Raw genomic sequence first — 121,896 nt, forward strand, 5'->3', positions numbered from 1 at the left:
CACACCAACTTCATTAATAAATATAATTTATGTACTAGGGCATGAAGTATTTGTGTTTTTATTAAAGACGTGTGACAAGCCGCACATGCAGTGAATGAATACTTATTTTACCCACTGTATAGATATTCACTGCAAAACCGAGTGATGTGTCCTGTCTTTGTTTGCACCGCATCACACGGTATCTACCACATAAACTGTTCTCTACATAGGGCCTAACAAGCAGATGATGCACTGTAGGTCCAGCTGATCCTATTCCTTTTTCTGCTGTATATTTAATGGTACCGAGCGAATTGGCAGGGTTGCGCAGTTCTGACAAGGGAAGTATCAGGTTCGGTTAAGACAGGTCGAAACCTGCCTTGAAATTTTTTTGACACAGTCGTTCTAAAACCAAACCAAACCCCATGGCACTAGAGCCCTTGAAGGGCCTTGACCGACCAAGCGATTGCTGCTCAGCCCGAAGACCTGCAGATTACGAGTGTCGTGTGGTCAGCACGACGAATCCTTTCGGCCGTCATTCTTGGCTTTCTAGACCGGACACAGTCGTTCTACTATAAGAGAACAACGTGTGCAAAATCAGCCTCCACATTTAACTGCAAGTCTCCGAAATCATGTGTTGAATCTCTCAAATACAAGGTTATTCACCTAAGATGTTACACGGAAATAACGTCTAAACAGTTAAATATATCGGTATCCTGTTTTCATATTCGTAAAATACACCCAGAGGCTTGTAAAATAATGTGCTATTTATTCTCATTGGGTGATTAATAACCAAGATATTGATACTAACTCCATATTCTAAAATGGAACGCCACGAATACATACAACTGGCCTAACAGTTCAACTGCGTACAAGTTCAAATATGTAAGCATTTTCAAAAGCGGACAGTTACTTTTTGAGATATCAATAAAAACCGCAGGTGGGCTTTAGCGTGCCGCATCAGACAGCCTGCGATCGGCCGAGGACGTATTGGCACGCAAGTTGTTTCCTGGCATTGATTCCAGCCACAGAACGGATACCAGCATGTATTGTAAACTATCGTACACATAGTGTGATGTACCATCACATACCCTGGGTGTGTAACGTTATTGTACGAGTGGCGAACACACAGTGGGGAAGGGAGATTAAAGTTTTTTGTTTTGTTTTGAAATTCATGTGTAACAGGTTGCACTCAGTTCGGCGTTTTTCCCCACGCATGGGAATGGGAAGGATTTGGAAAGGACGTCGGCCGTGGCCTATCTCAGAGGTACGAAAGTATTTATTTTATTCCTTATAAAAACATCATAGCGTGATTAGCTGCCACCCCCGGAGGCCCGGGTTCGATTCCCGGCTCTGCCACGAAATTTGAAAAGTGGTACGAGGGCTGGAACGGGGTCCACTCAGCCTCGGGAGGTCAACTGAGTAGAGGTGGGTTCGATTCCCACCTCAGCCATCCTGGAAGTGGTTTTCCGTGGTTTCCCACTTCTCCTCCAGGCGAATGCCGGGATGGTACCTAACTTAAGGCCACGGCCGCTTCCTTCCCTCTTCCTTGCCTATCCCTTCCAATCTTCTCATCCCTCCACAAGGCCCCTGTTCAGCATAGCAGGTGAGGCCGCCTGGGCGAGGTACTGGTCATACTCCCCAGTTGTATCCCCCGACCAAGAGTCTGAAGCTCCAGGACACTGCCCTTGAGGCGGTAGAGGTGGGATCCCTCGCTCAGTCCGAGGGAAAAACCGAACCTGGAGGGTAAACAGATGATGATGATGATGATAAAAACATCAACCCTCCGTCCTGTCACGAGTTCGCCTGTCATAGGCCTACACACTTTGCAAACCCATCACTTGTGTACGATATGCTTACATGCCTGGTATCCATTCTGTGGCTGAAATCACACCCAGGAAACTGCTTGCGCGTCAATATGTCCTTGCCAGACTGCACGCCGTTTGATGCGGCATGCAAAACCGCGCATGCTGTTCTTATTGATATCTCATAAAGTAACTATCCTATTTTAAAAATACTTACATATTTGAACTTGTACGCAGTTGAACTTTTAGGCCAGCTGTATGAATTTGTGCCGTTCCATTTGAAAATATGGAATTAGTATCAATATCTCGGTTATTAATCACCCCATGAAAATAAGTAGCACAATATTTTACAAGCCCCTGTGTATCATTTATGAATATGAAAACAGAATACCGATAACTTTAGTGGTTTAGACGTTATTTCCGTGTAACATCTTAGGTGAATAACCCTGTAGATCAATGGGATGCCATGCGAGGACTGTACATGTTGGCTGGAGTGGACAGCCCTGCTGGCCGACGTACCCAAAGCCAGTGATAAGCAGAGCCGCGCGCGTTAGTCAGCTGTGGGGTGTATTTAATAAATTCAGCAATAAAGTAACGGCTTTGGTTATTGTTTGAAAGAAAGCACGACAGTGAAAATGAGTTTCTCGGAGGATGACGTTTTAAATCCTATTAACGTGCCGGTGTTTGTAATGAGTTATTTCCACGAAAAGCCATTTTTATTTTCAGGAAAAATTAGCTCCAAAGAAAAGGAAATGGGATAATATCAGATTGATTTGACGGAAAATAATCGTAGAGGAGTGCAACGTATTGAGGAGGTTTTTCCACAGTGGAGACAGTGAAAGCGACTCGAGTGAATATGTTTGTCAAAACCTTCTACCGATTGCAAGCGAAGCTCCGAGTCCCAGTTCGAAACTAGAATATAACTCTCCGGAATCTTGTGATGCTCCGAGTCCACTGCCGTGCAAATCGTCTAGTTCTAGTCATGTAAAAAGTGTGTCAGAAAACATCAGTACGGAGTAAAACAAGAGGGCTGTAAAATTCTGCCTTAACGAAGATGGTAAAAAGCTATTATCACTTTCTCACGTCCACAAACATTTTGGTTTAGTGAATTCGGAGCGATATCTTTACATGTGGAAGAAACAGTTGGAAAATACGCCTATGTCAGCAAGTCCGACTGAACATAAAAAAATACGCATGAAAAACTCGATTCCTGTTTCCAGGAGGCAAGAAGGGGTAGGCAAAATTTAAGCGATGAAGAATTATGACTGTGGGCTTTGGAAATTGCACGTGAAGTATCAATCGAAAAAAGTAATTTCTCCGCCTCTCATGCCTTGATCAGCCGTTTCAAGAAACACCATAGAATTGGGAGTAGGAAAATTACGAAATGTGTATCCCGTTCGCATGTTCAGGACGGAAAACAAAATAATAAGGCTGCAGAAGAATTTCTAGAGACGGCTCGAGAACTATTCTCCATCACACTCCGTCCTCTACTTATAACACTGATCAAAGCGGGTTCGAGCGCGAAATGCAATCGAAAAGGATTTGGTCAGCGTACTGGCCTTCGGTTCAGAGGGTCCCGGGTTCGATTCCCGGCCGGGTCGGGGATTTGAACCTTCATTGGTTAATTCCAATGGCCCGGGGGCTGGGCGTTTGTGCTGTCCCCAACATCCCTGCAACTCACACACAACACTATCCTCCACCACAATAACACGCAGTTACCTACAAATGGCAGATGCCGCCCACCCTCATCGGAGGGTCTGCCTTACAAGGGCTGCACTCGGCTAGAAATAGCCACACGAAATTATTATTATTATTATATTTTGTAGGTGAGAAAATCACGAGCACGACAGCCCAATCCGTTAGTTCACTCATATATTCATACAATACCAACAATCAGTGTGGATGGTTCTTTGTTCCCTAAATTATTTATTGTACTGCAGGAGCTGACCGGAACCTTCGGTTTATTGGTTTCAAAAATATGTTTAAAGCGGATAACATCGTTATCACTGCCACAAAATAAGGAAAAGTGGGGAAAACAGAACTGAACATATGTTTTAGAGAAGCCTTCTTTTCCGTTCTCTGAAGACAACTTTGCCGTGCTTTTCGATTTGTGGACCACGTTCAGTGGTACAACTTGTCATCAAGACGTCCATCCACGCAAAACAATCGAAGCGCTTTATTTGCCTCCAGGTACCACGGGCATAATTCAACCGTTAGACAAATTCTTCTTCCGGCAGTGGAAAGCTTTTTACCGCCGATTAACAGAAATTTTGACTGCATAGTTATGTTAAAGTTGATGTTCTTCGCAGAGACACAATCCTTAAACTGCAGTCTTTCATACATTTTCAGTTATCATCTCCACGATTTCGGGATATCATAAAATATTCATTATTTGCAACGAATTACACAAGAGAGTGGCCTCCATACAGGCCTGCCACACCACATATCCGAGCTGTGGCTCAGGGCTGCCCAGCTGCGCCACGCGTCATCCTTGCGTACCAGGATTCGAAGTACGATTTCGGAGCCTTACAGTTAAATCTGGAAGTCAATTCTGCTATTCTCTTACAGTACAACGATTGTGCAAAATAATAATAATAATAAAAAATCAGAATATGCCACCTGTCCCGTATTGTACGGGATATCCCCTATTTGAGGTGAAACGTTTGCGTCCCGGATTATGAACTGTTGTCCCGTAAAAACTAGCGTTTGTCTTTATTTGTCTCTAAATATTTTAAAATCCGTATTTGATTTGAGCACTATTAAAGTTCAAAGTCCAAAGAGCCTCAGAAGAAGGAAATCTCGTATTTCTAATAATGTTTTGTCATACCTACTGCATTGTACTGTATGTACTGTTAATAGGGTGTAAGTCAGTTTCTTTTGCGAATTTCAGTAATTATCTTATTCTGTTAATGCATACAGAGCGGGAGTGTGGTGTGAATATCTCTAAAACAGTTGGTTTAGGGCCTTAAAACGTGGTTGTGCAAAAGGGCCCAAATCACGGTTCTCAGGGGAGCCCTTTGGTATTCTGGGATGATAATAGCCTATGTTACCCGGAATGATGATATCTTTCAATTGGCAAAATACATTTCAAAATCGATCCAGTAGTTTCTGAGATTACCCGTTAAATAGGCACAAACTCACAGTCTCTCTTTATATATTAGAATAGATTGTGAAATACGAAATGTAAACAGTATATAACATCACGGCTGTGAGCTTGTATTCGGGAGATAGTGGGTTCGAACCGCACTGCCGGCAGCCCTTGAAGATAGTTTCCCATTTCCCCTTAATGAACGCCATGGCCGCTTCCTTCCGACTCCTAGCCTTTCCTATCGTATCGTCGTATCGTCGCCAGAAGACCTATCTGTGTCGGTGCGACGTAAAGAAAATTGTAAAAAAAAAAAAAGTTAGATTTTCAAATATTTATGAACTGTCCCTTATTTTTGTGAAAAATCCCGTATTTTTATTATATCAAAAAGTGGCAGCCCTCGTCTTACCTGACACTTTCCTTCTTAGTACAAACTTTACCTTCTTAGTTTGGTTTTAACGATGTTAACCGCACTGAACACATACTCGAATTCTGTATTTCAATGAGCGAAGTTAGGGCCGAAAAAGCAAATTAGACCATTTCTAAATAGGGGTTTCCTACTGCAGAATCTTCACAATGATTTAATTCTAGCCAGAATTCAGTCGTGGAGGACCTATTTATCCATTTCTGAAAAAAGATTCCTCCATTAATTTTGAATTCTGTCAACACTTCTTTTATATCCAGGCTGTTTTTAAGTATTCACGCTTACTAGTATCGTCGAAATTTCGAAGTTGCTAGGCAGCCGATTTTGAATTTCTTTTAACTAGTTTTTTTTGTAAAATTTGCACACTTTCAATTCTCCGTGGCGTCGTGTAACAAACTGGAATTTTTAGTTCCATTTCAACTGAATAACCAAAATATGCTATGCAGACAAGGGAGACGAGCATACGAGACAAGTTTAACCGGAATTGTGGGTGGTGGTGTATGAAACAGGAATATATTTCACAAAAGGCCCAAACTAGAAATATTAAAACTTTTTTTGTTTTTTTTGTTAAACAATTTGGTCACGTCGCACCGACACAGATCTTATGGCGACTATGTGATAGAAAAGGGCTGGGAGTGGGAAGGAAGCGGCCTTGGCGTTAATTAAGGTACATCCCCAGCATTTGCCTGGTGTTAAAATGGGAACGGAAAACCTTCATCAGGTCTGCCGACAGTGGGGTTCGAACCTACTATCTCCCGAATGCATGCTTACAGTTCCGAGATCCCAAAGCCACGCAGCTACTCCCTCGGTATTATAACCTGTTACTACACCGTAAACCGCGATAAAGATATCCAGAGTAAATATGGCTCGAAAATCCCGAGTCTGAAAAAGAAAGTGGCCAAAATGCCACTAATGGCTTTTTTCGAAAATGCATAGCTAACTTAATACTCGAAATGGCCACATCTGTGGCTAAATTGGCAACCCTGACTCGAAGTCGAAACAAAAAAGGCAGTACAACAATATTTAACAAAGAGAGTAACTTTGGAAGGAGAAAACACGTGTCGGTGAGAGAGAGCGGGACGGGAAAAGCCAAAACCTCTAGTCCACGCGCTGGCGCGGCCATAAGGGATTTCTTTGCAGGCGTGTTCAAGGTCACCTTCGAGGGTGACATTTCTATTATTAGAACGTAAACAGTATACGAGATGTGAGCGCCCTGATTAAAAAAAGGAAAACCTACTCTACCTGTTCGTATAGCTCGTCTTCGTCTTTAATATAATTTCTGCTGAATATACAGTGGCCGGCAAAATTATTGGATCACTTACATTTTCGAAGGAAAAGAGCTTGTTAAAACCGACAGATTAAACATTACTCAGATATTTTTTCATGAAAATAATTGAGGTAAATAAAAAAAACAATGTTTCACAATTTAGGCTGATATGATTTTTTCTTTTGAAAATTCAAGTGCCGGTCAGTGTAGTAACTGCCTTCAAAACCGAGCTCGATAGCTGCAGTCGCTTAAGTGCGGCCAGTATCCACTATCGGCAGCCCTGAAAATGATTGTCCGTGGTTTCCCATTTTAACCTTAATTAAGGCCACGGCCGCTTCATTCCCACTCAAGCCCTTTCCTATCCCATCGTCGCCATACGACCTATCTGTGTCGGTGCGACGTACAGCAACCTGAAAAAAACTGCCTTCAAAAATTTCTTTCTTCCTTACTTTTTATCGGTAAAAACCCACTCGCAACTTCCCCTCACCAGCAACTCAGTCAAGAATAAGTTAAATATTGGTCCGCCTCTGTGGTATAATGGTTAGCGTGATTAGCTGACACCCCCGGAGGCCCGGGTTCGATTCCCGGCTCTGCAACGAAATTTGAAAAGTGGTTGAGGGCTGGAACGAGGTCCACTCAACCTTGGGAGGTCAACTGAGAGTGGTTTCACACTTCTCCTCCAGGCAAATGGCGGGATGGTACCTAAATTAAGGCTACGGCCGCCTCCTTCCCTCTTCGTTGCCTGTCTCTTCCAATCTTTCCATCCCTCCACAAGGCACCTGCTCAGCACAGCACACGCCTGGTCCTCCTCCCCAGTTGTATCCCCTGACCCATTGTCTCCAGGACTCTGCCCTTGAGGCGCTAGAGGTGGGATCCCTCGCTGAGTCCGTGGGAAAATGAAAATCTACAGCCTGTTTTCCAGTCATTGACCAGGTCAGGGATGGAATGAATGAAACCGCGAGGATAAGAATAGGGAACATGCATGATTCGGAGTTTTAATTAAAAATATGCTAATCTGATTCAAAATTGCATGCAGAATTCAAAAATGTGATCAGAATGTACAAATAATAACTCCAAACATGGTAAAAATCTACGAAAATGTCACGTCAGGCAAGTACGCGATCTCATTGGCCTGACGTCATCGTACAGGTTGGCTGAATTAGCAGACGAAATAACACATAGTGTGCTGTGAGAAGCAGGATACACTTCGCGTATTTCTACTTTACGTTAGTGTCTAGTATGGTTAAATTCGAGGTCTATACATTGGATAATAATCTGAGTGGTATATTTTAGACTTAAAATGAATCCTGCGCAGACAGTGAGGCAGAAAACTTATAAATGGTGTAGAGTTCCGATGTGGTGAGGAGCAGTGGCGGTGCGTTCTATGTGTTCAGTGGTTCAGTGAACCCCCTAGAAATAGATAAGTCTATGGAAAATGATTTATTACAGCCTATTCCTTTAATAAGCTCTGTATATCCACGCGCGTAGCGGTATTTTTGACATCAACTCTGTTGCTCTTCGGAACCAGCGAAGAGGTTCAATTTCAGGACCGCTGGAGCGGGACCGTGAGACGTAAGGAGGGTGCACAAGGCGAGAGGCTGTGAGGAGCGGGGAAAACATAGCCCAGGAATCGCTGGCGACTGGACCAGCGATAGACACGAGTTACATCGAGCAGTTCCGAAATTAGCCGAAGCACTGTCGGCGCGCGGTTAAAGTTTGCCATATGTGGTAGGTTTTGGAGGGATTTTAATTGGACGATTTTGCAATTCTGATGTAATTAACCGCAATGAGCCAGAATACTTTGGTAACTACGGTTTGTATAGCATCAATAGGCGTACGTAGCCTAAGTTTATGTCATTAGTGAAACGTTTCATTAGTAAATGGTGATGGTGATTGTTTTAAGAGGAAGTAGAACTAGGCAACCATCCTCTATATAACACTAATCATAGAAAAAATGTTGTCGGCCAAAGAAACACAAAGGCCACGAAGGGCGTGGTAATGAAACACTCCCTGGGCCTCGAGTGCTCTTATACCGTCGGGGTCGGAAAAGAACAAGACTTAATCAAGGAAGGTCGGATAGGATAGATGAAAATGAGGAGCCTGGTGCAAGTAAGTGGAAACAATGCCAGGACTCAGCTAAGGGCCCCTTGGTCGCCAACTCACGCTCACAAGTTGAGAGCCGCTGGAGCTTTTCATTAGTAATACGTGTTTTATGAAAAGTAAGCAGCAAAATACGTCAATACATAAACAACAGTAGTCTGCCTAACACGTTCTTGAAGAAGTTATTTGTACGCAAGCAACGTCTCCAAAATCAGAAGAAATTGGATCAGCTTTAAGTAATTGCACACCGAGCTCGATAGCTGCAGTCGCTTAATTGCGGCCAGTATCCAGTATTCGGGAGATAGTAGGTTCGAACCCCACTATCGGCAGCCCTGAAAATGGTTTTCCGTGGTTTCCCATTTTCACACCAGGCAAATGCTGGGGCTGTACCTTAATTAAGGCCACGGCCAATTCCTTCCCACTCCTAGCCATTTCCTGTCCCATCGTCGCCATAAGACCTATCTGAGTCGGTGCGACGTAAAGCAACTAGCAAAAAAAAAAAAAAAAAAAGTAATTGCACCTCATATTCTCTGCCTTTCATCTTCTTTGTTTTGGTAACTTCTTCGAGCTGTAGCCGTGTCCCTTCAAAGGAAAGTCGCGTTTCTAATCAAGCAATGTCACTATTTTGCATCTATGTAAACATCTAGTAACAATAAATCTCAACACGTCATTTTCGACAGCAGTGAACCCCCAGACGTTTAATCTACGCGCCGCAACTGGTGAGGAGGGCCATTACCTCGCCCAGGCGGCCTCACCTGTTATGCTCAACAGGGGCCTTGTTGGAGGATGGGAGGATCGGAAGGGATAGACAAGGAAGAGGGAAGGAAACGGCCGTGGCCTTAGGTGCCTGGAGGAGAAGTAGGAAAATACGAAAAACCACTTCGAGGATGGCTGAGGTGGGATTCGAAACCCTTCTACTCAGTTGACCTCCCGAGGCTGAATAGACCCCGTTCCAGCCCTCGTACTATTTGTCTTCAACTTTCATGGCAGAGCCGGGAATCGAAACCGGGCCTCCGGGAGTGGCACACATTAACCACTACACCACAGAAGCAGACTAGTACTATAATACAACCTATATGTTTATGTTAGTGCTGAAATCCGATGTCTTACTTTACTAATGCTGAAAGCCCGAAAACGTAATGTTATTCTTTAATAGGGGAATCAGTCTAGAAGGAAATGTTGAAAGTGATGTGATACCTATCCAGGTTCGTTGTTATCCTAATACTATGGGTTACAGTACATTGCACGTATATAAAAGACGCCACTTACAAACTTGCTTGTTATCCGCGAATTTCTGCGGCCACAAAAGTCACTATTTTTCAAGATAGATTTTCTGATTATGCTGTTTTTAACCTTTCTTCTGTCATTTTGAAGTTATTCGCGATCATGAATAATAAACAATCGGCTTTTAGCAACGGCTGATGCACAACGGCTGGTAGAGCTCCATGCGGTACTGGAACGTGACGTCACAGCGCGCCGCTTACGTCAGAGACCGTTTCACTCGCCTTGCGGAAAGGCACTATTAAATATTTTTTTAATGGTAGAAAACAAGACAACATACCACAATGTAATACGTTTACGTACTATTTCATTGGTGTACTTTTCAAAAAAAATATTTTTGAAAATGATGCATGTTCCACGCCTCTGGGGCATTGATTAATTACTGACAGATGAAATGAAATAATACTGGAGAGTGTTGCTGGGGCGAAAGATGACAGGGAAAACCGGAGTACCCGGTGAAAAAGTTGTCCCGCCTTCGCTTTTTCCAGCACAAATCTCACATGGAGTGACCGGGATTTGAACCACGGAACCTAGCGGTAAGAGGCCGACGCGCTGCCGCCTGAGCCACGGATGCTCTTCATATTATTATAATCCTTGTAAAATTGAATTATAATGAACGTAATTGTAAAATGCATTTCACGAACTGAATCAATCAATCAATCAATCAATGATCTGCCATTTTCGGTACGGTGCACCGCAAACCAGTGATAAAGATTAGCAAGGTAGTATTTTATGACTGAATGATAGGAATTATCATTTTTATCTCAGGATGGTGAAAATAGTGCACTATGTTCACGTTCAATGTTTTTTGTTATAACCAAGCAGAAATTGTTCTTATCCATTTTTTGTTTTTGTTTTTGTATTTCACCTGCCCCATTTTATTTCACGCGACTGCCGTTCTTTCTTCCGTCTCTACTACCGGTAAATTTTAGAGCAATGATTTATCTTAGGCGCTCTCTAATTTATTAGTTTAAATAGTATAGAACTTTTCATCCTGCATCTATATAATTCCTAATTATCCTCTTAAAGTGAAAATTTAGACACAAATTTTAAACGCTGATACATTTTAAACAGCAAGTGAGGACGGGGAAATGTCCTCAAAGGGAGAAATTCAATATTCAATTTTAGTTTTTTACTAGTGGCTTTACGTCGCACCGACACAGATAGGTCTTATGGCGACGATGGGATAGGAAAGGCCTAGGAGTGGGAAGTAAGTAGCCATGGCCTAAATTAAGGTACAGCCCCAGTATTTGCCTGGTGTAAAAATTGGAAACCAGTGAAAACCATCTTCAGGCCCGCCGAAAGTGGGGCTCGAACCCATTATTTCCCAGATGCAAGCTCACAGCTGCGCACCCCTAAACCGCACGGCCAACTCGCTCGGTATTATTTGTTTACAATCAGTGATAGGAAGAGTACAAGAAATAGTAATTAGGCTCGATTGCAGGTACCCGAGAAATATTTTACTCGATTACAAATTACTTTTTTCAAAAAGTATTTAGTAAAATCAGGAGATAGTGACGCCATGAAAAAGAACTGCATGTCTGATTATGAGCCCTTTGGCAATATCACTGATTTCTTTTTCGCCTGGGGCTGGAATAATACAAAAGCTTACAGCTTACAGGGTTGCTTTTTCCCTCGGACTCAACCAGGGATCCCACTTCTACCGCCTCAAGGGCAGTGCCCTGGAACTGGGGGGTAAGACCAGTACCTCGCTCAGGCGGCCTCATCTGTTATACTAAACAGGGGCCTTGTGAGGAATCAGAAGATCGGAAGGGATAGACAAGGAAGAGGAAAGGAAGGGCCGTGGCCTTAAATTAGGTACCATCCCCGTATTTGCCTGGAGGAGAAGTGGGAAACCACGGGAAACAACTTTCAGGGTGGCTGAGGTGGAAATCAAACCCTCTCTACCCATTTGACCTCCCGAGGCTGAGTGAACCCCGTTCCAACCCTCGTACCATCATCATCATCATCATCTGTTTACCCTCCAGGTTCGGTTTTTCCCTCGGACTTAGCGAGGGATCCCACCTCTACCGCCTCAAGGGCAGTGTCCTGGAGCTTCAGACTCTTGGTCGGGGGATACAACTGGGGAGTATGACCAGTACCTCGCCCAGGCGGCCTCACCTGCTATGTTGAACAGGGGCCTTGTGGAGGGATGGGAGGTTTGGAAGGGATAGGCAAGGAAGAGGGAAGGAAGCGGCCGTGGCCTTAAGTTAGGTACCATCCCGGCATTCGCCTGGAGGAGAAGTGGGAAACCACGGAAAACCACTTCCAGGATGGCTGAGGTGGGAATCGAACCCACCTCTACTCAGTTGACCTCCCGAGGCTGAGTGGACCCCGTTCCAGCCCTCGTACCACTTTTCAAATTTCGTGGCAGAGCCGGGAATCGAACCAGGGCCTCCGGGGGTGGCAGCTAATCACGCTAACCACTACACCACAGAGGCGGACTCCAACCCTCGTACCACTTTTCAAATTTTTCGTGGCAGAACCGGGAATCGAACGCGGGCCTCCGAGGGTGGCATCTAACCACTACACCACAGAGGCGGGCATTGGTATTATTATCATGAATTAATCAAATTAATAATAATAATAATAATAATAATAATAATAATAATAATAATAATAATAATAATAATAATAATAAATAATAACATATTGCTATTCTGAACGTATTTTTTCTGCAATTTTTTTCAATAGGTAATTCTTTGTTATAAAGGGTTATTCAGTTAAGTTGTCACCGAGCGAGTTGGCAGTGCGGTTAAGGTCACGCAGCTGTGAGCTTGCATCCGGGAGATAGTGGTGTCGAACCTCACTGTCGGCAGCCCTGAAGATTGTTTTCCGTGGTTTCCCATTTTCACATCACCTTAATTAAGGCCGCGGCCTCTTCTTCCCACTCCTAGACCTTTGCTATCTCATCGTCGCCATAAGACCTGTGTCGGTACGACGTAAAGCAAATTTTAAAAAAAGTTAAGTTGTCCACCTCAAATAACTCGTGAACATAGATAATGACATTCTGTTTTCACTTCCAGGAATATTACCAAAGGGCTCATAATCAGCCTTACAGTTTTTTTTTTTTTTTTTTTTTTTTTTTTCATGGCATCACTATCTCCTGAGATAATTGTACTAACTTTGTGTTTTAAATGGAATGACACTGTTTTCTACACTTAGCCTTAATACTACAAACATTACAAATTCAGTACTGTGATTATTTTGAAAATCGGACAAGTAGCCTACTTCTCGGGAAAATGTAATGTATTCAAACGTGCTTCATTTGCCAGCCAGAGTACTGCCCTATTCGATTCACGCTACGTACTGTACGTTTGAAACATGAGCTAGCTGTTCATATTATGCAGAATTCCTTCACCTCCTCTGACAGCTGGGTATGATAAAATGCTGCTGGAAGTGAAAACAGGATTGTCTTTTATCTTGAACGGTTCATGAGTTATTTGCGGAGGACACTACCTAAATAACCCTGTATATTCGCATGTTTCTTAAACTGCATATATGAGTATGATTTTCTACTTGTAAACAGAAATGAATATAAGATTCACCTGTTATACTAAACAGGGGCCTTGTGAGGGATCAGAAGATCGGAAGAGAGAGACAAGGAAGAGGGAAGGCAGGGCAATGGCCTTAAATTAGGTAACATCCCGGTATTTGCCTGGAAAAGGAGTAGGAAACCACGGGAAACCACTTTCAGGGTGGCTGAGGTGGAACTCGAACCCTCTCTACCCATTTGACCTCCCGAGACTGAGCGAACCCCGTTCCAGCCCTCGTACCACTTTTCAAATTTTTCGTAGCAGAACCGGGAATCGAAATCGGAGACTTCACGACATCGTCCTAAAAAAAAGCCCAGATATTATCTACTCTTCAGTGGAGAAGGCTATGCATAATGAAACATTTTCCTGTGATTTCTATGAACTACAAGTCTAATAAGGCTCGTTTTTGTTTCTTCTTTTTAACATAAATGTCTTATGACTTGGAGTCATCCGAAAATTTGTATAACGTAACGCAACAAAGTGTGTGACGGAAGTGTAGCCATAGCGACTGTGCAGGCGGTGATGTAAGGTATGGATAGATGATCAGACGGCAACCATGCAGGTTGCCATCTGAAATTAGCAGCCGTTGATGGATAGCTATGACCGGGAGACATACCTATACTAATATATAAGGAGGTAAAGTTTGTATGTAATGGCTAATCTCAGGAACTACTGGACCGATTCTAAAAATTATTTCACTAATAGAAAGATACATTATCCCTGAGTGCTATAGGCTATATTTTATTTTCAAAACAATTCAAGGGAGGGGGGGGGGGGCGACGTGGGGAGATATAAAAACACTAGGCTAATATAGAAGAAATATCGAATTTGTCGTACAATGACGAGACAAAGCTCATTTTAAGCCCCTTGACGCAAAGAACAAAACTCGGTAAATCATACGGGCCCGAAAACCATGTTTTAAAGCCCTAAAACCAACCGTTATTGAGTTATTATCACCACACTTCCCCTGTTCCAGGAATCGCGTAAAGAAATGAACTGCCGTAACCATGGCAACATCAGCTCCAGTATGCTTACAGCAGCGAGATTACCTACAATATATCACAAAAACCTAACATGTTACAGACTTAAAATTTGGCATCTGGAATCTCCTTTAAAATAAAAAAAAACATAAATTTTTGTTTTCAGAAAATCCACTTAAGGGGTGAGGGTTGAAAAGAAGTGAGGAAGGAGTTGAATTCTTTATGTGAGGATACATATATGTCAGAAACGGAAGATATTACAGACGTTAAAATTGGCAAGCCGTACTTGGAATCTTTTAAAAATAAATGAACGCACATTTTTCTGGAAAATCCACTTAAGAGGTGATTTTTTTAAAGCGGGTGATATTTTTAAAACGAGTATCTTCTTCTCATCTACCGATTTTCCCACACCTGTGGGGTCACGGGTGCGAACTGTGTCGAACATGTGGATTTGACGCTGTTTTACGACTGGATGCTCTTCCTGACGTCAACCCTATGTGTAGGGATGTAATTACTATTGCGTATTCTAGGTTGTGGTTGGTAATGTGGTGTGCTGAGTGAATATGAAGAGAAGAGTGTTGGGACAAACACAAACCACTTGTCCTCGAGCCAGAAGAATTAATCACACGCGATTAAAATATCCTATCCAGCTCGGAATCGAAACCGGAACTTTGTGAACCGAAGGCCTCAACGATGAACTCTCAGCCAAGGAGTGGGGCAGTTTTTAAAAACGAGTATATATACAGTATATCTCATAAAAATTAACATGTTACAGGCGTGAAAAATTAGTATTTGTAATCTCCTTTAGAAATATTGAAACCTCTTTTTTGACTGTTCCTCACATGTAGAATTCCATGTCGCATGTTCCAGATTTAGCTCTGCCAGCAGCTTGGTCATCTTAGCCCCAAAAGGCAATGCCACAAACGTGGTTTACGAAGAGGTTCTGATGAAATGTAATTTTTCGGCGAATTTTTAAACTTTAGGGATTTTTTTTTGCTAGTTGTTTTACGTCGCACCGACACAGATAGGTCTTACGGCGACGATGAGAGAGGAAAGGGTTAGGAGTGGGAAGGAAGCGGCCGTGGCCTTAATTAAGGTACAGCCCCAGCATTTGCCTGGTGTGAAAATGGGAAACCACGGAAAACCATTTTCAGGGCTGCCGACAGTGGGGTTCGAACCTACTATCTCCCGAATACTGGATACTGGCCGCACTTAAGCGACTGCAGCTATCGGGCTCGGTAGGGATTTTTAGATAATGTCTTAGTGCAGTACCGAGGAACAACTAATTTTTATCAACTAAATCCTCGCGAGCGAAGCCGTAGGTAACAGTTAGTTTATGATAATTTTATTTTCCAAAGTGAAAAGTGTTTCTTTTTTTTTTTTTACGGTGATAATTTACTACAAGTACGTACTGTTGTCATCTGTTGTAAAGTTAATAAGTGCTTTTATATTTCGTTCTTAAAACGTTCTTCTTCTCAATTTAGTGATCGTCGTCGTGAGTGTGTGTGTCATTACAGAGACGGTTTTAAGCTTACCGGTATATGTTTTAAATGATAATTGCTATAGTATGTGAAGATCTATTAGTTCTGTATTTTCATGGCTGAGCGAAATGCAATTTGAATAACTTACAAGATCATAAATATAAAACCTCGGCTAACTGCCCCTTTTATCAATGAAGCCATCCAATCACTCATGCATTTCGGTGACGTCCGTGTATCAGCCAATAGCAGCGCAGATCTCTCCGGAATGGCCAACCTACTAGTGCCTACTAATACCTACCATAGAGAACACTGTTAGTCTCAGTGTAGTGTAACCAGTGTCTCTTTGACCAGTGTCTGTGTTAGCTGTGGTCGGGACATTTCCTTTTTCAGGTAAGTCATACATATGGTTAACAGTTACTTTCCCTCAAAGTGTTTTATCCTTAGTATCTAAAGCTCCTTTCTGTAAAAATCCTTTGAAAATTTACTGTTACTTTAAAGGATTAGAAACTACGCAGATTTTTCAGGGCGCATTATCGGCTTATAGGCGGTCATGGAAGTTGAAATGGCGTACTTTTTACGAGAGGACAATTTATCTTCCCCCATCAGTTCTATATTGAAATAACCATAAAATATACAGGGTTATTCACCTAACATGTTACACGGAAATAATTTCTAAACCATTAAAGATATCGGCATTCTGTTTTCATATTCGTAAATAGTACTCAGGGTCTTGTAAAATAACGTGCTACTTAGTCTCATGGGGTGATTAATAACCGAGATATTGATATTAACTCCATACCGGTATTTTTAAATGGAACGGCAAAAATTCATACACCTGGCCTAAAAGTTAAACTACGTACAAGGTCAAATATGCAAGTATTTTCAAAATCGGGCAATTACTTTTTGAGATATAAATAAAAACAGCATGCGCGGTTTTGCATGCCGTATCTTACGGCGGAAGTCGGGCAAGTACATGTTGACGCGCAAGCAGTTTCCTGGGGGTGAGTTCAGCCTCGCACACATGTGATGGATTAGCAAAGTGTGTATGACAGGCGAACTCATGACAGGACAGGTAGGGTTAATGTGTTTAAAAGGAATAAGTACTTTGCCTTGAAAGGAACATTAACGAAAGCTATCCCACTGTCGGCAGCCCTGAAGATGGTTTTCCGTGGTTTCCCATTTTCACACCAGGCAAATGCTGGGGCTGCACCTTAAGGCCACGGCCGCTTCCTTCCAACCCCTAGGCCTCTCCTATCCCATCGTCACCATAAGACCTATCTGTGTCGGCGCGACGTAAAACTAGCAAATATATATATAGTAGCGATTGCATGACAACATCCACATTTTCAAACACTAAGTTTACTCCAGAACAGTAATGCTTATACGGTCGCACTTCCAGTAATGCATCTTATTATTCGGGTTTCTCTGCAGCCGTACGTGATAAAGACACTCGAAGGGGTAGAGAGAATAGTTATTTCACTTCCGGGGCTTGGACATCGTGGTCGTGTAGCCCCATGTGCTTGGGTGTGTGTGTGTACTGTATGTCTGTTAGAATGTGTCCGATAACCTGTGTTATTGTGGTGTCTGTAGTACTTTACTGTATTTGTAATTCCGGTGAGGAATTGGGACGGAGGCGGCCGTTGTTGTAAGTAAGCAACCATCCCGACATTTGCCTCGAGTAGCGGTGCGAAACCACGGAAACACTTCCAGGATAGCTGAGATGGGTACCGAACCCACCTCTTCCCCGTTTTGCCACACGAGGCTGAGTGTACCCCGTTCCAGCCCTCCAACCAGAATTAAATTGTTTATCAAAGCCGGGAATTGAACCCGGACCACCGCGGCGACAGCTACGAATGCTAGCCGCTACACGTGATTAAGAAACTCGACAGGCTGCGGAGAAAAGTGGCTGATTATTTCATTTCCGGGCTTTGACAGCGTAGTCATGTAGCCCAATTTGCTTGTGTGTGTGTGTGTGTGTGTGTGTGTGTGTGTGTGTAGTACAAAGCGCACCTCGTTTTGTGCTGGGTCTGGGTTATTTCAGGCGAAGGGGCAGTGTTACCAATGCTGGATTATTTGGGTTGGCATAGGTTAGACATTAGGAGACAAACGGCTCAACTTATTATGTGGGATGTTCAGAGCTGATCGTGGTGAGATGACAGCAACGCTATTTATTTATTTATTTATTTATTTATTTATTTATTTATTTATTTATTTATTTATTTATTTATTTATTTATTTATTTATTTTGCACACATTAATCTACGCGGAGCTCAAGCGCGACTGTAGTAGCGTGCATTTCGAAGAGCGCAGGTTCGAGTCCTGCTTTGCCCAACATGAGATTTTCATGATGTCCCATGTTCAACATCAGGCATTTGCCTGATAGGTAGGTACCTTTGGGATGGGCCACGGCTGACGTCCTTTCCAAATCCTTCCCATTCCCATCCGTGGGAAAAGACGCTAAACTGAGCGCAATCTATTACACATGGACGTCAAAACAAAACAAAACAAAACAAAGCAGAACAATTTTAATCTCCCTTCCCCATTGTGTGTTTGCCAGTCATACAATAACGTTGCACACCAAGGGTATGTTACGGTACATCACATTATGTTTACAGTACATGCCTGGTATCCATTCTGTGGCTGAACTCTCTCCCAGAAAAATACTTGCGCGTCAATATATCCTTGCACGACTACACGCCGTAAAATGCGGCATGCAAAACCCCGTATGCTGTTCTTATTTATATCTGAAAAAGTAATTGTCCGATTTTCAAAATACGTACATATTTGAACTTGTACGTAGTTGATCTTTTAGGCCAGGTGTATCAATTTGTGCCATTCCTTTACAAAATATGGAGTTAGTATCAATAACTCCGGTATTAATCACCCCCATGAGACTGAGTAGCACGTTATTTTATGAGATCATGGATACCATTTAAGAATATGAAAACAAACTGCCGATATCTTTAATGGTTTAGAAGTTATTTTCGTGTAACATGTTAGGTGAATGACCCTGTATAATGAAATTATCTATTACTTCTAGCAATGTGTGCTCAGTACTTCGAAACCATGAATAATTGTTTATTGAAACTTTTTCGGTTCTATGACACGAAACAACGCTTCGTTAAGGCGGTCGAATATCCCGCCAGCAAGCTACCATCTTCAGCTTCCGAACAGGCGGCGTGGTGTTAACAATACTGTCTCGTATTTCGGGTATGAAGAGATGAGTGATATTAACATTACTGTTAAGCTATCATAATAATCGTGTTGATAGTTATTTGCATTGAATACGCAATATTCTAAAATTCATTGTGATTTTGGTCTCATTCTCTTGTGATTTTCATTTCTGGCTAGGGATATTGCAAAGCATTCGTTAATTTTTTCGAAAAAAATGGACATATAAATTTCGTTTCTACATTGTTTCATCAAGGGGAATTAATAATAATAATAATAATAATAATAATAATAATAATAATAATAATAATAATAATAATAGTATGACTTCAGCTACCGGCAGTCATTTTACACCATTATTTTAAAGTTGCATACAATGTGTGCCTTTCATCATACCAGCTTAGGCCTATTTTGTTCAGAGCGGCGTTGGATTGTTTAGATAAAGGTGGTATGACTTGTGCCTGTTGTACAATATAATTTATTTCTGCGTGACAATCTGTTTTTGTTGGCGAAACCATTTTTTTTAATATACCGGATGCAGCCTAGTTGTATGGAATTCACTGGAAGTATTTCAGCTGTCGGTGGACCTTTGAAGATACCTACATTCTGTTTTCAATTTCAGTAATATTACAAAGAGGTTCATTATCGGACTATCGATAACTTTTGAGATAATGGTACGGTACTTACTAATTGTGCTTATTTTAAATGGAAATATACGGTTCTCTACTCCTAGACTTACACTTACGGATATTATGAATTCAGCACCGTGATTATGTTGAAAATCGGACGAGTACTTCTCTAGAAAATGTAATGCAATCAAACTTGCTCCGGCCAGGCGTTGCCCCATTCGATTCGCGCTATACCGTACATGAAACATGAGTTAGCTGTTGGCATACACTCCTTCACCTAACTGCTAGGCATTCGCTCTACTGTGCCAAGAAATACACTAAATTATGTTATCTAGTATCTTTAATATCACCGTAGGTAACCGAGAGTGCTGGGAAAAGTACAAAATAAAGGTAATCGGTAAAATTAGTTGCTCAAAGAACGCGAGTCATTAGGGAATATTTGGCTTTTTTTTTTCACAGGGGAATGTAATGATACTAAAGGGAAAATACTTCATTTTGTGAGAATTTTTAGCACACAGACGTGAAGTCGCTAACACTAAGTAAGAATAAACAAACTTTCAACATATTTGCTCTCAAGCAAAGTTTTAATTAATTTCAGCATAACTAATTCAAAATACAATATTATTCAAATAGGGGAATGGAAATTTATTCCGGCCCTTTTCTCGACCACGCAACCTCTGTCGGTGGGGTTGGTAAAATAACATCCATGGTATCCCCTGCCTGTCGTAATAGGCGTCTAAAAAGGTAACAAGGGACTTCCCACTTGGGAGCGTGGGCTGACAACCACTCTTGTTTCGCTAGCTCAGTCTGACATTGCTTATCAGGCTCCTCGGTTTCATCTATGTGCCGATGACCTTAGATGTTAAGCCCCTTTAAACAACAAGCAGGTTTCATCTATCCTATCCTACATACCTTTTTCTTTTCTTCCGACCCTGACTTTTCTTGGGGCATAGTGAATCTGATTTTATTCCCCTTCTCTTTCTTTTAAGGATACCTTCATTTTTCGAAGTGCCGGTCCTCTTCAATTTTCCGTCTGGATAGTGATAATAGATGGTTGACCAGTTATACTTCCTCTTAAAACATTCATCACCATTGTCTCGACGACGTAGTACTTGATTATCTAAATCTCAGTCAGTAACCACAACCTGCGAGTAAATGATCGAATCAAAAAACGTCACGTCCTACACATAACGTCCTACTAACTACTTTCACGGTTTTCGAAGACGCCGAGGTGCCAGCATTTAGCCTTGCAAGAGTTCTTTTACATCCCTTCTGTAGTCAGCTTTGCATTGGTATATCATTCTCGCAACATCGTGTGTGAACTACAAATGTGGTTTGTGGGGAGGTGATTTTTGTTTGAAGAGAAAGTACAACTAGGCAATTATCCTCTATATAGCACTAAATCAGAAAAAATGGGAGGAGTCCATATATCAATGATATGTGTAAAGAAGTGGAATCAGGGATAAGGCTGTTTGCAGATGTTATTTTGTACAGAGTAATAAATAAGTTACAAGATCGTGAGCGGCTGCATGGCGACCTCGATAGTGTTGTGAGATGGACGGTGGGCAATGGTATGATGATAAACGGGGTTAAGTCAGGTTGTGAGTTTCACAAATAGGAAAAGTCCTCTCAGTTTTAATTACTGTGTTGATGGGGTGAAAGTTCCTTTTGGGGATCATTGTAAGTACCTAGGTGTTAATATAAGAAAAGACTTTCATTGGGGTAAAAACATAAATATGATTGTTGTACAGATCTCTGCACATGGTTATGAGGGTATTTAGGGTTTTTTTTGCTAGGGGCTTTACGTCGCACCGACACAGATAGGTCTTATGGCGACGATGGGATAGGAAAGGCCTAGGAGTTGGAAGGAAGCGGCCGTGGCCTTAATTAAGGTACAGCCCCAGCATTTGCCTGGTGTGAAAATGGGAAACCACGGAAAACCATTTTCAGGGCTGCCGATAGTGGGATTCGAACCTACTATCTCCCGGATGCAAGCTCACAGCCGCGCGCCTCTACACGCACGGTTTAGGGGTTGTAGTAAGGTTGTTAAGGAGAGGGCATATAAGTCTCTGGTAAGACCCCAACTAGAGTATGGTTCCAGTGTATGGGACCCTCACCAAGATTACTTGATTCAAGAACTGGAATAAAAAAAGCAGCTTGATTTGTTCTGGGTGATTTCCGACAAAAGAGTAGCATTACAAAAATGTTGCAAAGTTTGGGCTGGGAAGACTAGGGAGAAAGGAGACGAGCTGCTCGATTAAGTGGCATATCAAAAACATTTCAGATGTAAGGCTTTTCAGGCGTTTGCTCTATTAACCAGCGGTTCGTCTTAGGTCTGACACTAGACTCATCAGAGTGGGTTGTGTCAGACCCTACCCGCTGACGCTGGGGTGTATGCAGGTGAACTTATCAGAAGCCTATATAAGATGCACTGTCTGATAACTGCATACGGGAGATAAATCTCCACAATGGAATTATTGCCCGCCTAGCAATTCCGAATGGAAAATTCTAAATTCCCATGGATGGAATTAGATATTTTTCACCAATAGAACTTGTCAAAAATGTCAAAAACATGTCAGATGTTCCGGGCTGTCAGTGGAGAGATGGCGTGGGAGGACATCAGTAACGAATAAGTTTGAGTGGTGTCTTTAAAAGTAGGAAAGATCACAATATGAAGATAAAGTTGGAATTCAAGAGGACAAATTGGGGCAGATATTAGTTTATAGGAAGGGGAGTTAGGGATTGGAATAACTTACCAAGGGAAATGTTCAATAATTTTCCAATTTCTTAGTGATCATTTAAGAAAAGGCTAGGAAAACAAGAGATAGGGAATCTGCCACCTGGGCGACTGCCCTAAATGCAGATCAGCATTGATTGATTGAATACTTCAAAAAATGAAGATATTGGCCAAAGAAAGGAAAGGGCCATGAAGGATGAGAAAATCAAGCTCTGCTGAGGCCTTGAATGCTCTAATACCTTGGAATCAGAAAAACTACGGAGTTTGGATAGGATAGATGAAAGTGAGGAGCCTGGCACAAGTGGAAAGAATGCAAGGACTCGACTAAGGGCCCTATGATTGCCAACCCAGGCTCCCAAGTTCAGAGCTCCAGAGGCTCCTTTTAGTCGCCTTTTACGACAGGCAAATGAAAGCATGGGTGTTATTCTACTGCCCTTACCCAGAGGGGGATAGGTCGTGGGACATGAGACCAATATAGTTATTAGTCACTCCTTATTGACTGCAGTCAGTTTCCTTCATTTATATTACTACACTGTGTTATTACCTGGGTGATTACTGGTTACAGACCTATAGAATGTACAGCCACTCAAAAACTGAATGAGCATGTGGCATTGTGTAATTCTCTCGCTAGCACTTAAACCTTGTTCAAGAACTCACTTTGTTGTGAGTGACCTGAGGGTTTTTATCTAGTTGAGAGGTGAATAATAACAACAATAATGGAGTTCGATAAAATATTAAATGTGAGGAACATCTAATGACTTATTCGTTTTTAGCAACTTTACCTATATATAAATTATATTGTCTTCTATTCATTGAAGGTTATCTAATGTTTAAACTTCTCTTTACAGCTTGTGTGTAACTGGGAAGAACACACGAAGAACCCACATCAAGCCTTCACTTTCCTCCCCTAGATGTTAGGAACAGTTAGTTAATAGTTGTCCACTTCAAGATGTATGCCCTCTCTTTTTAATTTTGTAGAAACCCTTCAAGAACTGTTAGTTAGGGTTGTAAACATGTTAATGTTAGGACAGTTACACACATACTCACACACAAGTAAACTTTGTAGTTCTGACAACCGAGTGGATCCTAACGGTGCCAACGAAGCGAGGCTGTCTAAAGAATTACTTTGTTTACATCCAACACTAGCATCAAGAGAGAAGATTCATCTCATCGCATCGCTTCGTGGGACCTCAATTTGTTGAGTCAGAATTATAGTATAGCACTTGTCCTCCAGGATTGTTCTCCTCAAGAACTGTCAGTTAGGGTTGATAAACAGTTCTCCTGAAGAACTGTATCTTAAGCTAGATTGCAGGAGGACTTGTGCTACTTAACATAGTGTGTGGATGCTGGTGGAGATGGTTACCATCAGTCTCCACAGACTGTGTTAAGAATCTTGTAGTGGGCTTTGTTGAGTGCTATTTGAAAGCACAGCACATACTTAACTAAATACAAATTTTTCAAAATTAAATTTACCAATTTTTCAAAATAAAACATCCTACTTTGTTTGGATTGTGCTGTGCTCGATTGTTTTATTGCAGCAGTGCAGGCGAAGGCGACGTCACTGGTGGTGGAGGGGTAGCAGTAGCAGTGACGCCGTTGTTAGTCTTGTGCCAACGAGGGACGCGCGGGTACCAGTCCTGGATGATTGTGAGTCATAGTTGTAAGTCTAGAGAAAAACCACATTAGAGACCGCGTACCCATAGCTCCGCGCATGTGCTCACTCCGCATGGGTGGCACCCATCGTTGTTGGGGGTGGGGGGTTGACCTTTCCGCTTTGTTCCTTCTGGGACAGGTAGCTTTGTCGTTAGGGCGATCGAAGCTGCATTGCCTATGCAATCCATAGGCCTGTCCATGGTACATCCAGCCCTCAAAAATTGGATACCATTATATGGCCAGAGTGGTAGTGAAATCACTCATTTGTATGCCGTTTGCTATTGTGGCGTGTGCCCCAAAACACCTCTTATTAATACAATTCTTTCTTTCCACAGGTCTATTTCTTTAAATACCCAAGGCTGGTTCTTGGTTTTGTTGGCACTGTGCTGACCTCCAGTGGGCAGTGATTTAGTCTGTTCATGCTCACATTAGGTTAAGTTAGGTCCTGAGTAATGTTCAGACTATTTCTCTGCCTACCATGGAGGGACTGTTCAGTTACTCTCAACTTGGTGAACCTTCCTTGGTCTCTGTGATATTCAATAATCTAATAGCGTTTTCTTTTTGCAGGAAGACTTCCGTCAAACCTTTCCACTTTGTTTCTTCTCAATCAGTCGGCTTGGTCATGTGGGCAACCCTTTATACACTTGTCCAGTCCTGAAGAAATAGATAAGACTATGTTTGAGGTGTTGCTGGTGTCTCTTCCTTTGTGTCATTTGTCACTGTGGGATGTGTCCTACAGCACCTCTCTTACTGATATAATTCATTTTACCACATGTCTATTATTTCAGTACCCAAGGTTGGTTCTTGATTTTGTTGGCACTGTGTTGACCTCCAGTGTATGGGCAGTGATTTAGTCTGCTCATGCTCACGATAGGTTAAGTTAGGTCCCGAGTAATGTTCAGACTGTTTCTCCGCCTGTCTTGGAGTGACTGCTCAGTTGCTCTAAACTCAATGAACCTTCTTGGGTCCATGTTATCTTGAAAAGGCTAATAGTGCTTTCTTTTGCAGGGAGATCCTTGTACTTCTATTTTCATGGGCAGCAGGCAATTAAGAATGGTAGTATTTTGAGAGTATTGATGAGCTTTCTAAGTTCCAGTACCTACTGTTGAAATTAGGATGGATCTATTGGGTGGTATAAGATCTATTATTTTAATGTTATGAGTTGTGATCATACAATTTCTTGTACTGTTCATAAATAAATCATACTTTTTCTGTACTGTTTCATGGTCTGTAAAATACTGGTGAAGGAGTTCTCTGGTGCAAGTATCCAGCAGTCTTCCAAGAATCAGCTGTTACCTGGGTCCAATCTGTTAAGTTCTCCATTCTTTACCCATGGGCGTGAGTAAGGTTTTATGACATTTATCTCTAACATTTTCCTCCAGTCTGTTAAATAAACTACAACCCCATAACATATCTGTGGGGAGGTAGGGAAACCCACATCATTAAACAAAGAATGACCAAGTTTCATTCTTAAAATATCATAATCAAATTCTATCAAATAACTTTTCTAATTAATTACAAATTGACAAAAATAGTTTAGAAATGCAAAAATATTTTTAAAATTCTGTTTATAAACAGGGTATAAAGATGTTTCTACATTTTTAAAACTATGTTTATCAGTTTATAATAATTAGAAGAACGGGTGATTTGACAGAATGTGATGTTCTTTCAAGAATGAAATATCATTCTTTGTTTCATAAAGTGTTTTTACAGGTATGTTACAGGGTAGTAATTGTTATGTTCGGTGTTCGACACACTGGAGAAATTGACTTCATTTTTAACAAAATAATATTCTTTAATTGTTGATCAATAATTTGTTTGCATCAGTCTATAGACTGGTTTGATGCAGTTTCCATGCTGCCCTATCCTGTGCTAACTGTTCCTTTTCTACATAACTCCTACACCCTACATCTGTGCTAATCTGTTTGACATATACTTTGGTATACTACTACCATTTTTGCTGCTTACACTACCATCAAAAACTGAACAAGTCCTGGGTGTCTTAACATGTGTCCCATAATTTCATCTCTTCAAGGTTCAATCCGCATCAGCATTCTTCTGTAACACCGTATTTCAAAATTCTATATGTTTCACCTCTGTACAATGCCATTCTCCAGACGAAAGACTTCGAAATTTTTTAAAATTCCTATATCAGTATTCCAAATGAGCAATTTCTCATGAAGACCTTCCTTGCTTGTGCTAGTGTACACTTTGTCCTTACATCTACCATAGTTATCTTGTCAGCACCTGCTTTCAATATGAATACTTATGTTCCTAAAAGTTAGTATTCTTTTTTAAATTTAAATGTTTTAAATAACCGTTTCATATTTTGCAGATGGCTGACCTGGTTTGTGTCGCGTAGCTGCTAGCTGGCATTTGGGAGATAGTGGGTTCAAACCCCAATGTCGGCAGGCCCGAAGATAGTTTTCTATGGTTTCTCATTTTCACGGCAGTTACAGCCATATTCCTAGGTTAAATTGTCTCCAACTTCTGATTTCAGATCTTCCAGTCCAAGCTTTCCTTACAGATTTAGTACGAGGCATGTTTCTTGCTGACAAACTGAAAAGCTGCAGTAAATATTTTTTATCATTTAATGTATCTACTTTTGTGTTTCTCTTGAACTTACCCTTTCCCATTTTATCTACCCATTTATAGTGTTAATTTCTATATTTACATTCCTGTCTTGTCATTCAATGTATCTGTACTAACCTATGACTAGTGCTCTTTTATTGTAAACCTGTTCTTGTATTAATTCCCTGGAAATATCTGATTCAGCTTTTTTTGTATGTTTTATATTTATTCTCTAGATTAACTTGATTCTAGCTCATAATGTACCTGTTCTTGTGCTATATCCAAGGAATAATTATCCTTTTCAGCTCTTCGTATATACTTCCTGTTAACTCCCTTTATTAAGGTTCCTTTCTAGCTCATAATGTATATATTCTAGTATTAATTCTCTAGAATAACAATCCATTTTAGCTCTTAATTTATATTCTATGTTGACACTCTAGACTAATGTATTTTTGTGCAGTTCCTTTCTTTTCAGTTTTTCATATATAAATTTTTTGTCAACTTGGTAGATTAAGGTGCATTTCTAGCTCATAATATTTACTCTTGTGTTAATATCCTAAAATGATAGATTTCAGCTCTTGTATAATTTAGATTAAGTCTCGACCAATATTATATTCTAGCTCATAAGATACCTATTCATGTGCTAATTCTCTAGAGTAATGATCAATGTCTGTTCATATCTACGTTATGTTAATTCTGTAGAATAAAAATCCATTTCAGCTCTTTGTGCATAGGGCCTATTCTATGTTTAACTCCCTGGAAAACTTATTCTAGCTCATAATGAACCTTTTCTTGTGCTTTCTCCCTTAGTTTTCAGCTCGTAATGTATATTTTGTCAACTCTCAATTAGGTTCCTTTCTAGCTTGTAAAGTACCTGTTTATTCTGGTGTTAATTCCCTATAATAATCCATTTATGCTATTCATGTGTATTCTAAACTTTCTTGATCGATTTTTTTTTTTTTTTCATATTCTTGTGTTAATACATTTCAGCTCTTCATGCATATTTTTAGGTCTAGAACAAAAATATTCTAGCTCATACTGGTACCTATTTATGTACCAATTGCCTAAAATTATTTGTGTTAATTTAAATATTACATTAATACCCTAGATAATTTATTTGTTAATTCTCCAGAATAATGGTAATAATGATACATTTCAGCTCTTAATGCATATTTTAAGTTAGCACTGTATACTAATAGGCCTATTATACTTCTAGCTTGTAATATATCTATTCTTGTTATAACAATCCAGAATGATACCTAGTCATAAGCTTTTCATGTAAGTTTTAAGTTTACTCTAAATTATTATATTCTAGCTTGTAATGTGTCTATTATTAACTGCCTAGAATAATCAATTTCAGCTCTTAATGAATGTTAATTCTTTCATTTATTCTTCTGTTAACTACCTAGAATAACACATTTCTGCTCTTCATGTATACTTTAACACCCTAGACTAATATTAAATTCCAGCATGTAATCTACCTATTCTTCTATTAATTTGCTATAATGATCCTTTTCAGCTCTTCGTATATATATTTTAACTCCCTTAACGAAGATTTCCTTTCTAGGTCATTAATTTTTGTCCCCTGGCAGGCCCGAGGATCGTACAGCTGTAACGCCATGGGGTATTCTGTTAACTTCCTGGAATAGTGATCCATGTGAGCACTTAACGTATGTTTTATGCAACACCTAATTGTTCATTTAACCTCTTCATGTATATTTTGTTAACTCCCTAGACTAAAGTTTGTTACTAGCTCATAATATGCCTATTATGTTTTTTCTGTAGACTATTGAGCCTTACCACCTTTTAGTGCAATTGTACTTGTTTAAAAAGTGTAAATGAGCATTCTTTAACTTATGTATAATATGTTCTTATATTCACAGGTTCATTTTCTATTTTTGTACAGAAGACCTATACTTGTTAACTCTAACTCATAATGTATTTGTAACTGTATTGGTACCTTTTGTTGACCAAAAGTCCTTTCTCTTCACAATATATTTGTTAGCTTACTTTCTGCAGTTAATTTCACTCCAGAGGCAATAATATTTCTATTTATTTCAGAGCGTAATATTTTCTGCTACTGTCATTGTTTGTTAAGTGTGCTTAAGTCCTTTTCAGCTCGCAATATGCTCCCACCTGTCTCCTCCTTGAAGAGGAAAATAATTGTTTCCAGATCATATTTTCCAAAAATGTCCTGTTTCATTGTAATAATCATCTTGGTTTTTCAGCTGGTGATAAATTTCGATTAACATTGATATTTGTGTACATTCCTTCCGGTTATGGAGCATATGCAGTTATGGTCTTTCTTTACATGTTTTGTAGTTAGTTTACTGCTTAACACACTTGCTCAAGGTCTATCTCAGCCTTAAAAATACTCTGGTACTGATTTATTCTGGGGGGTGGGGGGTAGGGGCCTGTATACTGGGGCTTGATGCAGACATTTTCTGTTTTTCAGGCAACAATTTGGATTAATGTTGATATTTGTGTACACTCCTTCCAGTTATGGAATGTATACAGTAATTGTTTTTGTCTTCAAAAATATCGTCAATTTGAGAGTTCAGTGCTAAATACTGGCTCAAGGTCAATCTCAGCTTTGAATAAGTACCAGAGTATTTTTATTCTGGGGGTGGGGGGTAGAGGCCTCTACCCTGGGACTTGAGGCAGACACCTCCACGTGGTAAGTCCTGGTAACTGTACACCACTCAACTCATTACATTACGGAGCTTGAGACACAAATTTTTTCTCTCCCTTTCTTGCATATTAAAAAAAAAATTCAGAATGAAAGATTAGACTGTCTAGGCCAATGGTATTAAAAGAGAAAGCTGGATATGATGATTATGGCTGGATGTCAAATAATATTAATTACAATCATTTGTTACTTTTGGTATAATCTTAATATACTCGTATTTTGGGGTTATGAAGGTAAAACCCGTGGTAAAACCAGGAAATTTGAATACCACTAGCATAGGCTGTGAGAAACTAAGGAATGGCTTTGGATGGAAAGAATTGAACACTTATAAGACTAGAAGCAATTTTACTAGCATGTCAACCGAAAGATATTCTACTACCTGTAACTTCCCTATTCACAATGGAACAGCTGTCTTGCAGGAGTTCTCTTCTAAAGATGCAAAACAAAATCATAAGATTTCCTGTCAGCCTACTTCTTGCAGAAAATTTGCAACTTGTGGAGAAGTACATACATTTGTAAGGTGCTAGCACAGGAATACATTTCAGTGGGAAGCATCAGCTCGGGGTGACGGGAGTGAGTTAGTGTTGCAAGAAGATACAGTGAAACCTCATTAGTGCGTTCCTCATTAACACATTTTCCCACTTAGCACATAGCAAATTCAAAGTCCTGATCTATTTAAAAAAATACCTCTCTTACTATATTACATCATGAATTTTTGCTATTACCACGTAGTATGACCACATTTTTTCTAGCCTTGAAAATGTTATGGCTTCCCTTGTGAAAGGAACAAGATTTCCAACTCGTAAGAGTGCTTGCCACTGTTTTGTGATAACTGGAAAAGGGCTTGAATTCCTGTACTTTACAGGTTAAAGTAGCGCCTTTGTGGAGCAAGCCGTTAGTCTTATGAATGTTCAGTTTTGTTTACCAGTTAGCGGTGAGATTGCTGAATAACACAGTGAGCCTGTCTGTGCTTGTAGTTTGCATTCCATTCAGAAGTTAAATTTATTTTTTGAGTGGTACAGTGAAGGACAGCAAGTATGTCACGTGATAGCTCACATCTGGATTAGGAACATGATCGTGTGAATTTGATCATCGTGGTGCATATTTGTCTTGTGATAATCTAGTTGTGGATATAGAAGACAAAATGAACATCTGTCAGTGGATCGGCAGGGGTACTGTGAATACTGAAACTTGCACCTTCCGAGGTTTGACACGATCACTAGACTTGGACGAAGTTTAGTCGGATTCACAGTATAATCTCAAATTCATTGTTTGAGTGACCAGGAAATAATCTTTAATAACCCACTGGTCTGAAATAAAAGGCCTGTACTATAATTTGTTTTAGAAAGTGATCTACAGTAATACTTTTTATGGGGTCCCGTGCAAAATGTTTTCATGTTGTCTCATGTTTTTCACACCTTTTAAGACTCTTATCTTTAGAAATAATATAGTTTTCACTGTACCCATGGATAACAAGGGATAAAATACCCTCATGTCTATTGTTTCCACATCCCTGTTGGATAATTTATTCATACTAAGTTTTCTCACTTAACACGTTCTTTCTCCTAGTCCCCTGAAAAAATGTCAGAATGGGGTTTTACTGTAATTACTATTTCACAGCCTTTGATATTGTCTGTACTGTAGGTATTAAAAAGCCATCTGTTGAAAGGTAAAACAAAAAATAAAGGGAAGGAAAACTTATTACATACAGTAAGTTGTATACCAAATTGAAGTATTCTGTGAATCTTACACCATTTTGTTACCTAGGCTCCTAATGTCCATTTTGTGTCTCTTTCTCCGGCCATACTTTCAAACAGAGCCTGTTGAGTGTTGCACAGGCTAAGAGCTGCCATCTAGTTAGATCTGTTTCAACAAACTTGACAAAATGGCAATTTGTTTCAGAAGACAGTATGTGCTGTCTTCATTCAAACTGGTCTGTTTCTTCAGAGAGAACCACCTCACCAGCCATAATGTCCTGAAGGGATTTGTTGCAGAGAGAGTAGCTGTGCAGTTTGGGTCACGTACCTGTCAGCTTGCATTCCAGAGATAGCAATTATCAAGATTGCTGCACACAGGGCACACATGACCTTTCAGGAGGTTAAGGTGGAGAAACGCCTACACTCTAGAACTCTCGGTGGCATACAGAAAATGTTAAAAAAATCATACTAAAATACAATTCATAATCAAAAAGGTTTAAATACAAAAAAAGTAATCCAAATAAACTTAACATAATTTTTATTGTTATTCCACAAAAACAATTGTCATCAGTCATTTCCCCTTTGACATTTTACTCATTTTAAGGAACATTTTAAATACCCCCCATAGTCAATTCCTGAACTCAAATTGCTAAAAAATTCACTTTAATGGTATCAGGCTGAATTATATCTTATGATTTAAATTGTAAGTGTGAGTTCATGTAGACTGTAAGCTTGGTGTTCAAGATACAATTTAAAGACTTTATAATCAACATAATTTAAACGTTTTCTTACAATATTGAATTCTAGTGTGTATGCATAGAATACAAATTAAAGATAATATTTAGACATTATCTTTTTAAAAATCCAAATATGTAATAGTAATAAGTGTTGTTCTTGTAATCTTATGCCTATCTTTCAAGGAACTGAAGAAGTCTCTATAAAAGGCAAAACGTATATTCGCACTAATATAGAACTCAATATGATGTAGTGTTAAACAGGTAGACCCTTTCATTTGAGAATTGGGTAGTGTCAACAGATATGGAAACTGATATTCATCAATTATTGTTGGAGATGGTGGATTTGAACGCCACTGTAGGCAGCCCCGAAGGTGGTTTTCTGTGGTTTCTGGTTTTCACACCAGGTAAATGCTGTGGCTGTAACTTGAAGCAATGTTCACTTCCTTCTCATTTCTAGCACTTTCCTATCCCATCGTATGAAATGATACATGGTCAACCACATTTGTGTAACAAGTTTACTGTACCAGTGTGTGTGTGTGTGTGTGTGTGTGTGTGTCTCGTCAGCAGGGCCTGGATTCGCATGCACTAAAAACTCCAAAAATATGCATAAAAACATGCACTAAAAATAAAATATGCACTTACCAAACGTATTATATAATTTTAACTCAGTGTTAAACTAACATGTTTCATTCCTTGCAAAATGATGCATGGCAGTAGGTTATCATGAGTTTTTCAATATTTTCATGGGTCAATGAGTTTCTGTTGTCGGACAGAATTCATTTATACGCTGAAAATTATCATTCTACAGTACGTCGACGGACGTAACTGGGCAATACTTGTACACCGGAACTGACTGCTCAGAACATTATTCTGGCAAAGACTGCCTGATTACACTTGCATAGTTGGCTTATGGATTGAATCTTCTTCAGTCCTGGGTTTGAGTTCAACACAGCATAGTTTTTCCTTCCAATATTTTCTCCAGATCCACCAGGGACACCATTTAAAGAACTTGTTTTGAATTAACTGAAGAGATTCGTGTAGGGTTGCACCACAAATTTCTAGGCACTTAATCGCCTTCGAAAGTGAAGAACAATGCACATGGATGAAACTGATATTATATACAGTTTCAGATTCAAATGCGCACTTTGCTTCACGAACACAGGCAGTATAACTATCGTCAATGCTTACTATGCATGAGCCGGTGCTTTTAGGAACAGTTTTTTCCCACTTGAAATTACTTTCTTGAGAAATGGAAAGAGGGTAAGTATCTCTTCTGCAATACGATGCAATCCATGGGCAAAACGTGACATGGATGAGATTTTTAAAAAATACTCGGAGATTGACCAGCCTTCAACATATACGAAGCTGCACCTGTGATTAAAAACGGACTTTGTAACAATCACTCTCCGATTCACTAGGCTACAGAAGTCTCAGGGAATCGTTGACAAATCTTGCAACTGTAGCTTGGTTGGATTTTTGTAGCACTTTGCACGAAAGTAAATGAGGTTTGCCAGGTTCTTCCATACATAATTTACCCACTATGAAGTTCGCAGTGTATAGACCACACAAATCAGTTGTTTCCATCTACCGATATCCAGACACAGTTCCCTCCCATGTCAGATCGTATTGAATCAACAACGGAAGCATGCAGTGAAAGTAAATAGTTCTTCCTAAGGGTAGATTCATCTGGTATTCTTTGATTAGCACAATGCTTTTTGAGAAATGAGCGTAGATCTGGATTTTTCAGTTTGTGCAGTGTTGCTGCATATAAAAGCCTTAAAAATATCAGCAGAAAATGTACTAATTTCAGCGTTTTCAAGTCGGTTAAAAGTAGCTTTTGCGTCTTCTTACTCTGCTCCTTTGATCTGAGATGTGAAGCTGTTTTCGAATGCTGTTGAATTTGAAATTCTTTCACCACTCTACATCACAGTTGGTACTTGTATAGTCACTATTGCCTGATATCCACTGTTTAATTAAAAAAGACCTAGAGCTCTTATCTTTAGGCATTTTTGCAGTTTAATCTGGTAAAACACAGACAGACAACCAGCAAGTTAACAGATGAGCGCACTTGTTTAAGCAAACCTTGGGAGGCTACTGTAAGGAGAAAAGGTCAGAAAGAAGGAAATAGCTGTTGTGAAATGGGTCATAATCTGTCTACCTGCTGTACTGCAACACTGAGAACCCTTTCCTTGATCAGGGAAAGGCTTCTAGTGTTGCCAAGGGATGTAAAACATACAGAGTTCATTAGATTTTTAATTTCATTCAGAAATCTTAAGATAATCGATCACACATAAGAGAAAAATGTACCTGTACGTATATGCACTAACGTTCTAAATATGCACTAAAGTTCAAAATATGCATTTGCATATGCATTTTTAAAATATCCGGGTCCTAGTAATCAATTAAGATATAAATGTTATTATGATAGATTCGTATTGAACTGTGATTACAATAGTATATAAATATATTATTATTAAGGTCCAACTTTTCAATACAAACTGTACAATGTTTTAAATTACATTTACGTTATGGGACTAGTTTCGACCTAATTACTATGTATTTAGACCTCCATGCGCAACAAGTAATCTTTCAAGATTCTTAAAAACTAACATCATGCATCGCATTCATGTATACTGATTATATGAAAATCTTGAGGACAGAGTGACTTTGCCTCATTTAAACTCTAATACAAAGCAGATTTAAACTCTAATACAAAGCAGCATATTTAAGGAGCCAGCTTTTATTGAACTTCTACACATCATCTTTGACCAGCAATTTTAAGGATCTCTATCGTAAACAACTTTTTAATGTAGTGCGGTGCACCGGATTTTCATGAATTTCTATCAAAGAGAAACTTTTTAACTCAGTGCAGCACATCTCTTGAACCTTACCTTCGTTTCTTACATGGTATGTATATTTCATTTTTATGTCATTGACACTGCACTGCGTCTTATTTTGTGAAATATTCCATATAACTGTATGAATTTATATAGCAGTACTGTAGGCAGTAAGAGCAGTAGGGGTAAACTAAGGTATGAATATGAGAAGGCAAATTAGAGCAGCTGCAGAATGTAGTAACATACAAATGAAAAGGTTAGCACAAGATAGGGTGGCATGGAGCACTGTATCAAACCAGTCTATGGACTGATTACTAGGGTACAATAATATATAAATATTTTATTATTAAGGTCCAACTTTTCAATACAAACTGTACAATGTTTTACATTACATTACATTTACGTTCAGGGACTAGTTTCAACCTAACTGTAGGTCATCAGCCTTAAAGCAAATCAACACAAATACATCGAAAAAGATAATGTATAGACACAAAGGTCTTAAACTGTCTGCGCAGCTCAAGAAACCCTTGTCATAGTTCAGAAATGCCTAAACAACCACCTACTTACTTTAAATGAAAATAAAACAAAATTCCTCTGCTTCTCGCATAATGAAACAATGCAACCCTCAGACAAACTAACATTAACCCATTAGTGAATATGATCCGAAAAATCGGATCTTGGTATTTCAGGCTTTAAATTTTGTAATTGTGTGATTTTCTTTTCTTTCCACTTTCATATCTGCTCGGTAATTCCTTCTGAACAAGTCAGTACCATTAGTTAGTGCGTGCAGTTGGCCAGACGGATACAGTATTCATTAGAAGACAAGATGGCGTCTCAGAGGAGCACTGTTCACAGCATGTGGTAAGTATTTTGCAAAAATATCACTTATTTATAATATATCTGATCTTTTATTTGTTGTAGAAGTATTGTTGAGAATCCATGCTTTTGTTTGATATGTATTTTAGACAAGTACGTTCATATGTTTTGGAAATAACGTGATTTATTTTCGTGGATCCAAAAAATCGGATCACATGCAAAGCAGTCTTACATTGTTCTCCTTATACAATACCAACTAAATGTTGTAATCGTTGTAGGATGTTTCTGATCTCAACATAATGAGTACAATATTTGTTTCTCATTTTGTTTCAGCCTCCCTGTGGCCAAGATAATTGAAATGCTTGAGGAAGAGGACGAGGAAGATAGTGATGACACTGAGAATGTAATATACACTGCAGTTCCAGCAGCGGGTAGGGAGACAGACACTGACAATGATCAAACTGATGACAAACATGAGGGTAACCTTAACCACCTTGGTTGGAGGATGATGATTAGCTCGTGTGAAATACAGACTAATGACACCGACTTTGAAGAAACCGAAAATTCTCTCGGATTTACACCAGAACCTATCGCATCTGGTTCAAAAGTTGTTCAGGTATCTGAAACAGATGAAAATGGTAGACTCCCGCGAAAGAAGAAACGTGTTCCTGTGAGGGGGGGAAAAACAAAATTTTACGTGGAGGAAATGAGATCCTCATCCTGTCTTGAAAACTCAGTGCGAACCAATACCTGTGTCTGAGACTGCAGAAACATGCCAAACACCATTGAAGTTTTTTCAGTTGTTTTTTTCAAAGAACTTGGTACAGAAAATTGTAGAAAAAAAGCAATAAATAGGCAGCTCAGAAAATTTTTATTCTCAGCCTAACAGTCGGAATTTTGGGTGCTGGTAGGAGGCCTGCTTTATCAGGGTATGCTAAATATCCCAACAGAAGGATGTACTGGTCAGCAGATGATGTTCCCAAGCTTTTAGCAAACAGCATCCGCTGTAATAGATTTGAAAGTATTTTGCACTACCTGCATTTCAATGATAATGACAACATTGACCCAAACGATCGTCTGTACAAGCTGAGACCTATCATCGATATACTGAATGAAAATTTCAGGAGCCATGGTGGACTTGAAGAGCACTTGTCTATAGACGAAAGTATGATTCCATACTATGGGAAACATTATGCTAAGCAATATATAAGAGGTAAACCAATACGATTTGGATTCAAGAACTGGGCACTTTGTTCTTCATCTGGTTATATGGTGTCCTTCAACATTTATACAGGGAAGGAAGAGAATGATGAGAAGCAGTTTGGCTTAGAGGTGGTGATACAGTTATCTCACTAATAAAATCTTCAGATGTACCCCCACACAAAGGTTTCAAGCTATACTTTGATAACTATTTCACGTCAATAAAATTGCTCAAACACCTGTCCGATGAAGGTTACTGTGCAACGGTAACTATTTGAGAAGGCCGTACTGAGAAATGCCCTCTCATCAGCACAGGAGAAATGAAGAAACTGCCGCGTGGATCTAGCTATTTCCGCTCTTCGGGTGAAATACTTGCTGTCAGGTGGAAGGATAACAATGTTGTTATCATAGTAACAAACCACGGTGAAAATAGAGAAGGAACCTGCTCTAGATGGTCCAAGGAAAAGAAAGGAAAGGTGACAATCAAGCAGCCTACACTTTTTGGCTCCTATAATAAAGGAATGGGGGGAGGGGGTGTGTAGATCTAATGGATCAGTTAGTGGCGACAAACAGAACCAGAATACGTCAAAATAGTGGTACTGGCCAATCTTTGTTTACTTACTGGATGTTTGTATTGTCAATGCATGGCTGATAATGCGTAAAGTCTTGCCGGATGATGACAAATCGCAAAGTCTCCTGAAGTATCGAAGGAATGTATGCGTTAGTTTGCTGAAGACGCATGGAACTGTTTCTAGAAGGGGAAAACAACCGTGTGATCCCAACATAGATAGTCGCTTCGATGGAAGGAACCACTGGATTATTTCCGTGAGCATGGAAAACAAATGTCGCCAGTGTTCAGGTAAAGCAAAATTCATGTGCGACAAATGTGATGTAGGCCTGCACCCGAAATGTTTCAAGGCCTACCATTCTTACTAGGAAAACAGTGGTGGTATTATGCCTTAGGCAGTTTCTTTGAAGAACTCTACAGAAGTGTGATAGAAGTACAGAATTTTGAGCAAAAACGTTGTTTGTATCAACATTTGAGCATGTTTCTTGAATGTGAGTGTATATGTAACTGATATTCTGACAAAATCAACAATAAAGAAACAATCGTTGTGTTGTACTGGTCTTCTATTATCGAGTCTTCTCTACCTCTCCCTCTTTCTCAGTGTATTTTATCCTTGCATGTGATCCGATTTTTCGGATCGCACCTCCCTACCAAAGTACGCAATATCCCGTGTTCTATGCATAATATATATATAATGTACTTACATATGGTTAGGAAAACACAAAAAAATTAACTAAAATGCGACCAGGAAACTTCATGCACTAATGGGTTAAGACTCCACACACCAACTTGCAAAAATACTGAAAGCTGCAACTGTTATACTTTACAGAAATTGTTTCATACCTAGGGATAATTGTAGTAATCTGAAATAGAATTTTCATGCATCAAATTTGATCATTAAACTTCAGAAATTTATTTGTATATATAGTACAGAATTATAAATGTTATTTCAACAAAAGCCTTGAAGTCTGTATACTTTGCCTTAGTTCAATTGCAACTGCAATATGGAATTAAGTTGGGGTGGAATACTGGATTCACACTTGGCTCAGGTAAATGCATGCCAGAACTACATACTGAAAGTCATGTACAAAAAGCCACTGATGTTTCCAACACATGAACTGTTCCAGCAAAGCATGGTACTTAGTATACGGCAGCTATTTGTGCAGTCAGTGACCCTGTACATGCATAAAAATTTAAAGCTCTTCTGCAAAGAACGAAAGTCAAAAATTTGCACTAAGCTGCAAGACAGAACGAGAATAAGTATACCACGCCAGAACACTTCACTTGGACAAAGAAATCTAACTTGTCTAGGGCCACGGATATACAATGAATACCTGTGAACATGATCAGTGGCAACCAGAATACCCTGAAGAAAAGGCTATTCACATGGCTCATAAACAATTATTACAAAGTAGATCAACTTATAAATTTCCATTATAATATTTAAATCAACTAGCACACTATTCCTCTCTACTAAGAAACAAACCTTCTCGTATCCCATGTCCCTCCTTTCCAGCTTCCTGTTTATTACACCAAATGCAGAAAAACAGTTCATAAAATTACTGTAGTATATCACCAAAATAATGGAGTAAATGATATTCACTAGATGCAATGATGTACATAATCTATTGTATTTTTGAAGTCCACACAAAAGTTCACCTTATGTGGGATTCACACACTATCTTTTACTACCTCTGTATGTTTATGTAAGATATTGGTTGTGAATAAAAATGTTTTTTTTAGAAATCTGTACAATTTATTTACAATCAAATTTATGTGATTACCCCAGTGAAGAACTGTCCTTACATTAACACCTAGGTACTTACAATGATCCCCAAAAGGAACTTTCACCCCATCAATGCAGTAATTAAAACAGGACTTTTCCTATTTATGAAACTCACAACCTGACATTTAACTTGGTTTATCATCATACCATTGCCTGCTGTCCATCTCACGTTATTGAGGTCATTTTGCAGTTGCTCACAATTGATTCCACTTCTTTAATCATACAATTTATTAGGCTATATAAGAAAACATAAAGGTCCAATAATACTGCCTTGAGGAATTCCCCTCTTATAATTATTACAGGGTCCTATAAATCTTTGCCTATTCTAATTCTGAGATCTGTTCTCTAGAAATATAGCAGCCCATTCACCCTTTTGTCTAGTCCAATTGCACTCATTTTTGCCAGTAGTCTCCCATGATCCACCCTATCAAATGCTTTAGACAGATCAATTGCAATACAGTCAATTTGACCTCCTGAATCAAAGATATCTGCTATATCTTGCTGGAATCCTAAAAGTTGACTTTCACTTTAATAACCTTTCCTAAACCCGAACTGCCCTCTATGAACCAGTTATTAATTTTGCAAACATGCCTAATATCAGAAAGAATGCCTCCCAAAGCTTACATGCAACACATGTTAAACTTACTGGCCTGTAAATTTCAGCTTTGTCACCCTTTCCTTTATACACAGGGGCTACTATAGCAACTATCCATGCATTTGGTATAGCTTCTTCATGCAAACAATTTTCACATGGAATATGGTTATGGCTGTTTGTAGCGAACAAGACATAATGTTCTTCAAATCATAGATTTCGCTGATTGTGGCTATTGCCCTTTCCTTAGTTTTTCATGAATGAGTTGCATATTGTTTTTGAGGCTATTCCAATATACTTCTTCTAATACCTGTAACGCCAAGCCAAACAACAATCGACCACAAGTAATTTTTAATTTTCTAATCTAATAAAAAAAAAGCACATTAGATACAAAAGCACCCAACATGATGGTGAAAACATTTTTTCTTTATCTTCCACTGTAATTTGGTCATCCTTATACCGTTCAGTCAGTTTATGCTTTATGGAAATCTAATACCACGTAAATTAGGCCTACGTCGACTTTTAAAGGTTATGTTGAACTCGAGAATATGGTTTCGAATGCATTATATTCAATTCTGCCAGTCACCAATCACAATCAAATTGGAAAGAGAAAATATCATTAACCTTTCTAAAATTATGATTATTTGTGATCTTGAGCTCAGCTGGAAAGCGTGCTCACTGTACAAGTTGATAAGGTCGTGAAATTATACAAAGTTTTTAAATGTAACGTGCGAAAATAAAACAGCTGCAGGCTTTTATAACATTTTAACACAAACACGTGAAATTCCCAGTCTTGTATTATGGCCAAAACAGTAATAGGCAATCCCAAAACCTCCCATGGCTTTATCAGTGGCGTATGCTGGGATCAAGATGTGGGCTACCACTGGACTTGGGTTAACGTTTTAAGCTGCAGCCAATAGCCAACGCAGTAGGCTGCTGTGTTGTCAAGGCTGCTTAACAAGCTACAGCCCTGGCCTCTGCCACAGCATTTATATTTAATAATAATAATAATAATAATAATAATGGGGCATGGCATCTGTATAGGCTTGGTGGTGTCCTAATGAGGATAAAATTAATGGCGAAGACGTCATAAACATCCAGCCCAAGCCAGGGGCCGATGGCCCTGGTTCAATTCTCAGAATCAACTCCTTCATACTGTTAATTCCCCTGGATGTTTGACGTCTTCAACAAAGAGAACCTAAAAGATTGCATTCCATTTTAGCAGATCTACCTATTAAAAAAAAACCTATATCACTCCTAGAACAGTACCCCTGCTGTGTCTTCCTACAAGGATATAGAAGTAGACGGAAGTGAAATACCAGCACTCTGTTATCTAAATGATTAAGTCAGAAGTATGAGGTGAGGAAGTATATACAATGAGTAACGCATGGCTGATAACAGTGGCGATCTGACGGACTGAAGCCTATCGCATGTATCTCCCCAGTATCCGATACACAGCAGCAAGCCGCGAGTAGAGGGGAGAGGGACGAGAGTCTGGGCTGCAATATCAGTCTCCGATGCCTAGTTCTCAGAAATAAGTGCAACGTTTTTTCTCACTGCTTTCAAGTTTTGTAAATGGAACAATGTGTCAGATGCTTACATTATAATGTGCTTTAGACTTCCATCATTCTCAACTGAAGTTTGGGCTTCTCAGATAGCCTTGGTAGCCCTCAGTATAAGCTATTTTGCTATTTGCTTTACGTCGCACCGATACATATGTCTTATGGTGACGATGGGATAGGAAGTGGAAGCGGCCGTGACCTTAGTTAAGGTACAGCCCCGTCATTTGCCTGGTGTGAAAATGGGAAACCACGGAAAACAATCTTCAGGGTTGCCGACAGTGGGGCTCGAACCCACTATCTCCCGATTATTGGATACTGGCTGCACTTAAGCGACTGCAGCTATCGAGCTCGGTCCTCCATATACGCCACTGGGCTTTATGTATGTAAGGTGCAACATCTGTTCTGGTCTCAATAACATAATCATATACGATAATATTAAAATACTAAATCTGTCTTACTTAAGAAGGAGCAGTTTCGATTCCTGTCTGAAAGCCCAGTGACTATTCAGTGCCTTGAGGCAAATGCCGAAAACCTGTTCTGTGATACACTCGAAAAAAATTTAAAAAATAAATACCTAACCCTGGACATAATGTAGACGTTTTGCAAATACAAACATTTGATGAAACTCGTTCCGTCTTCATGTAGAACTGTGGAAATGCGTTCTGTCTTGTTCCGTTTTTTTGTGGACACACTCGGCTTTAGAATTTCTGAGGATTGTCTAAACAATACCACCCGAATAAGATAATAAGATGGTCCCTTATGCAAGTTCACCGCCGATCGCTTTTCCAGTACAGTACTTTCTCAAATTAGCGCAGTGACGGGACATTAACACCAAGATCCATAAGTATGCCGTAGCTGTCCTCTCGTGAGATACAGTTTCTTGAAAACTCGAGGATTTAGCGTTGATGGGATTGAAATTTCTGGACGGTTGATCCGGGAAATCGTTTCTTCGAGGAACGGATAATGCGGGATTTTTACAACGCAATTTAATTAAATAAGGTGCTCGCGGGACCACGTAATTTGAACTAACAGTACCGGAAAATGTAGTTGCCGGGAACGTAAAGTCGAGGTTCTACTGTAGTTCCATCTTGTGACACCATGCTTCCTAGGTATTTAAAATGCTCAGCTACCTCCAATTACTCTCCTTGGACATCAATCTCTACGTCCATCTTCTTTCAGCATTCAGTCTACAAGCCTCTGAGATTTTACTAAATGCTGCTATAATCCTCTACTTGTAACTAGCTCCGTTGCCTTGTTTAGTTCTATACCTTTTATCTTTAAATCATTAGAAACTGAATCTAACCACCATAGTCTTGATCTCTCTCTAATTCTCTTACCCTCCATGACTGAGTCCATTATTCTCCTCACATGACCCCACCACCGGTTTATGTGTACAGCTTCATCAATTGAGTTTATTCTTAACTTAGCCTTATGTCTGCATTCCGAGAACCTTGTTGCCATTGCTCCCAACGATTTGTACCCAAAAATCATTCTCACTGTTTTAACTCTTCTTGCTATATATTTCCATTCCCCATTCTACAATTACTCAATTCCAAACATCAGTCTCCCTTTCCACTTACTGCTCACTTTCCCTTCATACAACTGTATCATCTGCAAACAGTCTTGCTTTTATCCTTTCTAGTTCTAGCTTCCATTTCGCTTCTACAATTTCATCCATCACAATAATGAACAAAAGAGGCACTAGTAAACTTCCTTCTCAGAGACCTCTTCTTACTTCAAATCAGTCTGTCTTTCCAAGTTGTGTCTTTACTCTGCTCTAACTCTGTCTGTAAAAAGCCTCGATCATCCATGGCATATCTTCTCCAAGATGGAAGATGAAAATAAATAAATAAAAAACAAAAGTGCAGTCGAATGAAGTCAGATGTTGCAGGAAATGTTAGATTAGGAAATGAAGTCTTAAAGGAAGTAAATGAATATTGTTACTTGGGAAGGAGACTAATTAACGATGGCAGAAGTATGGAGGACATAAACTGCAGATTAGCATATGCAAGGAAAAGAAAAGAAATTTCCTCACTTCAAACACTTATACAAGAATTAGAAAGATTGTTTTTGAAGACTTTCCTCTGGAACATGGCATTGTATGGAAGTGAAAGATGGACAATGACTAGCACAGAAAAAGAAAAAATAGAAGCTTTTGAAATGTGGTGTTATAGAAGAATGTTGAAGGTTAGACGGGTAGACGGAATCACGAATGAAGAGATAAAACATACTTTCCAAATACTTGACTTAACATTTTCCAAACTCTGCCTTGGCACACTATCATATGTCTTCTGGAATAATGGATCAGGACAAAAGCTCTAATAGTAACAGATTTAAAATTCTGTGCTGAAGTGCTTGTAAACTAACCTGCTCTCTTTGTTCCCTGCAAATCCTATGCTACCCCCTTCAACAAGCACACATTCCCAAAAAAATAGAGTTCAAAGTTTCAATTTCTTCCAAATGAGGCCACTAGTGCACTTGTACGTTATTCTTCTTCAAGAAGCTGAGCGATGGTTTCTCAGGTGAAGAAGGGTGTGAAGCTTGCCCAGCAGCAACAAGTGCGACAGCAAATGGAGCGCACGCAGCTGCGCTACTCGATTGCAGGGCTCTAGCAGGTATCATCACTTAGTGAGAGACCATCTCAACAGTCTTCAGTCTCCATGTGAGAAGTGTAGGATAAGAAGAAAGCCAGATAAATACAGTAAAAAGGGAGAGATGAAGAGATCGTCCTCCAATTTTAGAACTTGGTGTGACAGGTGGTGCAGTGCATCCCTATCTGAAGCTTTATGTCAAGAAATTTAACATGAAAATGGAGTATAGAAAGTATTCTATATGCTCCAAAAGACTATAAAATCACCCTACTCAAGAGCATCATCATTTCCCCTTCTCTAGAAGCACCAGGTAAATATGGTTCCTCTCCATTTTACTCTTGCTGTTCTACTACTAGTCTAGGATAAAGTATAACTTGTAAATGAAAATAACAATATGCCTATAAAATCTATAATTAAAATCCATCTCACAAGTCCATTATCTAACAACCTCACAGTTTCGACACTGATGATGGAAGTTCTCCTTTGTACGCAGCCAATTTATTAAGAGGTCCATGGACTACATCATAATGTGGAAGCAAATCTTGTCGTACTCTGTCAAGCCAGGCAGAAAGTTTTGGTCGTCCAAAGCGAGGGTCATAGCCAGCAATTCCTGGAAGGAAAATTGAACAGTCAGTTATCAATTAATCAATAACTGATGATACACATATATAGAAACACTAGCTGATGTACCCGTGCTTCGCTACAGAATTCTAGGTTAGGTGGTGTACATGTAAGATTGTATTAAATTGCATAGCTCTTAACATTACCCTAGAAATGTGATGGGGAAGTCACCAAACATCTTTTGTTATGTGAAGACTGTGTTAGGGAATTTTCACTGTAATGGTAGGCCCTCTTGCCTACCATCAGTCACAATCAAGTTCGGGAGTTTTCATTATAACTCGCTCACTCTCCACCTGCCTTTTTACATCCTCAGAAAGACTGTTTTAGTGGTTTTCCCAACTGAAATCAACATAGGTCATTACAATGATGCCAGTAGGAATGATGTGATTAAAAGCTTGCTATCATATAAAATACTTGAGGTAGTGATGGGCAATGCTCTTGCTCGAGACTGACGTCGCAGATCTCGAGACTCTCGCGAGAATCTCGAGACTGATCCTCCTGTAGCGCAAGCTGTGCGACATACCAGTAACTATGACTGTAAACTTGATAATATATCATTGGCAGTTATTGTGTAAAATAATGCTCCCTTATGAAAAGCCTGGAAAAGTACTGTATGTTCAACTATGAACCTCTTAATACCATTAACTAAAGTGGAAACAGAATGTCAGTATCTTAAACTGTTCATGACTTTGGGGTGCACATCTTAGGTGAATAACTGTAGATAGGATGTACACCTACTAGGATACTAGAGGTGTGCATTATTCAAACCCGAGACGGGGAAGATGTGCTTTGCTACATACGCAACCCCCATTACACATGAGTGGAATGTGTAATCTAAAATGCCCGACTTTGCTCCAGTTCTTTCAGCAGGGGTGATGGGCAACACTCTCGAGACCGATTCTCGTGTGCTGTGAGCTGTGCGACGTCCCAGTAACTACGAGTGTAAGCTTGATAGTTATCATCAGCAGTTCTCATATGGAAACGTGTGTGACGATAAATTTTGGCAAAATCCCAGGATAGCACTTCATATTGAACTATGAGCTCCTTACCATTAACGAAAGTGAATACAGAATGCCAGTATCTTAAACTGTTCACGAGTTATGTCAGGTGGACTTCTTAGCTGAATAACCCGTATAATTTGTTAACAATTTTTATTAGGATGTAAACCTACCTGGATGCCTCACAATCGTTGTTGGCAGGGTAGTTTCTTGTGATTTAGACCAGGCCGGAGGTGTTCTGTGACAATTCCTCTTCATTGATATTATGCGTTTGTAAGTGCCGGATCATCCCAGAAGTATTTCTGCCGATGTATTTTACTTCTTTTGAATAAGCAACACAGTGGCCTGTGCTATGTGACGTCTCTTAAAAATAACCGACATCCACGACTTACGTTGCGTTTCGGACATTGTCTTCAAGTTGTCGCATACAATTAGACACAGTTTACATTGCACAGTCATATTTCGAAGTACCTACCTAATTATGACGCGAATACTCTATAGCATTGTAAGTAATTGCTTCCTTCGTCGCCAAAATATCAGTAAACACAAGCAGTGGTCATATGTTATTGAATGCGGGGTCTGATAACGTTGTACACCTGCCTGTCGGAAGAATTGGAGCAAACTGAAGCAATTTAGATTGCACATTTCACTCGTGCATAATGGTGGTTGCATATGCAGCAAGGCGCATCTTGCCTCGTCTCGAGTTCGAATAATACACGCCTCTAGTATTCAGTTCATGTACGTACAGTAGCCGTCAGGTTCTATACTTAAACCACTCATTCGTGTACCTACCAGTGCGTACAATGCCCGAATGCGTATCCTTTATAGTTATGTTATACTGCGTCAAAATAGACCTCGGTAGAAATGAACGCCCCAGTCGCTTGTTGACACGTATTTACGAAAATGTGAAGGCCCGTGGTTGGCTATTCGAATATTCGGAACAAACAACATTCAGCTCCGACTAACTGTAGGCCTATGAGAAATAATGCCTGCGCTAGTCTCGAGAAATCCCGAGAAATCTCGAGACCTTGTCTCAGACTGCCCATCACTAACTTGAGGTGCCTTATATCAAACATGGACATGCGCCACCTATATCAAAATTGAGTTGAGGATTGACCCTTATAGTATCTTTATTGCTCTCTGTAATTGTAATTCTAGACCAGGTCATAAGTGAGCCTCTGCCATTATTCCGTTAAGTATGCACAATGATCATTCCAATCAGCGCGTCAGAGTAGGGATTGAATAGCTGGAATACTATGATGAACCAGTGAGTTATGTACCAGCAGTATCAGAAAATACATGAACCAGAGGAATGGCATGTTAAAGAAGAAAGTTATCTAACTCCCCAGCTATTTCCCGCCAATATTCAGTCAGGTTGTTATACTCTGTAAGCAGCAGTAATCCCATCTATTGGATGTGAGTGGCAGCATAACAGACAAAGAATATCACAACAAACAATAGTCAATGTAATGTTTTTGTTGATCAATTTCATGAGCGTTCGATACTGTAAGCCTTCACATTAAGTTATCTTCCGACTCTGATATACCACTCTTAACATAGTCAGTACAGTAAAATTGAATAAAACATAAATGACTGGAAATTGTATTCACTATAACTTTTGTTATTTAGTACTTTACAATAGGACCAATAACATGTGTATTTAAAAATTACATTTTAGGCGCCTTCCCCTAAACTACCATTACACCCAGGGTGAATAAAACTGTTTATAGCTTAAACTGTAGTGTAGTTTCTTATTCCCCGAGTCTATATACCGATTTTCATAAAACTCTGTTTACCCATTTTCTCATGGTTGTGTTCATATGGACTTGGCAACAAAAATTCAAATTCTTGAATATCTCTGTTATCATAGCCAGTATGGTACGATGTATAAGACATAAATGATCGGAAACTGAATTCTATATAACTTTAGTTATGTAGTATTTATCAATAGGACCACTAATAACATAAATATTTGAGAATTAAATTTTAGGCCTTCCCCTAAAATACCATTTCACTCAGCATGAATAAAACTATTTATAGCCTAGATTGTAGTGGCTCATTCCCTGACTTTACACAACAATTTTCATTAAATTATCTTCAGCCGTTTTCTCATGATGCGCGTATGTACGTACGTACATAACGTACATACAGATGGACAGAAATTACGGAAAACTAAAAAGTGCATTTCCTTGTTACTGGTAGACATGGTCGATTCAGAAATACCATTCTTTTTCAATTCTGAGTAATCTACAGGCAAAACTCTTTTATTTTATATATACTGTATCGATTAGACCACAATATTAGCTCAAAAGAAAAAAAGGCTAAACAGTTCCTATTTTTAGACTGTCCAGCTTCTTGGCTGATGGTCAGCATACTGCCCTCCAGTTCAGAGGGCCCTGAGTTCGATTCCCAGCCAGATTGGGGATTTTAACTTTGGTAAAATCCTTTAGATGTATCTTAATACACATCTTCACTTACATACAACATATCACACTATAAACCACCACAGAAACATGCATTAGCAAATACATCCCTCAACATAGAGTTGGTGTTAGAAAAAAAACAAAAAAAAAAAAAAAAACTACGGGGCGAGTTAGCCGTGTGGTTAGGGGTGCGCAGCTGTGCGCTTGCATCCGGGAGATAGTGGGTTCAAATCCCACTGTCGGCAGCCCTGAAGATGGTTTTCCGTGGTTTCCCATTTTCACACCAGGCAAATGCCAGGGCTGTACCTTAATTAAGGTCACGGCCGCTTCCTTCCAACTCCTAGGCATTTCCTATCCCATCGTCGCCATAAGACCTATCTGTGTCGGTGCAACGTAAAGCCACTAGAAAAAAAAAAAAAAAAAAAAAAAAAAAAAAAAAAAAAAAAAAAAGGAAAAAGGAAAAAAACTGGGCTAAATACATACAAAGCACCAACCCCAGAAAGTTGGGAAAAGACCAGGAAGAAAAAGTAGCAATTCATATTTTTAGAATGATGCTTTTAGAGCCCATATTAACAGACATGTCTAGTTCACATTTTACTTTATAGTTGTCCACTGCAAAAGTAACTGCCTTTATAGTTCTCCCACCACAATTTTACTCATGGCTTGGTTCTTTTTGAGGCTGAGGACAACTTGACTGTCAATATCTTGCAAATCATAAAGTGAAACTGTCTGATAAACTACGTATGTTACTATTGTATCTTTAGTGAAGTAATAATTATTTGGATGTAGGAATGTGGTAAGCGCTCCGAGCTTTGAAATAAGGCACCCGCTCAGCATTCACTAGGGTTGTTTGTTTGTCTGTCTGTCTGTCTGTCTGTTTGTGTGCGTGTCTGTGTGTGTATATGTGCGTGTTAAGTCTTCAGCCCAGAGGCCGGCTGGTTTCTTGCACAACACCAACAAAGTTTATGCAGCCATGAGAAAACCCTGAAAACCAATGGCAGTACTACAAGGCATTCTGTATGTGATGAGGAATGATGCAGTTTGCCATAGTTTCCTCACTAGGCCAAAAAGTACTATTGTAGCATGACTGAACCTATTAGTAGCATCTTTGACAGTATCAAAATGCGTTAGTTGTGCTCTGTATGCCATTATTAAACAGCAGCTTCTATACTGTCATAACCATAAAAGGAACTGAGACCTATGGTGGAAACTACATTTTTACTCCTTTCTGTACCAAGAGACGGATGCAAAAATACTGCATAAAGAAATAGCAAGAGACAGTTCTTCAGATGTGGATTTTATGTAGGTGCTTTGAAAAGTTCTCGGAATGTATTAGAATTAAATATCTTACCTCGGTGGAACTCCTTTTATTTTTCAACATAGTCTCCCTGTAGACTAATGCATTTGGTCCAGTGATGTTCCAATGCCTTGATCCCATCTCGAAAATGAGATTCCTGCAGGCCTGCAAAATACCTCTCCAATTCGGATGTCAGTTCTTCCCTTGTAGAAAATCTCCGTCCACCAAGAAAAATTTTCAGCTTGAGGAATAGATGAAAGTCTAATGGTGCCAAATCAGGTGAATAAGGTGGATATGGCAACCATTCGTACCCCAGTTCACGAAGTTTTGCCATGGCAATAACACTTGTGTGCGGCGGAGCGTTGTCCTGACGAAAGATGACCTTTTTCCTTGCCAAACCAGGCCTTGTTTCGCGTATCTTTTCCTGTAGTTGGTCTAGGAGGTTTGCATAGTATTGCCCTGTAATTGTTTGGCCAGTAGGAAGATAATCTATCAGCAGAATGCCTTTTGCATCCCAGAAAACTGAGGCCATGACCTTTCCGGCCGAACGCACTGCCTTTGTTTTCTTTGGTGGTGGTGAATCAGCATGTTTCCACTGCTTTGACTGCTGTTTTGTCTCTGGGGTATAGTAGTGGACCCAAGTTTCATCTATAGTCACAAACCGGCGCAAAAAATCTTGTTGGTTGCACTGAAAACGGGCCAGACTTTGTTCGGACATTTCCAATCTGGTGCGTTTATTGTCCAATGTCAAGAGCCGCGGCACCCATCTTGCAGATAATTTTTTTCATACCCAATTCTTCGGTTAAAATATAATACCCGTTCAGAAGACATCCCTACAGCTTCAGCAATCTTCTGCACTTTCAGTCGACGATCCTCCATGACCATTTTATGTACTTTTGCGATAAATTCTGGGGTCGTAACACTTTTTGGCCATCCACTACGCGGATCATCATCCAAGCTCTCCTGACCAAATTTAAACTCGCTGTCCACTTGACAACAGTTGAAAATGAAGGAGTAGAGTCCCCCAGTGTGTTCTGAAAGTCGGCATGAATTTCCTTTGCTTTCATACCTTTCTTTACAAAGTATTTAATCACTGCTCGAATCTCAGTTTTTTCCGTTGTCACAAATCACTACGCGGGAACAACAACAAAGAGTCGTCACTACCATACTCCTGCAGCTAGAGCACTGACGCGCCATGTGTTCACTCACAAAGGATGTGTGATTATTGTGCGGGAACCTCGTTGCTCTAGCACTGACATCTAGCGGTGATTCCAAGAACTTTACAAACCGTCCTCGTATACAAATTGGATAGGAGGTTTGTAACAGGACAATATTAGCAATTATTCTGCTTTTAGACAATTTGGTTTTAGAAGGGAACTGAACATGACAAATTTTAATTGGAATCTAATTATAAACTTTCATTCTAGATTTTTCTGGTGATAAAGCGAGTAATAAAGGAGATATCATTAACACGTTGGGTGCCACGTGCCGCCATATGGCGTCACGGTGGTCTTCAAATTTGAGATGGCGTGACGCCATATGGCGGCACAGTTGAGTTTCAGGCGATGCACCATAGATAATCAGCTGTGACATCTATGCGCGTAAAATTGGTACTACGTGAAGGGCGAACTTCAGGGTCTATTCCAGCTACGTATTTTTACTCTATGCCACCATGTGGCGCCACAGTATTCTTCCGAAGCCACTGACTGGCCAGTGGTCATTGTCACAGGTGAAAGCGCGCCAGGCATTGTTTATTCCTCGTTTACGTACGTATTATCACTCAGTTTATATAGTTGTGCAAAAATATAAAAAATGGAAGATATTGGCAATAACCTTACGAGGGAACACATACATGTGTTACACTCGGATTCGGTTGAAATTTGGTAGGAATATTCGTGGGAGGCAGTAGAATGCTAAGGTGAAAACTGCATGTACCCAGCGCAAGTTTAAACGCCAAAATTGAACAAATAAATAGTCATAAAATTAGAAGTGCCGTGGGAGTATCGGGGTGTGGCGGAGAGGTAGGGAGGAGCGAAGCAGCGGACGTGAGCCAACCGGGCTGTGCCGAGCTGTGCTAGCAGCCAGGTAGCGTATAGTTAGCGCGTTCCCCTTAACTTCCCGATGAGATGTGCAAAACCTAAATATGAAACTTGCACATGAAACAAGTGTACAAAGGACGATGTTTGAACAACGATGCCAATAAGGTTTGAAAAATTACGAGTAACAAGAACTCGGGCGTGCCGAAACACATATTTTAATTGTTTAGAGTTATCAGAAAACTGTTGACAACAATATGTAATGTAATATAAGTACTTGTTTTGCATTTTACTAGGTTTTCATAAATATTGCGTTAATTTGAATTAGCAAATAAATATCCCGTATTTGAAATTCGTATTGCACATTCCATGACAAAAAATTCTGTGACACCATATGGCGTCACGCTATATTTTACCTTTCCTAAAAATTGATGTGACACCATATGGCGTCACACATGACCATGGTATGGTGAGATAAAATTTACTTAGTACATCATATAAATACATCCCAAGATTATATAAACAAACTACAACGCGGCTCGGCACTCAACGTGTTAATGGACCGTTTTGGAGTAGATATTAAATGTTACTAAGAAAGGTTGTAAGATTTCACTCACAATCTGGCATTATAATTTAATCACTATGTTTGTGGAGACTGAGAAATTACTAAGCTACTTAACATCAGTGACTGGAACCAACTATAGTTTGGAATATATTGTTGACAGTTATACAATTGTGCAACAGAAATCCATATGGAATATAATAATCATTGATACTAGCAGCTGCCTCAGTAGGTCAGCGTTAGAGTGCCCAATTATGATTCAAACTTTGATCTCAGCTGAGGAAGTCAATGTAGAGTTGAGAGAAGAAGAAAACAAGGAAAAGTAATATATTCCCTGGAAAGACAAAGTATTGTAAGCGACAAAATAGGAATTTTACAGGAGATGATAAAAACGATTAGCAAGTCGAATACTTACAATTTAGGCAGTTCTGGTTTTTATTCTACTTCAGAAATTAATTTTTGACCTTATTGTCATATTAGGTTACGTATTTCTTCAATCGTAACGAAAATAAATTTTAAAATTATTAATGTTGCTTTCTTGCCAATCGTTGTCGAATGCATTGTTTAACAAAGTAAGGTAATAGAATAATAAGATATTTTCTTAATTAATTGTATTAAGAAATGTAGATAAAGGTTCCATTAGGAATTAATCTGATGTTCTCTTCACTATCTGTTTGCTAGTGGCTTTACGTCGCACCGACACAGATAGGTCTTATGGTGACGATGGGATAGGAAAGGCCTAGGAGTTGGAAGGAAGAGGCCATGGCCTTACTAAAGGTACAGCCTGGTGTGAAAAGGGAATCCACGGAAAATCATCTTCAGGGCTGGCGACAGTGGGATTCAAACCGACTATCTCCCGGATGCAAGATCACAGCCGCGTGCCCCTAACCGCAGGGCCAACTCGCCCGGTACTATCTGTTTGACCATTACAAAGTTTTAGCAGTTTATAGGCTCTAGAATGCTTATCAATCATAACTGCAATACACAAATGACACGATGTGTTGCTTGGTATTATTGCCTCAAAACCAATTGGCCCTTGAACAAATCTCAAGAAGCTGAGGAACACCCTGTCTTGTGTCACCTGCTAAGCTCCTTGTTGGATACACCCATCAGTCGTCAGAAGTACACTCATTTTGTGCACCAATTCACTCACAAATTTATTCACAAGATAACTACTGTCATGCCGTGGTGTGTGCCCTCCAGAGGCGCCTGGTGCAGGTCTTTCGAGATGACGCTGTATAGGCAACCTCCATTAAAACCCTTCTATTATTTCTAATCTTCTTCCAACTGAAGCCTAACTCTTTTAAAACACTTCTCAAACTAATACAACCTTCTTGGAAAACAATCCTCTCTCCTGACACAGGTCGTAAATTTAGATATTGATGGAGTTGTTTTCTGAAGAATGTAAAATTCATGGGTTGTGCGTCAAAATCTTAAAAATCCATTACACACTTTTTCCCTTTCCGTATATTTCCTGGTGTGCCAAATGAAGTTTCTCCAGTCTCATGTTGTCTTTGTTCTACAATTACTATTTTTAGTTACTTGTTTAACACATTAACACAATGAAGGATTTTGGTAATGGAGGGATAGGAAAGGGCTAAGATTTGGAAGGTAGCGACTGTGGCCATAATTAAGGTACATCCCCAGCATTTGCCCAGTAAGAAAATGGGAAACCACGGAAAACCATCTCCAGGGTTGCCGACGGTGGGATTTGAACCCACTACCACCTGAATGCGAGCTCACAGCCGCGTGACTATAACCGCATGACCAACAAGCTCGGTTAATATTCTCTTGACCGTCCTCTACAACACTTTTGTTGCATTTGCTATTTTTTTGTTGTACTTTCAACACCTCCCTTCTGTACTATCAAAGGGTAGAATAAGGTCCACCTATTCAATACCATTAGCTTAATATAGAGTCCTCTATACTTGGTACGAGTTTCGACCCAACATCTTCATCCATGATCTAATTGGGAACATATGTTTACATACAACCAATAAAAAAGAATACAATTTGGTATGTCTTCATTTTTTTTTACGACTTAGATTTTAAATTAAGTCTGACTACGCATTTAAAATTGAAACCAAAATTACACATCAAAACTGCTGCGGTTGGTGTTGAACCATGTCATCATCCTTATAGTAACCAAGTTTTGAGTCGGTCTTCTTGTGTTTTATTCTTTCTGTCCTCAGCATCCTTATTCATAAAACTATGAACACTGAACAATTCCTCGTGTTTGTCCTCTTGTTGTCGCAAACTTCAGTTTAGAATTTTCAGCAGCATAATTCACTTTGTGCATGAATGTTACGGATATGTACTGACAATGAACCGATTTGGTTAGCTACTAACCGTACTTGCTCAGTCATGTCTGTCACAAGAAGCAGCTACTTCTCTTCCCTTCCTATCCCTCTTCTGCATCCCACTAGTATAGTAGCTGTCAATCACCATGTGACAGGTCCAGCACCAGGCTTTGCCATATGTTTCAAGTGCCAAATTGATTTGAGGCAGTTATAAAACATGTACTACAGCAATTACTGACAATGTCATGAACAATGAAACTGAAGCATCTCACATTCCCTGCAAAGTTAAAACTTGTTGCTTACCATAATCTTCAACTTATGAACATAATTTTTGTCCTGTATTGGTATTGTCCCAACTAAGGTTAAAGGAAGAATCCCACCTTCTAATACTTTTTGTTTTTTAATAGCTAGTTTATGTGATTACAAACATAAAAGTCAAGTTGATCGGCTAAATGATTAGTACATATTTTGTTCCTCTGGTTTGGAACATCTTCAGCTAAAAATATATAGTAAGATACAAAAACTGGCACATATAGATTTTTAAAAAACGTATGATGGTGATGAGGTTAAAAATGTTCCTTCATTTAGTTCAAAAAGCAAGAACAATAATGTGAAAGCAAGAGCTAAAAACTGTGTGATCAAACTCGACACTGTTTGCATGCTTCAACTTTATGTTTGGGACAAGAATTGCAGCGATCCATTTTGGAAAACAAACACAACATTCAACACTGGACCTTGACGCAAGAGTGTCCTATTTGAATACTACATAATTCCGTCTACATTCGACCAATTGTAATTTGGTATTAAGAACTTCTTAGGTGTTGATATTTTAAGTTTTTAAATTGAAGCTTTCAAGAAGTGCAACCTTTTATATCTGACTAAAACTGTGATGATCATTTTTAATAATCTGGCCGAGCACTATCAAGAATGCCTTCCCTTCAACATTTTTTTAACTGTCAACGATACAGTCTTACATTGTGACTTTTAGCTTATAAAATACTCATTTTATTATTGTATCTTAGGACTTGTTTTTAACATTATAATTTTGGATGAAGATGGTCTCTAAAGAGACTGAAACTAGTCCCGAATCTATGTAATTATTGTTATAATAAATGAGTACTGAATAGGTGGAAACTTTTAATTTCTTGCTTCCACATTTGTAAACAATATGAAAGATTCAATATGATAAATTAGATCAAAACCAATTACATATTTTGACAAAGCAATGCCATCAGTCTGAAAGGAGGAATGAGCCTTGTGTAAAGTAACATTGATATTATATTAATACTGTTATTGTTTTTACATCCCACTAACTACTTTTTGATGGTTTTCGGAGATGCCAAGGAGCCGGAAATTTATCCCACAGGAGTTCTTTTATGCGACAGTAAATCTACCGACATGAGGCTGATGTATTTGAGCACTTTCAAATACCACAGGACTGAGCCAGGATTGAACCTGCCAAGTTGGGGTCTGATGGCCAGTGCCTCGACCATCTGATATAATAGGAATCACTTGAAGGATGTTCCACCATTCAACACTTTATATACAGTAATATATAATATTTATTAAATAAATACCAGTTTCGATTCCCTTGGAATCATCATCAGTTCAAAGCAAATAAATAAATCAAGAGTTTCAACACACATTCAACATGAAATCTGCCTTTCAACACACTTGATATGGGTTATATGTCATAAAAACACGTTAAAATTTAAAGAACGTCCTAGGATCCAGATCATAAATAATTGGAATGCGTTTGTACAATGTTGAGCAGAGTTTTAAAATAATACACAGCTCAAAAAAATTAGAGGAACATGTTTTTGAACGTATGTCATGCTCCACAAAACGATATCTTACACCCAGGTATATTACCAACTAAACCTTTATTCTTTACCGTTGAAGTATACAAAAGAACTTCAATGGATTCACATTCATTTTCAGAATACAAACTGAAATGTTCAAATAGGGGCCAAGTGATAACAGTCCTCCAGGGTAGATTTTTATCACAGTTGGAGAGCTTCAGTATGGTGTATGTCCTCTACGAGCATTTATCACAGCTTGGCACCTACGTGGCATGCTCTGTATAAGTCGACGGAGGTCACGTTGTGGTATCAGTTCCCATTCTCTAATGAGAGCCTGTTCGAGGTCTTGGAGAGTCTGTGGTGGAACAGGACGCTCACGAACACTTCTGTAAAGCCTATCCCACACATGCTCAATGGGATTAAGGACGCGACTCACTGCTGGCCATTCCATCTCTTGAATATCCAGTTCTCGCAGCTCTGTTGATGCTGTAGCAGTATCTGCTCGATGTACCCCGCAGCAGTAAGATTACCACAGACGACGGCAAGATCCGTATGGCCATCAATACTGATGCCACCTCCAGACCATCACAGAACCTTGTCCGAATCGGTCATCTTACTGGACAACATCTTGCATGTACTGCTATCCATGGCATCTCCATACACGTTGACGCCCATCACTCTGCGTCAGGGGAAATCTGGACTCGTCTGTGAACAACTGGCGGAATTGTCAGTTGACGTGGGTACGGGCAAACAGAAGGTGAGCTGCATGATGTTGCTGCGTTAAGTGGGACACTCGAACAGGACGTCTGGATTGTAAGGACACTTCTCTTAACCTGTTCCTTACTGTCTGGACAGACACCGTGACTCCAGTGATCCTCCTGAGGTCTTGTTGCAGTCCTCTGTCAATTGCTGAACGACGCCGTAATGCACAGATGGTCAAATATTGGTCATCCTGTGGGGTTGTCATGCATCCACGACCTTGTCCAACCCTCTTTGTGGAACTGGCCTACCTCATTGTAGCGATTCCACAAGCGTTAAATAACTGACAGACACATTGAGATATACAGCAACACGATGAAAAGTCCATCCTTGCTAGATCAAAATGACGGCCCTTGCGACTTGAACCTTGTTCGGATATCTCATGGGATGTGCTGGTTTACGTACAACATGCTCAAACGACCGCAGTAGTCTGTGTACCTCACGACGACGCACGGATGCACCGCTATTCACTTTGTTTTGAGGGGTCACGAGACAGTTTAATGCATGGCTACGCCTACAGATGGAGTATTACTTAGATTTGACATACCCTGAGTAGCTAAGGTCTCAAGGTATGTTGTACAACCATTGGAACCCCATCTACCAAATTAACGTTCACATAACAGATGTTACAAAACATGTTCCCCTAATTTTTTTGAACTGTGTATATAAAAACATTTAAGTTGAGGAATGCTATGAAGTTATATTGTTGCTGTGGATATAAAAAATCATATGTTAAAAAATGTTCATATATTCGTAGTTGAATTGTCAATGAAAAATATGTATAAAAATTGATGATCGTGTGAAAGTGCCGATGTTAAGACAATTTCTGTTAAGGCAGTTTGCTGAGGAGTTGGAGGAACATCCTTCGTTGTTTTGTAACAGATGCTGTATGTTGAAAATGTCACTGTTGATGTTGTTGAAGGTAAAAAGTTAAGTGACCGTACGGCCTTGGTTGTATGGCACAGTAATCGCAAAAGGTGGATGTTCCCTTACTCCTTGCTCTTGTTACCCTGCCGCTAGGAAAGCTGGAGTGCACCTCCAAAGACGATTTGACTACGAATATATGAAAATTTTTTAAAACATGTTTTTTTTATATCCACAGCAACAACATAAGAACTTTGTAGTATTCTTCAACTTCAAGTATTTATATATTATTTTTAAAATCTGCTCAACACTGTACAAATGCACTCCAAGTATTTGTGACCTGGATCCTAGGACGTTCTTTAAATTTTAATGTGTTTTTATGTCATATAACTCTTGCCAATCATTTTAAGTGTATTTAAAGGCAGATTTCACGTTGAATGTGTGTTAATACACTTTTGATTTATTTATTTGTGTTGAACTGATGATGGTTCCAAGGGAATCGAAACTTGTATTCATTTAATAAATATTATACATTATATAGTGTGTTGAATGGTGGAACATCCCTCGATTGATTCCTACTATATAAGTTAAACATCAACATGGAAATGAAAGTTATAAAGTTTGATCAACCATCTGAGTCACTCAGGCCGACAAAGTAACATTGCTGGAGGGATTTGATAGTTCGTAGTTTTATGCGATTGTTGATATTCTGATCATAGCTACAGGATCTCCAGTTTAACACAAAATCCGAAATGCAAGGACACGTATAGGTCTTATGGCGATGATGGGATAGGAAAGGCCTAGAGTGCGAAGGAAGTGGCCATGGCCTTAAGTAAGATACAGCCCCAGCATTTGCCTGGTGTGAAAATTTGAAACTACGGAAAACAATTTTCAGGTCTGCCGACAGTGGGGTTTGAACACGTTACCTCCCGGACGCAAGCTCACAGCTGCGTGGCCATAACCGCATGGCTAATTCGCCCGGTGGAGAGGATTTGGATCATGGTTGCCTTAGTGAGAAAACAGTGATGATGTTACTTGGCTATCACAACCTTGGATGGTGAAGGGATGATGATGATTATGATGGTGATTGTTTTAAATACTAAAAGTCATACCAAATACTGCAATGGGGCAAACGGAAGGAAAGGTAGTAAGAAGTGATCAAGAGCTAGTGTCTGCCATATAGTTGGGCACTCCAGAAGAGCAATCTCTGTTAATGATATTAACCACAGTCTGAAGTTCCCAGTTAGATTTCATGTTAAATTGTGTTTGCATTTTTGATCAATGTGTTTATCAGTAAACTTCTGAAATCATATAACACAAAACTTGACCACATAGACATATTTCTAAAGTTAAAAAAAAAAAGCTGGGCTGAGTGGCTCAGATGGTTAAGGTGCTGGCCTTCTGGCCCCAACTTGGCAGGTTGATCCTGGCTCAGCCCGGTGGTATTTGAAGGTGCTCAAATACGTCGTCCTCGTGTCTGTAGATTTACTGCCACATAAAAGAACTCCTGCGGGACTAAATTCCGGCACCTCGGCGTCTCCAAAAACCGTAAAAGTAGTTAGTGGGACGTAAAGCCAATAACATTATTATTATTATTAGATTTAAAATAGATGGATAGATAAAAGAAACAGCAGGCTACTTACTTGTCTGCTCAACCTCACAGGCACCAAAGAGGTCAGCTATAGTCAAATGATCAGCAGCAAGGTATGGTTTATTCTTCAACCACTTGTTCTCCATATCATCTAGTGATTTTACCATTCTTTCTTCAAATGCCTTGACTCTATCTGGTTTAGGAGGTTTTCCAGACAACATGGGATTTAACCACTGAAAAAGCATACACTAATATTACTCATTTCATATCACATCTTAATAATGAACAAAGAAGGGTCAATTGTTTCAAGCTCTGATAAACTCTGCTGGTTAATATGACTTGTGGCCTAAGAGTGTTAGTGTGCGCTGAACCAGCCATTTTTAACTATTATTAACTTTTTTTCTTACAGTTTGCTTAGCATCGCACCGGCACAGATAGTTCTTATGGCGACGATGGGATAGAAAAGAGCTAGGAGTGGGAAGGAAGTGACTGTGGTCTTAATTAAGGTACAGCCCCAGCAATTGCCTGGTGTGAAAATGAGAGACCACGGAAAACCATCTTCAGAGCTGCCGACAGTCAGGTTCAAACCCACTATCTCCCGAATGCAAACTAATAGCTGCGCGCCCCTAAATCACACAGACACTTGCTCGGTAGTCATAAACTTGTTTCCTCTGCCACAAGTACTTTGTGTTTACCAATAGCTGTCTATACTCTCTTCCTTTTTTCTACAAAATGCAATTCTTGCTTCAAGATCCCGTAACTTCCTACATGTTTCAACGCTTTTATTACTTTCTTTCTCTTTGCGCATTCTTCATTGTACCACCCACTGGTTTCTGGCAGCCTTATCCTCTGCACCCACATCTTATATCCTTCTATCATTATCTTCAATAAACATTCCATTATATTTATTTGGTTACCGTATTTACCCGAATATAAGTCAACTCTGAAGCTAAGACGACTCCATATTTTGAAGCCAGTGGGTTTAGCTGGAACATTTATAGTGCCCTTTCCATTGAGTGTCACACTGGACAGCATATCAAAATAGACTGGCATCTGAGGGGCATTACCAATATGCCTGAGCAAATAGTCGTGTTCTTTTCTCAATTTTATTACATGATGCTGTAGCTAATAACAAAGATGGGTAGGTTAACCTTAAGGCATTGAATAGGTGAACCTACCCATCTTGAATAGTGGTAAATCATCAATACGGATCATAATGAAATTAATTTCATATGATGCTGAAACGCACAAAGTTCCTCAGCATATGCTGTGCTAACGTTGTGCTTCGCTGCAATGTTCTTCACCATTCTCACACACCAGCCTGTACTCGCTTTGAATGTCACAACACCTGCTTGTGAAAGTTGCTGCTTTAATTCAAGTGTTTCGTAGTATACCCTGCATGATAGAAAAGCATTTATTTAATTTTTCTACCACATAATGAACAACATGCTGCTCCATATCATGGACCCTTTCCTTCTTAAGTCTGCTAAAATATATATGATGCCATTTGCAGATGTTAGTTTCGGAAATAGAAATATCAAATTCTCTTCATGGCCTCTGCTTCTTTTATAATTATTAACTTGAAGTTTGTCCCGCAGTGAGCCTCAGCTACTGGGCAGGTCGCAGGTGGCGGATAGCGAACGACCCTCAAATGTGGGGGTTAGCTGCAAATAGGGGAATCCAAATAAGCAGCCCCGGACGGAGGCAAAACTGCTACCTTGCAGAGAGGGAGGTACCTCAAAGGCTAAGGGAAGAAACCCCGACAGAAAATCTAGCAGACCGAGGGCTATGAGGGAGGCAGCCCCTCCCACAAGGCTTTGGAACTAGGGTTGATAACCCAAGTATCCGAGAAACAATTATTATAAGAAATTACAGAGAGTAAACCGGTTTGATTAAAATGTTGATGACCAAGCGAGGAAAAAGGACTATGAACATGGCAACCTGGAATGTACAGTGACTACCTGGTAAGGCAGTGGGTGTGAACAGCTAATGGAACCAAGCAGTGATGAAAGGTTTTTAATGTTTCATTCAGGCATGGACAAAGAACAGAGAGCAAAGGGAGGAGTCGCCATAGTTATTCCCAAAGGCTACAGACATTACATCAAGTGTTGGAAATTCATCAACGAAAGAATGATCTTGGTGACTTTAACTCTCAACAGCAGCACCAATGAGGACACTACATTCATTGCCATATATGCACCAAATGAAGATGACATCTCAGAAAAGAGAGACAGGTTTTACGATGAATTGCAAAGAACAGTAGACGACACCATGGGAACCATTTTCGTTCTTGGCGACTTCAATGGCAGGGTTGGAAACAACACAAAGGGAATGGAGGGCCTGCTTGGGAAATACGGAGAGGTTCACCAGAATGACGGTGGGAGAAGACTCCTGGACATGTGTGCAGGAAATTGCTTTGTAATAGCAAATACTATGTTCCCACACAAGGAAGCACACCGCTACACAAGAGAAGTCGCCAGCTGCAATGAAAAATCCATTATTGACTACATCCTAGTGCCACATAGCCAGTGGAGATATATCTTGGATGCCAGAGTATACAGAGGTTATGAGATTGGAAGCGATCACTATTTGGTAGTTATGTGGTTTCACATTAACATCAAGACCAAACACTCAGTTAATAGGAGGAAACCTAAAGAAAGAATTAAGGTTCGTAAACCGAGAGAAGAGGCCACCCAGCAAGCCTACCAAGATGCCGTGAAACAACGGATTGATCTACTGGAATTGCCACCTGTGGGAGAAGACCAACTGCAAGAGACATGGTGCCTGTTCAAGGACGTAATCCTTGAAGCTGCAGCCAAGGCCTATGGAAAGTCTAGGGGAGGGCAACATCAACATCGGAAGAGGACACCATGGTGGAGAGAAGAGTTGAAGGAACTAGTCAAGGAGAAGAAGGAATTGTGGAAGAAATACTTACTCACTAAACACCCAAGTGATTATGAGGCCTACAAAAAACAAACGATTGCAGTGAAGAACGCAGTGAAAGATTCAAAACAACAGTCATGGGAAAAGTTCGGAGAAACAATGGAAGGAAACCTACAAAATAACCAAAAGCTGTTTTACAGGACACTGAAATCTTTGCGAACAGAGAAGCAGTGTCCTCTCAAGTTCACAAAGGACAAAAGCGGAAACCTCCTTCGAAGTGAAAATGACTTCATGCAATGGTGGAAAGAACACTTTCAAGAACTGCTCGGAGGAAATATGGAAATTGAGGATAACGATCAAGCTGGAGAAGAAAAGCAACACCAAGAGGAAGATGGGACCTGTGAGGAATTACGTACTGAGGAACTAAAGCGTACACTGATGAAAATGAAACTAGGCAAAGCTGCAGGCCACGACCAGATAGCACCTGAGATGCTCAAGTTTATGGGTAAAAGTGGTGAAGATTTGTTCCACCGTATTATCAACCTGGCCTGGAAAACAAAGAAGGTACCAACTGACTGGGAGTACAGTGTCATTGTTCCAATATTCAAGAAAGGGGACAACAGAGATTGCACAAACCACCATGGCATATTGCTCCTGAGTGTGCTGGGAAAAATATATGCAAGGATCCTGGAAGATAGATTAAGGCAAGTTGTGGAACCACAGTTCGACGAAGCGCAGTGTGGGTTTTGGCCAGGAAGAAGCACACAAGACCTCATTTTTGCCATCAGACAGATCAGCAAAAAACTGATGAGGTACGTAAAAGAGGCGCATCTCGCCTTCATCGACCTAGAGAAAGCCTTTGACACCATTCCGAGAGTTGAAATTTGGAAGACACTAAAGGAAAGAAATGTTGATTAACAGCTAACAGCAGTAATTCAAAGTCTGTACAGTTGATGTCAGAATTATGTTCGAACCTTCAATGCAGAGTCTCGGGTGTTTGAGACCTCAGTGGGACTCAAACACGGCTGCATCCTCAGACCATTTCTCTTCATTACCTTAATGGACGATGTGATCAAATCGTATAATGGGAAGGTGCAGAAATTCAAGCTCGGCCATAAGTTTCTGAGGCCAGTGTATATCTCACCCATTGTGCCTTTGCTGATGACATATTGCTGCTGGGAGATTCGGAAAGGAATCTACAAAAGAACTTTTTAATCTGGGAAGAAGAGCTGGAAAAGAGGGGCATGAAAATCAATGCTAGAAAAACTCGGACCATGATGATGTCACGGCAGCCTACCTCACAGCAGACTGCACTGAATGACGGTACAATATTGGAGCAGACCACCAATTTTAAATACCTTGGAGCCACATTGCAGGAAGAGGGTAGAATAGATGGCAAAATTATAGCTCAATCCCAAGCCTCAGGGCAGCTCTTCAATGCACTGAAGATAAATTTTCTTAACAACCCTTCTGTGTCTAAATCCACGAAACTCCGTGTGTACAAGGTGATATATCTGCCAACCTTGCTCTATGGCTGTGAAACCTGGGCACTGACTAGCAAACACCGGAGTAGAATTCAGGCATCAGAAATTAGATTTCTCCGCAAAACTGAAGGGAAAACGAGAAGGGACAGAATCAGGAATCAGACCATCAGAGCCAGTCTTGACGTCTCGCCTGTTCTTGAGAAAATTGAACAGAGCCAACTACGATGGTTTGGGCATGTCCAAAGAATGGAAGATAAGAGAATGGCTAAACAAGCTTTGGACGCCAGAATGCAAGGAGCTAGACCGCACGGCAAACCCAGAAGAACGTGGGAAGAAGATGTAAAGGCAGCTGTGGAAGCCAGGGGTGGGGCATGGAGGAAAGTCAAGGAGCTGGCCCGAGACAGAACCCGCTGGAGGACCCTCTGGAAAACTTCGACACCGCAAAGTGAAAGAGGAGTAAGTAACTTAAAGTTTGTATCACAATACCTATGTGAACTAGTTGAACCACATCTTTGAACAGAATCATAGTTGTTCACAATCATGATAGCAGGAAACATTGCAGTAAATGCTTAGAAAATTCTGTACATTTTACTGACCTACTAATACTTAAAAGCAATGGTAATCCTACTGACTACAGTATAGTTTTTCAGTTGCATATGTGGTTAATACTGCGTCTCTGACATTTTCCCACTATGTGACTGTATACTACACAACATAAAAAATAAAATTTTAAAAAGACCTTGACTGGGTATAATGGTATTCCACATCTGCAATTTTAAGACCATCTCAGATTTTTGTATTTGTGAATTTGGAATAAATGCTGCTTTTTTTTTCCTTTCCTTTTTACAATTTGCTTTACGTCACACCGATACAAATAGGTTATTATGGCGATGATGGGATAGGAAAGGGCTAAGGTTGGAAAGAAGCAGCTGGGGCCTTAATTAAGGTACAGCCCCAGCATTTGCGTGGTGTGAAAATGTGAAACCATGGAAAACCATCTTCAAGGCTGGCAACAGTTGAGTTTGAACCCACTATCTCCCCAATGCAAGCTCACAACTGCGTGACCCTAACCGCACAGTCAACTCACTCGGTTAAATGCTTCTTCTATTTCTTTTTGTTTTCTTATCCGGCAGTTTAACATCACACTAACACATCACAGGTTTTCAGCAACATAAAGATGGAAAGGCCTAGGATTGGGAAGGAAGCATCCATGGCTTTAATTAAGGTACAGCCCAAGCACTTGCCTGGTGAGAAAAAGGGTAACCACAGAAAACCATCTTCAGGGCTGCCAATGGTGGGGTCTGAACCCACCATCTCCCGAATGCAAGCTCACCGCTACACAACTCTAATTGCATGGCCAACTAGCTTGGCTGAATAAATGCTCATATGAGTTATATAATATGTTCCAAAGGTTGACATCTGCATTTTTAACTTTATTGAGAAAAACTGTTAAAATTAATCATAACTGTAATGAAATTTTATGTGATTTTTTTTTTTTTATAAACTATAACATAAACATAAAAATATGGACATAGATAAATTCAGCAATACATATAGTATATATTTAGCATTTAAAATTGCAGATGTCAAATTTTGGAAGTAAGTTAATGGAAAATCAAATTTTGGAATGAACTCCTAGCATATATCGAGTTTTGGAACAAAACATGGGATTTTGCTTAACGAGGATTATTTTTGCCACAGCATGTTCTCATTTAATAAACTCACAAAATTTAAATGTAAAAACAGTGTCTAGCAAAATGGATAAAAAATAGCTTGCAGTAACATAACATAATTAAATAGTAACATAATTAAACACAAGGAGTAGTAAGTTACGTGGATTGGATTCTCAAGTCGTCATCCTCCACTTGGGTTGCACAAATGAGATCGTCTACCATGTCACCTTCTGTCACATTATCTGGACCTTTTGTAATATTGAAGTTCAGCATTGTTTTTCCCTCTTTCCCACAGTGAAGTATAGGCAGTTTGTTCACATCATTCATCTTTTTTTCTTCTTTGATGGCTACTTCAACATGCAACAGAATTTTCTTTAATGTTACTGTTTTTCCCTTTTTTGTTATCCCTTCAGTTTAGTTATCAGTTAAGCCACTCCTATAATTTTGCTCTCCATGAAGAAGAGTAGAGGGTTTTCCTTTCTTAAATACAAATATCTTGCAGGACTGGGTTTTGAAATTCCATGATTCTGGTGCCTAAAAGAAGATTGGACGCTATCTTCCCAGTCATATACAGGACAATCAACACCTAACGTGTTCACTGTGCCAAGATGCAGCAAGGAACATAGCTTAATGCCTCAGTAATAAGCCTTTTCTTGGATGTCCCCTTCCTCCTTATAAATTGAGATTATTCTCCCACCATTCACTCCTGTTGAAACATCTCTTGGAACTGACTCCACAGCATATATGTTCTCAATTCACCAAGGCATTTCCACACCTCAACAAGGATTTCATTGGGGCCAGTCACTTTTCCACATTTTATTTTCTTGATGGCATTCACAGCCTCATCCTTGCAGATGCCAGTTGTTACACTTTGACTTGAGGTACCATTACTCAACACAATCCTTGCATTCCCCTCATTAAGTACCGTATAGTCTTCAAAATCACTTTTTGTCTATGTACCCATTTTATAGATAACTGTTACATCTAATTTACAAATAATACTCCAAGAAATATGATACATAATATCCTCTTTTTTCTTTTTCCCTTTGCTCTGACAAATCTTACCTTGCACTGAAAATACATAGAACACTGCAGCCTTGTATTTAGATGTTGCCACTCCAGGTACTCATCCACTTTTGCCTGAGCTTTGCTGTCTTTGGGATACCAGTGATCAGGCACATCTTTCTCACGACAAAGGTAACGCAAAATGCCAATGCTACACAAATAGGTAAAAAAATATGGTCACAAAATTAGAATCGCCATAGCTACAATTTTCACACAAAATTTCTTTCTTAAGAACTTTTACACCAGTAGTGTAATGTTAAAATATTATTTCTAATCATTAATCAAAACCAGTTTATTTGGAGATATTTACTGATGGGGACAACATGAGAAAACTTTAATCATGCAACTTATCACTATTTCAAAAACTTGTAACTTCACTAACTATGGAATTCAAGATTTTGTAACTCAACTAATTATGGAACACAAGGTTTTATCATCAATAATCTTAAACTCATAATGGGGAATGTGATTAGCGTAGTAGCTTAGCTCTTGATTTACTGCCCAGAAGGCCAACATTTGATTCCCGGCCGAATGCGGGTTGGAATTTTCACCTGAAACACTCGCAAAGCATCAAGAAAGGCATCCAGCCATTAAAACCCTGGTCAAAACTCAAAATGAGCCAGGCTGGCTCCAATGACTCCAGAATTGCCTAGGAGTAGCTGAAGTAAGTTCTTAAATCTTAAAACAATAACGAGGAATTCACATTATCTCTCACCAGTAACATATTTAAGATTCTAGTTCCTACAGTACAAACTATGTTCTCTATGGATACCTGATATATTAGCCGTGAGATTAGAAAACTTGAATGTGACATGTAAGAATGTACAACTATAAACTTAGTAAATTAATAATTAACCTAAACAGTAGGGAAGAAGCAATTGTGATAAACCAGGAAATAGAAAACACATATAGGAAACACCACTGGCCCAAATTTTGTCAATGGAGAGGAGAAAAAGAATGTTGCCTCATCCCCACAAGGCCATCATGATTATATCTCACCCAATATCATTTCAAGCATCCACCTCCGTAGTGTAATGGTTAGTGCTATTAGGTGCTGTCCTCAGAGGCCCGAGTTTGATTCTCTGTACTGCCAGAAATTTAAGATTGGCAGAAGGGCTGGTATGTGGTTATAAAGGTACATACAGCTCACCTCATGTATAAAATGTATGGCTTTTTAATTTATCAATTTCAGAGCAAATTCTACCCATTTTAATTCCTCTTCATGGCATACCCGCAAGTTGTGAGGTCCACTTTTTGGCACATCGTTCTCCTTTTAATCTATTCTATTGCACTGATGGGGCAGATGCCTACATCTAGAAATGCACTCCTACAGGCAGTTCAACCACCATGTTTTAATCATCTTTGGGTGTGCTGACCATCTGGACTGAGCAGATGTGCCCTTTTCTTGATGGAATCAGTGTCAGCTCTAGCCACATATGCCTTGGGCAAATTACTATGTTAAGAGAATGATCATTTTAACCCATTCAATGCCAAACCCTTATATATACGTTACTGAACACTGTGCCTCGTCTGCCAAACCCATATATATATATATATATATAGATATATATATTTTGGTGCAGTGTGTACTTCACCAATCTCATAAATGAACGGGATATAGCGTCACACTTTTAAATTCCGTGGAAATGCTCAAAGAAGTTCTGTATGGTAGGTATACCACTCCATTTTGCATTTTGAAAGCGATCTGATCTTATTTCAGTTTCATTGGAATGGAAAAACTTTCCCGCTAATGTGTAGCCAACATGGCGTCTTGAAGTATACAATCATCTCTTGTCGACGAAGAAATGGAATGTTTCCTCATAAATAGTGATTCTGGAGATTTATATCTTGATAATGAAGACTGAGAATATATAGGGGATGATATTAAACTACAAAGAAGTGCGGAATTGTCACCCCTCCTCAGATAAATTATTTTTTCCCCAAATGTTAAAGAAATACCAGTTCTTGGATCAACAATTTTATATTATATTTCAGCAATTTCAGTAATAATATCACTGAGTGGAGTGCTACGACTATGGAGCTAAGCTCTGCATTTGGCAGGCGAGTGGGTTCGAACCCCACTGTCAGTTGTCCTGAATTTTTTTTTTCTTTCCCTTTTGCACTCCCAAAAAATGCCAGGACAGTTATATTCATAAGCCAGAGCCGATTCCTTCCACTTCCTTACCCAGTTTCATTCACCATCATTCATTCCATATAAATTATCTTGTCAACTGAGGTTTCCATCAGGAAGGGCATCCGGCCATAAAAATATGCTGTAAACTATAATCTCACTTCATCCCTGACCCCGTATTGGACTGCAGGGCTAATGGGACGATATGCATTCCATTAATAGTATCAGGAAAAATTTATCTGTAAAAGTGTTCTTTTCCTTTTAAAAAACCCAGCCCAGAGGGTTTGCCCAGTCATCAAAACTCGGCAGTGAAAAGATTAAAAAAACAGATTTAATTAGCGAACCACTATAATTTTAATGAAACCAACCTCATGAATACTTTGTATGATCTCCTTTAGCCTTTTTTTTTTTTTTTTTTTTTTAAATAGAAAATATATTTGTTTGTGGCGTTGACCTCTATAGATCTTTAGCCACTACTTGCACCATATGATATGAACCTGCATGTAAATGCAGTTGCGAAAGTGTAGTGTGTTGAATGTGAGGAAAGGAACGTTAATCACGACACAAACACTCAGTCCCCAGGCCAGGGGTATTAATCATTTACAATTAAGAAACCCTATCCCGGCCGGGAATCGAACCTGGAGCTGCCGGGTGACAGGCGGATGCGTTGCCCCCTACACCACGGGGCCGGACTCCTTTAGCCTTGAAAAGCATCTCAACTATTTTAGACACTGAGTCCAACCAACACTTTTGCACTTTTCTTCAGTTTCTTTGTTATGGTACCATACATAAACTAGGTAACAAAAAGGTTTTTCTTTGGTTGAGCAGTCCAGTTTGACGCAAGTGCGATAATAGGTATAACTTGAAAACAATGTATTCTCACCCATGGGTAACTAATGTAGATATCGAGCTCAAATTATTATTATTATTATTATTATTATTATTATTATTATTATTATTATTACTTGTATATATGGCTGTGAAGTATTACATCATGTTAGTATTATTATTTACGTAGTCGAATGATCGTATTGTGTGTGAGGTTATGTCATGAACATATGTTGTTCATAGATATTGATATCAGTTCCGTTAATGTAAATACCTGTAAATTAATTCTTACCCATATATATATATATAAATTGTAATCTGTAATTGTGACAAACACTGTAACTTCCAGAATGGTAATAGGTCGAGAACAAGGGAGAATATTCCATACATTATATTCTCTCTAGAACTTTCACGAAAGTAGTCTTCTTGTAATGTGACTTTCTGGAAATCTGGCCAGATATATATAAAGAGACTATCTTGATGGTGAAGTCAGTTATTGAGAGTAACTAGTGAGTTATTGTTTGGAAGTTGTTGAACGAGTTTAGTTATGGTGTAGTAAGTATATATCCCAGGCTGACATGCAATATTTTGCAGTCTCCATGTTGAATTGATCAGTAGTCATCTGTTTTATTTGTGTTCCAAGGTTGTAACTTCGGTGGTGTTCAATCAATCAATCAATCAATCAATCAATCAATCAATCAATCAATCAATCAATCAATCAATCACTACCGATCTGCATTTAGGGCAGTCGGCCAGGTGGCGGATTCCCTATCTGTTGTTTTCCTAGCCTTTTCTTAAATGATTGCAAAGAAATTGGAAATTTATTGAACATCTCCCTTGGTAAGTTATTCCAATCCCTAACTCCCCTCCCTATAAACAAATATTTGCCCCAATTTGTCCTATTGAATTCCAGTTGGCAGTTGTCAACTGTTTAAAGATGGCAACTTGTTGATATTCTTGAAGTGAAGTATTATGTTGTGATATGGTGGTTAAGGGAAAGAGTGTGTTAATTTGTGTATATATGTGAATAAAATTCATTGTACCAACTGACAGCATCTTGTCTGTGTCTGTGTGGATATGTTAGGTTTTCTCAACCTGTGTTTGCATTTACCTCCAAAGTTTTCAATTGGAATCATGTTGGGGGAGTTCTCCAGCCCAGCCAATCCAATACTTGAAATTCAGATTCCTTGAGGAATATAATTACTAGGGCCCAGATTTTCATGCACTATAAAATCTCAAAATATGTATGCATTCATGCACTATCATGTAGCAAAACATGCATGATAAAGTGAAAAATATGCACTATCAAAATTCAGGTCACATGGTTACATTTTCGGTTCCTTTTGAACCATTGTACGACAACTAATTTCTCCAAATTGTCTTCACTTAAGCTCATCTGTTTATCTGCTGTCAGTACATTTTTAAACACAGAAAATAATATTTCTAAGTCATAAAATGTGACAGGTGCATATTTAAAGGAAGACATTTGGGACAAAGTGAGGTCCAATTATACATCTTTTGCATTTTCAACATACAATATATCTTTTATAAGCCTGATGAATTCAAAATCAGGACTGGACCGGATGACTTCGTTCAGTATATCTCTAGCTGCCGAAGCTATTTCTCCGTGCGATGATCGCAGACATGTTTGAATGTCTTCAATAACAGCTAAAGATTCGAAGTTAAACAAAGTAAGTTTGAGGTTACCTCTTTTGAAAAATTAATTCTACGTTTCCAAATAATACTAGTTGTTTCCTGCTGGCTCCGCCTGCAGTGTACAAAGTATGGTGTTGTTCGTTACTATCCTCATGGATGTATTTGCAAAGTTTTGAGTTAATGAAATGAAGCAAATGATCTGTTGTGGTAACAGAATGTAATATTATGTCAACAAAACACTTGAAAATACATAACACAAAATTGAATTAAACGTTCCTTGGAAGAACACTACGCGCTGAACTGTTAAAAAGTCCTTCAAAGATCTTCGTCATTGAGACAAATGTACTCATCACTTTCCTTAGAATCTACCAATTTAAGTAGTTATCACCTCAAAAGAAAGCAATTGATCGACTGAGTGCATTTAGATCAAAACGAACTGCATACTTCAATTAGAACGAAAGATATGATTGCTTCAATGAGAAAAAAATGTTGAAGAAATGAGACGTCAAATTGAATGTGCACTCATAACTTTCCTCAGAATCAACCAATTTGAATAGTTAAGAGCTGAAATGAAAGAGCTTGATCTACTGAGTGTTCTTAGGCCACAACGAAATCCGTACGTTAATTAGAACCAAAGATGTGATTGCTTCAAAGAGACAAAAATTGAAAAAATCAAATAATTTGAGGAAGGCGTAAGTTAAGTGATTTATAGTACCTTATGACAAATCTGCGCATGAATACCTTTCAGTTCAAAAAAGAATGAAGGAAATCGACCAGATAGAATGGCCGGACTGACTGACTTTAGTTATCATCAATTTTTTTAATATATAGATTATTGAGGAACATTAAAAAGTAGCATAAATTAATTAATAAAAATCTGCTTTTCTGTACCTGTGCATATAAAATTGGAAGCTATTTTTTTCCTGAAGGTTGTTCGATCTGGGATATAATGTATCGTATACACTTCTAAAAACTATTTCAATATGGGGTTTGCTAGTTTTTCAAGAGGTATATTTGTCCCCAATGGAGCATCATATAAATCCATAAAAATGGCTTTGAGCCTGGCATAGCTGGTGCTGTGGTAATGAATGTTTGGACACATTCCATTTTGGTTTCCTTTCGTTGTTTCATTTTTGCAGTGTGTGTGAAACAGAACTTATATGTTGATAATCTTGAAACTTTTTTGAACATTTAATCTGCAAACGAAACGTGTCGTTCTTTTTATATGTGCATTTTCCAGAAATAGTAAAATTTAAATAAAGTGGGTCACTGCCTAGTATAAATATTTAAAAGAAAATAAACTATTGAAATAGCATATGGCTTTTAGTACCGGGAGTGTCCGAGGACATGTTTGGCTCGCCATGTGCAGGTCTTTTGATTTGACGCCTGTAGGCGACCTGCACGTCGTGATGAGGTTGAAATGATGATGAAGACGACACAAACACCCAGCCCCCGTGCCAGCGAAATTAACCAATGATGGTTAAAATTCCCGACTCTGCTGGGAATCCAATCCAGAACCCCTGTGACCAAAGGCCAGCATGCTGACCATTTAGCCATGAAGCCGGACAATATACTATTAAAGATAAGTAAAAGAAAAGACGGGTACTTACATCCTTATTGTAACAATCACAATAAACTACATCACCATTCGCTCTTAGGAATTCCTTTCCTTCAGTCCATTTGACACGAGGTCTCTTCTTGCACTTTTAACAGGCAGCATGACAACACCACTTCACACACAGTCCAACACAAAACTGCAATCTGCAGCGTGCATGAGTGCTGCTTCCCAAACTGCCTTCTTCCTTTCAATTATTTTGACCTGATACGTGTGACGAGTGAGAGTTCCGGGTAGGGAATGCCAGGATAACAACGATAGTGGGTTCAGTACAAAATCAAGGTTTGTAAGCCACTATCTCAGTAATGCGGCGTCACAGAAATGTGATACAAGTTTTGTTTTGTTCGTCTAACATAGACGAAAAACATGAGCTGCCATTCAGTAACGCACAATTTACGGTTCAATTTATACTGGGATACCTTATTTCTAAGAATTACAGCAGTCAGCACCTGGCCTTCCTGCTTACGTCAATGTTTACTCAAGCAACAGATAAGAAAGTGCTTGGCTAATTGGATTATAGGATTTGATGTACAGTATTGTCACAGGTGAACAATATAGTGGAAGTGGAAAGTGTTTTTTTGAAGACTTTATTTGTAAAGTATGATATAATGTTTTATTTGTAATGACCTAACCTGTACTGTGTAATATTTGTAACATATGTATTTGTAAATAGTAGATTTCAATTCTGTACTTACTGGAAGTATCTAGAAAATTGTTGAACAGGGTGTGTGCCTTTTGTGGGTTATGTTTTCTAGAAGGAATTTTCTAACTATTCTGGAAATGGAAGATTTGCAAATGTGTGTATTCTAGAATGTTAGTTAAAGTTTGCGACGGGAGTAGGAATTGTGACTGGTGAACCTAGGAGGGGATGGGCGGACTCATGCATTCAGATTGGCTACTCCAAGGCCAGGGTTTTCTATATATAGTGAGCGAGGCAGCATTCGTGATAATTCAGTCTTGTCTTGGCCTGATCTGCCTTTAGTCTGTGTTGGTCTGCGTCGCGTGCGACGCCTCGCTTCCGGGATGGCGCACCTTCGGGTAAGCACTCTTGAATTCCGTTCCGGCTAAAATTTCCATAATGTTCGGTTGCAATTTCGTATAGGAGTCTGCCCTAGCCTAACCTAGATTCGCCATCATTTACGACGCTTAGCTTTTCTGCTGGGGTTCCCTGTTGTTTTCGAGGCATTCCCATTTCTTATTTCACTAAATATGTAGATTGTAATTTAATACATTTACCTTGGGGTTTGCCTCTGGTAGTTCAGTGTCACTTGATGTACACTAGAGTTTAGGAGAGTACATTCACTTCACTGTAAATTGTAATTGCTTTTATGTTGCTTTTGACCTACTAAATTGCATTGTACAACTGCTTTGGTAACTAGATGTATAGTGATTTGAAATTTTGAATTTACAGAAAAGTATTATCAAAGAACCTCTAAATTATGTAGATCACAGAGTTTATAGTTCGTATTTTGCAAGTTTGGTGGATTTTGTTTCGGAATGTACATACATACATACATTATCATTATAGACTGTTATGCCTTTCAGCGTTCAGTCTGCAAGCCTCTGAGAATTTACTAAACGTCGCCACAATCCTCGATTTCCAACTAGTGTTGTGGCCTCATTTAGTTCTATACCTCTTATCTTTAAATCGTTAGAAACAGAGTCTAACCATCGTCGCCTTGGTCTCCCTCTACTTCTCTTACCCTCCATAACAGAGTCCATTATTCTCCTAGGTAACCTATCCTCCTCCATTCGCCTCACATGACCCCACCACCGAAGCCGGTTTATGCGTACAGCTTCATCCATCGAGTTCATTCCTAAATTAGCCTTTATCTCCTCATTCCGAGTACCCTCCTGCCATTGTTCCCACCTGTTTGTACCAGCAATTATTCTTGCTACTTTCATGTCTGTTACTTCTAACTTATGAATAAGATATCCTGAGTCCACCCAGCTTTCGCTCCCATAAAGCAAAGTTGGTCTGAAAACAGACCGATGTAAAGATAGTTTCGTCTGGGAGCTGACTTCCTTCTTACAGAATACTGCTGATCGCAACTGCGAGCTCACTGCATTAGCTTTACTACACCTTGATTCAATCTCACTTACTATATTACCGTCCTGGGAAAACACACAACCTAAATACTTGAAATTATCGACCTGTTCTAGCTTTGTATCGCCAATCTGACATTCAATTCTATTGGATTTCTTACCTACTGACATCAATTTAGTCTTCGGGAGGCTAATTTTCATACCATACTCATTGCACCTATTTTCAAGTTCCAAGATGTTAGACTGCAGGCTTTCGGCGCAGTCTGCTATTAAGACCAAGTCGTCAGCATAGGCAAGGCTGCTTACTACATTTCCACCTAACTGAATCCCTCCCTGCCATTTTATACCTTTCAGCATATGATCCATGTAAACTATGAACAGCAAAGGTGAAAGATTACAGCCTTGTCTAACTCCTGTAAGTACCCTGAACCAAGAACTCATTCTACCATCAATTCTCACTAAAGCCCAATTGTCAACATAAATGCCTTTGATTGATTTTAATAATCTACCTTTAATTCCATAGTCCTCCAGTATGGCGAACATCTTTTCCCTCGGTACCCTGTCATATGCTTTCTCTAGATCTACGAAACATAAACACAACTGCCTATTCCTCTCGTAGCATTTTTCAATTACCTGGCGCATACTGAAAATCTGATCCTGACAGCCTCTCTGTGGTCTGAAACCACACTGGTTTTCATCCAACTTCCTCTCAACGACTGAACGCACCCTCCCTTCCAAGATGCCTGTGAATACTTTGCCTGGTATACTAATCAATGAGATACCTCGATAGTTGTTGCAATCCTTCCTGTTCCCTTGCTTATAGATAGGTGCAATTACTGCTTTTGTCCAATCTGAAGGTACCTTACCAACACTCCACGCTAATTTGACTAGTCTGTGAAGCCATTTCATCCCTGCCTTCCCACTATACTTCACCATTTCAGGTCTAATTTCATCTATTCCTGCTGCCTTATGACAATGGAGTTTATTTACTATCCTTTCCACTTCCTCAAGCATAATTTCACCAACATCATTTTCCTCCTCCCCATGAGCTTGACTGTTTGCAACACCACCATGATGATTCCCTTTTACATTGAGAAGATGTTCAAAATATTCCCTCCACCTCTCCAGTGATGTATTTGTAAAATTTTCACTTGTAAATAATATTTTTCAAATTGAAGGATCACGGCGAATTATTTCGGAATCTGCAACCTAAGCCATATCCATGCCCTCAGTAAGTTGTACTTCCTTCCATTTTCCTGGTTCATTGTCCAGGTTCATTGTCCACTAGTTGGCCCTACTGACATTTCGTATTATGTTGTTGTTGGCAGAGATCCGCGTAGGCCAGCTGATGTTTCTCTGAGTGTATAGTGTTTTCTGATGGTGTGTAGTTCCTCTTACTTCCCTCCTTTATTGTGTTGAGTACTTGTTTTGTGTAACCACCGTAGTAAAGGTTACAGTATGTAATAACATTGGTTGTCAGGTAGGATGCCATGAATACATTCTAATTCTATCCGTCTCTCAATAATAGACATACAACGCGGTAAAACGGTCCCAAATTCTGCAAACTAACATTCATAAAAGACACTATCATGCAACTTAACATTATATATGCGCCTAAGTCGGAAGAAAAGTCATGTTATGCAATATAAACGTCCAAATATTCACTATTAAATCCAAAATCTTCAAGATATGCATTATGCATGCATTTTCTCTTAAAAAGGCCAAAACATGCAAACATGCACGGAAAAGGAGTGGTTGTTTGGAATCGTTAAGTCATAAAACGAATATTTGCAAAATTTGAGAAGTGTAACTAGATTATTTAAAAACATGCATTTGCATGAAAATCCAGGCTCTAATAATCACCTTCCTGGAAGCATAACAGCTGACATGGTCCTGCAAAAAGTAGCCCCTCCTTCAGGATAAAATTTCTGCAGATCTAGTGATGCTTTTTTCACTTTACAAAAGAAAATATTTATAAAATCCTCCTATCAATACAAGTCAAGTCATCTGTTAGATGAAGCAAAGTCTATACATGTTTCAGCCTAATCTCAAGGCCATCTTCAATAGTAAAACAATGATTACATAATATACAAACAAATTAAAAATCATAATGATGTGAAGTGACAGTGATCATGATTAGTGAGTTAAAAACACATTGAGGTACAAAGTCCTCTCGTCTAATAGATCTTGCTGACTGTTAAATAAAAACACTATGCTGAGGAGTGTAGTGAGACCGTCAATACTACAAATAAAACGTGTATAACATCTGTAATGAGAAAAAAGGGATATATATGAGTGGATGAAGAGCAAGTTAAAAATGATGTACGAAAAGAAAACTCATATGACTTACTTGTAACTAAAAGTTGTCATCTCGAATGGAGATGACCTTGTCGGTCTCAAGTCACATTGACAACTAAGCCTGTGTGTGGCTTACTGTGTATCTGTGTCGATGTGGTTGGGAGGGGTAATGGAGGGGGAGGGGCAGGGAGGGAGGGACATTGTGATTCGCGGAAGGAGGGTGTTGATGGAAGGGCGGGTCTTCTTCTAGAATGTCGGTAGTGAAACTCTTTTTTATTAATGAACTGTTCGCAGATGAGCGGGACAAAGGTTTCCAATAAAATATTTTTCTTTTCGTTGATTTCATTTAAGTTATAGACGGGATTGTTATATTGGTCGATATCTATATATATATATATATATATTCTCTAGTATATTAAGTAAGGGACCTTTCTGTTCGTAATGCAGGATCTTTAAATCTTGATCAATTGTTGTGTATTTATGATTTTTCTCTCTACAATGTTCGCTCATGGCTGAGTAGCGATTATACTTTAGGGCATTAAGATGTTCGGAGTATCTTACATTGAAACTGCGGCCTGTTTGCCCAATATACGTTGAAAGACATGATTGGCATTTTAATTTGTATATTCCAAAGTTAGAAAATTTTTTGCTGTTGACAGTATGAGAATTAAAAAACATTTTTGTATTGGTGTGAACGGTCTTGAAAGCTACTTTTAAGTTGTGTTTTTTAAAGATGTTTGAAATAGGATATTTATTATTATTATTATTATTAAAGGTAAATGTGGTGAACTTCTCTTTATGGGAAGATTGTTTTTCTAAGGTGGTCTTAGGCTTATTTCTAAATTTATTGAGAATTTTATTCACGAAAGCTTTACTGAAACCATTACCTTCGGCTATTGCATAAATGGTGTTGATTTCCTTTCTAAAATTCTTACGGGATAAAGGAACATTAAGAGCTCTGAAAATCATACTATTGTAAGCTGTCTTCTTCTGTGTCCCTGGGTGTAGAGAAGTTTGGTGGATTGTGTTTATTGTGTGAGTGGGCTTCCTGTAAATATTAAAAGAAATGGTTTTATTCTGATTGCGAGTAATAGTTAAATCGAGATAATTAAGGGAATTGCTGTTCTCGGATTCTATCGTAAACTTTATGTGTAGATCCAGGTTATTAAGTAATTCAAGAACGGTGTTGCTGTCAATAATGTGAGAATCCAGGATAATAAAAGTATCATCCACATACCGAGTCCAATGTTTGATCCCATTAATTTTACCTATAATGTGAGTGTATTCGAGGAAATCTACGTAAACATCAGCGAGGATTCCCGAGGCCGGTGACCCCATAGGAAGCCCCTTCTGTTGGTATATGATGTTATTAAAAGTAAAGAAACCATTATTTAATGTAAACTTGAGGATCTGAATAAACTCTTCTATCTCCCCTATAGTCAATTTACTGAATTTGGAAAGGTTGTTTTTTACTATTTTGATGGTTTTATTGACGGGTACATTCGCGTACATATTTACTATGTCAAAGGAGTGAAGGGTGTAATGTTTCGGTAACATGAGATTTTTTATTCTATTGCAGAATTCCAGGGAATTTTTAACTGACGTGTTAGCTTGAAAGGAATAATGTGTTTTAAGAAAATTGTGAATAAATTGGGATATTTTGTACGTCGGATTACTTCTGAAGTTAATAACGGGCCTTATGGGGACATCCGCCTTGTGAATCTTCAGTAACGCTTTCGCCGTAGGTAACTTGGGATTCATGATGATCAATTTTGATTTTCCTACGTCATTAAACAAAAATAAAAAGTTCTTAATTAAAGCTTTCAGCTCTCTTTGTATTCTATTAGTAGGATCTTTTTTTACTGTGTTAAAGTTATTGTTAGTAAAGAAGAATTGTGCTTTATTTATGTAGTCACTTTTCTCCATAACTACAGTAGCATTACCTTTATCTGCTTTAGTTACTATTAAATCGTTATCTTTAATTTCCTTTTTGAGATTGCATATGTTGGTGACTTGTTCTTTATTGGGTTTGCCAGAACCGGTATGTTTCTGATCGAAAGTAACTTTCGATTAACTTCATATCTAACCTCATTTTGAACGTCTGTAGGTAACCTATTAACCGCTAATTCAGATTCAGCCAATGTAATGATTAAATCGTCTTGGTTGAAGGACGTGTCCCAGTTATGTTTTGGTCCCTTATTTAATATCTTGAGGTCCTTAGGATCAAGGTCAACTTGACTGAGGTTCACTACCGGCGGGGGAAAAACGTTCGATTCCGCGTGATTCTGCGTGTTTGGGGTATTGTGGGAAGCTTTTATTAAGTTATTCCACTTCTTGTCAAGAGTGCTTTGTTTTTTCAATAAAACCTTATCGAGTCTATTGGTGACGTGAGCCTGAAAAGAAGTCCATTCGAGAGGACATAATAAGGTCGAAACTTCTAAATGAGTGTCATAAAGATTATTGTTAAGAAGAGCTTTTTTTCTTTTGAAGGAATTTAATTTCCTCTCTTATCCAAATTTTATCCGTTTTTTCGTTGAGTCGCGCGGGTTTTAGCCGTGTCTCTATGAGTTTTCTTAGTAAATTTTAAGAAATTAGGTGTGATGCTTTCCTCTGCAGTATTTGTATATATTTCTGTATCAGCTGTGCAATAGGAGAGGGTAATGTAAAGTATGACATAGTTATGTCACTTTCTATGAATGGAGGATAGTAAAAACTGTTCTTCAAACATCCATAAAATGCTCACATCTGCTAAGGGAATTATACATATGAGAAGATGAGGAACCCACCTGGCAGACAATTTTCTGAAATGGAGTTCATCTCGGATGCTGGTTTGAACACTTCCGTAACTTATTCCTACGGCTAAAAAATTTGCGAAATGTTTATTCGCCAATCTTCACCAATAATGTCATGAATGGCAACAATATTGTCTGCAGTGATGATTGTCTGCAGTCTCCTTTCATGAGGTTCATTTTCCACAGCTTCTTTTCCTGCCACAAATTTTTTAGCCCACTCATACACTCGAGTCTGCGAAATTGTTTCTTACCAAAACTGTGCACGGAGCCATCTCAAAATGTCGGAAGGTGTGGTGCCCTCTTTTGCGAGAAATTTGATAATGATGCGTTACGCAACAGATGTGTGCACCTCTTGCTCACTCGTGGTGTACTGAAGCAGCCCAGCTCTCCAGCGTCATTCGCGCGCGCAAATCCCTTCTCCAGACCCCCCCCACCAACATTCTGGGAAAGCCCTGCTTCAGAATTATTACTAACAGCAGCAGTACATTCAAATTCCCGTTCATATTTCATCCACCTTCATATTTAGGTGTCAATGACAGATTTCAACATTCATACACACTAGTTTGTCAAACTTGTTCACAGTATCACCCATTTACAATCACTGACAAGGATATGTAATGTAAACAATATTGTACGTACATAAATATGCTTGCTTGTAAGTGACTGATAGAAACTGAGGATGTTCTTGTAGAAGGAAACATGCCATAACTGTTATTAATGTGTTCTATTATAGGCATGTTAAAGTGTTATATTTTGTGATTCGACAGACTAAAAACATAAAAGTTATAATAAGCAAATTGACACTGAAAAAGAATGGCTTCCTTTTTGATAAAACAAAAAATATCAGTATCTGGTGTTCATCTTGCTGGGTAGCAGTCATCTTGGCAAGCCAAGGCCTTTATGGGCTGTTGCACTACATTACCTTAACTACAATACTTTCTGGAATTTTGACAGGACACCTTACACTCCGATACCAGAAAGTCATGCTTTGATCGAATATACTGTATTATATACTGTGTTAACACTCACCAAAAACAGCATGATGTGTAATAATTATTAGTAGCTGCTGTCATAATTCATAGAACTATTACAATGAACTTGCCACTTTTACCTTGCATTAATACTTTCATGGTTCATGTTTGTGGGTTACTGTAGTCACGTCCTAGTTCATGAACCATGGGCAATGGCTGAGTGGCCTAGTAAGTGGTCCTGAGAGTCGGGATACCAGTTGCTATGGAATGGGAGTGGGCATCTTGGACATATTCTGAGTCATGGCCCTCCTTGTGCTCAGGCGGCTAGGACTATACAATTCACCGGTGGTCCATAACCCATTAGAGGAGAGATCCTCACTTGGACTATGTGCAAGTAGGGCAGCATCCTGCTTCATGAATTTACAGAGCTCAGAACACTTTAAGCAAGCCTCGGACCTATGGGAGTAATGGAGTCCCACTCCCATTTGACAGGCGAGGGACTCCTTGGAAACAACTTAGCGAACAAAATGGAATTCGATGGGGAGCTATCAATATTAATGGGGCTTATGGAAGAAAGAAGGTAGAACTGGCTGAGTCAGCAAAGAGGATGCATCTGGATGTGCTAGAAGTAAGTGATATTCGGGTAAGGGGAGATAATGAGGAAGAGATAGGAGATTATAAGGTGTACTTGACGGGTGTTAGAAAGGGAAGGGCAGAGTATGGGGTAGGGCTCTTTATCAGGAATACCATTGCACGCAACATAGTTTCTGTTAGGCACGTAAATGAGCGAATGATGTGGGTAGATTTGTCAGTGGGAGGAATTAAGACAAGAATTATGTCCGTGTATTCACCATGTGAGGGTGCAGATGAGGATGAAGTTGACAAGTTTTATGAAGCGTTGAGTGACATCGTGGTCAGGGTCAACAGCAAGGATAGAACAGTGCTAATGGGCGATTTCAATGCGAGAGTTCGGAATAGAACTGAAGGATACGAAAAGGTGATTGGTAAATGTGGGGAAGATATGGAAGCTAATGGGAATAGGAAGCGTTTGCTGGACTTCTGTGCTAGTATGGGTTTAGCTGTTACGAATATATTCATCAAGCATAAGGCTATTCACTGCCACACATGGGAGGCTAGGGGTTCCAGATCCATAATAGACTATATCTTAACAGACTTTGAATTCAGGAAATCTGTTAGGAATGTAAGAGTTTTTCGGGGATTTTTCGATGATACAGACCACTATCTGATCTGTAGTGAACTAAGTATCTCTAGGCCTAGGGTAGAGAAAGTGAAATCTGTCTGCAAACGAATAAGGGTAGAAAATCTCCAGGACGACGAAATTAGACAGAAGTACATGGATATGATTAGTGAGAAGGTTCGAACAGTAGACAGTAAGCAGGTTCAGGATACAGAAAGTGAATGGGTGGCATACAGGGATGCTGTAGTAGAAACAGCAAGGGAATGCCTAGGAACAACTGTGTGTAAAGATGGGAAAAGGCGAACATTTTGGTGGAGAGCAGCCTGTAGACGTAAAAAGGCTTATCAGAAATGGCTCCAAACAAGGGCCAAGGCAGACAGGGATTGGTACGTAGATGAAAGAAACAGAGCGAAACAAATAGTTGTTGAGTCCAAAAAGAAGTTGTGGGAAGATTTTGGTAATAACCTGGAAAGGCTAGGTCAAGCAGCAGGGAAACCTTTCTGGACAGTAATAAAAAATCTTAGGAAGGGAGGGAAAAAGGAAATGAAAAGTGTTTTGAGTAATTCAGGTGAACTCATAATAGACCCCAGGGAATCACTGGAGAGGTGGAGGGAATATTTTGAACATGTAAAAGGAAATCATCATGGTGATGTTGCAAACAGCCAAGCTCATGGGGAGGAGGAAAATGATGTTGGTGAAACTATGCTTGAGGAAGTGGAAAGGATAGTAAATAAACTCCATTGTCATAAGGCAGCAGGAATAGATGAAATTAGACCTGAAATGGTGAAGTATAGTAGGAAGGCAGGGATGAAATGGCTTCATAGAGTAGTAAAATTAGCGTGGAGTGTTGGTAAGGTACCTTCAGATTGGACAAAAGCAGTAATTGCACCTATCTACAAGCAAGGAAACAGGAAGGATTGCAACAACTATAGAGGTATCTCATTGATTAGTATACCAGACAAAGTATTCACTGGCATCTTGGAAGGGAGGGTGCGATCAGTCGCTGAGAGGAAGTTGGATGAAAACCTGTGTGGTTTCAGACCACAGAGAGGCTGTCAGGATCAGATTTTCAGTATGCGCCAGATAACTGAAAAATGCTACGAGAGGAATAGGCAGTTGTGTTTATGTTTCGTAGATCTAGAGAAAGCATATGACAGGGTACCCAGAGAAAAGATATTCGCCATACTGGGGGACTATGGAATTAAAGGTAGATTATTAAAATCAATCAAAGGCATTTATGTTGACAACTGGGCTTCAGTGAGAATTGATGGTAGAATGAGTTATTGGTTCAGGGTACTTACAGGAGTTAGACAAGGCTGTAATCTTTCACCTTTGCTGTTCATAGTTTACATGGATCATCTGCTGAAAGGTATAAAATGGCAGGGAGGGATTCAGTTAGGTGGAAATGTAGTAAGCAGTTTGGCCTATGCTGACGACTTGGTCTTAATGGCAGACTGTGCCGAAAGCCTGCAGTCTAATATCTTGGAACTTGAAAATAGGTGCAATGAGTATGGTATGAAAATTAGCCTCTCGAAGACTAAATTGATGTCAGTAGGTAAGAAATTCAACAGAATTGAATGTCTGATTGGTGATACAAAGCTAGAACAGGTCGATAATTTCAAGTATTTAGGTTGTGTGTTCTCCCAGGATGGTAATATAGTAAGCGAGATTGAATCAAGGTGTAGTAAAGCTAATGCAGTGAGCTCGCAGTTGCGATCAGCAGTATTCTCTAAGAAGGAAGTCAGCTCCCAGACGAAACTATCTTTACATCGGTCTGTTTTCAGACCAACTTTGCTTTACGGGAGCGAAAGCTGGGTGGACTCAGGATATCTTATTCATAAGTTAGAAGTAACAGACATGAAAGTAGCAAGAATGATTGCTGGTACAGACAGGTGGGAACAATGGCAGGAGGGTACTCAGAATGAGGAGATAAAGGCTAATTTAGGAATGAACTCGATGGATGAAGCTGTACGCATAAACCGGCTTCGGTGGTGGGGTCATGTGAGACGAATGGAGGAGGATAGGTTACCTAGGAGAATAATGGACTCTGTTATGGAGGGTAAGAGAAGTAGAGGGAGACCAAGACGACGATGGTTAGACTCGGTTTCTAACGATTTAAAGGTAAGAGGTATAGAACTAAATGAGGCCACAACACTAGTTGCAAATCGAGGATTGTGGCGACGTTTAGTAAATTCTCAGAGGCTTGCAGACTGAACGCTGAAAGGCATAACAGTCTATAATGATAATGTATGTATGTATGTATGTATGTATGTATGTATGTAATACTTTCCTAACCATCTTATCACATACCTTTCCATCAAAGGGAAATCTCCATCCACAATGACAGGCACTCGTTGAAAAGGATTTATTTTAGAAAATTCTTCAGAGAAATGTTCCCCTAAAAACAGATACAAAACAAAATATGTAACCATACTGATCACTACAGACACTGAGCACTTGACACAATGTAAACCATATTGCACATACATACTGTACATATTTGTAAGTGTCTGACACAGTTTGAGGATGTTCTTGTAGAAGGAAACATGTCATACTGTTATTAATGTGATGATGTCACATGAGTGAGAGAATAAACAGGAATACCATACTATTACTGCTACTACTATATTGTGTCAGAGAAAACAAATCTGTCCAACCATCCATTACTGGCAAAAAAATTAACACTGGGTCCCATGGCAAAATAAATGTCTCCCAAAGAGGGTGCACGAGATTTTCTGCAATAATTTTATAACTATAAAAACTAACAAAAATATTCTTTAACAATTTGCTTTACATCGCACCGACACAGATAAGTCTTATGGAGACAAGGGATAGGAAAGGGCTAGGAGTGGGAGAGAAGCAACTGTGGCCTTCCTTAAGGTTAAGCCCTTACATTTGCCTGTTGTGAAAATGGGAAATCACAGTTCACAGCTGCCGACAGTGGGGTACAAACCTGAAGAAAATATAACCAAGTTGAAAAGAGGAAGGTCAAAAAAAGTCTACCCAAATAACTTTCAAGGTTAGAGGGTGAAATAGCACGGGGTGCACACAACTGCCATTTTATGGTGAAATTGGAGCTCGGTGCATGTAGTAAAATTAGTATAACTCCGGACCGTGATGTGATAGCATGTACCAAGAGGTGTCATTTGTTTCATCTGCATGTGACCTATCGATATCTGTAATAATTTGGTGAGAAAGGTTGAATGTTATGTTCGCAGGATGAAAAGTCACTTTAGGCAGTAAAGCGGAGAGGAGTGGGTCCCAGCAAGCTCCTGCACATACGCACCATGGTATGGCAAATGCTGGGGCTGTGGCCTAACTAAGGCCACAGACACTTCCTTTCCCATTCCTAGGCCTTTCCTGTCCCATTGTCGTCATAAGACATATCTGTGTCGGTGCGACGTAAAACAAATAGTAAAAATAAAAAATAAAGGTAATTGTAAAGGCAATGAAGGGAAATAGTGGTGAATGAAATTTTATTGCATGAATTGTGAAATGCTGTGTGAAGCTGCACAGAAATGCTTTGATATCCCTGTAACAAACTCGACTGCCAGGACAGCTAAACACTGCAGAGTTACAGTAAAAAAAAATCCAGTGCATTACGAAAGAATGTGATACCTTTGCAGAAGGTAGCTTATTAGGGATGGTAAAAGGGAAATAAGGAAGGAGGAGGAGGAGATACCAGCTATTAGACAACATTTGAAAAGGAAACAAAGGATATGAAGAAGTAAAGAAAGGTCTCAAGGCAGACAGATATGGAGGTCACAGCCATGATTGGACCAGCTGAAAGGCAGAACAATCTATGATGATGAAGATATTTGCTTTACATCCCACTAATGGCTTTTACGGCTTTTGGAGACGCCAAGATGCTGGAATTCAGTCCTGCAGGAGTCCTTTTATGTGCCAATAAATCTACCAACACAGGGCTGACGTATTTGAGCACCTTCAAATACCACCGGACTGAGCCAGGATCGAACCTGCCAAGTTAGAGTCAGAAAGCCAGCCACTCAGCCCGGCATGATGATAATGTATGAATTTGGTAGTGATACTAAGGCCATCAACCTCATCAAGCAAACACTAGCTGACATTCGCTCCAGAGTGAAATTTATGGGTGAGATTTCAGAACGTTTCTATATCAAGACTGGCATGCGACAAGCAGATGAACTATCACATTCCACGAACCTACTACGCTGGCGTAGCAGGGGGAGAGGTGATACTCCCACGTGGCGTGTCCCACGTGGCGGATAGGGTGGTCCTAACCAGCTTGCCGGCGGACTTGAGGGAAATAAAATACCTCTCGCGGACCAAACACACAACCCCTTGTGGGTGGGGGACGCAGACGAAGAAGACACCCACGGTATCCCCTGCCTGTCGTAGAGGCGACCAAGGGATGATTGGATTCGAACCATGGAACTCCTTGTAATTAGTACCACCACGCGGGGAACACCATGGGTCGCTATTACTTCCGCGTAGTACCACTATGTTAGGTACCAAATAGGTTTCTGATTAGTAGCAATCAGGAGCACCGTGTGGTCAGGCTTTTACGGTACCTGTGATTAGTAGCACTATATGAGCGACACCAGGGTTCTGGGTTGCCTATGGGAGTACCCACTATATAAGGAACACCGCGGGTTAGTACGAGTCCCTGTGGTTAGTACACTTATGTGATGAAAACCATAGGTTTGCTCTGCCTGTAAATGGCGCCGCTATGTGTGAAACACCATAGGTCTATATTACATGTGCGAATTTCATTACTTGTGAGTAGTACCTTAATGTGTGGAATACTGCGAGGCTACGATACTTTTGATTAGTACCACACCATGTCAAATACCATGGCTCTACTTTACAAGCGATAAGTACCATTATGAGAGGCCGATGACCTACATTTTGGACCCCTTTAGCTTGCAAGCATCATCGATTCAGTATTGAGCTATAGAAGCAGTCCCTTGGTCAGTATTACTATTGTTTTCCGTCAGTTTCTGAGACTGAGGTATTGCGAGTAGTCTCCACTGATTGTTTTAACTTCATATCCATCCGTTCATTTTTCGTCCTCATGCTTTGAATTCTGGTCAGTGGAGGATTTTGGATTTTTATTTTGTCATTGCATTTCGTCTCATCAGGGGCCGATGACCTAGATGTTAGGCCCCTTAAAACAACAAGCATCATCATCATCATCATCATCATCAACTATCACATTATTTAACTTGGTATCAGAGAAAGCTGCAAGAGAATGGTGCAAGGAGCTGACCATGACAGATCACAATATAAAGCTAAGAAAAGGCAAGAGGAAAGAAGTCAAATCTAATTTCTGACATTTAGGCTGCATACAGGACCACCACTGAAAGCCATAATAAGAGAAACATCAGTAAAAATGCCAAAATTCATCACTGTAGGCACCATGTGATCTATGCCAGCGCTGAGCCCGGAATTAACCGCAGGAGAGGAATCTGTGAGACTTTGCTGGAAGTCATAGTGATCTTACTGTTACGTAGAATGGATGGTAAACAAAGAGGAAAAAAGAATAATAATTGTTGTGTTGTGGATTGTTCTAAACATGTATAAAATTCCAAAAATAATGTATTTTATGCATTTCCAAAATGAAGCACAGATACGTACACAGGGTGAAGTGTAATTCACGCACTCGGGCATCGCAGCGCGACTCCTCACATGCCAGCAATAAAAAAATGTCTCTCACAAAATTTCGTCTTGCGAGTATATCCGGCAGAAAACGGACGTTAAAGAGTAGCAATCTGGCAACACTGTAACCATATGTAGGGTAACTACCGCTGTGTGCACGTTCACGTCGTGCTGTACAGTTGGTGCAGTGAGTTGAGTTTTTGGTTGGCATGCAGGAGGTCAATGGTTCGATCCTGGGTTGAGGCGCATTTTTATTTACTAATTTCCATCTGACATTACCTACTGTAATACAGTAAGACACCGTTTCTGGGGTCACGTGTATCCTACATTTACAACATCATAATAATAATAATAATAATAATAATAATAATAATAATAATAATAATGCATTGAGATACGTACTAAACAGCATGCGGTTACCAGACACAATGTTGAAAGGCAGAATTATTGGGACCATGGTGATAACACATACAAATTGTAACCGAGTTTGGACATTATTCGCAGAGCATGTTGCTAGGCCTACTGGTAACGTCAGGCCCTAACGAAATGTAATGGACCTGAACGAGGCAAGAATAATAGTTGGTACTAATCTATGGGACCATTGGAGGAGGGTACAAAGAAAACAGGTTTCACATCTAGTAGATGAAGTGGTGCGAATAAATTCACGCCCACGACGTGGAAAGGGCGCCTTTCAAAGCTGACCAATGAAAACGATTGTTCGTCCATTTCTAGGATCGTAGTATGTAAGTGCAAATGGTTTCTAGAGGAAATGCTGCAGTCGCTGTTGACGATTAAGGTGCCAGATACCATACCACCTGGACTACATTTACGAAATAAAAAACATACGCCTCAACCCAGGATCGACCACTCGACCTCCTGCGTGCTAACCCAAAACTTTATCCATTGCACCAACTGTACAGTACGACTAACTTCTGCTGACAGAGGTAGTTACCCTACATGTGGTTACAGTGTTGCCAGATTGCTACTCTTCAACGTCGTTTTTCTGCCGGATATACTCGCAAGATGCAATTTTGTATGAGACATTTTTTTATTGCTGGCATGTGAGGAGTCGCGCTGCGACGCCCGAGTACGCGAATTACGCTTCACCCTGTAGAAGAAAACTTTGGATACAGGTCGTAAACTACTCGTAGTGTAAATTTGTACAAATATACCAGTTAATGTATCAGGTGTTTAAAATTCTTGAAACTGTTTGCCTTAATAATCATGGTCATAAGGTGGGCTATGAAACTTGTTATTCGATTTGATTAATTATTTCTATCTTGATGGATCACTATGGGAGCCTCCAAGAAACTCCAGAATATACAGCGCTCACTTCAATGGAAACAGAAAATTTGGTTACCCTCTAAGGACTGCCTATGTGTCTACTATTTTCCCAGAGAGGCACAGAAAAATTAGTTTTTCACCCCAACAGTCGTCAGATGAATTCCAGAGAGTTGCTTGCAGACATTCTCAAACATCATCTTCAAACCACTCATGACTCTCTGCTTGTCACAATAACTGCAGCTTCTATCATAATTTTTAATTAATGACCACAATTCTGTCATAACAAAGTAAAGATTCCTTTTAGTCCAATGAAAACATGTTCAGTACTTGTACTTGCACAGTGCCTATACTGCATTACAATTATCAAACATACAGTACTGTACACTGCAAACGCTAATACTAGACAAGAAAGGCCTACTCGAGACATTACACCTTAGATAATGCTGATTCATAAGGAAGATATTAGGACCCAGGAAGAGCCACGATGGTGAGAGGAAGATCATGAGCAACATGAAAATATATCAATACAGTGAACCCCTCACTGACGTCATAAGAAAAGAGCATCAGGAGTTCTATGGACATGTAAAGCACCTGGACTGAACCAGACAGACCAACAATATATTGCTGTACCACCAGAAACTCCATCCAAACTACGGATACATCAGATAACACTTATAGGATCAGAGAAGACTTAAAACAATCTGGTAAAACACAGGACACTATACACAACTCAACTACATATAAAAACAATATCCAGAAATGGGTGATCACTAGAGTAAACATTCAAGAAAGGGAGAAGAGGAAGATCTCTGCCAAATAAAGACAGCATATAAGCCAATGTATGAAACCGTAGTGGTAAAAATGAAGGGAAGGGAAATCTGGTCCTAAATAGGCTGAGTACTTAATAGAAGAAGATTACTGTATTTTATCGAGTCAGATTTTGCATAATGTTATGTTTAAAAATCTTCATGTAAAGAGTAGTGAAAAATAATTACCATGTATTTATTAGTTAAAAGTTTTCCCTACCCTTTAATATGTATTTACATTTGGATGAGGCAATGCCTACCTTTGAACTTGGGTACCAAATTGTTCATGCCCTAAGATTGAGGGAATGAAGGCTGTTGAGATTGAACTCAATGGATGAAGCTGTGCACATAAACCAACATCGATGGTAGGCCTATGTGAGGCAAATGTAGGAGGATAGTTTACCTAGGAGAATGATAGACTTTGCCGTCATCATATTCAGACAACATACCACACTATCAACCACCACAGAAACACGTAATAGTGATTACGTTCCTCCATATAGGGTTGGCGTCAGGAAGGGCATCCGGCCGGAAAACAGGGCCAAATCCACATGTGCGACACAGTTTGCACCCGCGAGCCCACAGGTGTGGGAAAAAGCGGTAGCAAAAGAAGAAGAAATGATAGACTTTTTTCACAGAAGTTGAGAAAATGAGTTGAGGTGCTAAAAAGGCCACAGAGCTGGTTGCAATAGAGGTTTGTGTTGGCACACAGTAGTTAATTCAGAGGTTTGCAAACTGAACACTGAAAGGCATAAGCTTATAATGAATATGTATGCATACATTTTAATTTCACACCTTTACTTTCTGTCATTCAACTTTGTAAAGTCTTGTATAGTCTGATCCAAAACCACTGGAAAAAGATAAAGTGCCATACAAGAAGACTAATTTCCAAAGTTATTGGTAGTAAATGAAACTAAAATGTACAGATTCATAGAGCCCTGCAACCCAGAGGGATAACTAAGCAAAGCTCGCAGAAAGAAGAAGTGAAGGGAACTGCCTACCTGCCTTACATCCACAAGACTACAGACCGAATTGCCAAGGTTAAACGCAAACACAATATTAAAACAATGTTTGGCACTGTCACCAAAACTGTCCACAGTGTAGGTAAAAGCATGGACAAATTGTCCCCACTATTACTCCCAGGGGTGTACAAAATTCCCTGTACCTGCGGCAAGGTATACATTGGCCAAACATGTCGGTCCACTGGGACTTGCATCAAGGAACACCAAAGAAATATCCGTCTCAACCAGCCAGACAAATCAGCAATAGCTGAGCACATCCTGGGTCACGATGTCTTGTTCCAAGATGTTCGAGCTGTTACCCACATTAGACACTACAGGTCCAGGATTATACAGGAAGCTGTGGAAATACATAGAAATCCTAAAAATTTTAACAGGGATACTGACTACGAATTAAGTAATACGTGGTTGCCAGCAATTTAAGGATTTACGTAGGTAGTTCTCTTCCCTGTTCTTCCACTATTTCATTTCGGTGTTTTCCAAATTTGTACTTCCTCGTCACCAATTTTTCATTTCAGGCTTGTGTTAGTCATAGTCATACTGTCATATGTGTACACCAACTATACCCCCTCTTCCAGACCGATTCTCATGGTGCCATCAGCTTCCACTTTGAATGTTAGCACTGTATTGCGTACAGGTAACGAATGAACGTACCACTTACACTTCTATTACTAACGTCTAAATTCAGACTTTCATTATTGAAGTCTTCTGCATGAACAGTTGAGATTTTCTCCTGAAGACGCGGAGCAAAGTTCTCTGCAATACGTAAAGAGTTTCAACTTGTTTTCTTGACACGGCATAAGCCCAAAATCCCATATCATGTCTACAAGTACGGGCCGTGAAAGCATCAATGTTAACAAAATACTTTTTTGCTATTGGTTTTATATCACACTGACTCATAGAGGTCTTATGGCCAGGATGGAATAGGACTGGGAAGGAAGCGACTGAGGCCTAAATTAAGGTACAGCCTCATGTGAAAATGGGAAACTACGGAAAAACATATTCTGGGCTACCAACACTGGCAACTGCACCTACCATCTCCCAAATGCAAGTCTACAGCTACATCGTCTGAACAGCTCAGGCAACTCGCTTGGTGTACTTCAAACAGACTTTCAGCTTACTAGATCATGTTCAATACATAGGTATGTTATGTCTACCCCATTAGTCCCGTTTCCTGATATGGGGTCAGGGATGACGTGATAAGAAATTATATGGCATGTTTTTACAGCTAGATACCCTTTCTGATGCCAACCTCAGTTGAGAAACTAATGAAGATGAAATGAATGATAGTGAATGAAAGGAGGTGGAAGTAAGTGGCTGAGACCAAAAAACATGAACTGTCGGCATTTGCCCGGGAGTGAAAATGGGAAACCATTCTCAGGACAGCTGATGGTGGAGTTGAAATCTACTCGTCCTCCGAAAACGTAGCTTGGCTCCATAGCTGTAGCACGTTAACACACGCGGCCACTCTTGTTCAGTACAGTACACATAGCACATGCCAAAGAAATATTAAACACAGAACCAAAATGGCTAACCGGACACCAGCATATCCCACGTTACGACACATCATTGATGACGTACCCTTGAAGTAAATTTAACACATTATACCACCTACTCAATTACACAATTTCTCTTATTTATTAATACACTAATTTATAATTAATGTATTTATTGATAAATACTGAAATATTGCATGCATTTTATAAATACTGAAATATGGCATGTATCTGAGCTTTAGAGCACATGACCATTCATTGTAACTGCCTTAGGCCTCTTTATACATTTCTCAACTAGATTTATGCTTGTTGAACAGGTTTTAAGATTTAATTTTTTTCCAGAATTATTTTTCGGGAAGCTTTGATCTGAATTGAGTTTTAGTCCTTAAAAATATGCTAAAAAAAACAGTCCCACAGTCAGCTTTGTTATGTGGAAATGATAAAATAAAAACATTACATTAGAGATTCTGTCATATTTAAGACACCACCAACTGATTGCATCTGCCTTGCCAGTGTCCACTGAACATAAATTTTCTCCAGCTATAAAGAATGACGAAAAACCTGGGATTTTCAAAAAATACAGGAATACTAAATCTGGTCTCAAAATCGGGAGATAAGTCACTGCGACCAGGAGAGAGGGAGGAAGGAAGAAGCACATCTGTTTGGCGTGTACAATATGTACTGAAGATGGCCTAATAAGCTGAAAGTCTATTTCAACTACACTGCTATCGCAAAACTTGAATGTTCACTTGAATAGGCTCACAGTGGGCTACAAGCATGCACACTACAGTTGTGCTAGCAGCAGTGCCAGACCTGTAACTCACATCCTTTCCAACAGAACAAGTATGACCTAGGCCACCATAGCTCAATCTGTATAGTAACCGATGTGGAATATGAAAGTTCTGGGTTCAGATACCATAGGTGTTTAGTTGGCCAAATTTTTTGTGTACTTACCATCTCTTTGGCACTGAACACAATCTAAGAAATTTAAAGTATATTTCAAATGCAATGCAATCATGAAAAATAAATATGCAGTAGTAAATGTATAATACTCCATCTGTACCTGGTTTATAATGAAGGAACTCAACCACAAAATAAATAGCAGTTGTCAGAAAGACTAAAGTAATCATATCCAAGCATTATGTCAAGAAATAGAGCAGAACAAAAATAATAATGAACTTTCAGAACTGTACGCAAAAGTAGTGTTGAGAGTCCTACCTTGTAATACACAAGAAAAATATAATTTATATATATTACTTCAATTGAAACTCATTCAATGTGGATAAACACACAAGCCAAAGTGAGAACAAATAACATCTGTAAATGTCCAAGATTCAAAATCAATGTTTTTACTGGAACGGTTCAAACTGTAAGAGTTGCAGATGATGTTATTCTGTATAGAGTAATAAATAAGTTACAAGATTGTGAGAAACTGCAAAATGACCTGGATAATGTTGTAAAATGGACAGCAGGCAATGGTAAGATGATAAACGGGGTTAGAAGTCAGGTTGTGAGTTCCACAGTTAGGAAAAGTCCTCTGTTTTAATGACTGCGTTGATGGGGTGAAAGTTCCTTATGAGGATCACTGTAAGTATCTAGGTGTTAATATAAGGAAAGATCTTCATTGGGGTAATCACATGAATGGGATTGTAAATAAAGGGGACAGATTTCTGCACATGGTTATGAGGGTGTTTAGGGGTTGTAGTATAGATGTAAAGGAGAGGGCATATAGGTCACTGGTAAGATCACAACTAGAGTATAGTTCCAGTGTATGGGACCCTCACCAGGATTACTTGATTCAAGAACGGGAAAAATCCAAAGAAAAGCAGCTCGATTTGTTCTGGGCGATTTCCGACAAAAGAGTAGCGTTACAAAAATGTTGCAAAGTTTGGGCTGGGAAGACTTGGGAGAAAGAAGACGAGCTGCTCGTTTAAGTGGTATGTTCCGAGCTGTTAGTGGAGAGATGGCGTGGAATGACATTAATAGACGAATAAGTTTGAGTGGTGTCTTTAAAAGTAGGAAAGATCACAATATGAAGATAAAGTTGGAACTCAAGAGAACAAATTGGGGCAAATATTCTTTTATAGGAAGGGGAGTTAGGGTTTGGAACAACTTACCGTGGGAGATGTTCAATAAATATCCAATTTATTTGAAATCATTTACGAAAAGGTTAGGAAAAGAACAGATAGGGAATCTGCCACCTGGGCGACTGCTCTAAATGCAGATCAGTATTGATTGATTGATTGATTGATTGATTGATTGATTGATTGATTGATGAGTTGTAGGTCTCTCATACTCACCCTTTCCCAAATTAATCCTTCTATCTTCATAGGGTATTTTATTTGCCTTCAGGAACAGTACAACAGCACGTGATGGTTGAGACAGAAGATCATAGTAAACTTGAAGGGTCATAGTTGGAGAATAACTACAACAGACAAAATATATTTTTTATGAAGCAATATTAAATTACATCACACTTCATGACAAAAGAGCACTTAAAAATGAGGGTTGTTTCTTTATTAGTGGCAACACTATAGTATGAACACCAGAAAACGAAACCAGTGTTTCTCACATATACATATTTAGGGTGGTACCCAGCCTATCTCTCAGTACACAGGCTCGTCCATCTAATACTCTGCACATTCATTGTGCTACGAAGAATAGCTTAACCTGTGAGAGAAGAGTCAAATGGTTAGCATCCAAGAAGTTCTCAAAACATGAACAATGCAGCTGGATTAAAAATTTATGTGCCCACGGCCGTACACGACAACAGTGCCATGAATGTCTACATGAGGTGAGCGGGGCTTCAGCGTTACCTCACAGAACTATGGCATCGTGGGTCTTCAATGACAAATGACAGCATGTGGCTGACATGCCTCGATTGGATCACCCTGGTGTCAGTAACGAGGACATGCAGCTTGTTAGTACACTGCCAGGAATAGATACAACCCAGTTGGTTAGTGAGTTAGCCCAAGAGACAGGTATAGTGCCTAAGACTGTTTCATATCCTGAAAGACTACCTTGGCTTGAGAAAAATTACATTGTGATGGGTTCCGTGCCATTCAATGGAATTTCAGAAATAACTACGACACAATGCTACACAAACCAACTTAGAACACTATCAATCAATGATCTGCATTTAGGCCCATCGCCCAGGTGGCAGATTTCCTATCAATTGTTTACCTAGCTTTTTCTTAAATATTTTCAAAGAACTTGAAAATTTATTGATTATTTCCCTTGATAAATTATTCTAATATCTTTCTCCTCATCCTATAATTGAATATTTACCCCAATTTGTCCTCTTGAATTCCAACTTTCCTAATTTTAAAAGCTCCACTCGAGCTTATCCGTCTACTAAAGTCATTCCATGCCATCTCTTCACTGACAGCTCAAAACATACCACTTAGTTGGGTATCTCGTCTCCTTACTCCCAAATCTTCCCAGCCCAAAGTTAGCAACTTATTCGTAACACTAATCCTTTGTTGGAAATCACCCAAAATAAATCATGCTGCTTTCCTTTGGATCTTTTAGAGTTATTCATAATCTTCACCATATTGGCCAATAAAACATGAAATGCGTATGGCTTTTAGTGCCGGGAGTGTCCGAGGACAAGTTCGGCTCACCAGGTGCAGGTCTTTCGGTTTGACTCCTGTAGGCGACCTGCGCGTCATGATGAGGATGAAATGATGATGAAGACGACACATACACCCAGCCCCTGTGCCAGTTATGATTAAAATTCCCACCCCAGCTGCGAATCGAACCCGGGACCCCTGTGACCAAAGGCCAGCATGCTAACCATTTAGCCATGGAGCCGGATATATTGGCCAGTGATGGGTCTGTATTGACTTAATCACAATAACTAGTTATGTTATTGCATCTGCCTAGTCATCATTAATGAACAGGAACTCAACCCAAATGATCTGCTAGACCAGTTAAATAATATGGACAAGCACGTAATGTTCACAAGTGAATCGGAGGAAAATAAAAGTTTGAACTACTTACATTTTACAGTAACTATATATATAATGAAAATCTGGTTTATCAAGTATATAGGAAACCTACTTACACAGATGTTATAATCAGTAATGATTCTAATCACCTGGGACAACACAAGAAAGCAGCATTCTACAGCATGAACAAGAGACCTATTATGATACCATTAGGGGAGAAGGAATTCAATAAAGAGATGAACATCATTATTATGACATTGACAGTAAAAATGGACACCTGGCCATGCGGTTAGGAGCGTGCATCTGTGAGCTTGCATCCGGGAGACAGTGGGTTCGAATCCCACTGTCGGCAGCCCTGAAGATGGTTTTCCACGGTTTCCCATTTTCTCACCAGGCAAATGCTGGGGCTGTACCTTAATTTAAGGCCACGGCCGCTTCCTTCCCATTCCTAGGCCTTTCCTATCACATCATCGCCATAAGATCTATCTGTGTCGGTGCGACGTAAAGCAAAAAACAAAAAGTTTACAGCTTACTACATCTAAGGACATAAATAAGAGATCTGGACAAGTGTGTTTTTGCTACAAGGACACATTTGATGCCACACCAAGATAGTGCACCTCAATAATTACAGAATTATTCTATTACAATGTAGATTTTATATGAACACGACAAAACTGAAAACATGATCCAAGATATTATGATTCAAATTTTAATTTGCGTTATTGCACATCTTTACAGTTTTAACTTTTAAGCCCCCCCTCCTTTTCCTATAAGGTCTTTACATACCAGGCATATGAATGGGTCTTTTGCAGTTTCACAAAGAGATGGCACAAGCGAACAGCTAATGAATTTTACACTACATCAGAGACATATGGTGAGCACGCTCCATTGATTAGAACATGTGAGACATGGTTTCGACAATTTAAACGTGGTGATTTCAGTGTGAAATACAGTGCGCGCTCTGGTAGACCACAAAAGTGCAAAGACGAGCAATTGCAGGCATTACTGGATGATGACCCAACTCAAACTCAACAGCAAATGGCACAAGCATTAAATGTGTCACAAGAAACAATCAGCAGATGTTTACAAGCAATGGGGAAGATCAGTAAACTCAGTAAATGGGTCCCACAAGATTTGAATGAACGGCAAATGGAAAATCGCAGTAATTTGTGAAATGCTGCTTTAACAACACAAAAGAAAATAATTTATGTACTGAATTGTAACGGGTGATGTAAAATGAATTTATTTTGAAAACCTGACAAGGAGAAAATTGTAGCCGTCAGCTGGCCAAGCCGGTCCTTCAACACCAAGGCCAAATCACTTCGGCAAGTACACCATGCTGTGTGTCTGGTGGGACCAGAGCGGTATTGTGTAATATGAACTCTTGAAGCCCAGCGAAACCATTAATGCACAACGCTATCGCCAACAAACGATTAATTTAAATCATGCATTGATCAAAAGAAGACCAGAATGGGCCAGAAGACATGGCGAAGTGATTTTGTTACACGACAATGTTCCGTCTCGCACGCAAAACCAGTGAAAGACACCTTGAAATCGCTTGAATAGGACATACTTCCGCACCCGCCGTACTATCCCAACCTGACGCCATCTGAATATCACCTCTTCGCATAAATGGGGCACGCACTCACAGAGCAGCACTTCAGCAATTTTGAGGAAGTTGGAAAATGGCTAAATGAATGGTTTGCCGCAAAAGACCAGCAGCTTTTCTGGCATGGTTTTGTGTAGAAGCCGATGGCCAATATTTTGAATAAACAAAAAATGAATTTCCCTTGAAAACTGTGTGTTTTCTTTACCACAAAAACCAGCAAAAACTTATGCATACACCTGATAAATATGTGATTTTAACCTGTATAGCTGATGAAGAGAATCCATATATTCTCGAAACATGTACTATCTATTCTTGAGTGTCTAATGAATTAAATCTTTTACGCAATCGATTTGGTACAGTATTGACTAGGCACATGCACCAACATAACAGAATGTGAAGGACAGACCTTGAAAGCACAGTATTTGTGTCCACTTATAGAACCACAGTTATGACCAGTGTTGCACAACAAGCAACAACACTTTCTGCAGACACCTTCCATCATTTTTGTCAGACAAAGCTCAGGCACATGTCCACAACAGGTGGCTGATTTATGCAATCAATGGGGCTGAAAAGTGCTCCAACATCCCCCATACTACCCAGACATAAGCCCGTGTTATTTTGATTTTATACTGAAGATGAAGGAATTGGTTGTGACATCCACTTCCAAACTGTTCCAGAGAACAAGTGCTGCTATAGGGATACTACAGTTTCCACATCACCGGCAACAGGTTCTACACAATGCTGGGGACTGTACTGACGGACTGTACACATTTCATAGTTATCCCTTTTGCATCGTTATAATTCATGGTTGCTATTAATAAAGAAACAACCGTCATATGAGGACACTTTTTAACTCCCAAAGAGCACCGACAGAGTTGTCATTTAAATCTACAAATATTTTCTTCAAATTCCTAGACTGACAATGTTTCAAGTCAGAGCTAGACTACTAAAGAATAACATAAAACTGGAAAAGTACTATGGTATTTAGTCAGCATTTACTTTCAATTGTTGGTTCATGGCGTGGGTTACTGTACTCATGTCCTAGTTTGTGAAACATGGGCAACGGCTGAGTGGCCATAACCCGTTAGAGGAGAGATCCTCACTTGGACTATGTGCAAGTAGGGTAGCATCCTGCTACTTGATAGGTGTTAGAAAGGGAAGGACAGAGTATGGGGTAGGGTTGTTTATCAGGAATACCATTGCACACAACATAGTTTCTGTTAGGCACGTAAACGAGCGAATGATGTGGGTGGATTTGTCAGTTGGAGGAATTAGGACGAGAATTGTCTCAGTGTATTCACCATGTGAGGGTGCAGATAAGGATGAAGTTGACAAGTTTTATGAAGAATTGAGTGACATCGTGGTCAGGGTCAATAGCAAGGATAGAATAGTGCTAATGGGCGATATCAATGCGGGAGTTGGAAATAGAACTGAAGGATATGAAAGGGTGATTGGTAAATGTGGGGAAGATATGGAAGCTAATAGGAATGGGAAGCGTTTGCTGGACTTCTGTGCTAGTATGGGTTTAGCAGTTACGAATACATTCTTCAAGCATAAGGCTATTCACCGCCACACATGGGAGGCTAGGGGTACCAGATCCATAATAGACTATATCTTAACAGACTTCGAATTCAGGAAGTCTGTTAGGAATGTACGAGTTTTTTGTGGATTTTTCGATGATACAGACCATTCTCTGATCTGTAGTGAATTAAGTATCTCTAGGCCTAGGGTAGAGAAAGTGAAATCTGTCTGCAAACGAATAAGGGTAGAAAATCTCCAGGACGATGAAATTACACAGAAGTACATGGATATGATTAGTGAGAAGTTTCGAACAGCAGACTGTAAGCAGGTTCAGGATATAGAAGGAGAATGGGTGGCATACAGGGATGCTGTAGTAGAAACAGCAACAGAATGCCTAGGAACAACTGTGTGTAAAAATGGGAAAAGGCGAACATGGTGGAATGAAGAAGTGAGAGCAGCTTGTGAACATAAAAAGAAGGCTTATCAGAAATGGCTCCAAACAAGGGCCGAGGCAGATAGGGATTTGTACGTAGATGAAAGTAACAGCGAAACAAATAGTTGTTGAATCCAAAAAGAAGTTATGGGAAGATTTTGGTAATAACCTGGAAAGGCTAGGTCAAGCAGCAGGGAAACCTTTATGGACAGTAATAAAGAATCATAGGAAGGGAGGGAAGAAGGAAATGAACAGCGATTTGAGTAATTCTGGTGAACTCATAACAGATCCCAGGGAATCACTAGTGAGGTGGAGGGAAGATCTTGAACATCATCTCAACGTAAAAGGAAATCTTCCTGGTGGTGTTGCGAACAGTCAAGCTCATGGGGAGGAGGAAAATAATGTTGGTGAAATTATACTTGAGGAAGTGGAAAGGATGGTAAATAAAATCCATTGTCATGAAGCAGCAGGAATAGATGAAATTAGACCTGAAATGGTGAAGTATAATGGGAAGGCAGGGATGATATGGCTTCATAGAGTAGTAAGATTAGCATGGAGTGTTGGTAAGGTACCTTCAGATTGGACAAAAGCAATATTTACACCTATCTATAAGCAAGGGAACAGGAAGGATTGCAACAACTATCGAGGTATCTCATTGATTAGTATACCAGGCAAAGTATTCACTGGCATCTTGGAAGGGAGAGTGCGGTCAATCGTTGAGAGGAAGTTGGATGAAAACCAGTGTGGTTTCAGACCACAGAGACGCTGTCAGGATCAGATTTTCAGTATGCGCCAGGTAACTGAAAAATGCTACGGGAGGAATAGGCAGTTATGTTTATGTTTCGTAGATCTAGAGAAAGCATATGACAAGGTACCAAGAGAAAAGATGTTCGCCATACTGGGGGACTATGGAATTAAGGGTAGATTATTAAAATCAATCAAAGGCATTTATGTTGACAATTGAGCTTCAGTGAGAATTGACGGTAGAATGAGTTCTTGGTTCAGGGTACTTACAGGGGTTAGACAAGGTTGTAATCTTTCACCTTTGCTGTTTGTAGTTTACATGGATCATCTGCTGAAAGGTATAAAATGACAGGGAGGGATTCAGTTAAGGTGGAAATGTAGTAAGCAGTCTGGCCTATGCTGACGACTTGGTCATAATGGCAGATTGTGCTGAAAGCCTGCAGTCTAATATCTTGGAACTTGAAAATAGGTGCAATGAGTATGGTATGAAAATTAGCCTTTCGAAGACTAAATTGATGTCAGAAGGTAAGAAATTCAACAGAATTGAATGTCAGATTGGTGATACAAAGCTATAACAGGTAGATAATTTCAAGTATTTAGGTTGTGTGTTCTCCCAGGATGGTAATATAGTAAGCGAGATTGAATGAAGGTATGATAGGAAAACTTAAAACGGTCCACCTTTTCAATACAAAAATTTTTGTATTGAAAAGGTGGACCGTTTTAAGTTTTCCTATCATCCTTTCTCAGTTCAATACGGACAAAAATGAAATTCCTAGGCGTAAATTGAATGAAGGTGTCGTAAAACTAATGCAGTGAGCTAGTATTCTGTAAGAAGGAAGTCAGCTCCCAAATGAAACTATCTTTACATCGGTCCGTTTTCAGACCAACGTTGCTTTACGGGAGTGAAAGCTGGGTGGACTCAGGATATCTTATTCATAAGTTAGAAGTAACAGACATGAAAGTAGCGAGAATGATTGCTGGTACAAACAGGTGGGAACAATGGCAGGATGGTACTTGGAATGAGGAGATAAAGGCCCATTTAGGAATGAACTCGATGGATGAAGCTGTACACATAAACCGGCTTCGGTGGTGGGATCATGTGAGGCGAATGGAGGAGGATAGGTTACCTAGGAGAATAATGGACTCGGTTATGGAGGGTAAGAGAAGTAGAGGTAGACAAAGACGACAATGGTTAGACTCGGTTTCTAATGATTTAAAGATAAGAGGTTTAGAACTAAATGAGGCCACAGCACTAGTTGCAAATAGAGGATTGTGGTGACGTTTAGTAAATTCACAGAGGCTTGCAGACTGAACGCTGAAAGGCATAACAGTCTATAATGATTATGTATGTATGTATGTTGGTCCAGAAGAAAGAAGCCATGAGGCCTGTTCAAAAAATAACAAAATTCTGAAAATACTGCACAAATGCAAAGTCTTAGCAGTTTCCATTAATTTGCACGGTACAGCGGTCGTCAGTCATCTTCCACAGCTTCCGACTACTAGTCACGTCTGTTTAGAACGTAAGCATTTCCATCATCTTCTGTCTTCCTACCTTTAACCATCCGTCCCTAGGTCTTCCTTTCGGTCTCCTACCTTCCAATCCCATCTCCTGCATCTTCATGGGTATCCTCCTCAGCTCCATTCTCTTTACATGTCCATATAATCTAAGCCTCAAGTTCCTCTATCCTATTCTGCACTACTCTGACCTCATTTCTTATTCATCTTTGTTATTCCTTGTCCCCTTCTCAAAAATTTCATCTCACTTGCCTGAATCCTGCTTTTCTCTCTTCCTTTCATATCCCCAGTTTCTGAAGAATATGTCAGTATTGGGATACAGTACATCTGGTACCTCACTCACTCTTCCATCTCCAGAAGGATCATCTATCCATTTTTTCCTACTTTGTATCATTTAATTTTTTCATATCCAGTCCTGTAATTTTACTTTATTTTTCTCCAGATCAGAATGGCAGTGTCTTTGAATAACAACGCTCACTCTCCAGAGCAGAAAAATTGGGTGCAGAAAGATGTCCCATCCAAGCAATTTCGAGGTGTCTTTCACTGGTTTTGCTGGGTAAGACAGCGCATTGTCGTGCAACAAAATCACTTTGCCATGTCTTCTGGCCCATTCTGGTTGTCTTTCAATCAACGCGTGATTAAAATTAATCATTTGTTGGCGATGGCATTGTGTATTAACGGTTTCATCAGGATTCAAGAGTTCATAAGACACAATACCGTTCTAGTCCCACCAAACACAAAGTGTGGTCTTCTTGCCGAAGTGATTTGGCCTTGGTGTTGAAGGACCGGCTTTGACAAATGACAGCCATGATTTTCTCTGCTTCAGGTTTTCAAAATCAATCCATTTCTCGTCAACTGTCACAATTCGGTACAGAATGATTTTCTTTCATGGCGCTGAAGCAACATTTCACGAGTGTGATTTTCCATTTGCCATTCATTCAAATCATGTGGAACCCATTTACCGAGTTTACTCGTCTTCCCCATTGCTCATAAATGTCTGCTGATTGTTTCTTGTGACACATTTAATGCTTGTGCCAATTGCTGTTCAGTACGAGTTGGGTCATCATCCAGTACTGCCTACAATTGCTTGTGGTCTTTCACCTTGAAATCACCACGTTTAAATAGTCTCGCATGTTCTAATCGATATAGTGTGTTCACCATATGTTTCTACCAGCAAACAATCACTTTCCGCAATCTTTTTCTTTTGATTAAATAAGAAAAGCAATGCATGCCACAAATGTTCCTTTTCAGGCACAAATGTCAACATGATCACTGAACGATGCAACACAGATGCTAGTGTTTGGCGGACTCAACTTGTGTGTGTTGGTAGTTTAATGTCAGATGAACAAACTGATGTATGGGTCAAATTCATACACTGTGTACTGTTTGCTGGTGCCATCTCTTAGTGAAACCGGAAAAGACTTGCACATACACCTGGTATACGTTACAAGGACAAGGATGGCATTCGAATCCTAGAATTTGCTGAAGCATGGGATCTGTCTGTAACAAATACCTTTTTTAGAAAGCGGGAATTCACACCTTATCACTTAATATAGTGGAAGCCAAATGTCCCAAATTGACTACTGGATGATGAGATGAAGAGACCTTTGCGATTGTCGAGGAATCTAACGTATCCTATATGACATTATTGCACTTTAACACCAGAAGCCCACCACAAAGACTGAGCACATTAAATGGTTGACACTAGTAGAATATTGAGCTACCTTCAAAGCACCATTGAAATAACAGATCTCAAATTCCAGCGGAATCGCTGACGGACTGAATATACATACATACAAATTCTACAATGTCATCCAGTACGATTCCCGATGTCAAGACAAGAGTCAGTGCTGCGTGGATGAAATGGTGCCAAGTGACCGGAGTCCTGTGCAATAAGAAAATTCTATTGCATCTAAAATCTAAAGTCTGCCTGACAGTGATCAGACCGGTGGCCCTTTATGGAGCTAAGTGCTGGCCTACAACATCGAAGACCAGGCGAGTTGGCAGTGTGGTTATGGTCGTGCAGCTGCGAGCATGTATCCGGGAGATAGTGGGTTCGAACCCCAATCAGCAGCCCTGAAGATGGTTTTCCATGGTTTCCCATTTTTACACCAGGCAAATGCCGTACCTTAATCAAGGCCACAGTCACTACCTTCCCACTCCTAGGCCTTTCCTCTCCCAACGTCGCCATAAGACCTATCTGTGTCGGGGCGACGTAAAGCAAGTTGTAAAAAAAAAAAAATCATTGAAGCATGAACAGGCACTTCATGCAATGGAAATGAAGAAGCTGCGGTGGTTCAATGGCTTGACTCGACTAGACCATATCAGGATCGATGCTGTGTGTAAGAAAATCGCGGTTGCCCCAATCGCACAGAAATGTGTGAATCATGCCTGCAATGGTATGGGCACGTACTCCATAGCAGTGAAACCTCAGTTACGAAGACTGACGTTCAACTGAACATGGAGGGTTGCCAACCTTGAGGGCGACCTCAAACATGCTGGCTGGACCAGGTGACAGATGACATGCGACTCACCAAACTCAGCCCCCGGGACGCTATGGATCAACCAAAGTGAAGGAAACATTGCAAGAAGGCAGACCCCACATAAATGGGAAAATGCAAAGATGATAATGATGATAACAGTCAACCCCCATATATTGCCACCCTGAGTCATTGCCCACGCCTTTAGGAATGTGAACAGGCTGGATGCTACTGACGCTTATTGGTTGCTCATTATCTCATTTGGCATAGCCCAAGGGATTTATTGTACCTGCTCAGGATGAATGATAATGACTTACAATGGAATTTCCTAATGGCTTAACACTGTGGACTGTTACTGAGAATAGCTTTAGAACCCTGGACAAAGCAATTTGAGGGTAAAGAGTTTGGCAGTAGCTCATCTTGACCTGTTACGAACTTCAGTCCTCTCTATGTATTTGTATGCTCCAATGAAATCATTTTTCAGACCTAGATAAATGTACTTTACTTTGCTTAAGAAAACTGCATAAAATTTGCATGCAACAACTGTCATGATGTGTCCGACTACAGTTGCACAGTATGATGGTAATGCTGATGTTCGTGCAAGTGTTAGATCAGAGAACAAAACCCGATTTGGAACAATAAATATTTTAACAATGAATGGGAAAGAAAATGACTGACTTAATGGAGAGATGAAAACTCGACATTCTGGGATTAAGTGAAGTAAAAGGGAAAGAAATGAAGAAACTAAGAGAGGGGTACACCTTGTACTGGATGGGTAATAGTAAAGAGAAAATAAATGGTATGTATGTTCAGTCATCAGCCCTAAGGCTGGTTGGATACTCAACAGCTCTGCCATCAGCTGTCATAGATGGCCTAGGCATCACTGAAGAGGCGTACTAGGGAAATGAGGATTGAGGTAGTTTCCCGTTGCTTTCCTTACAGAGCCAGAAGTTGCTATTACATATCAGTCTGCCAAGCCCACTGAAATGCATGCACCAATGGACCCTATGAGCAACATTTTCACACCATTCATAGCTAAGACTGGCTGCATAAGGAATGGCATTACTAGCATCGCTCATACCTCAGTCACTTTCATATTGTCAAGGCCAAGGGTAAGACAGAGACAGATCAATGAAAGTAACAAAATTGCTCTAGCCTATACCAGAAGACTTAGTGCACTGTAAACACTAGGTCCTGCCAGCAAAGGCATAAAGAAATGGAGTGGGATTTGTAGTGAATCAGAATGTTGAACCAATAGCTAAAGCTATGTAAATGAAAGAATTATAATAATGTACATACATGTAAACAAGGAACTACTGAAGATAATACAGGTGTATGCTCCTCAGACAAGATGTAGCGTGGAAGAAAAAGAAGAGTTCCTCAATAAAGTGGAAAAACATATTGTTGGAGATGGGATCATGATAATGGGAGATCTGAATGCTCATGTGGGAACTGATAGAATGAGATATGAGAATGTTCTGGGCCCACATGGGTATGGCGATAAAAATGAAGATGGAGAGAAACTGTTGGACTATTGCATCAGAAATAACCTGATAATAAAGAACACATGGTTTATGAAGAGGAATAGCCATAAGATCAGCCAATATAGTTGGGATGGACAGTATGGAATAGTGTTGGCTACTGAATGTATGATTCGAAGCAGTGTATCGATTCATTCAAGTGTCTGAGTGAATCGATTCACAGGAACGGCGAGCTCACGGTACACGATTCAGCTTACTCCCAGCGGACAGTGCTGAGTGGCGCACTCACTGGACGTTGACGGGGAGCCGAGCTTCCGCTGCAGCAAGACAATGAATCATGGTACATCGAAAGAATCGTGAACGAGCGCGGCTCAGTGAGACACATGATACACACGGCTCCTTATCGGCTCACTGGACACGCGGAGAGCCGAGCTTCCGCTGCAGCGAGACATACAGTGAGCCATGGCACATCGAAAGAATCGTGAACGAGCGTGGCTCAGTGAGACACAAGATACACACGGCTCCTAATCGGCTCACTGCAGCGAGACATACAGTGAGCCATGCTACACTGAAAGAATCGTATGCTATAATGGACTCTCGAGCTCAGCTCATTTGAAAATACTACCCATTTGCATTCACTGTCCTCTTCTTACAGGGAAGTTTAAATAATAAATGGATTTATTTGCAGTGTTAAAAAGGTAGTCACAACATAATTCTGAAGTAGCTAGTAAGTAGGTAGGCTATTAGGTTATACTATTTATTAGTTTAATGAATCTTAGTATTATAACTTAGTTGACATTTGACAATTAAACTCGACTCTAGCCTGCCCTATGACTATGAGTCATGCTCATGACCACTCAAAAGTACCTGTTTTATATTGGGAAGAATGGCTCAGTATTCTCTCAGTTCATATGTCACATCGTTGCACAAGACTTCAATCATATGTGGACAGACGCAATAACAGTATGTTGAATCAGAAAACCAGCGGGCTCCTGTACATCTCGGGTAGCCTATACAAAATATGACTATTAAAAAAATCCTCAGCTGATAGAAAAATACTTTTTTTTTAAATGACTGAGCGAGTTGTCATGCGGTTAATATCGCGTGGCTATGCGCTTGCATCCGGGGGATGGTGGGTTCGAATCCCACCGTCGGCAGCCGTTAAGATGGTTTTTCCGTAGTTTCCCCATTTTCACACCAGGAAATGCTGGGACTCTACCTTAATTCAGGACATGGCTGCTACCTTCCTAATCCTAACCTTTCCCACCCTGCGTCGCCGGAAACCTTCGATGTATTAGAGTAACTAGCATTTTTTCTAGGAAAGGAGTTCATAGTATGAAGACCAGATGGCAGCTGCGAGCAGTGAATGCTGTTGCTGCTGTCTTACCAGCACATACTACACAGATGCAGTAGGAGCGGTGACCAATGAGCCGTGAATCGGATCACTGTATCGATTCAGTAACGTGAACGGAATCAAATGAATCGATTCAGTAAAATGAATCGAATGTCCCATCACTAGTATGTAACACTCATCGATTTTATAACAACAGACCGAGAATGGGGAAGATACGTCATAAATACGAAGATAATCCCAAGTGAAAATATGGAAGATGATCACAGATTATTGACTGTGGAATTAAAACAGTAAAAATCCCTAAAATTTAATGAAGAAGAAACCAAAGATCAGGATTTGGGAATTGGAGGAGGAGGATAAAAGAATGGCATTCCAAGATTTTATAAAAAGGAAGTTGCCCAACACGGAAATACAAAGTGGAGAAGAAGAGTGGGACAATTTAAGACAGACATTTGTGGAAGCAGCAATTGAGGTATACGGGAAAACAAAATCAAAGGTTAAGGGAAAGGAGACACGGTGGTGAACAGACAAAATAAAAAAAGAAATAAAGGAAAAGAACAAGGTGAAGAAAGAAATGGGTAAGGAAAAGCAAAAAACGTATCAGAGGGATGAGAATAAGATAGAATGGTTACATGTGGAACACGAAAGATTGAAACTACAAGTACCGGGCAAGTTGACCGTGCAGTTAGGAGCGCGCGGCTGTGAGCTTGCATCCGGAAGATAGTGGGTTCGAATCCCGCAGTCGACAGCCCTGAAGATGGTTTTCCATGATTTCCTATTTTCACACCAGGCAAATGCTGGGGATGTATCTTAATTAAGGCCACGACCGCTTTCTTCCAATTCCTAGGCCTTCCCTATCCCATCATCGCCATAAGACCTATCTTTGTAGGTGTGACGTACAGCCACTAGCAAAAAAAAAAGAAACCTACAAGTAAAGAGGAGTATCAAGGAAGAAAAGGAGATATGTTGGGGAGAGTTTACCAACAAAATTGAGCAAGATAGTTGAGGAAATCAAAAACTATTATACAGAGTCATAAAATAGAAAAGAAAAAATCAAGAAAAAATCAAGGCATTAGAGAGGGAAGATGGATCCATAGTACATGACGAAAAGGGTCTTCAGAAGGTGATGACAAAGTATTTTGAAAAACTTTATAATGAGGATGACTGCTCGGAGGAAGGAGGAGATAAGAAAATGGAAATATTAGATGGAGAAAAAGAAGAGAACCCGATAACATGGTTGGAACTTGAAAGGGCAGTGAAAGCAATGACCAAAGGTAAAGCAAATGGAAAAGATGAATCCAATGCTGGCATGATTAAGGCAGCAGGAAGCATTGGACTACAGTGACTATACTGAGCCCTCAATGCCATATGGAAGGATGAAAGGATAACTGAAGATTGGCAACAAGGAAGCACTGTACCACTGTTCAAAAAATGAAATAGGAAGAAATGTGAATATTATAGAGGTATAACCCTATTATCACCTGGGCTAAAAATAATGGAGAAAGCCATAGACAAAAGACTGAGGGATATAATAGAAACACAGTTATAGGAAGAACAATATGGCTTTAGACTAAATAGATCAACAATAGACTTGATAGTTAAGAGAAAACATGTATGGGAATGCCTACTGAAAAGGAATGTACCAAAATCATTAATTAACAAGATAAAAATGTTGAATCATGAGAGTAAAAGCAGTGTACAGGTGGGGAGTGGTGACTCGGAAACACTTTATACAAGAAAATCAGCCGATTACTTTATTCCGATAATTTGTAGCCTAAGGTCCCGGCATACTTTGTACTGTACTTTGCACCTTCGTTTATACATCGATTAAAAGTTAATACAGTAGAGTCTCGATTATCCGACTTAAACGGGACCTGGAGTACGTCGGATCACCGAAAATGTCGGATAATACGGAATAACTTTGAAAATGAACTAAAACAAACAGGAAGGCTATACTGTATTATGTACTATGTTTTACGGGACTCTATTTATTGACTTATTAATTCAATTGTACAGTAGATGCAGTACTCTTTTCTCACTACGCCTGTAGCCAGGTGCAGATGTTTTGGCTTGGGCTGCAAGAGTTTTGATATCAGCATCTTGAAATTCAGCCCAGTCTCATCACAATTAAAAATCTGATCACCGGATAATCCTTCAGCAAGAATTATTTCTTGAAATTGTCTTTTAAATTTCACAACCTCATCGGATTTAGTTGACAGTTTTTCTCCACAGATATTAAGCTGCCCAATGCCGTACCGTTTTTTCCACCGATCAAGACACCCAGCACTGGCAGTAAAATTAGGATCCCTTTATTAAACTCCTTCTGGATATACACCGCCATTTCTTGCAGAATGGGGCCAGATAATGACACCTGGGTTTTAGTGAACCCAAGAAATAGTGCTTCACTTACTTTTTCGTACTCACATTTTTCTTTTTTTCTTTTTTTTTTTTTTTTCAGTGCATCACTTGTTGCTCTGGTAGAGCACCACTTTTCAATTTATTCCCTCGTATGTTTCCAGTCTCCCACTGTAACACGTCCAACAGCATAATCTGAAGCCATTTTTTGGAGAGTATCCCCTTTGTCCAGTCTCTTTAACCCACTCTACTTGTCTTCCACAGAAACAATCGCTTTCTTACGTTTACTCGCCATACTCACAGAGGATATGAAAACTATAACATCCGCACCCAACCAATACTACATTGAACAATCCTACCGCATGACTGCCAGTGCTTGTCCCACAGTCGCACCCTCCACATCCCGTGTCCCAGAATTGCATCCACCTAAAGTTCAAATTAAGACTACCAGTGTCGGATAACTCGGAGTGTCGGATAAGCGAAGGTCAGTTGAGCGAGACTCTACTGTAATTAAATTCCTATAGGGCCTATCATAATAAAATTGCAGTTCAAGCCCCCGGTGTAGTTTTGACAGAAATTATTGTAGACAACCTCTTATTTTTCAGCATTTAAGGACACTTATATTCTCTGTCCCACATAGTAGGGAAATAATAATAATTTATCAGCAGTAAAATTCATATAACCACATTTCAGTTTAGAATTGCAGTACAGATACGGTATATTTAGATAGTACAGTATCTTACCTGCTATATTCGAGTGTATCTTTGTGTGTGTATCTATTAGAGCATAGTACTAACAATAATCTGCCTAAGCATTTAGCTTTGTTGGTAATCTTTGAGTACAGTAGTTCGTGCAAACTTCAAACTTGCAATTTCAATTTCTGTTTGTGCTTAGTAGCGAGATACAGTACCGGTATTGTAATTAGGATACGTCTGAACGTAGTTTAAAATTATTGTAGTGTACTGTACAGTAGTATACGAGGAATATCTCATTAGAAATAGGCATGCGTTTATTGTTGTAAAATTTTTGTGTAGTATAGTAGAGGTATCTGTAGAAACTCTCTTACTAAAATTCTGTTGTTGTAATTAGGGCAGGCTTAACTGCAGTACAGAATTGTGTAATTTAGTATATTCCTTTTGGTATTCAGTAATTAACAGTAGTTTTTATCTGTTAGGGTGTTGTAGGATAAAGATAGAATATGACTTAGTATTATAGTGTAGTAGTGTATTAATTACCTAATTGTCATGTGATCTTTGAGTACTAACCTAGACAATATTTCTTTTCATTCATTTTTTTTTTTTTTTGCACAAAACAAGTTATTTTATTTTTCCTCTTCATTTTTTTTCTGTAAAGAATGGCTAAAGAGTCTAAGTGTAGGAACTGTGGGTGTGGCGAGGCATTGAGGGGTATGAGGGAGTTGGAGAGTTTGAGTAAGATAATTAGGATTCTCAGAGAAGACAGGAAGGAAGACAGGACTCCCGCAAACAATGTACAGGTTACAGAAGGTGTACAAGAGGGAGAGGAAGGAAAGGGGGGAGTTGTAGAAGACAGGTGGTCTAATGTTCTAAGGGGAAGGAGATTGCAGGCTAAGGGCTCTATTCAGGATCATAACTCAGATGATATAAATGTTGATTCCCATAGGGAATCTGAAATATTTGTCCCAAATGAGTAAATTTATAATACCAATATAAATAGTCCGTTATTGGACATTATCAATTTTCCAGCTAACTCATTCCTGGTTTGCCCGCGTTTCGCCCTCGTGTGCTAGGTTGGGCTCATCAGTTGGTACCTAGCAAACCTACCAAGACACTGGCTAGTGCATACCGTGGAGGCCACTGCATAGGCTAACTGTAGCCACCGGCAGTGCCAATACACTATGAGAGACTTTGTCTCATTACCAAAAATTGATGCCTGCTTGGCCATCAGATGATATAAATGTTGATTCCCATAGGGAATCTAAAATATTTGTCCCGAATGAGTAAATTTATAATACCAATATAAATGGTCCGTTATTGGACATTATAAATTTTCCAGCTAACTCATTCCTGGTTGCCAGCGTTTCGCCCTCATGTGCTAGGTTGGGCTCATCAGTTGGTACCTAGCAAACCTACCAAGACACTGGCTAGTGCATACCGTGGAGGCCACTGCGTAGGCTAACTGTAGCCACCGGCAGTGCCAATGCACTATGAGAGACTTTCTCATTACCAAAAATTGATGCCTGCTTAGCCTACACAGCCGAGATTGTTATCAGTGGAATACTGTGTAGGAGTGATACTGACTGGAGGGTGATTGGGGATTTAAATGAGACTATGAGTGAGTATGTGGGAAACTGGGAGTGAAATTTCTAGATCCTAATGGGTGGGTAGGAGATAGGGATCTGCGCTCAGATGGCCTTCACTTAAATCGCAGTGGTACGTATAAGTTAGGAAATTTGTTAGGTACTTTCAGGGAAATGGTGTTGCCTAGGGAGCAGTAATGAGGGTACAGAGATCTGGAAGTTAAGTAGGGATGACATAAAAATGTTAGTGTTGAACTGTAGAAGTGTTCTAAAGAAAGGAATAGAATTAAGTAACTTAACAGATATATATTTGCCAGATATTATAATAGGAGTTGAATCATGGCTGAGAAATTATATAATGGATGCAGAAATTTTCTCATGGAACTGGAATGTGTATTGTAGAGATAGGAATGGTGGGAGGGGGTATTCATTCTGGTGAAAGAAGAATTTGTAAGCTACGAAAAAGTTACTAGCTAGTTGCTTTATGTCGCACCGACACAGATAGGTCTTATGGCAATGATGGGACAGGAACGGGCTAGGACTGGGAAGGAAGTGGTCGTGGCCTTAATTAGTGTACAGCCCTAGCATTTGCCTGGTGTGAAAACGGGAAACCATGGAAAACCATCTTCAAGGCTGCTGACTGGGGTTTGAACCCACTATCTCCCGAATACTGGATACTGGCCGCACTTAAGCGACTGCAGCTATCGACCTCGGTGAATGTTCCTTTTGGGGATCATTGTAAGTATCTGGGTGTTAATATAAGAAAAGATCTTCATTGGGGTAATCACATAAATGGGATTGTACATAAAGGACACAGATCTCTGCACATGGTTATGAGGGTGTTCAGTGGATGTAGCAAGAATGTAAAGGAGAGGGCTTATAAGTCTCTGGTAAGACCCCAAGTAGAGTATGGTTCCAGTGTATGGGACCCTCACCAGGATTACTTGATTCACGAACTGGAAAATATCCAAAGAAAAACAGCTCGATTTGTTCTGGATGATTTCCGACAAAAGAGGAGTGTTACAAAAATGTTGCAAAGTTTGGGCTGGGAAGAACTGGGAGAAAGGGGACGAGCTGCTCGACTGAGTGGTATATTGCAGGTTATAAATTTCATTTTTTGTCCAAATTGAAGATCTACTTGTGATATAAATTCTTATAATTTTGTTAAATACTTGTAAGTTTGTATTATGTTATTGTATTGAATAGGTGGTATTTAACAAAATTATAAGAATAATATCATGAGTGGTATGTTCCGAGCTGTCAGCGGAGAAATGGCGTGGAATGACATTAGCAGACGAATAAGTTTGAGTGATGTCTTTAAAAGTAGTCTTTAAATATGAAGATAAAGTTGGAATACAAGAGGAAAAATTGGGGCAAATATTCATTTATTCATTCATTTATAGAAAGGGGTGTTAGGGATTGGAATAACTTACCAAGGGAGATGTTCAATACATTTCCAATGTCATTGAAATATTTAAGAAAAGGCTAGGAAAACAACAGATAGGGAATCTGCCACCTGGGCGATTGCCCTAAATGCAGATCAGTATTAATTGATTGATTGATTGATTGATTGATTGATTGATTGATTGATTGATTGATTGAAAAGGTCTCAAGCAAGGAAGTGCACTGTCGCCATTATTGTTTATTATATTGATGGAAGAAATCATAAAACGTGTAAAACAGAGTATCAATAGTGATGAAGTGAATGCTTTGGTATTTGCAGATGATGTGGTGATTTGGGGAAAGGGAGAAAAGGAACTACAAAGGAGACTGGACATTTGGAATGAAAATCTGAAAGAGTTTGGAATGGTAATTAGTAAAAAGAGAACTGTAGTCATGCACTGTGGAAAAGAGAAAAAGAGAAGCCAAGTGAACATAGAAGGCGAGCGGTTAGAGAATGTAGAACAGTTTACGTATCTGGGTAGCATTATTCATTATTAATGGAAGTAATGAAAACAACCCTAAAATTAATAAACAGACTAAGTAAAGGCACAACATTTTATCATTAAGTCAGAGAGCTTTTATGGGATGACAAAGTACCCAAGAGAACAAAATACCAATTGTAACATACGGACTAGAAACGCTGATTACTAATCAGAGACAAGATATTAAGATCCAAGCAGTAGAAATGACATTTTTAAGAACATCAGTTAAAAAGACAAGAAGAGATAGAATTCAAAATATTAAAATCAGAGAAGCGCTAAATATATATATTTTTTTGCTAGTGGCTTTACGTCGCACCGACACACATAGGTCCTATGGCAACAATGGGATAAGAAAGGCCTAGAAGTTGGAAGGAAGCAGCCGTGGCCTCAATTAAGGTACAGCCCCATTATTTGCCTGGTGTGAAAATGGGAAACCATAGAAAACGATCTTCGAGGCTGCCGACAATGTAATTCGAACCCACTACCTCCTGGATGCAAGCTCACAGCCGCGCGCTCCTAACTGCACGGCCAACTTGCCTGGTGAGCTAAGTATAGAACCACTACAGAACATATAGAAAGCAAGGCTGAGATGGTTCAGACATGTAAAAAGAATAGGAGAGGAACGGGTAGCAAGAAGGGAATTGGAAAGAGAAGTTAAGGGAAAGAGACCAGTTGGAAGACCGAGAAGGTGGATGGATCAGATTTGGAAGGACATTAGAGAAGCTGAATTGGATGTGGCGGAAGTAATGGAGCAGGAAACGTGGAAGGACAGAAAGGAGTGGAGGAGGCTTGTTAACCACACCCGGGTGACTGGAGTGGGACATTGATGATGATGATGATGATGATCTGTCATGATATTGTATGAATACAGAATACTTACATAAATTAAATGGTGAATTAATACTATTCCAGAAAATGCTCTTACAGTACCAACATCATTATGTAGCATAAGTCATTCAAATTAATGTTTTAAAATGTGATCTCAATTTAATGTCATCCTCTTTATTGCGCCAAGTACACTTAGAAAAATGATGGCGTTATAACAAGAGATAGGCTAACTGTATGTTTGTAGTAAATGGGTAAACAGTCAAATAGATAAGAGTGTTACTTTTGAGTGCTGCAATAATTTTGCCTTGTGTGTATAGTAAGTAGCCATCCCTGTGGTCTAGAGGTAGCAAGCATGCATCTTACCCAGAAATCCTGGGTTCAATTTCTGGCCAAATCAGGAATTTCTACATCGTTCTGAAAGCTAGCTTGAGGTGCATCAGCCTACTTGAGAACAATTATGGACCAATCCAACTGTGAGATAGTGGCCCCAGTCTAGAAAGACAAGAATAATGGTCAAGAGAAATCGTCACACTGACCATACATCAACTCGTAATCTGCAGACCTTCCAGGTGAACAGCAGGTGCTTGGTAGTCCAAGGGCTGTAGCTCCAGGTAAAGGAGTGTGGTGGTTGTAGCAAGTAGATAATGAGTCATACATGCTATGTGTTGAATACTCTGATCATTTTGATTTATATTTCTAGTAAATTGATGAACAGGCCTTTATCATTTCTGTTTGCATAATTTTAAAATTATATATAAAATTCTTGTATGATTAAGGGGAGGTTGGATTTAGGAATCTCTCTTAATATTGATAAGAGTCCCCTTTTCAACTTAAGAAAATATGGTCACATTATATTAACACTGTAAATTGTCAGATCTTCGTAGTGAAGATATTCTTCATTAGATCAAGTGTAGCATCTATGAATGTCACAAACTGTTCAGAGGTGAGAAAACCCCAAATATAATTCTGCTACACAGCAAAAAATAGTTAATGGCATACCCGAGGACAGGAAAGTGAACAAACCACAAAAAATGAATTAATTTACGCAGTAGCAAAATAATTCTTTGCCACGATTATTGCCGAGGGAGAAGGTGTTTAAACACAATTGTACATCTCTAGAAAAGAACAAAATGTCATATCACACTTCATTTTATTCTTACATGTGCACCTGGGCCATTAACTTTGTAAATAACATTTTGTATTTTGTGCATGTAATGCAAACTATACATGTATTAGAATATTAGAAATTATTGTCAACGAACTTTAAAGAAGCATAGTAATCCTGGCGATTTGCTCAGGTGTCGTGTTACGACCTCCGGTCAATCTGTCTGTCTGATCTATCTGTTAGGATCTACACATAACCCTTAGGGCTGGTGGATCCTCAAATAGCACCCCCAGTGGTTAAGCAGAAACAGCGAAAACCGATGGAAACACCAAATGAGGCGTAGGTACTGGGCAAGATATAAAAGATCGATTCCAACAATATTCAACGACATTCCTAAAATTATGGTACCATCCAGAATTATCAAATGGAGTTGCGTTTGTAACAAGACTACTGAACTCTGAAATAAGGCAGAGGTTAAGCAATACAAGTAAAATATAATATTTCCCGTAACTAATCAGAAATGATATTTAACTGAATTCACTTCGAAATTATATAGATGTAAATGCGCATACATTGATGGTAACTTGACTGGAATAACGCTAAATCACAGCTCTTACACGATCCTTGAGAGCTCCAATAAGATATCACGACAACCTTGAACTAGCGCGCCTAGCATAAACAGAAATTCGTAATGATCCGTCCACTTGTTGCAATGGAAATAATGTACGGTACAGTAGCCTACCTAGCAGTGGCGGTTTCTGGTATAGCGCAATGGAGCAATGAACCTCCAGTTTATATAAAATTGTACTCAACTACGTAATTTTCACAACTCCCTTGTCAATCTCGAAGCTCTTGCTAAATCCCTCTATCCGTAATATACTCGTACTGGCTTTCAATTCATGTGAGCTGCGCAAGGTCTGTGGCTGGATACTTGTCTGGAATGAACCCCCTTGCAAAGGCGATCTCTCCGACCGTACATAGGCGAAGGGAGTGGCGAGGTGCGAGGGGACGAAAGCCAGCACTAAGGCAAGACCAGGATATCGCAGAAACGGATATCTGTTCTTTACGCATGCGCAATAGGCCACTGTCTCAGGACTAGCTAGTCGTTTGTTGGGGTTCAAGGTCTGTCTAGGGAGGTCTGGTCACGCTACCACAATCCTTTGCGGTGGCAGCCATATTGGGTCTTAAATATCGTTGTTATATGGGTGTGCCCGATGTAATGATGTGAGTTATTACTTGTATTTTGAAAGAAAATGGGATACCTTGCCCCACGAAATTGTCAAAATAAGACAACTGACGGAATTAGAGTATTTCGCTTCCCGAGAGATAAGCAAAGGAGAGCTCAGTGGGTACGGTGGGTACAAAACTGTAAGGTAAGCGTGACAAATAATGACAACGTACAGATAATTCCGTCTTGTGCGAGGTTAGTGAAGTTATACATTCTTGTTATTCCTGAATAATAGTATGTTTATATGAACGATGTTTTATATTTATAGGTCTTATTATGTATTTTCTTCTAGCATCATTTTGAAGAATCGCAATTTGAACTAAAGAGGTCAGATGGATGGAACAATTTTCAACGTCCCTATCCACCCAAGTCTTTGACATATAATAGGAAACCTCCCAAAGAAAGAGAAATGTCTTTCAAAACAAGCAAGAGAAGTAACAGGAAATGTGTAATAGTAGTATTGATGTTTATGAACATTTCCTTTTCATGTGTGCGGCTCCATGGCTAAATGGTTAGCGTGCTGGCCTTTGGTCACAGGGGTCTGGGTTCGATTCCCGGCAGGGTCAGGAATTTGGACCATAATAGGTCAATTTCGGTGGCACGGGGTCTGGGTGTATGTCGTGTTCATCTCCATCACGCGCAGGTCGCCTACGGGAGTCAAATGAAAAGACCTGAAGCTGGCGAGCCGAACTTGTCCTCAGACGCTCCCGGCATTAAAAGGCATACGCAATTTCATTCCATTCCTTTTCATGTAAACTACAGACAGTATCTTTCTAACCCTATATGCAGTATAGAAATGTTTCACAGATATTTGAAATGCTTGTTCCTGTGCATTTACCAATTACAGTCACAACAAACAATAGGCCTATCACTTCAAACCAGCAATTTGTGTCCAGCTTGCCATCATTACAACAATTTTATTGATAATACTAGTCTTATACTGTAGTGTAGTTATTATTTACAGCTAAATTTCATTCATCTTAAATGCTCTCTAGAGTACATTATATGGCTGGACAAATACTTAAAGATCACAACACTCGTTTCACTCGCACTAACCAACTGCTGTAATTTAACGTACCGTAGCCTAACATAATATCCTAATGTAATCCCTAAAATAGCCTAACCTAACTCAACTTAATAGTGACTATGGAATCGTGTCTACCAATGACTTTACTATTCTTTTATTATTATTATTATTATTATTATTATTATTATTATTATTTGCATGAATGTTAGGACTCAGCTAAGAATCCCGTGGTCGCCAACCGACGCTCCCCCTAGTTAGGAGCTCCTGACGCCCCTTTCAGTCGCCTCTTATGACAGGCAGGGGATACCGTGGGTGTTGTTCTATTGCCCCCACCCACAAGGGGAAATCTATTTTGGGTTGTGACTTCAAGGCCCTTAGCTGAGTCTTGACATTGCTTTCACTTACTTGTGTCAGGCCCTCACCTATTCTAGCCCATCCGACCTCCCCTGGTCAACACTTGTTCTTTTCCGACCGCGGCGGCATTAGCGCATTCGAGGCCTAGGAAGTTTTTCGTTTCCACGTACTTTGTGTCCTTCATCTTTCTTTTGCTGATACCTACATTTTTGAAGTGTTGGACCCCTTCCATTTGTTTTCTTCTGATTAGTGTTTATAGAGGATGATTGTCCAGTTGAAATACTTCTTCTTAAAACAGTAATCACCACGACTAGCTGCATGGGTTATCAATAAACTAATTAAGAGCAACTAAAAACATCACTCTTGTTGCATATGTGCGGAGTATTTATGCCTTAGAACCCAAAGAAATACCACATGAATGGATAACAACAGTTACCATACATAATTTAATGCACCCAACTTAAGAGGCATTCAGTGTTTGTCAGCATACTGGGGTAACCTTTTAGAAATGCAGTATCGGTAATTACTTTCTTAATAAAGAAAACGCTGAAGGTAATTTATTACAACTGTCTTTTAGTACTATTACAGTACTTCAAGTTCAGTATTTCATGTACTGATAATCATAATATGACACAGGTACTGTAGAGATTTCTATGTATCTGTCAATAAGATTACGAATTTAATAGATGATATTAATAAGAAGCACAGTAAGACCAAGTTGTAAGGAAGTAAAAGAGTAGGACATGAGTTTGCTGTTGATTCTTGTTTCTCAAAAAAAATTCAGGCCCTGTTAATTATCTTCCTACTCAAATAGCTGTGAATGTATTCATATCATTTAAGTGTTATACAGTTATATATACATGAAAAGTAGATGCCCACTTAAATTCTTTATGAAAAACAGGTGGTATTTTGTTTTTATTTCAATGTACGGTACCGAAATCCTCTAAATTCGAATGCACTTGCCTTTGGTTATGCTCGCTCAAAGACCCAATATGGCGGCTCCATAAGTAGCATTCGTGACTTGACCTCCCTAGACAGACCTTGTTGGGGTTGGGGTATGTGCCTGCCATCTGTTGGCCTTACGGGAATTTGACTAGGCAACAGAGAATAGTGCACGTAATTAGCGCTAGTGTTGAAAAGAATCGTTACTACCAAAAGTCACATTAAACTGTCAAATTCCAATTAATATCTTGTCCAAAATACATCATTACTTACTAAACACCTATTAATTTGCCTTCTTTGGAATAATTACCTTTTGGAGAGAAACTTAACTCAAAAAACATTGAGGCAAAGAATAGCGGCAAGGCAATACCAATGAAAACTTTTAAATATAGTTGTTACTATTCCCATGACATCGGAAGCAGAAAGGTGTTTCTCTACCCTGAAGAGAATAAAGACTTTCTAGCGCAGCACAATGACCGAGGATAGACTTATTGCTCTTGCTATGTTGTCAATTGAAAGGAACTTTGTTCGAGACTCTGCGGACTTCAATGAAGCAGTTATTTCTTATTTTGCATGTGGTAAAACTCGGCATGTAGGCCTACCGTATTTTCTGCTCCTCTCGTATTTGATCACATTTCTAGAACGTATGTCATCTTAGTTTAGGAGGTTACGGCCCACCACGGAAGAGAAGCTGGCGGAGATGGGGAGAGGAGAGGTTGGGGGGGGAGGCAATTTTTTCTTCTTTTGAACCCCCAGTGATGAAAGTCACGCCCCGCCACTGCTACCTAGCACAGTTTCAGCTCATCTTCTTTTATTTCAACCATACACTAAAAATGTCTCTTCATGAAATATTAGGAGTATTATTTTTTAAGATGTATTCCATTTGGCGCATTGTATGTCTATTAATATTTTTAACACGTATATTGGGCAGCATGTACCCTAAAACAGTCGACATCTTTTCTTAAGGTTATTATAGGCTCTTCTTCTTCTAGAGTAAATGGGTTGGACTCAATTAATTATCGCCCAGTCACAGTGGGGTTCGAACCCACTATCTCTCGGATGGAAGCTCACAGCTGCGCGGGCGTAACCGCATGGCCAACTCGCCCGGTCAATGTTCTGACATTAGTCTCTTTGCTTAGTTCGAAAGGGTCATTTTGAGTTACAATTATTTTACAGATTATGACAACTACTTATAACCAAATACAGTAGAGACAATACGCGACACTGAGCGAGATATCGAGGGACAGCTATTGGAGCTCACTCTAGCGGATAGACCTGAACGGTACTGATTCTGTCATAAGAGCACGTGTATTTTTGTGTGAAGTTTTTGGTGTTATTTATGCGTTTTCAGTGAGTTGACATAATTAAATAGTAGCGTGTGTCATTCGTTGATATCTCCTCTCAACATGAGGGGAAAAGTTTGTGCTGTGTTTGGCTGCAGTAATTACGAAGTAGAGAAAAATGCGCGCCCGTTTTTCAGGTTCCCTCGTGACAAGAACATGTAAGTAATATTGCGTTTGCATATATATTCTTCCAGTGACAGAGATTTTTATAGTACTTCATAAACTTCTGACCTGCTCGACCCATGTTTTAACGGGCTTAAAATATAATACGCATATTTTATTGTATAGTGCAGCAGTTAAACTTCAATACCGATGTGTTGTTGTAGGTGTGATCTGTGGGTTTTGAAATGTCACAGAAGCGATTTGGATAAAGTGTACAAGAAAGAAGGGACGTTACGCTTGTATAAGAATTATAAGATCTGTTCAGATCATTTCCAGCGACTTTAAAAATCCTCGACTATACAGCTAAGGGTATGTTACATTTTTACTCTAATTGTACGTAAATATTCCTCAAAGCATCACTATCGACAACATTTTCAAACTTTTCTTTCTTTTATCCCTCTTCTCAGATTAAAGCCGGGATTTTATAGATTTTCTTTCTGTTAGTGGGCTTCATGTTAAGAGGAAAATTGTCCAGCTATTAAATGTTAATTCATTGCATCATATGTGTAAGGAATGTGCCGATATTTTTATTGAAAAATGTCTTAATGTGATGATACAATGTTTTTAAATGAGGAAGAAAGACAAATCCAACCGTAAGATTTCAGGCAGGTATGCTAAAGCTAAAAAAGTAATGCATAAATGAAAGATCAAGCCATTTCACAGCAGTCCATTTCACACCTTGTTTATATGTCTAATTTCAGTCTTTGAATAATAACCTTTTAAATAATTCTTCATTCATTTATCCAGAATTGCTTTAGCAACTTCGAAGTTAATATCTCAATACCACTTTCTTTCTAGACTTAATTTATTTGTCCATTTCCGCATATACATTTCCATTGATATTTGAATTTAGCGCGATTTGTTCAGGTCAAGTCACTAGGAGCGCCACCGTCGAATTGTCTCCCATTTTAGCAAGGTGAAATCCGTAAGTGTCGTGTATTGTCTCTACTGTATTTGCTATAACCTTGTTAATAAACAGCACTCCTTCATATATCGTAAGTTGATTACTTAATGAAGGGGAAGGCAGCAGGACCGGACAACAACATAATTATAGAAGTTACACTTAAAAAGTATCAAGACCATTTACTACAGCTTTGGACAGAACTATTCAACTTGTCTTGTCTTGATAATTTGATGGGCTTCGCGTGATAGCGGTGTACCCAGAGAGAGAACTGTTCAACAAATGTCTAAATTTAGGCAATATACCGGAAGTTTGGAGAACGGCAACGCTGAAGGTACTGTACAAAGGGAAAGGAGAAACCTAGGATCATAGGGAGAAACTGACATCCCCGACTCATATAGAGGTATAGCTCTAGAAAGTAATCTATACAAAGCATTTGAAACTATTGTAGCGAA

The 121,896-nt window shown here is 39.6% G+C and overlaps 1 protein-coding gene across 8 annotated transcripts; it reads right to left on the minus strand.

Moving 5' to 3' along the window:
• Nucleotides 1-34,976: 34,976 nt before the first annotated feature.
• On the minus strand, nt 34,977-116,450 carry GstT3 (Glutathione S transferase T3). Of its 8 annotated transcripts, XM_067152327.2 has the most exons (7): nt 116,227-116,268; nt 106,507-106,649; nt 94,207-94,331; nt 83,975-84,062; nt 66,130-66,280; nt 59,077-59,257; nt 34,977-44,381 (listed from the first exon to the last, which is right to left on the minus strand). In XM_067152327.2, exons 3-7 carry the CDS (start codon nt 94,316-94,318, stop codon nt 44,221-44,223), a joined length of 693 nt encoding a protein of 230 aa, XP_067008428.1. In that variant the 5' UTR covers nt 94,319-94,331; nt 106,507-106,649; nt 116,227-116,268; the 3' UTR covers nt 34,977-44,220. The 8 variants fall into 8 exon arrangements, with proteins under 8 accessions (XP_067008428.1, XP_067008430.1, XP_067008427.1 ...); XM_067152329.2 differs by lacking the exons at nt 106,507-106,649; nt 116,227-116,268 and adding an exon at nt 116,371-116,450; XM_067152326.2 differs by lacking the exon at nt 106,507-106,649 and having other exon boundaries at nt 116,227-116,337.
• Between the last annotated feature and the right edge of the window lie 5,446 nt (nt 116,451-121,896).

Source organism: Anabrus simplex, chromosome 8, assembly GCF_040414725.1.
Source record: "Anabrus simplex isolate iqAnaSimp1 chromosome 8, ASM4041472v1, whole genome shotgun sequence".
In the NCBI taxonomy this organism is placed as follows: Eukaryota; Metazoa; Arthropoda; class Insecta; order Orthoptera; family Tettigoniidae; genus Anabrus; species Anabrus simplex.

Coding starts and splice junctions, on each gene's coding strand:
- GstT3 (XM_067152329.2), bottom strand. CDS start 94,318: ATGACCCTTCAAGTTTACTATGATCTTCTGTCTCAACCATCACGTGCT. Junction 66,281..83,974: donor GATTTCCCTTTGATGGAAAG/GTATGTGATAAG, acceptor CTATTTGTGTAG/CATTGGCATTTTGCGTTACC. Junction 44,382..59,076: donor CTGTGAGGTTGAGCAGACAA/GTAAGTAGCCTG, acceptor TTTTCCTTCCAG/GAATTGCTGGCTATGACCCT.